We start from the raw sequence: 143,347 nt of genomic DNA on the forward strand, positions 1-143,347 counted from the left end.
TTATAAGGAGAAGAGACTATCGAGCAAAGCAAATTGGCGTGGAAGAGGACGCAATCAAGGACGCGGTCAAGGATATAATTTCAACGTCGTGTTACAAATGTCAAAAATATGGCCACTATGCAAATAATTGTAATTCCATGTTACAATTGTGGCAGAATGGGTCACTATGCAAGAGATTGTCGAGCCGAGGAAAGGGTGGAAGAAACGATCAACCTAACTTTGGATGACGCAACAAATGGAGGCATTCTCTTGATGGCCCAAAAATGAAGAGCTGTCACGACCCGATTTTCGAGGCTTCGAAAAACCGAATCGTGAGTAAAAAGATGAAATCGAAAACAAACAAAAAAAAAAGAAAAGAAAAGAAAAAGGAGAGTGAAATAAAAAGATAAAATCAAATAAAATTAAAATATTTCAAAAGAGGATTTAAGTTTATAAAAAGGAAATAAAATACAAATATAAAAGGAATTCACAAAAGACTCCAAAAGATCGAAAAGGGACTGACGCTCCGGAACGACCCCCTCTGTGACCGCACAGCTCTCCAACGCTCCTCCACCTCGACCAGCACCTGACAAAAAGGAAGGTAAAAAGGAATGAGTATAAAAATTATACTTAGTAAGCCACCTACTTGTAGGCTCTCTTCGCATCCGAATTTAACAGGTTCCAACGGTTTCCTAATTCAGTTCTAGGACACCTAGTTCTAATCTTAGCCCCTTGAAGCTTGCCCCTTGGGTTTCACCGGTGCATCGTCCTCTCATTAATCGCCTAGAGGTTCCTTACGAGCTAATATGGTCGGTATCTCTCTATGAGGTGCTACCTCTACATGGCTATCTGGGACTACATGGTACCTAGCCTAGGGGTGTGCTGAATACCCCTACGCCCATATAGTCCCCCTATGGGGGGCGCGACCCAACCCGTTCCCATGCAGCTAATGGGCTGTACGACGTGGGGACACATTTCCCATGCGAAATGGCTAAGAGCAGTAAGGACTGATCAGGGACCCTTGGTCCTCCCACGAAGCTATAGATACTGTTCTCACGCTAGCAATCTATGAACACTCCGAGGTACCTTCTTGCCGTGGTAAACCGTTAAGTTCCTAGGGGAAAATTAAGTCTGGCTGGAGCGACATATCGCTCCTAACAGTAATTTCCTAAGCTTATCATAGAAATGGGCCCTAGCAATTAATAGAGTGTGCATGCAACCATCTTCTAACATCATACCATATAATTCATGCAAACTAGGCATACCGGCTCAACAGGGCGATGACCTCCATCAAGCACCTAGAGCACGAAGTTCGCGCTCAATGGGGCGAATTCGTCCATCAAGCACCCGGAACACGGAATACACAATTCCAACATAAATTAAATGCATGCATACATACAGCGGGAACTTAAAAGCATACAAGCAACACTCAGATAATACACCCAATACACTCATAGCAATCAATCCGGCTAATATTTTACAACGAGAGCTAATCTGAAGCAAAATTACTAGCATGCATGCAATCCAAACGAATCATACAAGTATTTCTTCCTAAATACCGGGTGGTGACTTATTTGGTTGACACGTGCCCTTTTTGCTAGCGTTTCTTTGCCCGTGAGGTGTCTAAAAATACTCATTTCTTTAAATTAGGTCCCTATTCACGTAAAAACAATATTAGAACTTGAACCGGGACAAAAATCGGGCAAACAGAAAGCAATCGGGCCAAATTGGCCGTTCCACGCGCGCTCACGCGCCAGCAGCAGGCGACACGTGTCGACGCCTCGCTGGAGCTGCGTTGCTCCAGCCGATGGTCGATGCGTGTCCGGCGCCTATCGCCGCTCGCCGGCCGCCCTTTTTTTTTTTTTTTTTTTTCTTTCTTCTTTCTTCTCTGTCCTCTAAAAACCGAAACACAGTCCCCTTTTTTGATTTTCATATCTTTCGATCCGTAGATCGGATCGATATGATTCCTTCGGCAAAGTTCTAGATCGTGTTACGGGCTACGCCCTAGTATTTTTTTTTGTAATTTTTGCTTGACTATCGGACGAGTTAAGAATGTCGGAAGTTTGCTCGCCGTTCTCGGACGACTCTCGGATCTCCGCCTTCGGGTTGAGGTCTCGGCCAAACTTCTTAAAAGATCCTGTAGAGAGTTGTTCCTAAATGAATGTATCAAGATTTCAGATCTTGATTCACAAAGGAAAATCGTAGATCTGAGAAAACGTTCAAGATCTTACCTCGCGGGTTTTTCTGATTTTTTGATAGAAAATGGGACTCCGGCCACGCACATTCTCTTTTCCCTTCCAAGAAAGGCTCCTTGCATCATGATCTTGACCGGAGTAGACTCCGACGGTAGTTTTTGATGAGTCTTCCGGCCGTTCATTCTTCCTCCTCTCTCTAGGTTATCTCTAACCCTTTTCTCTCACTATTTTTCTTTTGCAGGACGGTTGATAGGGTTTCATTTGGACCCCTCAAGTGGTTGGAGGGGCAACTTACCTATTTGCCCCTCTCTCGACTTTTCCTATATATATATTTTTTTCTATTTCTATTTCTCTTTCTTCGGGTATTACAAGAGCTGAAAACAAAAGATCGCGGCGGTGCGAAAGACGATGGCGATAGTCGTGAGGTAGTGAAAATTGTTGGAAATGAGGTGATGCGCAGCGGATGTGGCGAAATCCTGATAGCAGAGATGAGAAAATCGAAGAAAGATTAACAACCGAATAACAGAAAGCCTGAGCTCGAAGAGAGAGAGCACCAACTGAAAGGCAATTCGAGGAAGAAAGAAAAAAGAGGATGAAAATGGAAGAAGAAAAGAAAGAGTTAGAAATAAAGGTTGAAAGGTTAGAGAAGGAAATTGCTGAGCTGAGTGAGAGTTCCTCCTATCTCAAACAGGAGAAGGAAGAGAATGGACAGGTAATCTCTGAACTTGTGATGAAAGTTGAAGAAGTGAAGAGAATGGACAGGTAATCTCTGAACTTGTGATGAAAGTGGAAGAAGTGAAGAGAATGGACAGGTAATCTCTGGACTTGTGATGAAAGTTGAAGAAGTGAAGAAGGTGTGAAGAAAGAGAATGACTTGTTAATGGAGATTGATGCTCTAGTGGACGAGCTAGCGAGGGAGGAGAAAGATATAGAGATGTTGACTCAACAAAGAGACTCACTCGACGTGAACCTGAATCAAGTCTAACAGGAGTCAATGAATCTACGACACACGATTTAGACACTCACTCGTGATAATGCCGAAATGGAGGAAGCAAAAATGAAAGCTGAAAATGTCGTTGTGAACTTGCGAATGGAATTGAGTAAACTGAACAGAGCTATGACGTCTGAATCGAGCGTGGCTGAGAACGGGAGAAATGAGAAGTTGGTATCTCAAATGGGCTGTTCTCGAGAAGCTCCAAATGAAGTCTCATCAGAAAAGGACAAGCTCAGTTTGCCGCTCGAGGACAAGGAGGGAAAATTGAAGAAACTACGACTGAGTTCGAGAAAATGAAAGTGGCCCATGTGGAATCATTGAACAGAGTATTTAAGTTTATGGGGGAGTTTTGTTGGGAATAAGCTTAAATGAAGAAAGAGTAGTTTTTTATTTTGTTAATTTTAGTAAGGTTTTTGAAATTTGAGTGGTAGAGAAGAAAAGGCCCAAGAAAAAAAAAAATGAAGGAATCATCTTAGGAGAGAGTAAGTTATGAGACAGTCAATTTTAGATTTGAAAACCTATCAATTAATAGGTTTTCCATTGTACAAGGTAGACTGAGCAAGAGTTAACACAGTGTAATAGAAAAGGGTTTTTCAGAATTTCTTTTGTCTCCTTGTCTCTCTCCTCTCGACATCTCCTTCACGTCTTGTGAGTGTTATTTTCACAAGTTAGTTTCAGAGTGAGCGTTTATTTCTACAAATTGGTATCGGAGCGGATTATTATTTTCTAAAAATTGGTATCAAAGCGAATTTTATTTCAACAAATTATTTGTAGAAATAAACGCTCGCTCTGAAACTAACTTGTTAAAATAACACTCACGAAGTTGTGAAGGAGATATCGAGAGTGGAGAGACAATAAGACAAAAGAAATTATGAAAAACCATTTTCTATTAAACTGTACTCTCTTGCTCTCTCATTTTTACCATGGAAACCTATTAATTTATAGGTTTTCTAAAATCTAAGCTATCCCATACCCCACTCTCTCCTAAAATCATTGTTGGCCCTTCATTTTTCTTTGGCCTCACTTCTCACGACTCAACTTTCAAAAACCTTATTAAAATTAACAAAATTAAAACTATTTTTTTTTTTTTTTTTTTTTTTTTTAAAGTTTATTTCCAACAAAACTCCCGTATGCTCTATTTTATGATTCCACCTAAGCCACTTTCGTTTTCTCGACCTCACTCATGATTTCTTCAATTTCTTCAATTTCCTCGCCATCGTCTTTCGCACCGCCGCGTTCTTTTGTTTTCAGCTCTTCATTTTTGGGCCATCAAGAGAATGCCTCTGTTTGTTGCGTCATCCAAGGCTAGGTTGATCGTTTCTTCCATCTTTTCCTCGGCTCGACAATCTCTTGCATAGTGACCAATTCTGCCACAATTGTAACATTTGCCAGAGTTACAATTATTTGCATAGTGGCCATATTTTTGAATTTGTAACACGACGTTGAAATTATATCCCTGACCGCGTCCTTGATTGCATCCTCTTCCACGCCAATTTGCTTTGCTCGATAGTCTCTTCTCCTTATAATTTTCTTCATAACTGTTGCCTTGACTACCTCGACCATTCTTGCGACTTCCACGACCTTTACCTTGAACATTTTGAGAGTAGAGTACCTTTTCATCCTTTATTGATGCCTTAGTTTGAAGCGCTTGGTCGAGTGTCTCCTCCTTCTTCTTCTTACGTTGTTCATGTGCCTCGAGAGAACCAGCAAGCTCATCGACCGTGAACGTCGCTAGGTCCTTTGACTCTTCTATGGCACATACAACATTCTTGAAGTTGTCTGTTAACGACCTCAAGATCTTCTCCACAACCCGCGTCTCGGGTAACATTTCTCTGTTTCGATTTAGTTGATTTGCCACGGTCTGTACGCGCGTGATGTAGTCAGATACGTTTTCTGACTCCTTCATCTTCATGCTCTCCAACTCGCCACGCAAGTCTGGAGACGCGCCTGCTTGACTCGGTCGGTTCCTTTGAACACTTTTTCTAAAGTGTCCCACGCTTCTTTTGAATTAGTTGCCTTGACAATCTTCTCAAAGCCCGACTCGTCAACAACCCGGAATAACATGTATAATGCTGCCTTATCCTTTGATCGTAATTCTTTTAACGCCTTGTTTGGGTCGCTGTATATCCCGTGGTATCCTTCGGTTCTTCGAAACCTTCTTCGACCACCTCCCATGCGTCTTGAGAACCGATAAGAGCTTTTATTTGGATGCTCCAATTCTCGTAGTTCGTCTTCGTCAATCGTGGTAGCGACATTTGTCCCATCATGTTCGCCATCGGCTCTGATACCAATTGTCACGGTCCTACATTTTTACCGTGCGGCGTCGTGATCTTGACACGCTCACGACCAGCCTTAAGGGAAACTAAGCCTCATATATATTTTTCGCCCCGACTTTGTGGCTTCGTCGGACCTTAAGCGAGGTTTGTCTTCGCCAATTGAACACTGCTTGTGCGGAATTCAAGCTTGTTCAACCACACACGCCGCCTGCGCGTGCATGTTCAATTGTCTGCGACACATCCGACTTGCCTCTACACTAGGCCAAGTCATTCGGCTCGACCTTGCCTCTGCTTGGGCCAAGATCTCTCAATGCAACGTCGCATCTCATCTTGTCATCTCGATCCCCATCGACGGGGTCCATATGTCTTGACGCCATCCCGAATCTCGGGATGTCGTCGGCCATCATAACTCGCTTGGTCATGCCATTGAGAATGGGCCCGCGTGTCTTTTATCTCATCGAGACTTCCCAAACATCCAACCATTCGGGTTCTATTGAGGCATTGGCCCTCCCGTACCCATGTCGAGTCATTTACGGATATCGTACCGGATAGCGGGTGTATGTAGCAATCCCTAACACGCGAGCTAGGGCGTAATACCGACACACCCGTGTCGTCCGGTACTGTCCTTCAAAAACCTATTTCAAAGGAAGTCGCCCGAGACACTCGTCTCGGCACGCTCGCCCACACTGTGACACACCTATGTGCCACAGGGTAGCTCACTTAGGCCACAGGGCCCATGGGTGGTGGAGAGCTAACACCATGGTACCCCCAATAGTACAGTTTGAGCCATTTTCAATCTTTCAGGCGTTGACATGATTTTGGTGAACGGTGATATGGTGTCGTGCATTGTCGTCCGGTGTCCGATTGACACCAAACTTGACGAGCATTCATATTTCATATGGACGGACTTAACTCCTGAACTGCATGCCCAAATTTCTTCCGAAACCCCGACTTGTGAGGTTAAGGCCTGGGGCCCTACCCAGCCCTTCAACAAGCCTATCTTTGCCCTTCATGTCTTTGCCCTTCATGTCTATTCAATGTCTTTGTCTTGCTTATGTCTCAACTTGTCTTCAATGCCCACTTCGCGTGGTGGTGTGTTAGATGATGCATCGTCCTCCTCGATCGCATCGTGGCACTCTTCTATATTGGCCCGCATGTGGCCAGATGTGCATCTCTTGAGGGACGCCGCTTTGTTTGTCATGACGTGAGGGTCACAACCTATTCTCTTCATAGTATGGTTGTGACATTCTCCCCCACTTAACTTAGTCATCGTCATCGATGACTTACTCGGGGCACAATCGTATTGCAGATTATGACATTCTCCCCCACTTAATTTAGTCATCGTCCTCGATGACTTTCTCGGGGCGCATTCGCCCTACTGATAGTGAAATTCTCCCCCACTCAACCTTGGCATCATCCCGATGACGATCCGAACTCTCTGACTGTTGTCGACTCGACTTGCTGTTATTGGTTGTGTTTCAGAAAAGTATAAAATTATTAAGCACCTGACTATCTTTTGTCATAATGCTCATCTTGTTGACGTCTTCCGTCAGCTTGGGGACAAGTTCGAGTAGATGCTTCTGACTTCTCTTTTGTCATATGGCACCACATTGTGACCCTTGACTTGGTCAGTTGTTGGGTGAACTTGCCTCAACTTTGGCTTGGCACTACTCTTGGCCAATCTGCATACTTTCTGAGTGACCCATAACGGTACACCCCGCGGGGTGTGTCTCGCAAGCCAACCACGATATTACTCTTCGCGGCACCAACTATTATGGGAGCGGAGTCTAGACGGCTTGTTGTTGACTTGTTGTAAAACAAACATGCTTCAGACGGATACGAAAATTTGTGCACACTATCTACAGGCTATCCCCCTTTGGACCTATTTCTGTTGTTCGCCCATGTTGGACTCGGCCACTTAGACTCGCAACGTAGACGTGGCTATTCAGGGTTTGCCATAGCTGTGGTTAGGCTGACTCTCTCTGCAGACACTCACTAGACGACTATGGACTTAAAAGGGCACTTTGCCCTGTTGTGGCTAACTTGGCCTCAATGTGTGTATCCTCTGAATTGCACAAGGTGGGCTCCTAAGCCCGACCATGACATCTTCTCTTCGCAGCCACTTCTTCTATTGAGTCAAGTAAAAACTTTTTCGCAGCCGCTTCAGTTGTTGGCACTACCCTTCAGCCAACACTTTGTATTTTGCCACCTTCGTGTGGCTATTGCTGCACTTGAACTTCTCAAGATCTTCTCGCAACTTCACTTCTCTATGTTCACGTCCAGCTTGATGCTCACTTCTCGAGCGGATACTGGTCTCGACATCTCGTGGAGTCATCCACCTTAGGCACAAGGTGGTGACTCAAGGAATACACGTGTGCTCGCATGTTAGAGTACCTTTACGGGGTGAGAGACATTGATTCAGCTCTCCCCCACTCGAACTCGCCTGCCTCTTTGCAGCAAGGTCGTCCTCCCATAAGGACTTACATTGTACTCAACTTTCGCACTTGGCCGACATTTGTCTTTTCTCGTCTCTCAGCTTCTCTGCTTGTAACCACTAACACTATTCCTCTTATGTGAATGGTTCTTTGAAAGGCACCGACATGGTGCACTTACTGTTTCATTTGCCTTGCCAACTTCTGAACTACAAGCACTTGGCAAATGAGCTTGGTTTTGTTTGACGGGTAGATCTCCCCATAATGAAGTGTCGACACACGACACTAATGAACTTCGGGTAGTCTTGGCTTTAACCCCCAACTGATTCTAATTCTGACCGGCAACTGTCCTGCCCACTCTGGCACTCTTGACACACTTGCAAGGTCTTCAATCAACTCTTGGGTTCATTACTCTTGACTCTTGACTGTCGCGGAGTTTGCGAGACTTGTATGACTCAACAGATGAGGTACACCTTGTATGTCTTCTGGCAGATGCTGAAAATATCAGCTTTGAAAAGGCGGTGCGAAACACGAAGTGGCAAACTGCCATGGATGAGGAGATTAAAGCGATTCATCGCAACAACACATGGGAAGTGACAGAATTACCGGAAGGAAGTCAGCCCATAGGTGTGAAGTGGGTATTCAAGAAAAAGATAAATGCTAAAGGCGAGATTGAGCGGTACAAGGCGCGACTTGTTGCAAAGGGATACAAGCAAAATGCGGGAATCGACTATGACGAAATGTTTGCTCCCGTCGCTAGAATGGAGACAATCCGATTGATCATTTCCCAAGCAGTCCAATTCAAATGGCCAATTTTTCAAATGGATATCAGTTAGCATTTTTTAATGGTGTGCTTGAAGAAGAAGTATACCTCGAACAACCTTCCAGGTACATGAAAATTGGAGAAGAGAAGAAGGTACTAAAATTGAAGAAAGCACTTTACGGGTTGAAACAAGCACCGCGAGCATGGAATACTCGTATCGACACATACTTCAAGGAGAACGGGTACAAGCAATGTCCTCACGAACATTTACTTTATACAAAGAAGAGTGGAGGTAATGTGATACTTGTCGCTCTCCATGTCGATGACCTCATCTTCTCAGGCAACAATGATGAAATGATAGAATAGTTCAAAAGTACAATGACGTGAGAATTTGAGATGACAGACTTGGCTTGTTGAAGTTTTTTCTCAGTTTAAAGGTTAAACAAGGAGAAACATGTAATTTTATATCACAGGAGAAATATGCAAAGGAGATTTTGGAGAAGTACAAGATGGAAAATTGCAACCCGGTATCAACACCAATGGAACCAGGTGCAAAGCTCTCAAAGTACGATGAAGGAGAACGAGTAGATGCAAATAGGTACCGGAGCTTGGTGGGAAGCCTTCACTATCTTACATGCACAAGGTCAGATCTTTCATTAAGTGTCGACATAATAAGTCGGTTCATGGAGGAGCCAATTTATTCACATTGGAAGGTGCTGAAGCAAGTCCTACGACACGTCCAAGGAACGATGTCACTTGGGTTATTCTACTAAAAAATAGAAGATTACAAGTTAGTCGGTTACTCTGACAGTGATTGGTGCGGAGACATATACGTTTGGAAAAGTACATCGGGTTATGTATTCTTCATGGGGAACACAACATTTACTTGGCTTTCAAAGAAACAACCAATCGTGACACTCTCGACGTGTGAAGCTGAGTATGTAGCAGCATCTTGGTGTGTGTGTCACGCAATATGGCTTAGAAATTTGTTGAGTACGATGGAGCTAAAGCAACGAGGTGCAATCGTAATACAAGTTGACAACAAATCAGCAATTGAGTTGGTAAGAACACAGTGAACCATGAAAGAAGCAAACACATTAATATTCGATTTCATTTTATCCGTGATCATGTGAAGGAAGGAAACGTAGAATTGCTGCATGTGGCAAGTCAGAATCAAGTTGCGGACATCTTTACAAAACTGCTACCGAAACTACTTTTCGACAAATACAAGAAGATGATTGGCATGACAGACGTCAGGAGCATTTAAGTTGATGGGGGGAGTTTTGCTGAGTCAGGAACATTTAAGTTGATGGGGGAGTTTTGTTGGGAATAAACTTAAATGAAAGAATAAAGGTAGTTTTTTTTATTTGGTTAATTTTAATAAGGTTTTTGAAATTGAGTAGTAGGAAGGATGATGCCAAAGAAAAAAAATGAAGGGCCAAGAATCCTTTTAGGAGAGAGTGGGTTATGAGAGTGGGTTATGGGATAAAAACCTATAAATTAATACGTTTTCCATTGTAAAAAGCAGAGCAAGAGAGAGCAAAAGTTATCGAGTTAGAGAGCAAAAGTTACCGAGTTAAAAAGTACAGTATAATAGAAAAGGGCTTTTCAAAATTTCTTTTGTCTACTTGTCTTTTTCCTTTCGACATCTCCTTCACCATCTAGTGAGTGTTATTTTAACAAGTTAGTTTCAGAGCAAGCGTTTATCTACTTGTCTCTTTTCTCTCGACATCTCCTTCACCATCTAGTTAACAAGTTAGTTTCAGAGCAAGCGTTTATTTCTACACATTAGTATCAGATCAAATTTTATTTCAACAATTATATATTTTTTCAGATTCACTTCGTTTCATTAATATTCTTAAATGAATGAAAAAAAAAATTGTAAAAAAGTATTCTTAGGACAAAAAGTAATATGATCAAAATTGTTATTACCTTGTTTAAAGTATACTCATGAATTTTGAAAAATTACGATTACGGGTTAGTTGGTGAACTCCTAACCATCTCCATATAGTAGTAGAATAATTTATTAGACCTTTACAAACAATAGAGTATTATAAGGTTTGGTATAGAAAGTAGTCCAATTTTGTTGCTTGCTTTGTCAGAATCGGCTTCTTAGTTCAAATTGTCCTTCTCTCATGTCTGATGTTTCATGAAACTCTTTAAATAGGTCTTAAATGAAGAGAAATGTGAGAACGAGAAATGTGAGAACTAGCGAAAATAGATAAAAAAAATTGGGTCAAGCTAGGGGGTGTACATTCAACTCGACAATCCGGACCAACCCAATCTGAACTATAAGGATTGGGTTGGGTTAGATTAGCATTTTGGGTAGGGTTGGGTTCATTTTTTTGAACCCAAATTAAATCGGTTCGGTTTCGGTTTCGGGTTCGTGGATAAAATCTTCGAGTTGACCCGAGCCAAATAAAAATATATAATTTATGTTAAGAATTTTTTTTTGTATTAATAGGTTTGCTAGAGTGGTACCTCGGCCTCTTTAAGGACATCCATGCCAGAATTCGATGCTAGGCATATATGTATTATTTTGTTTAATTTCTTTTATATTATTTTACAATTTTCACGGGTTGTTTTTTTATTGATTTTTTTGTATCAATAAGTATAGATTGATTTGTGTTTGTGAACTTTTAGTATATTTTTATCTAAAATTGTATCTTAATAATTATAAATTATGGATAAATAAAACTTTAATTTTTTTTTTTGACAACTCGACAACCCAATCTGAACTTAATCCGAAAATAGAAGGTTGAGTTGAGTTGTGAAAATTTTCGAGTTGGTTTGGGTTACCAATCCAAACAACCCGAACTTTTGGTTTGGGTTACCAATCCAAACAACCCGAACTTTTGGATTGGATAAAAAAAGTCTCACAACCCAACCCAACGGAGCATGTACACCCCTAGATCAAGCTAACTCAAAATTGGTTATCTCGTCTTCCAAAAGGCACGGTGTGGACAGCTCTAGCAATTGATTTATTCTTACTTGGTTTCTTCTCCAAAAATAGACAAACATAGTGGTGCAAGAATCATCCACGATTGTGCAATATGCTAAAGCAATTTAAGAGAAGAAAACTCAATAATTCATACCTTTTCTCATGTTTTTCTCCCAATCTTTCCATTTTTTATCTTTCAAACTCTCTTTTGATCATTTTTTTACCACAAGAAAAACAAATGGAGACCTAACGTTTCATTTTACCTAACCATTTTTATACAACAGGGTTATAAAAATTCACGAGAAGTAATCGGGCGTAATGTCTGAGCCAATTAACATTTAGCTAATAAGCCCTTGGATATTGATGTTCCACAAACGGTACTTCCTGATAATATATGTGAAGCAGTTGTTCAAATTCCTTATGATATGCAACTGAAACGGTTTGAATGTGGGGATTGTTATTATTTTACCAGAAGGGTTTGAATTAACCCCGATCGTATTTCTCCCGAGATTAAAGAAAAGATGAGCAATCTGTCTTTTTAAAACTATCGTCCCACTAAAAAAATATTCTTCCATTTGTGGATGTCGTCTCAACCTAATTCTCGCAAATCCCTCGACCTCTTCCTCTTTTATCACTTCTCTCCATTTCCTCAACTTTTTCGTCTATTTTCTTTCGTTAATAATATTCTAAACCCACCATTTCCAACCTTCAAGAAAGAAAAAAGAATAATGAAAAAAGACTTCTTAATCAACCTCTACTTCCGACCTAAATCACTAACCAAATCTCAACTTTGTAACCCGATCTCAACCAGAAAAACTAGATCAACATCGACTCATAAAATTTAGGGACGTCGACTTAGGCCAAGAAAGGAATTGAATTTCTATCGGAATGTCTTAGGTTAAGTTGGATGAATTGTCTGTTGATAATGACAGGTATCATGTGACTTATTTACGTGTTATTTCTTGTATAATGTGTTTATGAAATTTTATGATGCATGTGCTTCTAGTATGTTAATCCATGTATGTTATGATACCGTGTTCACGTTATGCTCTATGAGACACTTGATGAATCATGTATGATAAGAATGAATGATATGTCATGCACATTTATATATGTGTCATAGAAAGTATGATGTAAGTCACAAGCATAGAATACTTCTCCAATATATTTTGTACAGACGCATACATCATGATATGATACGTGCTCTTTTCTTTCTATAGCGTATGCTAGACCATAGTCAAGTCGAAGAGTACGCATACAAGCTCTGTGATCATGCATGTGTGCGTGAACCATATGTAGAGAAGTATTATACACCCAACTCCACCCGAAAAAAGAAAATAAAGTCTAAGGAAAGTAGTTACAAAAAGTAGGTTCTACTGTGAACCATGATTGCATTTTTCGATCCCAACAGTGTGCTACCTAACTAAGTATTTTTAAATACTCAAACCACGTTTAACATTTTTTCAACTAACGCAAGGGCTCTATGTACAGACAATGACGTTGGCTAAGAAGGCCATGGAATCGACTCACAATAGTTAGATTTTCATATTTAAGTTGTTGTCTTTATGTTTGGATAGAGACATTGTCGAACATTTTTGGGTGAATTTTCTCTTTCTAATAATTTGAGAATCATGCACGTTAATTACTTCCATAATCGTTATTAATTTTTGTTAAAGAAAGTTCTAGAAGAAGAATTATTTTTCCTAGCTCTTCAATTACCTTCAAGTATCCGTGCAATGGAGCTAGCGTACTAAGCGGGTTCCATTGCTCTGTCTTGTTTCGATGAAGAGAAACAACTACGCAAGTAAGGAGAGGTAAACGAATGCTCTTCGAATTGGTATCTAAACCTAGTAAGTTCCTACCACCTATGCTGCTTCCCCTGCTGCCACTAACGAAGAAACGTTCTCTATCTCTATAAAGTGAACATCCCGGCTCTCTAAGATTTGCTTAGTCTCGGGATTCTAAAGTCTATTAAATACTATAAGGAAGACCCAACGTCCAGCTATACAAACAGATGAAGGTACTACAACTCCTTAATTAAGTAGAAAATCACACGTTCAGCAAGTTCACTATATTTACCACTCATGTCTCACCAATAAAATTTCGATAAATTGCTAGAATTCGAACAACCACACGTTTCGAGAGAGATAATTATTATTTTTTAAATCTAATTATTAACACTATATCATTTTTCAATGGGATATTTTGAGGCATTTTGCTTCAACTCACTATGAGTTGTTTGATTCTCCATCATTCAAAAGCAAGAACTATTAGGATTCCACCCAACAAATTCTTCCCTTCACTTGGAGAAATTCTATATATATATATATATATATTCCAATTGAATAATACCCGACCACAATTTTATTAGTTTAGACATATATATCTTTGACCAACAAGACAAAAAGTCAAGATTTTCGACCGTACAAGTTGTTCAACTTAAAATGAATATATATACATATAATTTAATGTCAGGCAGGCATCGTTATGAACATAATTTAACAAATTAAGACATATATTCTCAACTGTCACTGTCATGACACATGTGTAATTAAAAAGAATAAAAATAAAAATAAAACTAAAAATATTGATGCCAATGAATACGTCATAGGGATGGTTTAATAGTTCTACATCGAGAATAGTTTCGATCTATCTTATCATGTCGTCTTTTAAAAAAAAAAAACTAAAATTAGAAGAATTTTTATATGTATTTTGAAAATAAAAAAATAAAAATAAATGTTTTTGTTAATCAAATGGACCTATTTATTTTAATCCATTCAACGAAATAAGAAATTGTTAATAAATTTATTTTATTTTTAAATGGGATCAGCAGATATGAGTTGTTGGACCAATTGATACTTTATGAACGTATATATTTCAAAGAAAATATGAGCATAGCTGAACTGTTCGGACGATGCTCATTTATAAAAAAAATTAAAAAAAGTTTATATATAATTTTAAAAGGAAAAAAAAGAAAAAAAAGACATGCTTCAACCATTTGCAAATATGCTATTCTTGTGAATTATTCATTTAGTTGAACATTGATTAAATATGAAACATCAATTTGAAGAACATTTAAAGGTAATGTGTTAATGAACCATTTGTTAATCAATATCAAATATACTTCAACAGTTGTGGAATTATTCTCCCAAGACTCTTATATTGTTGTATTTTTCTTATTAATTTAAAATTATAAAAGTTAATTTTATGTTCGTGTTTTCAAATTTTAAATTAGTTTTTAGTTCATTGGACTGTAAAATAGATAGAGAACCACAATTTTCTTGTATCTCTACGATAATATAATGTTATTTTTTATTGGACTTGTACTCGCATGGTTTTACTTGCTATTCTGGTCTCTTATATAATATATATATACATGTATTTTGAATTTTAGTCGTTTTTATTTAAAAAATATATATTTTCTTTCCAAGGTTGTAATATTACCGTTCAATCAACATAAACAGTTTCTAAAGTATCATTGAAGCAGAAATCAGAAATCGATTTAAATTTCTGATGAAAACCAGAATCTAAAATGGTGTTGAGTTGACCTGAAATGAAAATTGGGACCCGAATATAGTCGGACTAGTTTCATGTCTTAATTTATATTCAACATTCTAACTTATTTGTAAAGTTTTGGCCGAGAATGGCTAAGCTAGATACCGAAACAATTGAGGTTTTAACTATCCTAGAAAAAAATGCTTCTAATTTGAGAAGATTTGTCAACAAATTAGCACGTTTATTTTAAAGTACCACTTAATAATAAATTAACAGCTTCTTCTTCGATAACTTTTCTTAAAAACAAAAGTAAAATCTTACTCTTGTGTGCTCAGAATGACCATGTAGAACTGAATTTTTGAACAATTTAATAGTCGAAGCATTATCTCACGTTAGCTTTGTTCCTTCTAGTTGAGAATGGCCCATCCTTTTATAGTTGATAAAGTGGATCATAGACGGTTTACCAGACGACCAAACTACTCCTCATTCACTCATCATAAACACAGGCCTGAAGTCCTCCTATTATTTTCTACGTCTCTAGCATAGTCACCATTAGTAAATCAAATTAATTCACCAACTCTTCTCTTTCTATAAAATACACCATAATTTACTGTATCTTTTAAGTATGTTAAACCTTAATAGAATTATTGATATGGGATCAGAATTATTGATATGGAATCAGATATTTTAGAAGAGGAGTGAGAGATGAAAGGAGAGGTAGTTCGTTATTTTGTTTTTTTACGGTTGTGTACACAAGTGATCTGAATACACAGACCAAAATGATATTTTAGTCTAAATAATTTTTCGATATTGGAAGAAAAAGTAATGCCACTAGCTAGTGAATGTAACACTAAATAAATAAGGGAATAAAAAAGGAAATCTAGAATAGTGTTTTATATTCCTTCAACTCTCTATTTAAACATCCATTGCAAAACAATGTGTTTGAGTTCAAATTAATTAGCTCTCTCTTGTTCTCGACACAAAACAAAACAAAATTACCTTAAAATAAAATAAAAAACATCATGGGATCTCTGTGTCCCATTCGCATGGCTGTTGGAGTGATTGGTATTTTCTAGTTTTATTTTTGTATTTCAATTCATTCTCATGTTCTAAGTTATTATTAATTATATCAATGAGTTTCCTCGTTTTTGCAGGAAATGTTGCTTCTTTGCTGCTTTATACCGTGCCCATGTAATCAAATTTTTCCAGCTTTCCTTTCTTCTTATTATTAATTCATCGTCTTTCAACAATTGTGTTCTAAGATGGGTTGTAGAAATGTTGTGAGATTCCATGTCGATTGGAGAGATGAACGAGTATCAACAGGATATTGGGTTTTGAATGGGGATTATGAGATCCCGCATCGATTGAAGAGAGGCTCGAGTGCGAGTAAAGATGCTGGGACCTTAAATGAGGTGGATTGTGAGATCCCATATTGGTTGGAAAAGAGAACCAAACATTCTTTATAAGGGTGTGTAAACCTCTCCCTAGCCGACGCGTTTTAAAAACTTGTCAACTTCTCCCTACTTGATAGTTATATGCAGTAAGCTGTTTGTTGTTGCATTTTGCTTACATTCCCATACAACACCAATTTTAATTTCTCAAATCTTACTTTCAAAACTCTCTTTCGCAATCTCTCTGCTCCCGTTTTCTAAAACTTTCTTTTTGAACTGGGGCCAGAGGCTCGAGCATACGTCGCTTGGCCGTAGGCGACCCAAGAACGAATACGCTTAACTCACTTGTTGCTGAGAAGTGAGTGCCGCACAATCGCACGAGGAAAAACTCAAAAGGGAAAACTCAAATAAGACAATATTTGCTAGTAGTGAGCTTGAGCTACCACAGTACCAATTCCAAGTGGGATGAGAAATCCCTGTTTAAACGAGAAATGGGGAGCAGGGAATTGGAGTAATGTTATCGTTTTTACAAATCATTCGATCACAATTTCAAAAACAAAAACGAACCTCGATTTTTAAATTTTGAAATTGTATTGTGTATATGTAGATTGACATTTTGGAGGGTTATAATGAAGAAGAGCACAGAGGAGTTTTCATGTGTTCCATACATGGTTGCTCTAATGAACTGTCTTCTTTACACTTGGTATGGTTTACCAGTTGTAAGCAAAGGATGGGAGAACTTCCCTGTTGTCACCATTAATGGCCTCGGAATCCTTCTCGAGTTCTCCTTCATCTTCATCTACTTCTCGTTTGCCTCGTCTCGAGCAAAGGCAAGTTCGCCAACCCACTCCCTTTTTACATCCCGTTTCATAAACATTTTACTTTTTCGTTTTATCCAAACATATCATTCATTTGTTCGAGATTTATTTCTTTTTTCTTTTCGGCATCCACGCATGCCAAAGATATGCTTTTAGTGCCTACGTTTGAGTTTATTTTTATTCTTATTCGGTCTCTCGTATTTTATAATTTTTATTTAGTTATCGTTGTTATCCTTAGATTATCTTTATATATGGACAGAAACAGTCTATCATCAATCGAAAAATTTAATATACATTATCCTTTTTAAAATTTGAATAAAAGATAATTGAAAGCAAAAGATTCAAAAACTTTTTAATTGATTCGTTACCCAATATCTATAGGTATTTGACAAGTCTCTTTCACGTCTCTATATTACATCTTTTCAAATCATTATCAAAATCACGATTTTCGATATTCTAAAGACATAATGTGAATGGAATAATGAATATCATGTTAAGTGATCGATCGACCCGAATAATAATAATAATAATGTATAATTTGTGGTAAAAGATTTGAAAATAATGTGTGCAGAAGAAGGTGGTTTTGGGATTGGTGGGAGTTCTTACAGTGTTCTTCTGTGTGGGAATGATCTCTGCTTTTGTTCTTCATACTCATCATCTTCGTAAGCTCTTTGTGGGATGCATTGGCCTTGTTGCTTCTGTGGCCATGTATGCCTCTCCATTGGTAGCCATGGTAAGCTAGCGCTCGTTCGGTCATGTTCTCGTTTTTAGTTCTCTAAACGTTTATATTTAAATTAAACTTTTGTTCGTTCGGTGATGAACAAAAGTTTAGTTCATTACAAATGATCTTCTTTCTATGTCTTGTAGAATCAAGTGATAAAGACGAAGAGTGTCGAGTTTATGCCATTTTATTTGTCGTTATTTTCGTTCTTTGCAAGTTCCTTATGGCTGGCTTACGGACTCCTTAGCCATGATATCTTCCTTGCGGTTCGTTCTCGCTAAAACCCTTTTTGATAACTATTAAGTATTTTGTTTTGAAAATTAAGTTCATAAACTTACTTTTAACTATAATTTTCGAGACCGTTAATGGGTTGAGTTGGATTAGGCTGACATTTCTTAGACTCAATTTAATGATTTGAATTATAAATTTTTTTGACCCGAATAACCAATCCAACCAAACTATAAATTTTTTAGATTGGAATGGTTAAAGTTGGTTGGGTCATTTATCCAATCTTTTTTTAATAAAAGTAAAATGTTAATTCGTAAAACATTTATTTACTTATTTTTCAAACCTTTAATTAAAATGTACGGTTCTAATTTTAAAGAAACTCATGAGTCAACACGATTCCGATCCAAATTAACATGTGAAAGTTTGAATTAAATAATTTGCAGTCTCCAAATCTAGTGGGAAGCCCATTGGGATTGCTTCAACTTGTGCTGTATTGCATCTATAGGAACAAGGAACATCAACAAGAAGCTGTGAAGAAGGAGAAAGAAGGTTGTGTAGAGCCTATGCCCAATTGGGACATCCAAAAGAACAATAATCAACATCAAATTCCACACCAAAATAGCTCCCAAGTTTAGTACACCAATCCTATATGATACGAACATTTTGAGCTATTTCACGAGTTAAAATATTATGTATGGCAATGAAAACGTTCATGATCGAGTGTCACTGTTAAGGACAAAATTTACTAATTCAACTACTAAAAATGTGTAGTATATTCGATTTGCATGTCAAATAACTCATTTCAAAGACAACATTCAACAACCTATCATGTGTCACGGTCATGCTTATTCAGGACGTGTTGCATGTGACTACATATCTATTTCAGATTCTTTTACTTGTTTTCATGATTATAATTTATGTATGACTCATCGTTAAAATCATGTCTACAGACATGCCAAAGACAATTTGCCTTAAAATGAACTATCGAGGACCCATATTATCATTGTTTCTTATTACGTGCTAGCTTATAACATTATTTTCTCAAATTGCTTTTTAAACGTTTTCCAAAACTTTCTCTAATACCGTTTTCTAAAACTATTTTCTAAGAGTCCATACTAACTATGACTCAAGTTTTAGTTGGTTGACTTACTTAAGGACGAGAGTAAGTGTCGCACAATCACATTGAGAGTCTTTGTGATGTCTCACATTGGTTGGGGAGGAGAACAAACCACCATTTATAAGGGTGTGGAAACCTTCCCCTAGCATACGCGTTTTAAAGCCTTGAGGCTATTATCGGTGGATCTGGGTCGTTACAAATGGTATCAGAGCCAAACACCGGATGATGTAGTCACTGGATGATGTGCCAACTTTCTCGCTGTTCCCCAAAGGGGGGTAGCACGAGGCGGTGTACCAATAAGGATGCTGGGCCCCAAAGGGAGGTGGATTTGGGCGGTCCCACATCGATTGGAGGAAGGAAAGAGTGCCAGCAAGGATGCTGGGTCTTAAAGGGGGGTGGATTGTGATTTCCCACATTAGTTGGGGAGGAGAACAAACCACCATTTTGATGCTGGGTCTTGAACTGGGTGGATTGTGATGTAACCACCATTTTAAAGCCTTGAGGGTAAGCGCAAAAGGGAAAGCCCAGAGAGGGAAAGAGTGTCAGCAAGGATGTTGGGTCTTGAAGTGGGGTGGATTGTGATGTCCCACATTGGTTGGGGAGGAGAACAAACCGCCCGAAAGGGAGTCTTGAAGTGGGGTGGATTGTAATGTCCCACATTGGTTAGGGAGGAGAACAAACCACCCGAAAGGGAAAGCCCAAAGAGGGAAAGAGTGGGTGGATTGTGATGTCCCACATTGGTTGGGGAGGAGAACAAACGGCCCGAAAGAAAAAGCCCAAAGAGGGAAAGAGTGCCAGCAAGGATGCTGGGTCTTGAAGGGGGGTGGATTGTGACCTCCTACATTGGTTGTGAGGAGAACAAACCACCATTTTAAAGCCTTGAGGGCAAGCCCGAAAGGGAAAGCCCAAAGAGGACAATATCGGATGGATCTGGGCCATATTGGTTGGGAGGAGAACAAACCACCCTTTTAAAGCCTTGAGGGCTAAAGGGAAAGCCCAAAGAGGACAATATCTGATGGATCTGGGCCATCTGGGCCGTTACACTCTTGAAAGAATGCGAGTGTGACACCATGCACCAAATAGTATGCTTTCTAAGACTCTTAGTTCCTTTTTTTTTTCTTTTTTCTTTTTACATTTTAATATCCACGATGAAGGAAGAGAGATTAGAGGAACAGTCAACTACACCACTAGCCTACATCATTTGATCAGTTGGGTCGGTATTTCGGTGTCGTTTGATCACCCTACTCAAACTAACCATAAGTTCCATCTGCATCTTGATCTAGGATTACTAACCATTTCAACTTCATGTTCTCAATGAGATTCCTAGAATATTTGTCTAAAAATGGTAAAAAATTTACTACATAAGATCTTGGAGATCCTGTGATTAAATTTGAGAATTTCCGGATTTAAGGATCAAGCAAGATCAGTTGTATTGCTAGAATGTTTTGTAGATTTATGTCCAATATTTTTCCCTCTTTTCTCATTGTTGATATATTTTCTTACTCGTATATAAATGAAAAGAAAAACATTAATGAATGAAATTCAAATAGAGTAGCGGAAACACCAACCTTTTGAGTAAAACAATGCATATTACCCTCGACTTTGGCCAACAGATAAAGGCACTCGTTCCCTTCACCAATTGATGTGGAATCCCCAATCCACCCCCTTTTAGTACCCAGCGTCCTTGCTGGTATACTGCCTCGTGTCCACCCCCTTCAGGGCTTAGCTTTCTCGCTGGCACATCGCCTAGTGTCTAATTCTGATATCATTTCCGCTACTCTATTGTTTTACCCACCACTAGCATATATTGTCCTTTTTAGGTTCTCCCTTTTGGACTTGCTCTCAAGATTTTTAAAACACATCTACTAGGGAGAGGTTTCCACACCCTTATAAAGAATGTTTCGTTCTCCTCCCCAACTGATGTGAGATCTCACACTCAACATCCTCATACTCAAATTGAGCTATAGAATTTATACGGATAGGATGAGACCTATCTTCTAGAGAGAAAACATGAATTCTATTGACTACACCTTTGAGGCTCACAACTTCTATGTTCGACATTTGAGGATTCTATTGACATGACTAAGTTAAGGGCATGACTCTGATACCATGTTAGGAATCACAACTCTCCGCAATGGTATGATATTGTCCACTTTGAGCATAAGCTCTCATGACTTTACTTTGGGCTTCCCCAAAAAACCTCATGCCAATGAAGATGTATTCCTTACTTATAAACCCATGATCATTCCCTAAATTAGCCAACGTGTGACTCCCTACCAACAATCTTGAACAATGTACACCCTGAATTAGCACAAATACTCAACAAAGTAGAAAAAGTCATCTCATTTAATTTTACATTACTGCAATGCATCCGTGATGCCAGATTGAGAGCTTCACTGTACTGTCCTAATTTGGAGTATTCAGAAATCATGATATTCCATGAGACGACACTTCTTACTGGCATTTCAGTGAACAGAGTTATTGTCTTCCACTTTCTTCCTTCTTCAAAAGCTTCTCCAATATTGTTTCAAATACGAGTGGATGCTTGTGTGTTAATTGTTGAGGATTATTGGGAGTGAGTCTCACGTTGGTTAATTTAGTGGAAGATCATGGGTTTATAAGTGAGGAAAACTATCTCCACTGGTATGAGGCCTTTTGGGGAAGCCCAAAGCAAAGCCATGAGAGCTTATGCTCAAAGTGGACAATATCATACCATTGTGGAGACCAATCGAGAAGAGACTTACAAAACGATAGAATTTACAAAACGGTAGAAACTACTACCAAATTTCTTTTCCTTCAAGACTTTCTCTCTAATGAAATGGTAGTGTACCTCCACATGCTTTGTTCTAGCATGAAACACCGAATTTTCTGCTAGGAGAATCGCAGATTGGTTGTTGCAATGAAGTGGTATGAGATAGTCATTTTTCTGGTGCCAATCTTCAATCAAAAGTTTTAACCATGTATTTTCCTGAGCTACTTCAGTTGCTGCTCTGTACTCTACTTCTCTAGTTGACAATGATATTGTTGGTTGTCTTTTGTTACACAAAAAAATTGTTCTCGAACAGAGCTTGAACACATACCCAGTGATTGATCTTCGGGTATCGTGGTCTCCTTTGACATATCTCAAGATCCGTCGAGCCGCATCCAAATGAGGCTTCTTCGGACTTTGCATATATTGACTAATAACTCCAACTTCATTTTCGAGTTTCTTTGGTTGGTCCATGTAGAACTCTCTGCTTAACTCACTGTTCAGGAAAGCATTCTTCATATCCATTTGTCATAATTTCCACTCTTTATTTACCACAAGTACTGGAGGAACTTTATGATAGTTATCTTCGCCACTGCACAAAACGTTTCATCATAGTTTAGTTCATATTCTTGAGAGAACCCTCGAGCTACATATTGAGTCTTGTATCTTTCGATTGATTCATCCGAGAGACACATTATTTTGTAAGCCCACTTGTAAGAGATGAGTTTGGTATCTCTTGGTCTTGGCACTAATTCTCAAGTTTGATCTTGTTCCAGGGCTATAATTTCTTCCTCCATCGCTTTCTACCCAGCTGAGTTTTGTGATGCTTTTTCATGTCTCTGGCTCATTAACTTCGTCTTCTATAGTAACTATATCGACATACTTTGGATTTGGCTTCTGGATTCTTTCTGAACGTCTAATTCATTGAGGTGTCATTTCTTTTACACTAGATTTGCTTGGTTGAGTTACTTCTTGCTCACCAACACTAGTGTCACTTGAATCTCCAGGCACATCAGCACTTAAGCAAATGTGTGCAGTTTGCTCCCCCGTCTTATGTGGAATTTCTTCAATTTGCTCCCCCATCTTCCGTGGAAGAATTTCTTCAATTTTCTCTTCGGTCAAAAGAATTTCTTCAATTTGCTCAGGTCTGGTAATACTTCCTTCTCTAAGGGTCACCCCGCTTCCATTGCACCACTCTGATCGTCAATCATATGGTTTGAGCATCCTGAATCAATGATCCAATCATTCTCATAATTGATATGGTCTCCATCATCGCCATGAGTGCTTGTTCATCTTCTTCTTTGGCATACAGTACCTCTGCTTTGATACCACTTATTGACTTCTAGCAATTGAGAGGAAAACGGACGTAGTAAAAAACGGCTGAAGAAAATAACGAAAAACATAGGGAGAGAATATTTGCGTTGAAGACCCGATCGATTTTATTTCTCATTAGTTGAGATATTTAAATAAAAAATTACATCTAAAATAGAAAGATGTGGGAAACTTAATTCAGGCGCTTCCACTCGTGTACTTCCCACTCACCTTAATTGTGTGGGTTTTGTTGTAAATTGTCATAAGGTCCTATTCATTAGGACTGATTAGTCCTATTCTTTGGGACTTTAAGTTTCTTTATGCTTATATTTTTAAGTTCAACCATGATTGTAAAGGCTATATAATGCCATGCTTAGAATTAATAAAATAGCACTTGAGATCCAATTGTTTATGTTCTCCACTCTAACAATCTGCTGCTTAACTTATCAAGTTTTGTGTGTCACATTGTATTTCTTGAGTGACATATTGGTGAGAGTCTTTGTAGTGTGATAGTGAGGTATTCACTTGTAACACTTTGTTTATTAGTGATTGGCTGCTACCCGTGGATGTAGGGGAACTTCTTCTCTCCAAACCACGTAAATATCTTGGTGTCGCTTTGTGTAATTCCGTTCATTGGTGTTGTGAGTACATTTGTTTCACTTTCGGTGCACAACAAGTGGTATCAGAGCCTGATTGTGGTATTTGGGGTATTGTGAAAGTTTTGGCCTCATTGACTACTAGACGTGCTCACAATCATGCTTATTTTCTTGAAAATCAATTTTCAAGAATGGTGCTTTTTAGTTACATCCAGATTAATTATTGCAAATGGCAGAATCATCTGGAATTAAATCACGGTGTGGATCGAGATTGTTGAGTTCCAATCTCAAAGTAGAGAAATTTGATGGAACCAATAATTTTGGTGTTTGGCGAGGCGAAGTTAGCGATTTGCTGGTCATGCAAGATCTTGATGCTTCTCTCCAAGAGGAGATGCTTGCAGACATGACAGATGCCGAATGGACAAAATTAAATCGACAAGCTTCTGGAATTATAAGATCCTGTCTTGGCAAGGATCAGAAATATCCATTTATGAAGGTTACCATGGCGAAAGAACTATGAGACAAGCTTGAGGCGAAATATATGGTGAAAGAACTATGGGACAAGCTTGAGGCGAAATATATGGTGAAAGAACTATGGGACAAGCTTGAGGCGAAATATATGAAGAAGAGTGTGGAAAATAAACTCTATTTGAAGAAGAAACTCTTCCGTTTTGACTATAAGAAATGTATTTCAATGGCTGAGCATTTGGATAATTTTAACAAAATCATCACTGATTGGCTCAATCTAGATGTTACAATTAATGACGAAGACAAGGCGTTGTTGTTGTTGAATTCTTTGTCGGAATCCTACGAGTTTTTAGTAACCACCTTACTACATGGACTCACTGATCTTGTTTTCGAAGATGTTTCAAATGCCTTAATGAATAATGAGGTGCGAAAGAAGGAAAAGGAGACAGATCAAGACTCTAGCACAAATGTTCTCACTGCTCGTGGAAGGACTTCTACTTGGAAAAAGAGTGAATGTGGAAAGTCCCGATCAAAGTCGAGAGGAAAAAGAGTGAACGTGGAAAGTCCCGATCAAAGTCGAGAGGTAGATCTGATAATTGGAGAAAACTTGATAAAAATGAGTGTGCATATTGTCGATAGAAAGGCCATTGGACGAAACATTGCCCGATCTTAAAAGAGAAGGGGTCGAAGTCCAACGTGGTTAGAGATGACGACACTGATACAGATAATGCCTTGACGATCTCTTTATCAGTCTGCCAAACCAGTGAATGGATTCTTGATTCTGGGTGCTCCTATCATATGTGTCCCAACAGAGAGATGTTTTTGGACTTCAAAGAGTTCAATGGTGGAGTTGTCTATATGGGCAATGATAATACTTGCAAGATGATGGGAATCGGCTCAGTACAAATCAAGATGTTTGATGGGGTTATACGAAAATCAATGATGTGAGGTATGTCCCTGACTTGAGAAAAATTTGATTTCCCTTGGCGTTTTGGATGCGAGTGGTTATTGCATCATTTTGGAAGGAGGGAATTTGAAAGTAGCTCGTGGAGTTTTGGTGGCAATTAAAGGAACTTGAAGAGGTAGCATATACTACCTCAACGGAACCACAATAATTGGGCATGCTGCTGTGGCAAATTCGAAAGAACAAGACATATCGAAATTATGGCACATGAGACTTGGGCATGCTGGTGAGAAGGCACTTCAGACATTGGTGAACCAAGGAGTCCTTGGTGTCACAACTGTTAAAATTGATTTCTGTGAACATTGTATATTTGGTAAACAAAAAAAATGTGAAGTTTGGTACAGCTATACACCAAACAAAGGGCATTTTGGATTATGTTCACACTGATGTATGGGGTCCCACGAAGAATGTCTGATTGGGAGGAAAGAGGTGTTTGTCACCTTTATTGATGACTACTCGAGGAGAGTTTGGATGTATCCCACGAGGCACAAAAACGAGGTTCTCCAAATCTTCCTAGAGTGGAAGAAAATGGTAGAGAATCAGACGGACAAGAAAATCAAAAAGCTGAGATCAGACAACGGTGGAGAATATACTTATGATCCATTCCTTAAAGTATGCCGAGATGAAGGGATTGTTTGACACTTCACTGTTCCTGGTAAGCCACAACAAAATAGAGTTGCTGAGAGAATGAACCAGACATTAATAGAGAAGGTTCGATGCATATTGTCTCAAGCAGGATTGAGTAAGGCATTTTGGGCTGAGGCTCTCAGTTATGCAGTTCACTTGGTGAATCGTTTATCTGTTTCTGGAAATAGTGGGAAAACTCCGCTTCAGGTATGGTCAGGTACTACTGTTAGTGATTATGATAAATTGCATGTGTTTGGGTGTCCTGCTTATTATCATGTGACAGACTCAAAGTTGAATCCTAGAGCAAAGATGTAAAGGGCTATAGGTTATGGTGTCCAGAAACAAGTAAGATTGTTCATAGTCGAGATGTGACATTCGATGAGTCTGGAATGTTTTTGCAGAAAATTGAAAATAATGACGAGGCATTGAAGCAGGTGGAGAAGGTGGTGTTCTCTCCTGATATGGTTGCTCCTACTAAAGAACCTATTGATCAGGTAGATAATAACTCTGATGTCTTACAAAAGGAGGAGCAAAGCCTTGTAAATGAAAGAGTGGAGAACCTGAGTCCGTCACCAGGAATAGACCACGAAGGAAAATTCGAAAACCTGCAAGGTTTGATGATACGATAACATATGCTTTCCCTTTGGTTGATGGAGTTCCCAACAACTACAAAGATGCTATCCAGAGCCCACATAGATTGCACTGGCAAGAGGTTATGAATCAGGAAATAATCATTAGAGATAAATCAAACTTGGATTTGGTACAACTTCCAAAAGGTAAGAACGAAATTGGTTGTAAATGGGTTTTTGCAAAAAAAAAAGAAGATTCTTCTCGTATACATTATAAGGCTCGACTTGTGGCTAAAGGCTATGCACAAAAAGAAGGTATTGACTACAATGAATTTTTCTCACCTATGGTAAAACATTCTTCCATTCGAATTTTGTTGGCTTTGGTTGCTCAATTTAATCTTGAGCTTGTACAACTCGATGTAAAAACTGCTTTTTTGCATGGAGATTTGGAAGAAGAAATATATATGGCGCAACCAGTTGGTTTTCGAGTAGTTGGACAGCAACATTTGGTATGCAGATTGAAGAAATCTTTGTATGGGCTGAAGCAATCTCCTCGCCAATGGTATAAAAAGTTTAATCATCTCATGGTAGAGCATATGTATACTCATAGTCAATTTGATCATTGTGTGTATTATCGGTGTCTTGATGATTGATCGTTTATCTATTTTCTCTTATATGTTGATGATATGTTAATTGCTTCAAAGAGATAGGTGGAGATTGATAAGCTCAAAGATCAGCTTTCTAAAACATTTGAAATGAGAGATTTAGGCAATACAAAGAAAATAGGTGGAATGGAGATAGAGTGAGATTGGAAAAAAGGTACAGTCTGGTTGACTCAGTCTCAATATCTAAACAAGGTATTGACAAGATTTAGTTTGAATAATTCAACCAAACCGGTTGGTACTCCACTTGCTCCTCATTTCAAACTTAGTGCTTCCTTGTATCCAAGTTTTGACGATGACAAAAGGTATATGGAGAATATTCCTTATACAAATGTTGTTGGTGCTTTGATGTATGCTATGGTATGTACTCGACCTGATCTTTCACACGCAGTAAGCATGGTGAGTCGTTATATGCATAATCCTAGTAAAGAGCATTGGCAGACTGTCAAATGGATTCTTAGGTACATTCTTGGTACTATTGATGTTCGTATTAAGTTTCAAAAACAAGAAATGTTTAATCTTGACAACCTTGTAGTTGGCTATGTGGATTCTGATTATGCTGGTGATTTGGATAAGCGACGGTAACGAAAAAAAAAAAAAAAAAAAAAGGTCGTCAGCAGAACCGAAAACTCACTCGCACACGACCCACAAAGGGCGGCCGAAGGCTAGGATGCCACAGAACTCGACCCTGACCTTCAGCCACCCCAAGACGACCTGCAAAGAACAAAAAATAGAGAAAAACGAAGAGGAACAAAAAAAACCGACGAAACTCCGGCGAGGCCAAACCAAACGAAATCGACGTCAAAACCTCCATTTTACGCAACAAAAGTAATCCCATAATCTTTTACACACATTAGGGGTAGATTTAGACGAATCTTATACGTTGAACACCGTCGGCAAGGGAGACGAAACGTCGGATTTCTAAACTTCTCCAGATCCGGGAGTGTGAGGCCTTTACAAACCAGATCTATACCAAAAATGGGGTCAGGGGAAGAAGAGACTCGGGAACGGAGGAAAAAGGAGGGAAAAAGGACGTCGAAATGACGTTAACGAGGAGAGAGAAAAGTCGCCGGAAAAACACGCAGGAAACCGGGTGAAGAAGATGAAGTCCGACCCGAGGGCCGGATCCCACAACCCGAATCGAACCCAATCACCTTAGGTCAGCCCAGTACCCGATGGTAACCGCGGCCCAATCGCTTCAGCCCAAAACGCGTAAGCCCAGTTACTGCCCAACCCAATAGCCTCGACCCAAGACCCGCAAGCCTAGTCCAACGCCGACACGCCCAGCCCAGCCCACCTGCATTTTTCCTTCAGCCGGGCCGGCCTGTCACCCGCGAACGACCCGTCACCCGCGAACGGCCCGAGACCCGCGCCTCGAACCAAGACCCCTGCACACGCGTCGCCCTTTGATTGTGCCACGTGGCACATCTGCAACGTGGCTCCCCTCGGCTCCGACGGCTCAATCGGCTCGGCGGCGGCTTCTCGGCTCTGGTAGCTTATTCAGCTCGGGAAACCTATTTCTAGCCCGTTTGTCACTGTTTCGACCCTCCCAGACTTAGTTTTGGCCCTATTTAAGGTAAAATAGATCATTTTAAAGTCGAATTTCACAAATTCAAGTTGGGAATTAATTATGTTTGTGAAATACTAATGAAAGTGACGAATGAACCAATAGGAACCAACCACCAACGGAAGCGTAGAACATTCACGAGGAGTTAGGAGCTTACGTTATATTCTAGGGAGTACTTCGGCTAAGGCCTACCAAGTAAGTGGCTCACCCGTCGTAGGTTACGCATTATTTGTTGTATGTTGGTACGTGCCCGTGGATTTGCACGTGTCATTAAATTGTATGCTAGTTTAATGTGCTTAAGTACGTACTCATGTGAACGTGAATGTATGCTATGTATGCTGCTTAGTTTGATGTGATATGTTATGCATGTGACAATATGTGGTTCCTGAATGATTATGGCATGATTGTATGAAATATTTGAATGTAAACAACATGAATTGTATGACATGAAACACGGTAAACTGTTTGGAATCATAACCTCGACAGGAATATGTATGAAATGTAAATTGAAAATGAGAATGACATGAAGCATGGAACGTGACAGGGGGTATGTTCATTAATGATAAATGTAGAAGTAGAGGGACCTCATGCCTTATGTGTGTTCATGCATCTGGGGGGGATACCCTTATCCCATCACGAGGGTACGGACGCGTACATTCAATGGCAGGACAATGATCGTTATGCTTTGCATAGCGCTACCGTGACGGTTACTAGTTTTAACGGGTCCCGACATAAGGGACTCCCAGAGTATGCCCACCGGATAAAGAAAGTGACCCAGCGGTGTGCAAACTAGCTGGTGAGCCCATACTCGCACGTATGGACTGTGTAGAGTATATGGTACATGTCCACGATTACCTGTTAGGACAACACCGTAGAAAAAACGAAACGAAACGAAACGAAACAAAAGATAGGTCCCATCATTTCATTGCATGTGATTGTTGCATAACCCTGATAGGGGGTCACTTACTGAGTATTCTAGAAATACTCAAGCCTCGTGCTACTTTACTTTTTCAGATAAGAGCAAGGCACCCATGTGACATCGACGGCGGCATCGTACACCCCGGGACCGTGACACATGCATAGGGTAGTTGTTTTTCCATTTCATAGTCTAGGTTGAATTCGGTTTGCATCATTAGTAAGGTTAGTATAGGTTGAATTGTATTTGCATAATAAACCATAGGGTAGTATAAGACATTCATTTCGGTTTTGTTCCTTTTTCTTTATTTCAATAATGTTTTTTTTCCTTTTTTTCCCTTGTAATCATCTTCTCTTTCCTTGAGGTAATAAAAGGCGAGTGTAAGTCGCATTTATGAACAGGGGTCATTTAATGTATATTCCTCATTTCAAGGTATAGTAATGACCTTAGATTAGGTAAAATTTAGGGTCGTTATAGCGACGATCTACTACGGGTTATTTATTTACTATGGCTGGTGGACTTGTTTGTTGGCATTCAACATTGCAGTCTACTGTTGCATTGTCTACCACCGAAGCAAAGTATATGGCAGTAACGGAAGCTTTTAAAGAAGCTATTTGTATGCATGGTTTGATCAATGACTTGGGTATTTTGCAGGAACATATAGATGTATTTTGTGATAGCCAAAGTGCTATTTGTTTGTCAAAAAAATCAAGTCCATCATGTTCGTACTAAACATATTGATGTCTGTTTTCACTTTATTCGAGAAATTATTAGTGAAGGGGACATTTGTTTATTAAAAATTGGAACTGCTGATAACCCTGCTGATATGTTAACAAAGGTGATCGCTCGTGAAAAGTTCTGGCATTGTTTGGATTTCATCAACGTCGGAAGAAAGGAGTAGTGTGTTGACGTGGTAGCAACCAAATCAGTTATCAACTTGGAGATCTTATGACAAGGTGGAGATTATTGTAAATTGTCGTAAGGTCCTATTCTTTAGGACTGATTAGTCCTATTCTTTGTGACTTTAAGTTTCTTTCTCTGATATTTTTAGGTTCAATCATGATTGTAAAGGCAGAAGGGAATGAACTCTTCACCTACGTAGCAGAAGCATTGGACCGTTTTGATTTTTTATTAAGAATTAAAACAAAGCAATAAATAGAAGAGTAAGAACTCTACCTTTGTAGAAACCCTAGCTTGCAAGACTCCTCGGAGTATTCCAACCATGTAGAAGTTCTTCAATATTCCACAAGATCTTCCTTACTATGACTTGAACACAAGGTCAAGGCTTGTGGGAGCCTCTTGAAAGAAAATCCCAAAGGGATTGGAGAGAGAGTTTCGAGAATTCTCTCGGAGATGTAATTTCATTCTCCAGAGAAAATGGGAGAGATTGAAGGACAAGCCCTCACAGGCAGGAGTTCATAACTCACTCAGGATTAAGATCGAGTCGCATATGATCATCATATGAAATATTAATCTTCTCAATTAACGAATTTATAAAGAGAGATTAAATATTTCTTGGTCCAGTCTCATACAAACTCATTGTATAGGATACCCCCACTTACATGTCTCCACATGAATGATTTGGATCAAATCATTTGTAACGATTACAAAGTAGGCCATATCAATAGTGTTACTAGGATAAGGCACCCAACCTTATCCATATACTATAGACTCTTTAGGTTATTACTTGAACACGATCCTCTTGTATGTCAACCACATACGGTTCAAGATTACATTAGTAACCTTGGATTTTCATACCATGGATATTCAATTAAATTACAAATAAAATAATATAAATTATTGTTAAAAACTAAATAATTAATTACGAGGCTTTAGGGCATAAAAATCCCAACAAAGGCTATATAATGTGATGCTTAGAAATAATAAAATAGCACTTGAGATCCAATTGTTTATGTTCTCCACTCTAACAATCTGCTGCTTAACTTATCAAGTTTTGTGTGTCACATTGTATTTCTTGAGTGACATATTGGTGAGAGTCTTTGTAGTGTGATAGTGAGGTATTCACTTGTAACACTTTGTTTATTAGTGATTGGTTGCTACCCGTGGATGTAGGGGAACTTCTTCTCTCCAAACCACGTAAATATCTTGGTGTCTCTTTGTGTAATTCCGTTCATGGGTGTTGTGAGTACATTTGTTCCGATTTCGGCGCACAACAGATTTAAAATTACCAACACTCTTACTGAAACATAGAGATTTATCTAACAGGTAGGGATTTATCTAACATCCTCCTCCATCTTGCTTTCGACAGATTTTTTTCTTGGACCAACAATCGTTGAACATGTGGCCCTTCTTCATGCAATTGTAGTAAATGCCCTCAAATTTTTTCCTTAGAGAACTTTGGTTGTCATTCTTTTGATTCTCCCAGGTTGTGCAGTTCCTTGGTGACTTCTTCTTTTGTCACCATTGTATCCACGTATGGTAGACGACCTATTATTGCTCCGACTTTCACTTGTATAGAGTGCTTCTTCTTCCCCCTTCAATGTGATGTCTCCTATTTGTTTAGCCATGGCTTCTTGGTGCTATAAATGTTTTAATCATATTTGCTGTGATGTTCATGAAGGGTTCAGAATATTCCAAAGATTTGAATCTTTGGACCGTTGGGAATGGAGTTACTTTTCTGGTTTGTACAAGTATTTTTGTTTCACTAATAACTACTATTGTAGATACGTCATGGTATGGGATTATTTGGACTACAAGATCAAACCAGATTCTAGAGCCAGATTTAATAAGTAATAGTCAACAAATTGGAATTCATTTATCAACATATTTTTTTCTTCCATTTGAACTAATTTCGATAATTCTTTTAGCTGCTTTGATCGGCGCAATTGCCGTGGCTCGCCAGTAATAAATCTTTAGTTCGCTAACAAATTTTCGAACTCTACAAGTGATGGTTGAGTGGGCCATCCTTGTACAACAATAATAAACCTTCTATATTCTGGTCGCAATCCGTGGATTATATAATTCTCTTCATTCGAGATTCTACAATGGAGGACTTCGGGTCTAGTTCAGTAATCTCCCGACAGATCGACTTGACCTTGTGGAAGTACTAAGCAATCGTCATGTGACGTTGTGAAATTGACAACAACTCATTCTCCAGAAGTTGTAGCCTCGTATCGTTCTTCTTTGAGAACAACATCACAAACGTGTCTCATGCTTCTTCGGTGTCTTGTCATCCCAAATATGCTCTAACATCTCTTCTCCGATTGTGGTCCAAATATTGCTTTGCGTGCTTTGATTCTCCATTTGCACAAGGATTGTGGTCTTTGATTCTCCCAAAGATCCTGTATGTTGCCCACGTAGTTGTTGTTGTTGAGTTTTTTTATTCCTCCAACGATTTGGAAATCACCCATCGTGTTGGCTACATCTCAGTAATACCAAACAAGCTCTTTCGACACAAGACTTATAGAGTCACAGACTGCTCACAACACAAATGAAACTCAAACACTAATAATCTTATGAAATCATTTATGATGTGGAAAATCAGACAAAGCTGCAACCATAGAGCATACTAAGAATTCAAAGAGATCAGATAACCTACACTAACCTCGCTCTGATACAAGATTGTTGAACACAACTCTCTGTTGGAAACACTCGCACACTTTATTAAGACCAATCGAGATTTACAAAACACTGTAGAAACTACTGCTTTCTATTGCTTGGGATTTATTGAAATGATGAACTAAGTGAGGGTATTTATTGGTAGTCAATCTATTCCTAACTTTCTGAATTTAGTCACTCATAGCTTAACCTTATTGGGCTAGTGACGATATTTTAACATAACTTGCATGGAGGTCGACGCTTTCGACAGCATTCACCTTCAAAAACAACGTCCCCAATGCTCAAGCGTACAAAAGGCTCTATGTGGACTCGACTCAAAAAAGCTTTAAAAAATTGAGCCCAACACTACTAACGTCAAAACTATTCATTTGGATCATCTAGATATTTTTGTATTTTTCTTTTTTAATTTAGGGGTTTTAAGTTTATAGTTAAATTTAATGAAATTAAAAATTACAGTATAATAATAATAATTATTATTATTATTATTATTATTATTTTTTGAAGCTCTCCCACGCTTGGCATATCCAAAATCCATATGCCATATAAAAATAAAAGAAAATATTTATTTCAATCGTTTTAGTTCATATTCTGTAGAATCCCATCGAAAACTTCCCCCTTCCCAGGTCTCTGTGAAACCCTAACTTCCATAGCCTCATCAATTCCTTGCTTTCCCGAGGGTTTATCTTTCATAATCTCAGGTATTCCATTTCGCAATCTCCATCTCCTTGTTTGTATCGCGTTTTCTGTTCCTCGTTTTTAGGTATTTCGACTTGGAATGCTGCCTGTTTCCCTCTCGATTCTCGCTTTGGGGTTTTCGACCTGCGTGCCTGTTTTCTCGAAGATTGTTTTTGTGTCTGTTTTGATTTTTCGTTATTGATTGTGTTCGATTGTTTATTGTGTGGTTGCGTGTTTAAGAAATTTGGTTGTAATTATGTGGACGATGAATGTCATTGCGATTTTGCTTGTATCGTTGGATTGATTTCTCTGGTGATAATGGGTTGTGAACTGCTCTAATTATTTGTATGGGATTATCTTAATGGTGATATTGGTTTTACTGCTGTTGTTTGGTGGAGGATTGATTTGTGCTTTGGAATGACGTTGATTGGACCTGCTTTGGTGAAATTCTTTGGTCCATTTGTTAATATTTTCAACTTTACGTGCTTACCCCAAAGGTTAGGAGATGAAAAGAAATAGAAGAAGAAAAACCCAGAGAAATGAAATGCAAACTCTAGCCAAACAACTTCCAATAAGGAACCTCTTTACGAAAATCTATTCCATCATTGTAATGCATACCTTTTTGTTCTCGAATAGAAGATGCTAAAATGTGCAATTTTGTGCTATGGCTGAAGGCAGTTAACTTAAGAGAAGAAGAAGCTTATTCATTAATAAGCGTGGTTGTATTTTATGCATCCACAGATTCTTTTCTTCTACGTCAATTAATGACAATGAAATATTGTTCAAATCAATGCAGAATTAAGGATTTGGTGGTACAATTTTTGATGGTGGCATGGAATTATAAGTTAATGAATGTGGAGTGCTGTGTTTAACTTTATGTACTAAATTTGAAGTTTTAATGGTATTAAGGCTGCCCATAATTTTGTAGCATTCTCCTGTAACTTGGCAAAATGGCATCAGTTTCTAGTCAGCCACAGTTCCGTTATACCCAGCCACCGTCAAAGGTTCTCCACTTGAGGAATTTACCTTGGGAATGCACTGAGGAGGAACTGATTGAACTGGGGAAGCCATTTGGAAAAGTTGTGAACACAAAGTGTAATGTTGGAGCAAACAGAAATCAAGCTTTTATTGAGTTTGTAAGTGCAGGATTTTTGTGTACATTGTTTTGCATCTACAATGGACCTCACTTTGATAAATATTTGACTAAGTTTAATGTTACAGGCAGACATAAATCAAGCTATTGCAATGATATCATATTATGCATCATCCTCGGAGCCTGCTCAAGTTAGAGGAAAAACTGTTTATCTGCAGTATTCCAACCGGCAAGAAATTGTGAACAACAAAACTACTGCTGATGTTCCTGGAAATGTGCTTTTAGTAACAATTGAAGGCACTGATGCACGCCTTGTCAGCATTGATGTTTTGCACTTGGTAAGCAGATTGTAATGCGTTCTTGTTGCAGTTAAAGGTGAACCTCTGTGGCACTAAGTTAAATTATGGTGATTAGGTTATAGTTTGTCATGTTTCAAAAGCTTTTGTTTGACACGAATGTAAATGAATCAGCAGGCCCTTGTCAAGGCAATATCTTTGATGGCAGCTTAGTGCATCGGGAGAAAGAGCACATGTGTGTTTGTCTCCTTTCTCCTTTCCTTAACACTACCTCTCTCTTCCCTTCTCTTCCTCCTCAACTTCCTCCTACCTTTCACAGTTTAGGATATTATCTTTTCTGCTCTCTTGTGCATCCTTCTCCCTATCTCTCTGCATGTGTGTCAGTGATACTGCGGTCTACATCCAGTCATTAGATTCAGAGTATAGAAATTTTTTATTCTAAATTTTTGGATCATCTGTTTTCAGTATACAAGTATTCTGCCCTAATGGACAAACATTTGAAAATTTAGACGGAAGATTAATAAGATGACATTCCTTATGGCTCAGCATCTGATCTTTTTGGGGTGTCTTTGCCTGATCTTTTTAAAATTTGTAGGTTGAATTTTAAATTTCTAAAGGCCTTCAACTATTAATTTACAGCTTGTTTCATTGATGATTATTTTGAGTATTGATTATACCCATAGGTGGTTATTAATTTCAAACAAATAGTTGCTCTTTCCACAACTGAGAGAGTCGGGTGTTATATACTTGTTTTGGATTTGTGTTTTTGCTTCATCGTACCTTCTCTTTGAGAGGAGTTGAAATGTACGTCTTAACGATTGATTGCCATATACTTATTGTGTTTTAATCTGAAAGCTTGTATCTTTGTTGTCTAATATCCTCCATATGTTCTCCATTTACTCTTGTTCCTGGCTGTAGCGTTGCAATTGCAACAATAAACTTTTGTAGTCTTAACTTACAGTTTTTTGTTACAGAATTTGCACTTAAATGTTCGTGTTAGTTTCCATTTAGACATCCTACTTGGTCTATATTTGGAGATTTAGGATTTTTTCCTTTGGTTATGATTGTAATAATTCACATGATAGTAGTCATCTAATAGCTGTTGTGATATCCTGAAAATGTGATGAATGGTGTGATATCATTTTGTTGAATTGTATCCTAAAGGTTATCCAATAATATGCTAGGTCTTTTCAGCCTTTGGGTTCGTGCATAAAATTACTACCTTTGAGAAAACAGCTGGATTTCAGGTCCGTGAATATTTATAATTTTAGTGGTAGTTTCACTATTATTACTTCTGAGCTTTGAGGAAATCTTATTCAGCTAATGATGTGAACTTTTTAGGCATTGGTGCAATTTTCAGATGCAGAGACTGCCTCGTCTGCTAAAAATGCCTTAGATGGGAGAAGCATCCCTAGGTGACAATTGTATTGAATGTTTCACATGGTTTTTTGCCTCTCTTTTATGGAGTATATAGCCGTAGAAGAGGTGCACATGCACTATCTTGGTGTCCGTCTATGAATGTTTTTGTAGTCAGTAATCGAAGTGTCGTAAAATATTGACTTGAAAATTTTCATTCCATTGCCTGTAGTATTCATCCTTTTTTGAAAAGAACTGAGTTTTAGATACTTGCATGTCATTATGCTATTTTTACATGTATCATCAATTATTTCTTGTTTTCAGGTATCTGCTTCCTGATCATGTTGGACCATGTTCCCTTAGAATTACTTACTCTGCCCACACTGATTTGACTGTGAAATTTCAGAGCCATCGAAGCAGGTTTTCTTGACTTTCTGCATCTAATCTTCTATGAATGTGTTTATTTTGACTATTGTTTATTTCACTTTCTGTAACTTTAGTGTCTGTTTTATCACTATCTCTTTCTCTCTCTACTTCCTGATAGTATGTTGATTCAGGGACTACACTAATCCTTATCTGCCTGTTGCTCCATCGGCCATAGATGGAAGTGGTCAGGTAAGGAATGCATTAGGTGGCATGTTGTTAAGTTGTGCCTATAAATTTTCTTCTTTCCATGCACTACGTGCATGAGATAAAGAAAATGGTTCAAAAATTGTCCCAAAAAAAAAAAAAAAAGGAAAAAGCTTCAAATTGTTTACTTTTCACAAAAGTGCTGGCATACCATTACAAATTTTGGCCTTTCTTCTTTTCCTATATTATTTTTCTATATCTGTTTCCTCCTTTGAATGAATTTGTCGTCAGTCACCTTTGCAGTTCACCGTGGGTTTGGATGGAAAGAAGATTGAACCAGAGAGTAATGTTCTTCTTGCCTCCATTGAGAACATGCAGTATGCAGTGACGTTGGAGGTTTTGCACATGGTATTGCATGATATGGAAATTTTATAAAAATTGTCTGTGGACTTCAGAAGCATGTGTGTGTGTGTGTGTGTGTGTTGAACGACTGATAATTCGTATCTTATAATTATTTGCAAATTATTTTATTATGCCAACCATTTATCTTTTTGTTGGTAGGTTTTTTCTTCATTTGGACCTGTCCAAAAGATTGCCATGTTTGATAAGAATGGGGGAGTGCAGGCCTTGATTCAGTATCCAGGTAGTTCATTTTAACTAAACTCGTGCTGACACTAGTCTCACCTGTTGGGTGCAAATGTTAATTGGCAACCACATGTTTGCAGAAATGGTTGAAGCATATTTTCTACCGTTTATTGATTGCAACTGTATCCTTTATAAATTCAAAAGATGTTTTTTTAGTTTCAAATCTGTGAACGAGTTAAAAGCTTAGATGGGGAGAGAATTTAACGTTGAAGTAAAATAAGAGTTAAGTAAAGAAAAGGAAGTCAACAATATATTTCATATGGTTCAAATTTTCTGTCTGAATCCATATTATTTCAATATAAGTATGTAGCATAGTAATTAGTAAATGCTACATGTGGACAGATGTTCAGACTGCGGTAGTTGCCAAGGAAGCCCTGGAGGGACACTGTATTTATGATGGAGGATTCTGCAAGCTTCACATCTCATACTCGCGCCATACTGATTTGAGTATCAAGGTAATAAAAACTCTACTTTTGTGGTTAGTTGTCCAAGAACAACAACAATCCACTGTTGTGTTTTTCTTCATTAATTGGTTATTCGTGTCCTTTTTACCGATTCTAATGATCTTTTTATTTAACAAATACTTTTTTTTAAAATACCATTCTTCTTCTCCGGAGTAAATGAAAGTGGACATTGAATCTTCCATCTATCTTTCTGATGCAATCTGATTATTTTCTATGGATTGAAGTGTTTTTAAGCCTTTAAAAAAGTTTTCTAAACGTCTTGAGTTATAGATCTTGTTATTAGTATTCATATTTATATTGTGAATAATAGACAATATTTCTTTTTAATGTTTTATCTGTATTTATAAAAAGAATATAAAAAAAATATCGAATAATCGATGTTTGATCTTCCTTGACGTATCGATGGAGAGTTCAATCCTTGATTCTATTAAAGTTGAATGTACCTAAATGGCTAGTTTGATGTAATTGTAGGTGAATAATGATAGAAGTCGAGACTATACAATTCCCAATACTCCTTCCATGGTAAATTCCCAACCGCCTGTTGTGGGGCAGCAACCAGGTCAAATGATGGGTCCTTCCACCCATCAATACAACGGAAACCAGTATGGTCCTTCCGCCGAGCAGCCTGGGGTGCAGCCTCAGCCTTCTTCAGGTTGGGGATCTGGTGGTCCAGCTGCGCCTTACTCCATGCCCATGCACAATCCTGCTTACATGTCATCAGGGACAATGCCGCCTCAGATGGCCCCAGGTATGATGCCAAGCCCCAGTGGTTTACACCAGACACCGCCACCACCGTATCGCCCCGATCACAGGCAATAGCATGTATTGTCTTCTGTTTAATAGTCGAATGTCCATTCAAGAAAACCAAGCTTCTTAACGTACTAGAGCATGCAATTTGGCAGAGGAAAAATGTGCATTAAATTCGACAGTTTCAGAACACATTTGGTCAGTTCTTGTTCATTTCTCTTTCATTTTAAGGGATTTGAATGAATGTAAGATCGATCATTCCAAGTGCAAAAAACCAAGCACCTTTCTTCGAAGCTAAGTGAGTTGCGAAACTCGGTTATTATTGATTATTATCTTATGATACGTGATTACGTTGTGTCTATTCCTTCTGCTCGACTTACTCAACATTTATAATCTGAACTGTGTTTCAACCGTGCTGTTTTTCAGGCTGATGAATAAGTGTATTGAGGGGGCAATTATAAATCTAAAAAACTGTGTTTTTGTTTGATATGTATCAGGTCTTGATTCAGGAGATCGTACCTAATGAGCATAGCTGGGGAGCAACTAAATCTGCAGTTGTTTTATTCGTTATATTTACATTTTTAAAGCTAATGGAAGTTGTCATTTAACACTTTTGATGAAAAAAATCAAATTTACTTGTTAAGTTGTCAAAGCTTTTAACTTTGTTAAATTCCACCTGTTACAATCTTAAACCTAAACTTAAAAATGTATTATCATTTTAACCAGAGATATCTCTTTATTCTGTTCATTTCTTTTAAAATTTTTTTATTTATTTTTGTGAGGATACGAGCGGGATCCTCAGCATAAATTAGCGATTTTCTACCGTCAATGTAAAGGATTTTCTACCGTCAATGTAAAGAAACTATTTCATGTATAATTGTTATTTTTTCAATATAAACTATTAGTTGGTGTTCGAAATTGGAGTTGAAACATCTTAGTATAAATTACTAAAAATTAATTAAATTACTAAAAATCAATCTAAGAAATAAATTCGAAAATATAATTTTCAAATCTAAGAAAAAGAAAAAATAGGAAAAACAAAGTAGTGATTGATTTTTCTTCCCATTAATATCAACAATAATAGCTATAAATGCATAAAAATCAAAACAATAGAAATGACATAAATAAATTAGTCAAACATTTATTACTATAAAATCAACAATCGCTTGGAACCTCGAAAACATACAATCGATTAGACCTTTGATTTCCAATTTTGAAAGTTTCTTTTTGAAGATGGATGAAATTTAAAATTGAAATTTACAAAATCTCTATTTTAAAATATATTTATATTTATATTTGGAAAAATATAATCCATTAATTGGATAATGGAAAGTATTGTTTAACCTTAAATTTTTTTTTTTTAAAGTAAACTATTTATGTAAATTAAAATTTAATTTGAGTTTTAATTTAATGAAATTATAATTTTGAAGTTAACTTATTTTATTTTTTTATTTTTTTATTTTTTGGTAAAAAGGATTGTTAGAATAAACTTTGTGTGAATTACTGAAGTAAATGTAAAGTTCCTCGCACTAGTTTTTATTGATTAAATTTAGATGTAACTAATTATTAATTATTATTAAGCATGAGTTTAAATGTCTATTAAAAAATTACCAAAAAGCATTAAAAATAATTCCTTCAAGTTGATAAAGAATAAAACTAATCTAAAGAAAAGAATAATTTTGTAAAGTTAAAATAACATTTTTTGTTTTTGTTTTTCTACTCTCAATTATTTAATCTTAATTAACTCTCCTACGGTTCATAAAACAAAATTTTAGAGTAATTTTAAACTTAAATTTTTTCCATTTTTAAATTAAAAAATATATAGGACATTAAAATCGTCGATACTAAAATTTAAATCATCGACATTGATAAAAATATCGATAGAATGTCGTTGTACGTCTTTTGAAATATTAAGAAAGAAATATCTCTTGAAAAAAGATTTAAATTAATAGATAAATATTTTACGACCTATATTACATAATAATAAAAATATTTTAAAAAAAATGTTGTTAAAATTATTATTATTATTTATTGTAATTTCTATAAATAAATAATAAATAATAATAAATAAATAAATAAATAAATAAAGCGTGGATGAATAATTTTACCCCACAAACACAGATTGACAGAGGCAGCGTAAAAAAGCCGGCGCCAAGGAGAGGTCTGCAAATCCAAATATTGTTATTTTAGGATAAGGCCGCCTTCTCCCTCGCCCTCGCCCTCTCCTTTTTCCTTTGCTCTCTTTTCACTCTTCATTTTGGCATTTGGAGCTTCAACCATAATGGTCAATCTTCAAGCTTCCTTGTTCTGCAATCCTTCACTCTATCCTCCTCTTTCCCTTCTTTCTGCTTCTTCTTCTTCTTCTTCTTCTTCTTCTTCTTCTTCAAGCCAAAGGGTTCACTTGTCGCTGTCTCTTCCTTGTCCTTCCATTTCTTGCACCCCCTTTTGGGGTTGTGGGTTTCGATTTGTGCGTCGTTCTTCTTCTTCTCTTCCCTGTACATTGCACCCTGAGTATGGGAATTTCAATTCAGAATCGATTTCTTCTTCCGGTGGTGGCAATATGGGTTCTGGTCCTCAAGATTTCAATATTGGTGGCTTTGGCGATCAGGGTGCGGATTTTGATGGGAGTAGGATGGAGGGTAGTAGTGAGAGTTCGGAGATTCTGATGAACATTGAGGGTGGGGTGATGGCCACTGATGAAAATGCTGAGACTGTGTTGGATAGTCCTGGAAGTGTGGAATTGGAGGGATTTGAGAGTGGAATTCAGTCTGAGAAAGAGGAGAAATGGAAGAGGTTGCCGTTTGTGGTGTTCTTGATGGGATTGTGGGCAGCAACGAGAAGGAAATTTCAGAAGGTGATTGAAATTGTAATGGATTGGTATAGTTGGTGGCCGTTTTGGCGGCAGGAGAAGCGTTTGGAGCGGTTAACTGCTGAGGCTGATGCGAATCCGAAGGATGCGGCCAAGCAGAGTGCTCTATTAGCCGAGCTGAATAAGCAGAGGTTAAGTTGCAAACTGGTTTTTGAATTTTGTATTTTGAACCGTGAATAATCATGGTACTCAAGATAGCAATGGCCATGTAGTTTTCCTCTTGCTTCTACTTGAGCTGGTGAATAATTGATTAGTAACAAGCTTTTCTTGCAATGCATTGTTCAAGTAGTGTTTGTTACACAAATCATGGTGGTCACTTACCTTTGGATTTAGAATTTTTGTTCGTTTTTTTTACTGCTAGGATTTGAAGGTTGTCCTGTGAGATATGTGAGATAAGTCAAAGGTGTACACCGGACACTCACAATTTTGTTCTAGAAAAACAGCAGTATTTGATTTCATGTCGTTAACTGGACAGTATTTTCCTGTCTTGTCGAATACAAGATCTATGTGAAAGTTGTACTGCTTGTTTTGCGAGATCCTGCATCGGTTGGGGAGGAGAACGAAACACCCTTTATAAGGGTGTAGAAACCTCTCCCTAGCATACGCGTTTTAGAAACCTTGAGGGGAAGCCCGAAAGGGAAAGCCCAAAGAGGACAATATCTACTAGCGGTGGGCTTGGGCCGTTACAAATGGTATTAGAGTCAGACACCGGGTGATGTGCCAGCGAGGAGGCTGAGCCCAAAGGGGGTAGATTTGGTGGAGTCCCACATTGATTGGAGAAAGAAACGAGTGCCAGCGAGGACATTGGGCCTCGAAGGGGGTAGATTGTGAGATCCCACATCGGTTGGGGAGGAGAACGAAACACTCTTTATAAGGGAGTGGAAACCTCTCCCTAGTAGATGCGTTTTAAAAACTTTGAAGGGAAGCTCGAAAGGGAAAGCCCAGAGAAGACAATATCTGCTAGCGGTGGGCCTGACTGTTACATGTTTAGTTCTTACAAAAGACCTACTTTAGGGAAAAAAAAAAAAGGTTGTCATTCTTTATAAAGTTGTGGTTTTTTGAATGGTGATTTCATTTCAATTTATTTGTTTGAAAAGAGTCTTGAACCGTCTGTTTAGTTTTCATTAGTAGCACTGACCATAGTGTGTTATCAATCTCTTTTGGTTTTGAATTATCCCTCTTTCCCCTTATCGTTTGCTGAGGTTTAAAGCATTAATTCTGACAATGCCTTCTTGAAGTAGTGTTATTGTTTGGATTTATTATTTCATATGTTGGTAACTAGACGATACTTACGGTTTCACGTTCTCTGTAACATGTGGAACTATTTCCAGTCCCGAGTCTGTCATTAGGCGTTTTGAGCAAAGGGATCATGCTGTAGACAGTAGAGGAGTAGTGGAGTATCTTCGAGCTCTTGTTGTCACCAACGAAATTTCTGAGTATCTTCCAGATTCTGAAAGTGGAAGGCCATCAACTCTTCCTACATTGGTACTTAAGCTTGACCAATTTCTCTTCCTTTTATAAGAAGATCTCGAATTTGTATGAACACACTTGGATAATTGCTCTTTGGTCTGATCTTAATTATTATTAATAAATTTGGTTATTCTTGTGGTTGTTCTGATCGATAAAAATGCACAGCTACAAGAGTTGAAGCAGCGTGCTTCAGGAAACGTGGACGAGCCCTTTGTGAACCCTGGCATTTCTGAGAAACAACCATTGCATGTAGTAATGGTAAGTATCATACCATTTCTTGGACTTCCCTCCATCATATCATATTAGTTTTGTTTCTTTATGTGAACTACTATCGTCCTCCTAGTTTTTAATTCGTAACGTTATTTTCTATTGAAGGTTGGCCCTAAAGTACCCAACAAGTCTCGTTTTGTACAAGAACTTATCTCCACTATACTTTTCACTGTTGCTGTTGGATTAGTATGGTATTAGCCCTTACTTCACAATCTCTACCATTGTTCTCCTCCCTTCGCCCTTCTCCCCAGAATCATGCTTGGTTTTGTGTTTTTTTAGTTGTTAATCAGTACATGAGAGTCCTCTTGCAGGTTTATGGGTGCTAGCGCACTTCAAAAATACATAGGGAGTTTAGGTGGCATAGGAGCCTCAGGCGTTGGTTCAAGTTCTTCATATGCCCCAAAGGAGTTAAATAAAGAAGTTATGCCAGAGAAGGTAGATACAAAGTATTCCATGTGGTTTCTTTGTCCGATTGTTTGTGAAATAAGTACGTAAATGTCGTGAAAAGCCAGGGGTTGTTTGGTATTTGTTTCTAAAATAGGTTTCTGCCTTTTAGATTACAAATTATGTATAGAAGTTGTTTTTGATTGTTTACTATTTGTCTTTTCATAAATGACCATTCTTTTATCTAGAAAAAATGATGTTGTTGTTCATTTTAATTACATTAATTTGTGAATAATGGTTTCAACTTACCCATTTGCGTTTGAAAAAAAAAAAAAACATTTCGAAAACTAAAACCGTGACAACAGTTTTCCGAACAATCTGCATAGTTTTCTATTATTATTGTTTTTTCCTTTATCTGTAGAGGCATGGGTAGAAAAAGCTTGTTATTCTTCTAGTTTTGATTAGCCTTGGCAGAAATTTAGGATTTTTCATTATTGCTAAAATGTTTCTGACTCCTAGGCTAGGAGGGAGTTAAGATGAATACTAGTAGGTAGAGAAGTTATCTTTTTCATGCATAATTTTTCTTTGTATTGATAGTCTTACATTTTAGTAAGCTCCTATTTTGTGCAGGTAGGTAACAGAAAATAAGTTTACTTTTGATTAGAAACACGTGTTTCGAACTTTTCTGGTTCCTGTACGTTCAAGCATAATTTTTCTTGGGAGTGTTTTTGTTCTTATTCAGTGATAACCTTTCCCTGTAGAATGTGAAGACATTTAAGGATGTTAAAGGTTGTGATGATGCAAAGCAAGAGCTGGAAGAAGTGGTGGAGTATCTGAAAAACCCTTCCAAGTTTACCCGGCTTGGAGGAAAGTTGCCGAAGGTTTGTGTTTGTCACTCCCTGTCTTGATTTTCGTTTGTAGTTGTCTTATTTCTGCTTACTTTGTTGCCCCTTTTCCTTGCCTGGAAGCTCTTTAGCTGGCCGATTGTCTTTTGCCTTGCTTTGTGATTAGTTTATGTCGTTTATCTTCGCAACAACTTTGGTATGACGGAACGATTACAAAAAGACCTTGTAATCCAAGTTGATGGTGTCTATAGTGTAACTACAAAACGACTTATGTTGGGGACTCTAGTTAGAGGTCGTAAACTGTAAAGAGAGTTTGGCTTGCCTGAAATTTTTTTCGAGCTCCTTTCCTTCCAAAGAAGGTACAAAATAGCTCTAGCAGGGTTCATCCAAAGCACTCTAGATTTGTCTTATAACCACTGCTCTGGAAGGATTTCAGCCATCCAATTTTCCATACATTTCGATTTAGACCTCTGCGTCCCAAACATCTGGCCAAAGAACTTCCAAACATTTTCAGCAAACTCAAGTGAATGGACAGACTTAACAGAGATCCTTCATTATTATAGCATAGTACTTGTGTACTGAAAAAATTTATCCCTTCCAACGATTTTGATGGGGATAGGTGCGTTTATTACGGGGAGACAAATTCTTGATTAGGCTCTCATTGCTAACGAGACAATCGAAAACTACAAGAGTCGTAAGCAAAGAAAGGGTTATCTTTAAGATTGATTTTGAGAAGGCCTACGACTATGTGGACTAGAACTTCTTTGATAAGGTCCTTCGTATGAAAAACTTCGGGTACAAGCTCTACGGGGATTTGGAGTTGTACTAGATCAGCGAGCAACTCTATTCTCCTTAATGGAAGGCCTAGGGGAAGGTCCATGTAACAAGTGGCCAAACAGGGGATCCTATTTCCCCTCTTTTTGCTTGTTGTGCGTATCCTTAGTAGGATTGTCTCTAGAGGAGTTGATGGAAGTGGGTAAGAACAAGGGGCTTCTATCTCATCTCCAATTTTTCGATGACACTATCTTCTTCTACTCAAGCGAGGAGTCATTTTGGATCCTGAATCACATTTTAGCATTCTTTGAAACTGTGTCAGGTCTAAAGATCGATCAACAGAGGTTTGTTCTCTTTAGTCCTCCCTCCTTTTATCATGGTCTTCCCTTGGGTCATAATCTGAGAAACATTCTGTGATGTCCCACATTTGTTGGGGAGGAGAACAAAACACCATTTATAAGGGTGTGGAAACCTTCCCCTAGCAGATGCGTTTTAAAGCCTTGAGGGGAAGCCCAAAGAGGACAAATATCTGCTAACGGTGGATCTGTGCCGTTACAAATGGTATCACAACCAGACACCAGACGATGTGTCAGCCTTCTCGATTGGAGGAAGGTGGATAGACACGAGGCGAGTGTGCCGAAGGGGGATAGACACGAGGTGGTGTGCCAGTAAAGATGCTGGGCCTCGGAGGGGGGCGGATTTGGTGGCGGTCCCACATCGATTGGAGGAAGGAAAGAGTGCCAGCGAGGACGCTGGGCCCTGAAGGGGGGGTGGATTGTGATGTCCCACATTGGTTGGGGAGGAGAACAAAACACCATTTATAACGGTGTGGAAACCTTCCTCTAGCAGACGCGTTTTAAAGCCTTGAGGGGAAGCTCAAAAGGGAAAGCCTAAAGAGGACAATATCTGCTAGCGGTGGATCTGGGCCGTTACACATTCCGTTTTGGGATCTAGTGATGGATAAGACGCGTAAAAAGCTTGCATCTTGGAAAGAGTAGTTTTCTTTAGGGGTGTTAAAAATTACGATACCTGAAAAACCTGATCAACCCAACCCAACCCAACCCAACCCGTACATTTTGGATTGGGTTCAAATAAATGAAAATTTTGTGGGTTTGATTGGTTAATGGCTTTCCTAATACTAAGTTGGGTTGAACGGAATCCACCCGACTTTATTGTTAATTTTAAAACACAGATTTTTCCTTACGATTCAATTATTTATTTATTTATTTTTATTTAATTTCGTAATTATTTTTTTGATTATTTATTCTTTGAACAACTCTTTTTAACCATTTGGAAGGTAACATTTCAAAATATATATTGAAATTGAGTTGCAAATCTTAATTAAATGTTTGAAAATAAATAAATTGATGTTTTAGGAACTAACATTTTACTTCTATTAAAAACAAAATTTTGAATAATTGACCCAAGCAACCCGAACCAACCCAACCCAAAAAATTTACAAGGTTTGGTTGGTCCTCGCTGGGTTGGGTTGAGTTTATTATTTAATAAGGTTTGTTTGGGTTGAAAAATTTACAACATGAACAATTTTGTTGGGTCTAAAAAATGTCACAACCTGACTCGACCTAACTCATGAATACCCTAGTTTTCGTCCAAAGGCGAAAGGTTAACACTCATTTGTTCCGTTTTCAGTGGAATTCCCATTTACTTTCTTCCCCCTTTAGGGTTTCTTTGACTCTGTAAAAGAATTTTGGGAAGTCGATGATGAATTTTTTGTGCAGGGGATCAATGAGGGGAAAAGTGCCTGTGGTAAAGTGGGAGATGGTGGGAAAGCCATTGAGCCTAGGGGGCTTATAATTAAGGAATTTAAAAGCCGGAAACAAAGCCCTCTTGGCTAAATGGTTGTAACATTCCCCCCTTGAGTTTATTACTTTGTGGTATAGGATTATAGCAAACAATGACGGCCCTCGTCTTATTGAATGGATGTTGGGTGGGGTCCAAGGTACTAATAGAAACCTTTGGAAGAAATTTCTGATGAGCTTCCTTTTTCGCTCACCTGGTCCATTGTTTTGTAGGTGATGGGAAGGAAATGTATTTTTGGGAGGACAAATGGATGAAGGATAGACCCCTCTGTGATATGTTTCCTCATTTATACCACCCGAGTTCTATAGATAACCAACTCGGTGGCTAATGTTGTTTGTTCTTGGAGCTCTTACTCTTTATTGCTTGGGTTCTGTGGTTATTTTTTGATAGGGAAATGACAGATGTCACGACTGTATTATCTTTGAGTTTAGATTGTGGAGAATGGACTTACATCTCTAGTGGCTTTTCTTGTAGCTCATTTTTTCATCGCATGTAGAACCCTTCTCTGTATAGTGAGTCTATTTTCTCCTCTCTCTCTATAAAGTAAAAATCCCGAAGAAGGTTAAGTTCTTTATTTGGTAGGCTTTCTATGGAAGAGTTGGTGTCTTGATAGGCTATTGAGGAAGATGCCTTGATAAGACAATTTTGCTATATCCTTTGTCTGAAAGTGGAGGAAGACTTGGATCATCTCCTTTGGAGCTGCGAGTTTACTTAGTCTATTTGGACCTACTTTTTTGTTGCATTTGGTGTCCAAGTTGCTAGACATAGATTTAGGGAGATGATCAAGGAGTTACTCAATCACCCTCCTTTTTGTGATAAAGGTAGGTTTCTTTGGCAAGTTGGGGTCTTTGTGCAATTTTGGGTCGAGGTATCGAGAGAGGGGTCCTTTGATGTTTGGTCCCCGCTGGGTTCTATGCTTCCCACAAATTATTTTTGTGATTATATATTAGGTATCTGTGTACTTGACTGGAGTCTCTTCCTTTAGTAGGGCCTCCTTTTTGTGTGCTTGTTTTTTGGATGCCCGTGTATTCTTTCATTCCTTTTCAATGACAATTTAGTCTTTATAATATATATATATATATATATATATATATAGATATATGTATATGTATATATTGGGGGGTATGGATATATTGGGAAACCTCCGTTGAATTTTGTCCATAGTATTAATGCTATTAAGGGTCACAGTTCGTCATAAAAAATCACTATCTTTGGAATAGCACCATCCTTGATCTGTTGACATAAAATCTTAGATAAGGAATAGGATATAATCATTTCTGTCCACTACATTTCAACACCTATACTAAGAAACACACCTACATCGGTCCAACCAAATTAGGCAGGGCAGTACCACCATACTGGTCCATTAGATTTTCAGTTTGTTACTAAAACCATGACATGGATGTCATCCGGAGGACAACAAGGAAGATTAAGCTTGGATGACTAAGCTTGGCACCGGAGTCTCTTGCTTTTAGTGATATACTGATATTAAACTTCAGGCTTCTCCAGATACAAATGGTACTGCTTCTCATAAACCAGGTGAATGGAGATTGCTCATCCTTGTAAGCTAAAAATTTTATGTGATAAACCGTTTCGTCCATGGGGTATCTCCATGAAAGCAAAATTTTTCCTCTTTATGCTCCTTTGCATTAAGGCTGCCACAATACCACTTCATAGGTATGATACAGAAAAAATTAGAATGCAGTGTAAGTTCAAGGAGTTTTTTGCCCACCCAATGCCTTTGAAGTGCATAAGTGGACTCTTTTCCTTCCTCCTCTTTTTCATCTGCTTTTTTTTTATCAAGTTCGATCGACATATCACATGCTTAACCCCACCTTGAATGACATCAATCAATGGCTTAGAACTAGTGGACCTTTACAGTATGCCAATTCTAGCTCAGAAAAGAAAAGGAATCCAAAGGGTATGGAGAACTTACAAATCTTTCCTCCACTTTCACATCTCATCATCCAGATTTTGCTGACATACACTTCCTCTTTATAGTTTTTTTTGGAATTTTTCACAGTTCAAGAAAAAAGCAGCCGTATGGTTTAAAGATCAAGAACCGCTGTGACTTATGTGCTTATTGCATGGCTAGATGGTCTTGGAGTAAGACACTCTACTCCTACCAAAAGCATGAGACTCTTCAACAACCTGATCAACAATCTTTCTTAGGGGAAAAATACTATCTTTACTAAGTCATATTTGAGGAAAAACCCAACTATACTTGCACCCACCATTTTCTTGTCTCCCCAATTAGTAAGGTGGAAAGAGCTGTCAGACCTCGTTTCTATTTCTTAAAGCTTACAACATCGTTTATGGTGGCACTTGTTCAAGGTTTGAAAATATGTGACTTGACCAGAGAGTCCCTTCTGTTGAGCAGTGCTGAAATCTTCTTCCTTCATGTCGTTGACTGGGCAGTGCTTCATGATGAAGTTAAAACCTTAAATTCTGAGAGAATTTATGGTTGTGAAGTACTCTAGCCTCTCATTTCTCCAACCTTTCGCCATCACTACTATAGCTTATGTTTGAAATAGGAGCTTTGGAATTTGAGAGGAGGAATTCCTAGTTGAGGCCTCTTGACCCTTAGGGTCCCTTACTTGCAGCTCCCTCCTTGAAGATCTTAATTATCCTAAAAAACTCTAAACGTGGATCTTTGAACTATGGTCTGGAAGGATACATTTCCCGAGAGGTGAATGAGAAGTTTTAGTAGAGAGCATCAGCACCTAAGACAAGATCCAAATAGATGCATTCTTTGAAAGTGTGCAATTTTTGGATAGAGAGAAATCGCTGAATTTGAGTAGGCAGAGACTGAAACCTGCTTTCTTTTCTTGATAATATTATTTTTGCTGCCGGTTCTTGGTGTGGAACTAGTAGTAATTCCTTTTGTAACTGTTCAATTTCTGATGATTGGGACGATCGGAGGGCTTTCTAATAGAACCTCTGTTGGCCGTGGGTCGAGTTACCTTCTCTCCCATTTTTGTATATGTCATTATATTAATGAACTGTTACCTTTCTTATAATGATGATGATGATAATAATAATAATATATCTCGGAAAAAATCCCTCTCCTTACAATTCCTTCATTTTTTTAATTTTTTTTTTTTTTTTTTTTTTTTTTTGTTCTTACTTATTTTGACGATCTTTACTTTATTCATTTTCATATGGTACTTGCCTAAATGATTTATTTACAGGGAATTCTCTTAACAGGAGCCCCGGGAACTGGAAAAACTTTACTTGCTAAGGTAAAACTTCACTCAGTTTTCCTATAAAAGAGATTATGTTCTTTATTAGAATTGCAATCATCTATGCTAGGTTTTCTTCATGGCTTTGTTGGCTTTCATTTTGTTGATCTTCTGTTAAACAATATGCTTACTACTTTGGCCGATAGCTGACTGGTATTTTGTCGTTTGCCCCCATTAGAGCTCCGGTAGTAGTAGATGCCCTTTAGATGAAAGTCTAGAAATAATGGTTGTTCTTTTTTGTTAGATAAGATATTTCTTTTTGTAAATTTTCATTAGCAGATGCAAAAGTACTCAACCACCTACCAGCAAACCATAAATGGTCAATACAAAACCCAAAAGTCTACATGCTTCCTTAACATCAATCACAAGTGAACTAACTGAGTAAATTTCCTGTTTGTGCTATAATATTCTCCTGCTGTTTGACTTTTCCCGAGCCATTTCTTTTTCTTTTTCATCTTCGGTATTCTCACGCTTTGTACACTTTTCTTACCTGCAAAGAAATCACCCTCTTTGGTGATGCTTACTTCAGAAAGAAAGCCATTAGTCTCACTCAATTAGTCCTACGAAGATATTTCTTGTTGACCCAACCTGGCTGTTTCCATCACAGAAGACAAACCAGTGAAGTAGGGGGTGGGTTTTTTTGGTCGGAACACCAGCTTTTCCAAAGAACTTCCTATGAGAAAAAAATTCGGGTAGAAGCGAGAAAAATCCTTGGGATTAGCACTAAGCCATACCAAAAACTCCAATCCTTCACTCTGAGTTTGTTATATTCAACATATTTCCAAAAATAATACATCCCAGTTTCTTATAAAGAGAGAAACTCCAACTCTTGATGTCAAACTCATTGTGAAGTGAACAAATGGTCCATTGTTTCCTATTCTTTAATCAGTTAAAGCAAACGTGAGGAGAAGTAGAGGGTTCTTTTCCTGCCAAATGGATGGAGTTTTCAGGTTTTTTATGATATAAGGACCGTATGAAGAATTTAGTAGGATTTATTAGGATTCTTATAAAGCTTTGATAGTCGAAAAAACAGATTGAGGGGAAAAGTTCCTTAAGCTGACCAACTATAGCTAAAATCATCTGCGTCCACTTCATTGTAAAATGTCATTGAAAAAGGGGAGAAGCAGGCGTACGACCCTGATACGGTCAGGTTTTTATCAGTAGTCTCGGTTTCGAATTCAAAAATGATAGTAGTCTTAATAAACAAGAAAGAGAAGAACTAAGATTCCGGAAAGAAAGATTTATGGGAACTCTCGACTTATCAAAATCAAAGTACAGTAACTGGGTTACAAAAAGGCCCTCTTTTTTTTATAAGGTCAGTTTGGCTATACATTGTGTAAAAAAAAACATTTGCGGCCACCTAAGCGCAAAATCCCCGATATTAATTAGTTTAAAATTTTTGGTTTTATGTTCTTGTGATGCTCGAACTCTTCAGTAGCGTCTTCGTGTTTTCAATCTTTACTTGAACCGGATTCTAGGTTCTACGTGGAGTAGGTACTAAGAAAATGACTGCAAATCTATTAATGCCTGGAGATTTACTTGTCATGTATAATTCCAAACCTGCTGATATAGTTGAAATTTTGTCATTTCTTTGGTAGTTTCATAATATCACGTTTTCATATTATCTCAGAGTTCTTTTTCTGGAAGACATGATTTATTTAATTGTTCAGTCTGAAATGTAATTATTTTTCTGTTGTCCTCAAGGCTATTGCTGGTGAAGCTGGAGTACCATTTTTCTATAAAGCAGGATCCGAGTTTGAAGAAATGTAAGCCTCATTTTTGTGCATTTTCGTGATCTTCGATTAGGATGCGTCCATTTTTCCTCGCCTGAGATATGAATATATATGTTAATGTTTAACAACAAATTAATGGCAAGGTTTAGAATATTATTCTTGCAAAGTTGGCTTTAAAAAAACATTTAAAAGCTTAATTATCAAAATCAATTGAGTAAAGAATTTCATACACCAAAATATAACGATGTTTGCGACTTAGACGATGATTTATTTGTACGAATGTCAATAGGTTAGGAAAATAATAAGAATTATTTGCTATATTTCCTTCTATATGTAGATTTGAATTTTGCATGAAGGGCTTTGGTGTTTATGATGTTTCATTCTCACGTCTTTAATGTAGTGTAGAGACTACCAGCTTTCGGATTGTGGGACTTTCTGAGTATTACTTTAGCATTAGTGATTCCGACTCGCATTGTACTTTCAATTGGCAGGTTTGTTGGTGTCGGTGCTCGGCGTGTAAGATCATTATTTCAAACAGCCAAGAAAAAGGTTTGTTTCCCTTCGTCAAATTTCAGTAACTTTAGTCAAGTTCGGATAACTCGACTAAAATAATGTTGCATTCAGGTGACTTTAGTCGCGGTAAAAAATGTGTAACCTATTGACAAATTTAGAGCGTGAAAGCATCCAAGTTCTATTATAATATTGATCTTTTCTCCATCCTCCACAGGCTCCTTGCATCATTTTTATCGACGAAATCGATGCTGTTGGGTCCACTCGGAAACAGTGGGAAGGCCACACGAAGAAGACATTGCATCAACTGCTTGTTGAAATGGATGGCTTTGAGCAGAATGAGGTACATCAGAACAATTTGTTGCATGTTGTGAGATAGATTACTTATTCATTAAGATGTACAATTTATTACTTTTTTTCTTTGCAGGGCATCATATTAATGGCTGCTACAAACTTGCCAGATATTCTTGATCCAGCTTTGACAAGGCCCGGTAGATTTGACAGGCATGTAAGTTCCTTTGAAGCTCTGTTTGTTTTTTCTTTTTCTTTTTCTTTTCTTAAGAAATATTTCCTTTGTGTTGTTATGAATGGAAATATGGAGCATTTATTAGTCCGAGTCTAAGCCTTTTCTCGTTTAGAGATAGTCGATTCGATTAAGGTTTCTAATTGGGAAAAATTCTAGCGCTTTTTCGATGTTCGTGGAATCATTTTGTTCATTGATAGCAGGATCCGAATGTGCGATATCCAGTTCTTGAGCCAATATACTTAAAAACTAACAACATTCATTTGTAGATCGTTGTCCCAAACCCCGATGTACGGGGTCGCCAAGAGATTCTAGAGCTCTACTTACAAGACAAACCGTTGGATGAAGATATAGATGTGAAAGCAATTGCTCGGGGCACGCCGGGATTTAACGGGGCGGGTAAGTCTTCAGATACTATTTTAGATCTTTATGTTGCTGAATTTTCTTAACAACCAACATTTGTTTTCTTGTCAGATCTTGCAAATTTGGTTAACATTGCAGCCATTAAAGCTGCTGTTGAAGGTGCAGAGAAGTTGAACTCTTCACAGTTGGAGTTCGCAAAAGATAGAATAGTTATGGGTACTGAGAGAAAAACAATGTTTTTATCAGAAGAGTCGAAGAAGGTATATAAATGTCCGAGGAATCATTAATGCTTTTAGTTCTTTCAATTAAAGCCTATTTGAATGATATTTCAAGTTCCAAAATATTGTATGGATGCTTGCTGATGTATCTCTTTCATTGTAGCTCACTGCCTATCATGAGAGTGGTCATGCGATCGTTGCATTTAACACCGCGGGTGCACTCCCGATTCATAAGGCCACGATCATGCCTCGCGGGTCTGCTCTAGGAATGGTCACACAACTTCCTTCAAGCGACGAGACATCTATTAGCAAGAAGCAACTATTAGCACGACTCGACGTTTGTATGGGAGGAAGAGTTGCAGAGGAACTCATATTTGGGCAGGACAATGTCACCACTGGAGCAAGCAGTGATCTTCACACAGCTACAGAGCTTGCCCAATATATGGTACTTCACTAGACTCTTCCAAATGTTTTATGGACATTGCTTTCTCATTCTCCATGATGTTCTTGAAGGTATCGAATTGTGGGATGAGCGATTCAATAGGACCGGTTCATATCAAAGAACGTCCAAGTTCGGAAATGCAATCCCGAATCGATGCAGAAGTATGTTTTTTAGTACCTCCAGCCATTTGATTGATTTGGCCAAGCTAAGCTAATTCCTGCCAAACGTTTAAAGTATGTAATCTGTTGTGCAGGTGGTTAAACTCCTAAGAGATGCATACGATCGCGTGAAAGCCCTCTTAAAAAAGGTTCGTTTTACATTTCGACTCCGACTCCACTCCGTTTCTTGTTTCCTGGAGATTGAAACAAGTTTTAGGAAACTAAATCAGAGAACAACAATCTCACATCAGCATTTCAAGTTCTGTTCTAACGTTTGCCATGTTTATTTCAGCATGAAAAGGCATTACATGCACTGTCAAATGCTCTGTTAGAATATGAGACACTCAATGCTGAAGAAATAAAGAGGATTCTACTTCCTTATCGAGAAGGAGGACAGCTGCCAGAGCAACAAGTAGAAGTAGAAGAACAAGGGGATCTTGTGTTGGCTTGAAGTTCTCTGACGTTTGCATCAGTCTCCATTGTCCTCTCTGTAAAGTACCTGAAACAACCGTGAAAGAAAAATATTTATTCTGATACATAATGGTGGGGTTATAGGCAGTAATTGTAGGATCCTAGCATCTTCTTTAGGCATATTATTGTGTATTATACCACTTTCCACAAGTGGGGTGAATTTTTGGCACACAGCAATCAGTCCCTTAACATTTTTTTTTTTCACGCAAGTTATTTATAATTGTGACAATGGAAGAACGCATTTGTAATCTGTGACATTTTTTTTTTTTCTTTCTGATGACGTTACGTGTAATTTCTGTATGTTTAATGTTACTGTTGGTGAATAAATTCTTCAAAGATAAATATTTAACCATAAGATCTCTAATAAAACAAGGCTATTCTAAACTTATATGTAGATAGATGGATTATTAACACTAAGATGAGTGTTCAAAATATAGCTTGGTTGATTCTTTTTTGGATTTTCCACTTATGGGCGTCTAAACGCATTTCTTTATTCATTTGTTCACGTGTGTCATGAATCTGATAATGATGACATGTTCTTAGATTCAGCCCCTAGTTTACTGTCAAGCGGGTAAGCCAGCTAGAGAGAGAGAGAGAGATGCACTCACAGTTTGCAGGTTTGGAGCTGAGCGTCAAAGCATCTCCATTCCCAGTTGTAATTTGAAAATGGGCTGTATGACAACATATTGTAGATTCAGCCCCCCAGAAACCCGACAATCCTTGAGTGATGTAGAATCCATAGTGCTGCTCCTGCATGAATTGGTTCAAGTGAGATGAATTTGATTAGTATAGAAAGAGAGAAAGAGAGAAAATGATGCAACTTGGACCCATTTAAATATCGACTCAGACACGACCTTATCAGTCCAACCTGATATTTTGCATGAATCCAGCAGCAATGTGTCCACTCTCACCAGATACTTGAATGGATCCAATATAGTTTCCACAACCTTTTCTAATCTATTTACATCAGCACTTCAAAAACCGTAGATATTTGCATTATCATCAACATTTATATGTGCACACAAGTTTCTGACACTGATGACGGCCATAATAGAATATCAGTATATACAGTACAAGTAAATCACAAATGCAAACAAAACTGACAATATGAAGATAGGGACATTGACAGATATGGTAATAAAAAGAGTCAGTAATGCAAGTGTCAGGTCAGATGGAGCCTTTTGATGTCAAAAAATCAGATACTCCGTGATGAAGACGGCTGAGAAACCTAAAACACAGAACACCGCCAAGGAATAGCATTACATTACCTCAACTAAACATGGCATTTTGACAGACAATGACTAACTGTAGTTCGTAAAATTGAAACAGAGCGGAAGCCATATACAGAAACCATTCATTGTTATCAGTCATCAAAGATATATACATCAATAAGCATACATAACCATGGACAAAACCCTGGAAATTAGATGAAGGAATCTAGGCTTCCCCCTCCACACACCCCCCCCCCCCCTCTCTCTCTCTAAATTCTAGAGTTTCTCAAACCTTACAAGACCGTTTGTGCTCCAGGTACTAGATTTGACTTGCTGAACGTAAATGAAAAGGAATATAATATCACCCGATAAAAGATGATGCTAATTTGTGTACAACATACCCTCCTGCCAGTCCATCTCCAAAGCCTCCAAAGATATGAGAGCCTTGGAGGCTTCATTCATGGCAAGCCCCTTGCGTACATCAAACGTTACCAATCCCAGATTTTAGATCCTATCAAGAGGCTCAGTGCGATCTTGCACTGCAAGCCGCTCTGAAACATCAGCAAGTGACTTGAGATTGCATTTAATCAAGGCTTCCACAAAGTAGCATGTCTCGTCCTTTGTGTTTCCTTCAGGCACATCGACCACAAATGATTCAATTACCAAAGTCCCTGGTCTTCCATCAATGATTTCTGGATGCAAGGAAATGATTGAAGAGTAATTCTGAAAGAAAGTTCCAGATTATTAAAATTTATTACTGATTTAGACACACTAAAAAATGGAGCATCTAACTAGGCATCCCCAAAATATTGTCATAGCTATTAGAACTATATTGTCGTAAAACAAAGCAGAATTTCCTGTTTAATTCATCAATCACATAGCAAGTGACATGATAGAGCTTTGATTCATGTTAATCCTTACTTGGACAGTCAAATGATACTAAACATAAGAAGCGCATTATTTTCTATTGCAAAGCACATGCTGCTAACGCAAATAGTTAAAATTATATGAAAGATGAAGATTCAAGCCAACTTGAGCTTGCAAATCCGGCGCATTATCTGTGGGCATAAATGACTACCAAAAGCTCATTTAAAACAAAATCATGGCGAAAACTCTATAACATGATCATTATTATCAGGCAAGTCCAAAATATTTTCAATAAGAAATGTTCTCAACAGTTCCTCCTTTTGAACATATGAAATCACAGTTCCCTGATATACTGATTTGATGTCATTGTAAAATAGGTTAGACTAATCTTTGGATAAATTTAGGTTTCAAACATTCAAGGGATGAATATCAGCAAAAATCTGTTTTGCTCAGAAAATATGAATACTACAAATATTCTCATGCCTATTTTATAGAAAACAGAACAATTAGTTTCACCCTGAAAAGAAAGATAAAAATTGCATATATTCAGCCAATATCAGAACCATGGAGTTCTCCAAGAAAGGAGCAGATAAAAAATACATTGAGACCTGTACCTTGAGTCTGTGATCTCCGCCAACAATCCTCATGCTAAGGATGTGCCTATCATCATCGAGGAGTTCCAATCTCTCTGTACTCGTTGTGGCTGGAAGCCCCGATTTCACATCAACTTCTCTGAGAGTCCCGATCTCAAGGTTTCCCTTCAAAACACATCTGCTAACAAAAGGTTTGTATCTCTGTGGTTGATCAAACCTCCTTACCAGAGACCATACCTGGAGAAGAGCCATTCCAATTCCGAAAATAATTAAGTACAAATGAAGGCAAGAATCCAATAACCCTAGCTGCGATAATATACAAATATCATCATAATTCTTATTACAAACTTGCATCTTTATTGTTCAAATAGGATCAAAAGACCTTCCATAATGGTTTGCTTTCCAAGTTCTAATAATTCCAAAAACATCCATATGATCTCAGATATAGAACAAATGAAAACATAAAGCAACCATAGTTTGCTACTTCCTCGTAATGCAATGCGTTTACATTTTTTACTTAAAGTTTGAACTGTAAGACTTTACCTTTCACTTTATTTTTAAAAAAAAACTACCTGCATAAATCAAATTCCAAAATTTATGAAAAGAACCTCTTGTTAGCAGTTGATTCATATAGAATTGCTATTATACTCTGCTTCTGTATTCTCCAAATGTTGTTTTTAACAACACCCCGAGAAGACAATGTCTTCTTTCCAGAATATATCCAAGGGATTGAACTCGCCCACAAAAGGCAAGAAAGGAGCCGTGATGATGATTGGGGTATAATGCATGGACGTTCGGATTTCCATATAAACATAGGAGGATGCAGAAACCAACAGAAACAACTAAGTTAATAAAATAAGATACAAGTTATCATGATACATACAGCACTAATTGAGGCCAAACCGATCGGTTAGATCCTCCAAATTTGGAAACCTCTTTAGACCATTAGTGTTGACAAGTAAAATAGGATTTGAAAAACATAAAACCAATAAATAATGAAGAAAAGCCATCTTCATCAACAGAATTTAAACTGGACAGAGAAAGAGGGAAGATGATTTACAAGATGAACAGGAGCTTTAATACGCTTAACAAGCTGAGAGGTGCACTGATTCTCAGCAGGCTCAGTCCTGTGGTACCTCCGAATAAGCTCCCATTCCGCGTTACTGAATCCTCCTACATTCCCATTCCGAGTGCTGTTACCATTCATTTTCGCTACTGATTCTCGTTCTCCACACAACAAAATCAAACTCCACAGCTAAATCAAACCACTTTTTCTCCTTCCTCCCTCGTTAGTTAAAAAAACAAAAACAAGAAGATCGCAAAATTCAACTCTCTCTGTAGAATCATAAAAAAAAACAAAAAAAAAACAAAAACAAAAACGAAACTAAGGTCAAATCATCACATCAACCTATACAATCCAAGTCCTCACTCAATCGCCGGCAACCAAAAGATCCAATCGCCGGCATAAAAAACTCGATAAACAAAAAAAAAAAAAAAACAGCAAAATCTCCGTCAGAAACAAAAACTAGATTTGGTCTCTCACTGGAAAAACGGCGCGGAGACTCACCGCCATAGACGACCGATCGAACTTAGCCTCAGCTTTTTCCTCTCTTCCTTCGTCTCCTCTTTATCGCTTCATATAAATTTTCTCTCTTAATTAATTAATTAATTTAATTAACTATCTTCTTTTCCTGCTTTAATATATTAATGATCTCTCTTGTCAATGACAACAATTTTCAATCCCGAAACTACCCCTATCTTTTGCATATAATCACGTCTTATGCCCTTCCCCTTTTATTACCGACTTTTCTCGTCGTTATCTTTAACCGTTGGGTAAAAATAGAAAGGTGACTTTTTTTTTTTTTTTAACAGAAAAAATAAATTATAAATAAATAAATAAATTTCTTGTCGGCGGTTACTTGTATTTGAAACCGCTATCCTAACGGTGCCGTCTACTACACTTGACGGCAGTTGATATTTTTGTTGAGTGAGATATTTATCTATATTAAATAAATTAATAAATACTTGTTTTTTTTAATATTAATAATAATAATAAATCATAAATACTCTTTTTTTTTCCCTATTTTTTGTAAAATTGATTTGCTTGGTCAACTTTGGTCCTATTTTAATTTATTGTTAACAATTTTGAGATCTTAGTCAACTTTTTAAAAGTTAATTAATTTTAGATTTTATTTTCATATAAAAAAAATTTAGTTTTTAATTATTGTTAGGATTTTTAAGTACGAAAATAAATAGATTATATTATAGACATTTGAATCATTTTCATATATTACAAAAAAAATCTATACGAAATTCCTGAATAAACACTTAAACAAGTTATAATCATTTGTCCATAACTCCATAGATACTGTTTGGATCTCACAATTCATGGAAGGTCTCAACGTCCTTGATGACACATCGTCTCGTGTTCACCTTTTTGGGTCTAGCATCCTTGCTGGCACACCGCCTCATGTCCACCCCCTTCGGGGCTTAGTCTCCTTGCTGACACATCACTTGGTGTGATACTTTTTGGATCTCACAATCCACGGGAGGGTCTCAGTGTCCTTGATGACACACTACCTCGTGTCCACCCCTTTAGGGTCTAGCGTCCTTACTGGCACACTGCCTCGTGTCCACCCCCCTTCGGGGCTCAGTCTCCTCGCTAACACATCGCTTGGTGTCTGACTTTGATACCATTTGCACTAGTAACAGATATTGTCCTATTTGAGCTTTACCTTTCGGACTTCCCCTCGTTTCTAAAACATGTCACACCCTTATAAAGAATATTTCATTCTCCTCCATAAACGTGGGATCTCACCGGTTCTCAGCTTGAGAACAAGCTATTAAAGATACATACACTCTTGATCAAAATGTTCGAAGTCTTAAATTTTTCGTCCCACTATGATAAATGAGAGTATGAAGATATGAACCTCTGACCTAAAAGGAAGTAGTACATGTCAATTATCATTGAGTTATGCTCACTTTAACGACCTTATGTTGCTGAACCGAAAAAAATAATGTAAGCACGTGACGTTAGCTTTAATTCTTAATTGGTCGAATTGGTTTAGAAAGGTAACAATCAATAATGTGATGGGAAGTGAAATGGGATGGAACACTATGGGCTTTGGACACTTTTCTTGGTTCCCTTAATAGCTAAAGTCACACTCACACATGCAAAAGGGGTTTAAAGTTTCTTACACAAATGGTAGGAGGATGGATTTTTAGTTCTCTCTCACTTTAATAACGGGGGAAAGTACGTGCCGTCTGTTTCTAGAGAATCTCGAATAGATCTCGAGATGAAAATATTAGTATATACAGATAATATATCAGTAAAACTGTTAATTCAACAACGGTAATGAAGGGAGAGGAGTTCTACCCAAGTTGGACCATAGGAAAGAAAAAGGCCGAACAAAATCATATTTGAGGTGAGGCTGGTGGGTCTAGCTCAACTAGATGAAATTATAACCCTACATGTGAGTCAAGGCTTGACCCGATGAAACGAGAAGCTAGTGTGCATGGACCCATCCAACTACATGTGGAAGTCGAACCATTGACTTTAAAATGATAATTATTGTTATTTTCATTAAACTATACTCCAATGGGTCATATTACAAGAGCCATTCACACAGTATCGTACACGAGTCTATTGTCTCCTAAATATAGTGTGTATTGAGTAAATTTCGTTTGATATTGTACTTCGCTTCACGACCTTGAACGATGTCATCTCACCTTCAGCTGAACACCGTACATGCAATCAAATGATTGTTAATCTAGATAAGACCCAACTAACTTCGAATTTTTTTTCCCTACCACGAAAATTATTTATTAGATCAAAGAAGCGTAAGAAACATCATTCCAATATACAATTTTTTATGACTAAATATCTTTATCAGTCACGTGAATGCAAACACTTTCACTTTTCTTTTCAATTCAAATGCAAATCATTTTTTCTTATATAATAATGTGTTAACCAATAACTTATATCTTTAATGCTTCATTTGTTTTGAATTGATCAAATATTTAAGGAATATAATTGGGACAACAAAAAGAGGATTCCCATATATAATAATAATAATAATAATAATAATAATGATAGGATGAAAATATGATAAATAAATTTTAAAAAATTGTAAAAATTTAGTTTTTAGAGTGAAAAATATCATTTTATGTTTAATAGATGTCTTGATAAATTAATTAAAAACTAAATATGTTTATGAATTATTATATAATCAAAATTAAAAATTAATTTGATGAAAATTTTTCTTTAAAATATTTAGACTAAATTGTGATTAAATTATTTTCATGAAAATTTAAATTTTAAATATTTTAAAATTTAAATAAAAATATTAATTTAAAAGTTTAGTATGAATTAAAGCAATAAAAAAAAAGTTTATAGTTTAAACAAAATCTTTATGAAGTAGGGTTAGGTTGAAGTTTGACGTAATAAATTCTTAAATTCATTGTGGGTCCCACACACCTTCACCTCCAATTTTCCTTGGTGGGCTCCACAACTTCACTTTCTTCTCTTTTCTAAACTTTTTTTTTTTTTTTTTTTAATTTACCTAATTTGACTTATAATAGTTAAATAATATGTATAATTTTATTATTTTGAGATAATAAAATATATTTTGGATTAACCCGTATTATATCCTAATATTAAAAAAATTTAATGTGTTAAAATAATATATATAATTCTTAAATTAATCATATTCAAAATAACAAAAATAAAACATCCTGCTCAATAAAATAATAAATAGTACGATAAGTATTATTTAACTTAATTATTTTTAAAACTTTAAAGAATATACCTAAAAAATACAAAAATAAATAAAAATAAAAATAAATTATGCAAAAAAAAAAATATAACTCAAGACTAAAATTTTAAAATGGATGAAAACAAATCTTTTATTAAAAAAAATTTGACCAAACCATGGGAATCTAATTCTAATACAAAAAAAAAAATCATAAATTAGACTAAAGTAATAATTATACGTTTTCTTTTAATTCTCGATTTTTATAGAAGAAAATTGTTTAATACAAACAAAACGTACAAAAATACTCACCATATTCATTCGTTTCTTTTTCCCATTATTTTCATTAAAACAACTAAGCCCACTTCAATTCTATACCGTTTGCCATTTAAGGGGAAGGGAGTTTTGAGCCACGAGTCAACGACAAGACATTCTATGTTTAAACAAAACAAGTATTGTATTCTAAATACAAATTTTTGTAACTCATACTAAACAATTTAGCATTCTACAAATTATTCTAACTCCACGGATGAAATAACTAACTATACTAAATAATTCTAGACTTAATAACTTTACGCTACGCCCCCAAATGCTGTCTCGATCGTACTTGAGTAGACAAAAAAAAGTTTATACTAATACAAATTCCCACAAGCAAGATGCCTTTGAAGCCTTGATGTGGGTATCAACAAGCAATGAAAATGGAAATTACTAAAAATATGAAAGTGGGTTTGGAAAAAATGAATAAGAAATTCAAAGGCAGAGCTGAAAAAGAATGGTCAGTCATATCAATGTTACCAAGAAATTGGAGGAATGGTTCCCCAGACAGAAAGTGAGGACTGCATATATCCCCTCACTCTTCTTCTCCAACCAAAGGCATCATTCTCCAGTTAAAGATGAAGCATTTTTCACTAATAAAACAACCAAAAAAGCAAACCATTTCATTATTGTACTTCAAATTCCTCATGTCAGGCACCTGTCAATCTCTCATTTCCAGAAGAAAAGAGAGAGAGAGAGAGAGAGAGAGAGAGAGAGAGAAAAGCATTATGATTTATACACATGCAACAATGAATGCAAAAAAGAATGATCCAATGCATTTGATCAAGTAAATTAAAGATCTAACTGTAAGTGATTTGGTGTTGTTGGGTTCTATGATGCAGAAAATCAAGAAAAAAATTCTCTACAACAGCTGATTTGAATGGTATTTATGAAGTAAAATGGAGAAGTAAAGCATCATGAACCAATAATTGCAGATCATATGGTGTAAATTATTTAGGAGCAAGAAAGATCTCCCACAGCCACCACCATGTACAACAAATGCATAAAGATCTAAGCAGAATGGCATATTAAATTAAGAGCACAGATGGAAGAACCAAGCCACTATTGAAAAAGGCAAAGAAAATGCTGTCGACACAGTGGCCAATACATGGATATATAACCTAAACAGAGTGCTGATTCGCTCAAAAGAAATCTACAACACTGGATTTAAATTGGTTGTTTGTGTCGGAAATCTTATAGAAAATGTCAAGCCAAAAATCATGAATGCATCCTATGATTCTTAAGCCTGTGACTAATTGGACAATGACTAGAACGCACAAAGATTTAAGTATCAATTCTCTAATTCACAGCACCAATCAGATATACACTAGTTAGATCAGTACTAATTTTTATAAGCTCTGCAAATCTTCATCCATGTGATTATTGGTGTAAAGTGCCCAACAAAAAACAAATAACGTGTCATAATTTGCAACAAAGGAAGATTTTGGTATTAAACTAATATAAAGAAAGATTGGCAGTCACAAACATTAAGATATTTTGCCACAGAGCCATTACGAAATTCCTCCACTCCTATTAGCTGAACATATTTTATTCAGAAGGTTGCCTGTTGGCTAACCTTTTAAGATGTTCTCTCTTCCCCTCCGTGCGTTCAGCAAGAAGCCAATTGAACTATAACGTACCTGCAAAACTCAAAATTTCCACCCATATGCACATGTACACAGAAGAGAGGAGGCATGTGTGTTTGTATGTGTATGTTGTATGTTGTATGAATGGTGTATATTCATGGTCATACCGTGCACAATGACACATCAATAGAATGACTTCTACATGCGTTTGTGAACATTATGTAGCTATTGTATATGACAATCATTAAACATGCCCGTATGCTTGCTCTTTCTGGTAGAAATACCAAGTGCCATCTAATACTAGTTTGATGTTTTTACTTGTACCTGATCACCCAATTTCTGTACGTTCAAGTGAAGAAAAGGGGAAAGGAATTAACCAACAAAAACTGAAATATACTGACGGAGATATCATTCTGTATGCTGTCTAAAAGATACTTCAATAAGGAAGAGAAAACAAACATATTTAAAGGATCCTTACAAGAGAAGGGAATATGAACCAAAAGTATAAACGCGGGCCTTCAATGAAGGAATTAAGGACTGGGTTTGAGTCAATTATGTGCTAAGGAGCCACATATAACTAGACCCTCAAAAATTTCAGGTAAGTAGAGATAAGTTGGATCTCATTTTTGTCTCAAGTATGGCGGTCATTATCGATGAATTTCTCGATAAGACTTGAGAGATTCCACTGTGTCAAGTACAAAGCCACAAAACCAATAAACAATTGGAGCAACAATGGATCCAATCCAAACAAAAGCAAGAATTCTCTACAACTTTGGTCAGACAGAATTCAAAAAATGCACCTATTGGGTATACCTCGAGCAAACTCCACGTTGTTTAGTTGATTTACTTTTGTTGGCATTATCTGCCATATAAGCTTCCTTAGCTACCCTGGAAGGTAACATCACCAGACATCTTAGTTTGTTCATCTTCCTGGGTTACTACATCTACCTTCCTAGCTTCCAATGTGTCTTCCACCTCATTAACTACAGTTTCCTGGTTAATATGAGATATCTCTCCTACAGTTTTTACCTCAGTCTCCTTCGTGGTTACCTGAAATGATTCTGTATCAATCTGCAGGAGCTCCAAAGGTGTTGCTGCTGGATCCAATTCCCGACAACCCTTCGGAGCATTTTGAGCTTCGTCTCCCGTAAGTAAGTAATTGGGGACCTGATGGGAGAAGCGAAACATCTCTTCTTTAGGGATCTTCCTCACTTCTTTTGGATCCATGTTTCTACAGAACACTGTCCTGAAACCACCAACCTTAACAAGAGGAGCAACAGACACGCCTTCTTTTTCATTAAAATCATCAAGTACTTCTACCATATCGTACTTGTGAATCATTTCTTCTGAAGTATCTTTATTCCAATCTGCAGACCAGTTTCTATAAAGAGCCCAGACTTCACCCTTCTGAGGAAATATCTGAATCACCCCTCGTAAACCTTTCACCCAGCAAACCTTATGCGAGAAGGAGTTCAATGATCTTGTGACTTCATATTTTCCAATCCTGAAATCCCCACAGGTTTTTGTGAACCCCGAACCTATCCAGTCCATTGGGCCAATCTCCATGTTGCTTCTTGAGTTGAGCCAACTGAAACGCATTCTGAATGGTCTTAGGGACATCACCTTGTGAATTCGCGCATAGAAACGAGGCATTCCATCATCATCATCATAACAAGCCCAGACTTGATCATCCCCAAATGAACTTTCAGCTCGGTCCAAGTCAAAATTATGAAAATCAGGATCTGGAACATTAATTGAGATAGGATCGTTCTCACTGCCTGTATTTTTACTAGCTAAAGAGTCAGACTCAGGCTCCTTCTCATTCCATCCTTTACCGTTTGCAGAAGGTTTACCATTAATTTTTATATCATGAGTTCCATCATTCACCACATTCTTTTGCTTCTTGGACTGTTTATTCAGAGTTGACTTTTCAGCCAATGAGCTCCATTCTTTAAGTTTCTTATGTATTTCAGCACGAGACTTGTCCATTAGCATGTTTCGGATTTCAAAGATTGACAACTCTCTCTGGCTATCGGTCCTGTTAAATGCATAATAAAAACTATGAAACTTTTGAGTATCAGGATAACTCTTCCTTAATTCAGATAAGCCAACATCTCCACTGGCCATTTGATTTGCCGCGTGGACCCCAAAGCTGTTAATTCCATCAGTTCTTTTCTTTTTTGAAGACAATTGACTCCTATCCACTTCAGTCGATGGCTGTGTTTCATCGCGATCTCTCTTCACTTTCTCACTTGCTTGTTGACCCAAATTTGCAGCTCGTGCGGAAGCTGATGAAAAAGTGCTACCAACACCAGCTGTCCTGGAGGAAGGACCCCACTGAAAGTTTGTATTATCAACTGAATTAATACCCACAGAATGGCCAGAATCAGGTTTTTTAGAGTTTCTTCCAGTACCATAGGCATCGCCAGTTGTATACTGTCTAGAGTTTTGATGCTGCTGCTGAGAAGACCAACTAGGTGACTTCAATACATTTGGGGGTGGAGCCCTCTCTACGGCCAAAAAAGCTTCATGACAATTAGGACAAAGGAGAGTGTGATTTAGATAGACTCTAAGGTACTCATAGTGTGTCTTGCATCGGTTGCAAAGAGTCCAAAAAGTATCTGGTTTTCTTTGAGAAGGCTGCAATGGGGTAGTAGCCCCTACATGGACCTTACTTTGAACGTTCCTTGCATTTGAAGCAACATTCTTAAAACTTTGAAAGCCATTTGCACTTGGCGGCACTGAAGTACTATTTGTGGGGGTAGGAGTTTTCTGTCGACCCCCTTTCAGGTCCCTTTTCTGATTATAAGCCAATCTCTTTGCCTTGTCAGATAGCAAACTCCAGGCCTCCGAAACCAATTTAAATGCGCCCTCTGCACCAAGTGACTTGTTTTTATCAGGATGAAGGACAAGAGCCAGCTTTCTATATTGTTTCCTAATAGTCTCATCATCAGCCAAGTGGTTCACACCAAGTATCCCGTACCAATCCGTTTCCCCATTTATCTTATTCTCTGCAGAGATATACACTTCAAGAGTTGTCATCATTTGTGAGAGACCATCAAGCCCAGGATACAAATTTTGAGCCTTCAAAACAAACTTCTTTGCAGCAGAATAATTTCTCTCTGTAAATTTTCTCTCAGCAATTTCTTTTGCTCTAGCTGCCTCATCTTTGTTGCACTCCATAATTCCCTACGAATCTGACTCTTAAAAACCACGCCTATCTATGAAACTTCAATCAACCAATAATATCTGACTCTAAATAGGCAATGGTATAGTAGAAATTAAGATACCTGATACAAAATCAAATAAAATGTTATAAGTACACCTGGCTGCTAGAGTGGGCAGTACAATAGATTTTTTCTGGGGGTTAGGTTCAGAAGAGAGAATTGCTAAAGAAACTTAGAGATAGATTGATAAAAGTTAAGCGTTAGTATATATATCAACATTAATCATGATGAATGTACTGAAAAAAATCCAACTCAAATGTCATGCAAATTCTATAATTCGTCTTTTTATTCAGCAAAAACTGCCTCAATTTTTATACTCCTCAACTACTAGTCTAATAGTATTTTCTCTGCAGTATCACTAGAAAATGCGTGTCCAATCCCAAAAATACGCTCAACATATCCTCCATGAGGATTGTAATACCAAATTAAAAGATAATAGTGAAAAATCGAATGCCCAAGATCACGTAATACTCTAATCAAATTCTAACCAAACTAGAGAATTAATGCTTCCTACATGCAACAATTAAGTGCTAGTTTTCTCCATCATTCATTCAAATCCAGAACATGAAAATCAGGAAATCTCACTAATATACTCGCATGATCTCCAAAGCAAATACTCTTACTACATCCACACAATTACTAAATTACTAAGTCCAAGGACAAAATGTTTTTTGTTTTTATCAAGTTGTTGTTTTAATTATAACTTAGATATCGTTTCTTACTGTCCCTTCTAATATTGTAATATGGTTATTAGTTTTCAGTAGTTCTTTAACACCACAAGATTTTGAAGCACAGTGCACAACTGCAATATTATTTAGCTCAAATGTTGTGCATGAGAATACCACTAGAGATCCTGAAATTGCCAAATATAGTAGATCAAGATTCCAAAAATTAAATTATCAATCTATTATTCAATTTATTTTCCTCAAATGTGAGGATAAGAATTTGAACCTCCAATCTCACGGGAAAAATAAGACACCTTGACTGATAAGTTATGCTCTTGTTGGTTAAAAAAAGACAACACATTTGGTAATCAATTAGACAAGAATATCATTTTATTCAGAAGAAAGATAACATGCTCTTATTTACTTCATTCTAGAGCTAATAAATAGACTGAGCAGCATTTGTTTGGTCAGTATCCCATCGGTCTGAAATGTTAGAACGATTATATTAGGTAACTTTAGTAAGAAGCTTTTTTCCGTGCACAGCTGACCATAGAGCAAATGATTTGCAGGCAGAGTGATAAAATCAAAGAATAGATCCATGGGATATGTGACTCATTGCTTCTATGTCAGGCAACCTATCTAAAACTTCTTTACGTCACGGTTCTTGGGATGTTTGGAGCATTTCATCTATTTCCTATACTCAACGTCTAAATCTTGAAATAAATAGCAACCTATAAAACATTGTATTCGCTAATCAGACTGCATATTACAATTTACATACATGCAACCAAGAACAGCATCATAACGCATGTGGATAGACTTATAAAACTATCCATATAAGATCATCTTCCTGTCAGGAACTCATTGTTCGCATGCACCTATGAACTCTTAAAAGTAAAACTACCCGTCAAGTCATCACACATTACATCACTTGCTATAAATGCATAATTAACAATATAATTTACAAATTGAAACCCACATTCTCCTAAAACCCCCATCGGAAAACCAGATACGAGAAAATCACGATTGCATACTGAGAGCCACTGAACAGTAAACGATAGTAGTTTAAAAAAGAAAAAAACAAACAATCGGAACAACAAGCAAGCTAACGACTGATCCAAGAACAAGGAATTGGAACTCGAAGCTAACGGTCAAATTTGAGTAAGAGCATTTGAATTGAAGCAATCCAGTAGTGAAAATGAAACCCTAAAACAAGTGAGATTGAAAGAACAACTTTAAGCAGAAATGAAGCTCCATCCGAATCAAGAAAATTGAAAATCGTAGAAAGAATTACCTAATACGAAATAAATAGAAGAGGTCCGAGTTTGAAGTGATTTGAATCTGAGAAGACCATCACCATGTACAGTGACCCATTTGTCAAAACCACCAGAAGGGCTGAGAGAATTTCCAAATGTCCTAAAAAAAAAACTGAATTTTTTGGAGGAGACAAAAAATTAGCAAGTATGGGTTTGGTTAATGTTTAACCCCTTTTTTTTTTTTTTTTTTTTTTTTTTTGAGATTTAACCATGGTGCACTTTTTTTTATGGGAAGAACAAAAAAACCCTTGCTTAACTAGAGTTAACTTTTAACCATGGTAAGGTTTGTAATATGCTAAATTTGTTTAATCATTTATAATGTATTTTCTTCCATATAAAAGTGAGAGAAGGAAAAGGTAAAAGAAATTTTATTAATAAAAATTTAAAGTAGAAAATTCTTTTTTTTTTTTAATATTTATTAGAGAATCATGGAAACAATTTTTTTTGTTATAATTATAATGCTAAATCCTACGTGTAATTCATACTTTTTTTATTATTATATTTTATTTTTCTTTTTAACTTTCACTTTTAAGATTAAAATATAAATGTCGTCGTGCATGTAAACATGTATGTAAATGCATACATGGATACACACATAGATAGTTAATGTGAGACTTGTTTGTCCTCGCTTATATATTTATGAACATGTTGAACAGAGACGTGTAGAGACTCGGTTTTTATCAAGGATAGATAGAGCTTAAGATGACCAAATAAGAAGGTAAAATGAACTAAGAATTTTTGGGTAGGATAAACTTTTGGCTTCATTACCTAATTTTGAGCTGAACGTTTGAGTAGCTAATACAACACGACAATAATTTATCAAATAAAAAGGAGAGAAATTTTTACTACATTTATGATAGATTCAGAAACGTACATATAACGTTCCAATTGTAAACAATCATGATTAGTTGAGACGTTATAATACTTACAAGATTCGAACCAAATTTAGAGAGGTATAAGGGGGAAAGAATACACATCGAAACCGTCTATTCTTACTAATTTAAACAATAAAACAATTTCTAATCATGGTATAGAAAAGGCGTTAGATTACGCGCTCAACCATAGGTGACTTTGTTATGCGACTAAAGTAATTTATCATATAAAAAGAGGAGAAATATTTATTACATTTATGACACATTCAAAAAAACGTACATATAACGCTTAAATTGTAAACAATCATGATTGGTCGAGACATTATAATACGTACAAAATCCGAACCAAATTTAGAGAAGTATAAGGGGAAAGAATAAACATCATGCTTCATTTTAACTTCGAAACGGCCTATTCTTACTAATTTAAACAATAAAACAGTTTCTAATCATGGTATAGCTCAACTATAGGTGACTTTGTTATGGACAAGTAAAGTCTAATGGATAAAAAGATCTCATAAATATCTATGAGTCATTAAAAATAACTTATAAAAAATTAAATAGGAACTCTTAGTGAACATCATTCTAGCAACAATTGTATGTTATCAATGTTACCATAGAAGAATGTAACTTGATTTTGCTTCCAAGCAGCTTCCTCCTACTCCAAAAAAATGCAATGTTATCAACATCCCCATGAAAGTCAAAAGAAACTTCCATGGAAGAAAGCAACCTGATTTTGCCTGCCTCAGCCTTCTCCTTTGGTTAGTTCACAAAAAAAAACTGCACCCAAATAATACTTCATGTTATACAACGAGTTCGGGCCAAAATGCACTTCATTTGTTTTTCGCTATTATATCGTTATTGGAGTGTGTCATTGTCCAGACCCAAGATATAAATAAAAAATTTGAATTCAATGCGTAGCCCTAACATTTTCCTACATCTTTTACAACATAATCAGGATACCTTACTTATCTTCAACAACATGCGGTGAAGATTGTCCTCATAGACCAACATGGGTCCTCTCATTATGTTTTGGTTCGTCCCTAAAACCACATCATAATAGGGAGATTCCTCTCTAATATGATTTATAACTCTCCACGCCTAAGATTCTAAGCAGGATTCAGAATCTAGATTCTTACTAGTTCAAGGATCATTACATATAGCATCAAAGACGAACAAAATTCGAATCATATTTTGAATCCTAGTTCGAATTTTGAGCTTGGAGAGTTACATATGCATGCATCTAATAGACGATGAGAAATGTGCAAAGTAATCAACATTTATCTGGTCTATGCATAGTTTGTGCATTTGTGAAGTGTACAAATTGGTGAATAGCCTACGACCCCTGAGATTATATAGTTCATGAGGTTAAGAAATTCATAATAATGATAAATAAGCCCACATATCGTATCGAATTAATTCCATATGTCGTGAAGAAATGCAAGTTACACGAGATCCCACGGTCATCAATCACACAGGAAGCTCAACATGCAGCATGCACCAAGTATTACAATGATCAATTTTCAGTCTACAACAAACATGTCACAAATCAAACAGTGTATAACACACACTTCCATCCAAAGAAGCCCATAACAAAATTAATGTAAAATCGCACCTTTTTCTTCCTATTTGTTGCTGTTAATCATAAGAGACAAAGTAGAAGAAGCCAGATTGAGATAGATAAAAATCTAAGGCACGTACCAGTAAGTGGAAGGTATGAGGTGATTGCAGTAGGAGAAGGCCCCTTCCTATTGATGTAGGGTAAAGGTAAGGAAGTATTAAAGGTGAGAGCCAATTGAGATTCCCCACCTTGAATTCTTGTGCGATGCACTTTCTTTTTGCCATATATTGATACTTCACATATCACCAAAGTAAGCAGCTAAGCAAACTTTTGAGAAATGAAGATTTATTACCAACTGCAATGAGAAGGAGGCCATGTCCTCCAGCCACAAATCAATCTATACAAGGACCCTTTTTCCTTTTCTTTCTTGGTTTCCCATTACAAGGCCAAGCGACTTTTAATTCTCTTAGCATTGATGAATCAAAAGCCTTATCCGATATTCAATAACATGACTAAGTTCCTAGCAAAAAAAACCAAAAAAAACCAAAAAAACTACAACTACTGCCTCATATAGTAAAAAACAGGGTGACCAGAGATACCGAATTATGCAAAGGAACAAAGAAAATCCTGAAGAACTGTTCGTTTCAGAATAACAAACAAACAAGAGAACCAATAAGTCTTGTGAAGTGAATGGCATTAAAGAACTATTCTCAATTTTTCTATAAACACAGAGTTTTCCTTTTCAATATGGAGGCCCCAACTCAATAACGAAACTTCTAAAGCTATTTTCTTGATTATAGTCATAATAGCCCAAAGAACCTTAATTTGTTCTTAAAAGATACCTTTCCCTTTTCAAAGGGAATGAGCAGCTTATTTTAAATCCAAACTACAGTCCATGTTCCCAATAAGCAGACAAGATTAATTGAAATCAGGAAAAAAAAAAAAAGGATGTCAAAGTTAAATCAACAACAGAAATACTCATTGAAGAATATTGCCACTAGTGTGGAAAACTACAGCACAAAGTAAGTAAAAGATGCTCCACTCCACTTTTCCAGTCACTCCTTTAAAATTTTCCGCAATCCTTCTATAATGGCCTGACATGGGAAACCTATGCCTTGATATGGAAGAAAACTCGCTCATAATCTGAATCCTCATAGAAATAATTAACCTAATGTCTCCTAATTACAACATTAAGAGGACAAGTAATTTTGCGAAGGGATCAATAGAACCATACGATCAATCAAACCTATGAAACGTAGAAATCGCTAATGTTCTTCGTCGATTAACGAAGAAGAAAATTCGAATCATCATTTCACCCACCACATGAACATTCAATCCAATCCAATCCAATCCAATCAAATTCACCTTCTCATCCATTCAAAACTTTTCCAGAAACCGCTAAATTGAATGAAATTATGAAAACAGATGCAAATATTTTCGATTGGGAGTCATTGAACACAGAATACCTTGCCGCCGAAAGGGATCGAAGAAACTACGGCGAACGGAGGTTGCTCTGTTAGTATCAATGGCGTTAGACTACGTGAGAGCATTTGATTGGCCCTTACTTCCATAGACCACTTTTCAAAAGTTATTCTTTACCCACAAATCAAAATTGTAATTATTTTTGTTATTTGTATTTTATTTTTAAAAATTATATTGGTAGTAATTTTTTATTTTATTATCATTTTTCTTTTAAAAACTTCGTCAATCTCGATATGCTTTACTCCTAATCCCACTAGGTTTCGAGATAGAGTTTGACCTAAGTCTCGATTAAGTACGACGATGATCTACGTTTCACAGTACATTAGAATAAGGTTGGATTTGAAAACGAAAATAGGTGTAGCCGACGGTTACGTTGTGAAACTAGTTTGTTATGAATTTTGTTGATATCGTTAGACCTAAACTAACATAGACGTATAAATGGACAGATATTGCTTAGAAAAAATAGGGGGTTTCTTACGATGACTTAGGAGAAGAAAGAAGCAGCTTTACCGAGATTCAAGAACTGACTTTTTCTTAATGCTTGCTTTACCGAGTGAAATAAGTCCCAGAGCAACTCTCAAGCAAGGTATCGAGCTCAAAACTAATTTATTAATACCCTTTTTGTCCATGGCAGTGAATGCCATTTTTGGCGGACAGTAAAAAGTTTTGAAAGTTGTCATGTTCATCACACAATCTTAATTGTATTTCTCACAAGAGTTCTGTAATGACATATAACGTAATTATGCCTAACATTACGATCTAAATTCTATCAATTAATCTTAGAATAAAGATTCTTGTCTTATCTATTATGATCGGATGATTATATCTGGATAGATGTATCCAATTTATTTTCAACTTTAATCTTATTTTTCTTACCCTTTTCAAAATTGTAGACTTGTAATTGCTGTGAATAATTATGATAGAATATTCACCATGTTATTTAGTTTTAATTTGAAAAAATTCATTTATAAGGTTATAGTATTTAGTGTTGTTGGGTAAGTCAAGTGTTTTTACTGTACAATGTAAACAAATATTACACCAAAATAACTTTTATTTTATAATATTTAGTTACTATTAATTTGGTCAAATACTTCATTAATCAACCTTTTGTTAGACGTGACTCATTATTTTAAATGATGTATTTTTATCCCAACAAGTTACGGTAAGATAGGTTAAATATTGGAAATAAAATTATTATTTTATCTTTTCTTTTATCTTTCTGAGTTAATTCCATTATTAAATAATGCAAACACCTTCCATCTAGGGACAACCCTGCTGCCACGATACCTCACATGAATCTCACGTCGATCGTATGTTGACACACTTACTTCTCCCGGTTACTATTTTAAAAATACTTTCTCAAAAGATTCAACTTGATATTAACCTATCCAAATACGTTTTCTACCCGACAATCCAGAAGGAACAATGGACATGAATCTCACGTGTGAACAATGGGCCTCACTTTTGGGCCAAAAGGAAGTTGGTTTTTGGTTGCACCATAAACAATTTAATACAATTAAATTTAAGATGAAAAAAATGTAATCGTAAGTAATCGATTTATCTATAATAATTATGTTCATGAACATAACTTGTGCGACAGTACATAAATATTAAATATGGGTTTATAATGGAGTGATCTATAATTAATGAATTAAAATTCTTAATTAAATAATTATATATAATTTGAGCTTATAATCGGTAATTATAAAGCTCTCTTTTTCAAATTAATATTTAATATAGTCATATAGTGAATATAAAATGAGAAAATATATTTAATATTTATTATTATAAATATATTAAACATAAAAGAGAAGTATATGTATTGCATTTGATACATTAAACTAGCGTACACTCATGTTACTAGAGCGGAGGGAAAGAATCTCACATAATATCATGGCGATAGATATCATATTCATCATAAGAGGTAAGTATCCCAATGCACACGACATAAAATAATGCATGAAATCTTCATAGTTATAAATCATGACATAAACATATAATGTATTACATAATCCTAAAGTAATTGTGCTAACACAGTGGGTATGTCATATCATATAGAAGTATTATATCATGTGACGATGAAGTCACAACAAGCTCCATAACATGATATAAACATATCATAGCATAACTTACCATATAATATAAGTCATAGTATAATATAATACATGTCAATCCGTCCTAAAATATAACACATTTGCCCATATAATATATGTCGTTTATATTTCATTCACATTATCCAACCAAATTCATAACAAAGCCACTTAATACTTTTTAATGCTTCTAATTTGGGATGTAAGATTACCTAAATTTTTTTTTAATAATTATCCCTAAAAATTATCTACGTACTAAATTAATAAATTTTTTAAGTTTAGTGTTTAAATTTTTATATTTAATAATAAATATTGTCCTCATATCTCTCGTTTTAATTTTATATTTAATAAATTATTAATATATTTAATTTTAAAAAATATATTTGATAATTGTCTACTACATATAAAATTGAATTTTTTTTTCAGCGAACTTTAAATTTTTCAGTTTTATGTTTAGTAAATACATGATATTTAAAATATATTTTGTCAATTAAATAAAATATTGGAAATTTTTAATAATTCGTTGAACAGTTTTTGTAGTGGGTAAATTTAATAGATATGAAATTGAAGATATAAGAATCTATTAGAAAGAGTTCAACCATTTATTTAATTTTTTTTACACATTTTGTTAAAATATATTACTAGCCCGACGGGAGCAAGTTCAGATTTAAAATTTTAAGGAGTAAATTGTACGCTCAGTATAGTCCTCCACTCTATCTAGGTCTTGTAATCTATGAAGAGTGCCAGTGTTTACCAAGAATTGTGTTCAGCAATTTATTGTTGAGGATTGTTAGGTTGGAGTCACACGTTGATTAATTTAGGAAATGATAATGGTAAGTGAAGGAATATATCTTTATTGTTACGAACCGAGGTAAGCCAAACCAAAACCGAAACCTTCAAATTTTCAAGAGATTTTTTAAATATAAAATTAAATTTTGAGGTATTAAAAACTTTATAATTATTTAGATGAAATTATTAAAAAAAAACTGATTTTAAATTTTTAAAAGATTTATTAAATATAAAATTAAATTTTCAAGAGATTTTTTAAATATAAAATTAAATTTTGAGATATTAAAAACTTTATAATTATTTAGATGAAATTATTAAAAAAAACTGATTTTAAATTTTTAAAAGATTTATTAAATATAAAATTAAATGTTTGAGAAATTAAATTTATAATTAAAAGAAATATAAGTTTAATAATATCCTAAAATTTTTAAAAGATTTATGAAATACCCTAAAATTTTAAATTTTTTTATTAAATATAAAATTAAATGTTTGAGAAATTAAATTTATAATTAGAAGAAATATAAGTTTAATAATATCCTAAAATTTTTAAAAGATTTATGAAATACTTAAATTTTTTAAAAGATTTATGAAATACCTAAAATTTTTAAAAGATTTATTAAATACCTAAAATTTTTAAAAGATTTATTAAATATAAAATTAAAAGTTTGACAAATTAAATTTATAATTGGAAGAAATATAAGTTTGAATAATACCCTACATTTAAAAAAAAAAAAATCTCAAATATATCTAATTAGTATTTTGTTTAAAAATTCTCTTAAATTTTTAGAGGAGTTATTAAATATAAAATATAAAAATTTCAGATATTAAAAATTAAATTTATAATTAAAAAATATTTACCAAATAAAATTAAAAAAAATCTTAAATATATCTTTTATAGTTATTTGGATGAAACGTTAATATTTTGTTTAAAAAATGCTCTTAAATTTTTAAAGGATTTATTAAATATAAAATATAAAAAGTTCAGATATTAAAAATTAAATTTATAATTAAAAGAAATATTTACCGAATAAAATTATTTAAATATTTATTTATATAAAGAAAAATTCGGTGGGAGAGCCGCATTTACAGTTTTTCTCTCCCATGACCGCTTGACGGCTACACGCATTGTTACTTATAAATCTATAGTTAATTAGGCAACGTTTGTTGGATGATGGAAGTCCTATATCGACTAATTTAGAGAATGATATTGGATTTATAAATAAAGAATACTCTCTCCATTGTTACAAGGCGTTTTGGAAAAGCCCAAATCAAAGCCATGAGAGCTTATGCTCAAAGTGGACAACATCATACCATTGTGGAGAGTCGTGTTCGTCTAACATGGTATCAGAGCATGCCCTAAACTTAGTCGTAGATTGGTAAACCCTCAAATGTCGAACAAAGGACTCCAAAAGAAGCCGTTTTCATCTCCATCTTTTTTGTTTTCATTTCTAATTGGTAACTTGCAAGTTTGAAGTTTTGTCCAGAACAATAGCGTCCCACCGTTTGCTCCTTAAAAGCCTCCAAGAGCGAATCAGGAGGTACGAACAGTACAAGTGGCATTGTCTCCACTTTATGGATGAGACACTTCCACCACATTAGAGTACAACGTTAAGCTTTAAGCTATTGCCACTCACATTTCAATGATATCATGACTCCTTAAGTATTTAGTTTCTTCGTTGGTAAGGAGACTCAATACTTGACGTATGAAATAATTGTTTATTTAGTATTGTTTATATTGATAGATTGATTTATATGACCAACGAGTGAAATCAATCCGTTGTGAAAAACATTTTTCTTTAACTTAACCATTTGTGATTTTTATTTTCATTTTCTAAATTAAATAATGTCATTATATTCATGGTAATTAGCAACAACATTCCTACTTAATTACTATTATATTATTAAAATATTCACTAATTAAATTAGGTTTCATTTATTAATTTTTGCATGATAAATTTAAACAAAATATAAATATTATTGATAAAATTAAACAAAATATAAATATTAATGATAATTTTTTTTAAAAAAAATTTAAGATAAAATTTATAATTTAAATCGTATGATTTAAATTTTTATTTTTCAATTAGTTAAAAATATTTTAAAAGTTTTATTATTAGCTCTATAATTTAAATTTAGATTCATTTAGATCGCAATTTAAAATTTTAATTTAATTATTTAACTTAATTTTTAAATTGTATACACGTTTAAAGTTTGAGTTATTTCATAATTTAGCACAAATTTAAGTTTAACGCAATAAAAAAATGAACTCATTACCGTAGACTTTAGGAAAAATTTGCAAGTTTATTACCAAATAAATAAAACACGAGTCAATAATACGAAAAGCTGCAAACGAATTACCATATAAATAAAACACGAGTCGACAATATGAAGATCTGCCAGCTCATTACCATATAAATAAAACACGAGTCGATGATAGACGATATGAAGTTATGAATTATTTAATTATTTAATTATATTTTTAACACTATAAGAAATAAAGAGAGAAAATTAAGTTGTATTAATTGGAATAAATATTATAATATTTGTAACTATTATATTATTGGAATGGGAGAAGAAAAAAGAATCGACGGCTGAGGATTGATGAGATCAACGGTGGTGGGATAATGGGGTATGGGTTTTTAATCGGCTAAGTGGAGCAGTGGCAGCACCGTAATTTCGTTTGACGTGGACCAAATTATCCGCAAACCGCTAGTCCTCTCCGGGTCTCGTCTTCTCTCTCGGACATAACCCCAAATCCCGATTCCCAACTCCTAAGAAACCGTTTTCCTTTCTTCTCCGCCGCCGTCGCCCTATCTCCGACCGGTGCATCTACATTCCGGCGATCCCTTTACCTCACTCTCTCTAGGGTTTTTCTGGTTTTCTTTTTTCTTTTTGTATTTCGTGTTCCGCTTGAGACCTCTGCTATTTCAGTGTGAATCCCTGATTTGGGTATTTTTGTTTTATCTTTGTGGGGAACGGCGTTGCTGTTAGGGTTTTGATTTTGCCCAGTCGAGCTGTGGGATACGGCTAGAAGATTTGAAATTTAGGGTTCTTTTTAATTTACTTGGGGGTTTGTTTTGAAATTAGGGTTTTCAGTGTGATTCAGTATGCCGAGGGGTTCGAGGCACAAATCTAGTAGACATGGTTTGAAGGATGCTAAGGAATCTTCGGACTCGGAAAATGATTCCACTCTGAGAGATCGGAAGGGCAAAGAGAGTGGGAGTAGGGTAACGAAGGACTCTGCTTCTAGTGAGAAGCGCAGATTCGAATCGAAGGATTCAAAAGAGTTCTACGGTTCAGAGAATCTGGAGATGGAAGAGCATGGACATTCGAAGCGGCGTAAGGAGAGGTATGATGAGGGAACGACTGATAGGTGGAATGGGGGAAGCGACGATGAGCTTGGTGTTCCTTCCAAAAAGTCAAAAACGTTGGTGGATTCGAAGAGCAAGAGAAGGGACGAGAGTGTGGGATTTCAGGGGGATGGCGAAGAACACAAGAAGAGTAGTGGAAAGGGCGAGGGAAGGCACCGGGAGTCGAGCCGAAAGGAGGGTAGGAATGGTGGAGGGGAAAGAGAAAGGGAAAGGGAAAGGGAGAGGGAGAAGGATAGGAAAGGTAGAGAAGGAAGAAGTGACAGGGGGGTTGCAAGTGAAGATCTCCGTGTTGAAAAACAAGTGGAAAAGAACTCAGGTCAGGCAATGGGTTACACTTAGTTTTTTTCATCACAGGCCAACTCGTGTATCTATTGAACTTGCTCTTTGTCTTTACTGATTAGTGTCCACATTTTTCTTAGCCTCATTTTTAGGATTAACGGGTTGATTTTGTAGTGTTTTCTGTTGCGTTGGATATCTTGTTCCCATCATTGACTCATTTGGTTGGACTATTTATTTGCTATTTTGCTCTATTATAATCTGGTCATATTTTGTTCTCTTAAAAACTTTTTCAAGTACCATTTCTGTCTTGTTTGATAGATTCTCTGCTTGAAGATGTTCTGTATGAAATGACAGTGAGGATAGTGGTTTTTGTATTTCTACGCTGCCACATTTTAGACTATACCCGATCATTATTTTTTTGAGTACTAAAGGTTGCAATGGCGTTAATCTCCTTGTTTCTCTTCAGGATCGTCTTACACCCCACACCTAAGATGGGTTTTGCCTTTTCTTAATATCAATATGAAATTTTTTATTTTCTGGAAAAATTGGTGGTAATCATTTTCTTTCTTTGTTGTTATTGTTTGTTATTGTTATTATTATTATTATTATCTTTGTGTAGTTGTGTGTGAAGTTAAAAGGATAATACAATGATAATTAGATGCTTTCATTTTGCTGATTTGGTGAAGAATGAATGTTAAATTTTCCCAAGTGCGTGATTTGGTGAGATTCCGCCGTGATGACTGTCACAGAATTTCAAGGAAGAGTTACACAAGGATTACTAAACCCTCTTGCCTTGTCTGCATTTCCATGAGAATTAAGTTCTCCGTCTGGTTGAAACAAATTAATGCCACATCTTAGATTACTCTTTCTCTTGCATCAAATTTCATGTAAAAGACTAACCGACATTGAAAGATTTTCCAGTGATTCCAATTGTTTTCTCCAATCAACGATGACCACCTCATCTCTACTCATATCAAGGACCACAACCTCAGCTTAAGATCGCCCCTTCAAACTTTGAGGCATGGAAGATATGTGTATCAAAGAAGACAGGTCTTTTTACCCCTTTAGGTCCCATCTGCTGGTATGTAATAATTTACATCTTTCCTCTTCGTTCATGGAGAGGCCTTCCTTGGAACAACATCTCCTATTCAAGACCTTCTGCACCCAAAGAATGTCATCTTCCTATCTCATTTCCTGAAAAAGCCAAGGTTTTATTAGTGAAAAGTAGGTCAGCAAAACAACCTACCACCCATACTACGAGCCCTTAGTTCAAGGGAATTTGGAGCTGTCTGTATTCACTACTGTCCTATATGTTGACTTTCCCACTCACTCCTTGATCAACTACTTTAGAATCAAAGGTTTTGTGACAATCCTGCACAAAAACAATGGAGTTACACTACCCTCCCTTTCACAAATCACCAGTGACGCCTTTCTGAATACACAACTTTTTCTGCCCCTAATCGTGCAGTTTAATGACAGTATTACTTATATATCAGATTTTGGCGTACCTTATGCCAGCAAATGGCTTGATTGATTAGTAGTGATTTTTTAGTTGGTTTTAGTTAGGATAGGATATAAGTTCCTAGATTTTATTCTATTTCTCCTTTGTCTCAATTTGCTAACTTATTGTACACTGATGTTTAAGGGTTTAAATTCTATTTTTCTTTTTCACTATGTTTCCAAATTCTTTTTTGTTTGTTTTGTTTTCTTTTTTGTCTGTTTTTGTTTTCTTTGAATTATGTTTTGGTTCTAGAATTCTGATTTTATTTGATATTCTTGTCATTTTACAATTCTTAGTCTTCGTTCATCAGATTTTAGCTGTATATATGCATGATTTGCTAAATTGGTTAATCTTAAGAATTAGATTATACTTGCTTTTGGAGAAGTATTTTTTGGTTTTTCTTTCAATTTGGACTACTAGTATTCTAATTTTGTGCAAATTTTGGATGTGAAGTTCAATTTGGTTTGCTTTCAATCATGATAACTAATTATTCCCTTCTCTCTCTCTCTCTCTCAGACGCACATATTCAGGCATTCATGTTTAGGTGAACAAATTTTCTTTATTGAGTGTTACGTTAGCGAGAGCTGATTGTGCTTGTTAGATCATTTTCTTATAGTATAGATGGATGTTTGGAACTTTACTAGACATATTTATTTTCTTTTGGAATCTATTTAAACAATCAAGTCTAGTTTGAAAATTGTCATGCTTGAGTATTTTAATATTTGATACTTGGTGACTTGGAGTTAGTGTCATACTAGATAATAACTATGAAATTGTTCATCGTATAATAATTTTTTTTTTTAATTTAATGGAAATATTAGTCATCTTCTTGGCATTTTTGTAGCATCTTTTACACTTTTTTAATGATCTATTTTTGGTGCTGGTTTATGTACTAATGAAAAGCTTAACTTTTCTTTTTCCCTATGGTCTCATCATTAGATGAGTTGTGATCCCCTTGAACAAATAGATGGTTTAGCTTTCCCTAATACCATTGTATTGTTGGCTCATTATTAGTTTTCAACTTGTTTTTATCATTTTGTGGAATTTTGTGTAAATATGTTAGTTTGTAACATGTTGCACTTTAATGCAGAAAATGTGTTGCATAGCCCTGGATTAGAGAATCACCTGGAGATCCGAGTTAGGAAGAGAACTGGTTCTTTTGATGGGGATAAACATAAAGATGATATAGGGGATGTCGATAATAGACAGCTATCTTCAAAGAATGATACTGTGAAGGATGGAAGACGAAAGAGTGAGAAATACAAGGATGAGAGAAATAGGGAGAAGTACCGGGAAGATGTTGATAGGGATGGCAAGGAAAGAAATGAACTTGTTAAAGATCACATCAGCAGGTCAAATGACAGAGATTTGAGAGATGAGAAGGATGCAGTGGATATGCATCATAAGAGAAATAAGCCTCAAGATAGCGATCCTGATCGAGAGGTAACCAAGGCCAAACGTGAAGGTGATATAGATGCTATGAGAGATCAAGATCATGATCGCCACCATGCGTATGAACGTGATCATGAACAAGAGAGTAGGCGTAGACGTGATCGTGGTCGGGATCGTGACCGTGACCGTGACCATGATCGGGATAGTAGACGACATCGTAGTCGAAGCCGTGCATGTGACCGTTACTCTGATTATGAATGTGATGTTGACCGTGATGGTTCACATTTTGATGATCAATACACAAAATATGTTGATAGTAGGGGAAGGAAAAGATCTCCTAATGATCATGATGATTCTGTTGATGCTAGATCTAAAAGTTTGAAGAATAGTCACCATGCAAATGATGAAAAGAAGTCTTTGAGCAATGATAAAGTGGATTCAGATGCTGAGAGAGGAAGGTCTCAATCACGATCCCGTCATGGTGATGTTAGTTTAAGTAGCCATAGACGGAAGAGTTCGCCCAGTTCTCATTCACGTGTTGTCACAGATGAATACAGGTTTCAACTCTTTTTCTTTATCGTTACAGTTGGTCTATGGTGTGTTTGAAGTCCTTGATGCATAGATAATTTTTTTGTGCAATGATGTTATCTCTGTTGAATTGCATAAATAGGTTAATAAGCAACTATATATTGGTAGCTATCATCTTTATTGCTTTTAAAGTATGGTTAAGTAGTTACATCTATGGTTAAAATACCATTTTGCACTTACGTATTGGTAGCTCTCATCTCTTATTCTTTTAAAGTATGGTTAAGCACTCACATCTTAAGTTAAAATAGAATTTTGGTCCTTGTACTTTATTTCTCATTCTTTTAAAGCATGGTTAAGCACTCACATCTTTAGTTAAAATAGAATTTTGGTCCTTGTACTTCATATTTCTCATTCTATTTTTGTTCCTGTACTTCCAAATGCTCAAAATTAATCCCATACGCTTAATAAATCTTGAAATTGAACCTTAGCGTTAGTTTGAAGTTAATATTTATTGAAATTGGTAGAATAATAATAGTTTCCATTCAAGAAAAGGCAATGTGAATATGTTTCCGAAATTGACATAAAGAAAGGCTAATAGATTTTTTTTTTTTGGGGGGGGGGGGGGGGGGGGGGGGGGGATTGACTAATACGACTAATCTTGAAATTTATTGAAAGTATGTGGATTAAGTTTGAATATTTGAAAGTACGTGGGCTAAGATAGAACGAAATGTTGTAGATGGATCAAAATGGTATTTTAACTACTTCTCAAATTTTCATTCAAGGAATTTTTTTGAAAGGTGGAGAGAGCACCAGACTATGAGCAATTTCTTCTCCATGTCTTTTCATCTGCATTATTATTAATGGTCGTAGCTGTGAATTCTATTATGATTAAGTGGTGATTCTTTTTATGAATAACTATTGTTGTGAATTCTATTATAATACCTGGCAATTTTTCTTGGCTGAGTTTTCATTTTACCTTATGAATGGCGAAGGCATTATGGCACACTAGTTGGGTCCAATAAAAGGTACTGACAAGGGAGCCTCACAGACTAGTATCAGTTAAAAAAAATTCCGCCACAAAGAAACTCTTTAATATTGTGTGGTGCAACTTCAGTTTATTTCTTTTTCTGAAAGGAGTTCTCACTGCATCTTCCTGCATCATGTTATTTTTTTCTTATATTTTTTAGGATTGATAGTGCGGAAACTTAGGGTTCCATACATTCATTTGTTTGTCTTAATTCTTGTGTAGTGATTTCCTTTTTCCTTTTCTCCTTTTTGGAAGAATTTCTTCTTGATAGGAAATGATGCAACAACTGATGACGGTTATGTGGTCTTGATTTTTATTATTCAACTTCTTAACTATGTATGTCGTCAAGAGGATTTATTATATTTAAAGGATTATAATTTGTTTGTAGTAAGTGGGTAACTGACTTCATGAATTGCAGGAGTTAACAGAGCAATGTGATGTTCATCTAATATTTATCTTTTTCCATTCTAGGCATCAAGATCAGGAAGATTTGAGAGACCGATACCCAAAAAAGGAAGAAAGGTCCAAATCCATTTCTACTAGAGATAAAGGTGTTCTTTCGGTAGTACAAGAAAAGGGTTCCAAATACACTTATTCGGAGAAACCCAGTGAAATAGAGGGTGGCAATGCTACTGAGATGTTACGAGACAGGACTTTAAATTCTAAGGTATCTATCAGCATTGAGCTTGTCCAAAAGATCTGTTACATTTATGAATGACTTTGGACGTGCTAACAGTTCTTATGTTTCTGCAGAATGTTGACATTGAAGAAAGTGGACGAAGGCACAATAATTCTATTGATGCCAAAGACCTCTCTTCCAATAAGGATAGGCATAGCTGGGATATACAAGGAGAGAAGCCTGTGATGGATGATTCATCTCAGGTAGAGTCTTATTATAGCAAAGGTAGTCAGAGCAATCCATCACCATTCCATCCTCGCCCTGCTTTTAGGGGTGGAGTTGATATTCCTTTTGATGGTTCACTAGATGATGATGGCAGACTTAATTCTAATAGCCGTTTTCGAAGGGGTAATGATCCAAATATGGGTAGAGTACATGGAAACACTTGGAGAGGTGTTCCAAACTGGACAGCACCACTACCAAATGGCTTTATCCCTTTCCAGCATGGACCTCCTCCTCATGGAAGTTTCCAATCACTTATGCCACAGTTTCCAGCACCGCCTATGTTTGGTATCAGACCCCCACTTGATATCAATCACTCGGGAATTCATTATCGGATGCCTGATGCTGACAGATTTTCAAGTCACATGCATCCACTAGGGTGGCAGAATATGTTGGATGGTTCAAGCCCTTCTCACTTGCATGGATGGGATGCAAACAACGGTATCTTTAGGGATGAATCTCATATTTATAATGGAGCTGAATGGGATGAGAACAGGCAGATGGTGAATGGTCGAGGTTGGGACTCCAAAGCTGAAATGTGGAAGAGACAGAGTGGCTCCCTGAAAAGGGAAATACCTTCCCAATTTCAGAAAGATGAGCGTTCGGTGCAAGATCCTGTTGATGATGTATCAAGTAAAGAGATATGTGATGAGAATGCTGATACTGTTTTGACAAAAACTGCTGAAATAAGGCCTAATATCCCTTCTGCAAAAGAAAGCCCCAACACCCCCGAACTCTTATCTGAAACACCAGCTCCTCTTAGTCGGTCAATGGATGATAATTCTAAACTTAGTTGTTCTTACCTTTCTAAGCTTAAGATTTCCACAGAACTTGCACTTCCTGATTTGTACCAACAGTGTCGGAGATTGATGGACATTGAGCACTGTGCAACTGCAGATGAGGAAACTGCTGCTTATATAGTTCTTGAGGTAAAATCCTGGATTAAGTTTCATATTTCACCTATGTCTGTTTATGCCTTCCTCATAATTCTATGAATTTAATTATTATTCATGATTTGCATCGACTTTTTGACAGGGTGGTATGAGAGCTGTGTCCGTCTCTTCAAATAGTGCACAAATATCTCTTTTCCGTCCAAACAAGAACTCAGTTTTTCAGGTATAATACTTGGCTGCGTAAGTGTAGGAAATATAAGTTGTCTGTGGTCTTTTAGTATTCACATTAGGTTTTAGATATTTGATGCTCGAGACTCGCTAGATGGTACAAATTTGGACTGTCCTTTTTTTTCATGTATTAAAATACTAAACTACTATGAAACGTTGTGTTAGTTATAGTTTCTGATATTTAATCATTGTGTCTTGGCAATTCTGCTGGATTTCATGGCCCTTTCTGTTCTCTTTTGATAAAATATGGGGGAAAACTTGTAAAGTACCATGCCATTTGTATGTTAGTAAAACTTTATCCTTGTAGATTCTTAGCGACAAATGACGCTCAAAAGTTAATATACCATGTAATAATTGTGGTATTGATATTTTGCAGCATGCAATGGACTTGTACAAAAAGCAGAGAACGGAAATGAAGGAGATGCAAGCTATTTCTAGGGAAATGCCCTCCTCTGAGAGGATGCTTGAAGAAGAGCAGCAGGGGATGCAAGTTGTTTCCGGGGGAATGGCTTTCTCGGAGAGGAAACATGAAGAGAAGGGCTTTACTTTCAATAATGAAGACGTTAAGGCTCCTGTTTCAACTGTTGATGCGGAAATGACACAGGCACCCATCAAAACCACTGGTGTTGATAAGGCTATTGAGGCAGATGCTGCTTTGGGGAAATTGGAGGATTTGGCAGTTGAGGCGGATGCTGCTTTGGGGGAACTGGAGGATTTGGCTTCTCCTGCCACTCGGGAGGTTAAGTGTCTTGAGAACTCAGAGGAGTCGGTGCCGATTACCAATTCAACAGAAGTGGATATGATGGATTCAGAGCAGCAGGCGAACCTAGACGCTGAGAAGGATACCATTGTCATAGCAAATGACAACACACCAGTTAATAACATCAATGAATCCAGTAACGACGACATGAAGGGGATTGTCAATGGCAAAGACTCTCCACGATGCGATGAATTCAGTAACAACAACGACATGAAGGGGATTGTGAATGGCAAAGAATCTCCAGGATGCGACGAATTGAGTAAGAACGAAAATGGCAAAGAATCTCCAGGATGTGGAGTTGGTAATTCTTGTTTTGACAAAGCAGTGAGTGGTCCTTTATCTTTAGCAGGAGGAGATGAAATAGGGGGGGAGAGTTGTGAGGAGGGGGGGTTAATGGGTGGTGGTGGTGGTGTGCCAATAGGGTCAGAGTCTTTAATTTTGAGTCAGCAGATACATCATTCTCCTGAAAGTACACATTGAAACAATTTTAATATCGCTTCTGCATTTCATATTGCTTAGTTTTAAGTTATTGATTTTTCTATATTCATGTTGCTTCATCTTCCTGCAAGGAATAAAATTTCCTACTGTTCTGCACCTTGGTGCATAGTGTGTCTTGAGGTTGCTTGCTTTTGTTCTTGGTCAGTTAGTGTTTGTAATTCCCTCCAAGGAAGTTGTCCATTCTCAGGAGCCAAACACAACCGCCAAGCTGGGGAGCTTCGACCTGCAAGGTAATATCTAAACTCAAGTGTTTTAAAAATATCACTAATTCCAGCTTTCTTTTGAGTTCTTATGCTGTTCAGAAAGTAGTGAACTAACTGGACTAAAATGCTTGTGAATAAGATGATAGAGAGCGTTTTTTATGTTAGAAATATAGTGGGAATTCTCCGTTGGGGAATGAAGGACGTGGGGAGAGATTTTTCTTTGTTAGCTAACTGGAAACGGAATCGGGAATATTCTTCCTCCTTCCCATGCCTCACTTTTAGATATTAATAATAAATATATATATTTTAAAAAAAAATGTTTTAGGTTAGTTATAATTAATTTCTACCTTGAAAATTGAAATTATCATAAATAGATTTTTTAAAACAATATTTTTTAATATATATGGATGAAAAACGAAGTCGAAAAAATTTCTCCATCTTCGTTGTGTTCTATGAACATCTATGATAGACATCGACAAAACTATGAACATCTATGATAGACATCGACAAAACAACACAGAATTGAAAGTTTAGTATTATATTAAACATTTTTTTTAAGTTTTAAGAGTTTAAGAATGGAGTGCAAAATGTACTTTTGGTCGTTGAGGTTGAAACTTAATGATGATTGGTCCCTTAAGTTATGTGAGCGGGTCAAAGAAACTTTGTTGGACAACACTAACCTCACTTCTTTTGTGTAATACCTAAACTACCCTTCATTTGATTTTCACTTATATATAAAATATAAAAAAGTGAAGAATTTAGTGGTTGGAGATGAGAAGATTGAAAAGAAATGAACATAGACATTGTTTGAGAGAATGTTCTTAGAAGGATGATTAGAGAACACTTGAATTACAACAATACAGACTCTTAATAATACATTAACAGTGCACCAGCTTTAGACTACTACTATCAACAAACACTTCCTTCATGCTTCTCGTTCTTCTTCTCGTTCTCGTTCTCGTTCTTGTTCTTATTAAGCAAACAATATTTACAAATCAACTATCCTTCTAATTGCAGATTCATGCTTTTCCTGATGTTCCTCATCTAACATTCTTCAGTCTTCGCAAACCTTCCTCTGATTCTTGGTTGACTGTCAGCCAGAGCCTTTCTGCAAGCATACTGTCAACAAAAAAAACCATTCTGTTCTTAGCATTTGTCTTATCGATCGTTTTTTTCGGAAAAATGATCGCTAAACATGCTGCTGCATTGTGTAGTCTATAGATTTAAACACGACATCGGTGAATATATCTAGAACGATCCCTTTTGAGTGTTACTTAACTCGTTCGACCGTATAAATTAGTTACCTTGATCTTTCTCCCGAAGTTCCTTTTTGTCTTTTTATTTCGATATCTTGAGAGCTTTTCTTTGCGTTCTTCGGCCGTGCAATTGCTGATTAACAATGGCCGTTCGAGAGGAGAATGGAACTGGCTCCTATTGCCATTGTTAAGAGTCTGCAACAGTAGTTCAGAAACAAAAAAAAAGCCACGAATTAACTTGTGAAGATTATTAAAGACAACATATAACACCCATTTTACTCGAATCATGAACGTTCCGATTCTTCTTCATGTCGGTTTCTGTATCAAATTTGTGAATGCTTCATTTCCGAAATATTAAATAGCTCAAGAACATGTAAGGAACTTTTGATGATGAAGTTAGAAAACAAAGTCTTACCTTGATATCGTTTTCGCTATACGCCCGTCGCATCCCATAGACCTCATTGATATCCATTCCACTAAAATCTAAAAGACTTGACTTCATTGCAGGGCCTTGCATCCATTCCATTGATCTTAAGGAGCCAGAGCTAACACTCTTCTGAAGTGTTGCATCAAGAACTGGTTTGTTTTCTGGAATTCGGTGTTCGTCCGTCTTTGAAATCTGATCCTTAAGATCGAGAACTTCAGATATAGGTGTTTGTATAGCTGCTTTCTCTAAAAGATCCTTCTCACATTCATAGTAAACCTCACTCAAGAGCTGATCACTTTGAAGTGATTCAAAATCAGCATCTTCAAGTCCCTCCAACGAGATATTCGTGTTGCCACACGACATCATAGAAATCGCAGCCATCATAGGATCGAGACCCAAAAACGATTCCTCAATAATTGGCTCTGGAGCTTTGAATAGATCCCCTTCACCACCCATGTTGTATTCACATACCGTCGACGTCTGAACCATGTTGCTCTGCATTAAAAGAACGAGTTCGAACGATGAAAAACGAAACTAACGAAAGAAGAGCTCTCTCTTCCAGATGAACATAAACAATCAAACTAATCCCTAATGCTACCTAAAGGATACAACAAACAGGTGAACATATTCTATGATGAACAGATAAGGAATCAAAACTATTTATACTGAAGCTTTGCAGATATCATAGCTTAAACAGCTCTCATAAACAAACATTACCACTTCCATCACTAAGAACATATCTCCACCAGCTCTCTCAGGCCATTTTCCTCTCTTAAAAACACTTTTCCATGAAGATTAAGCAAAAGAACAGTGGAAAATAATGGATTCAACAAAAAAAAGGAAGAATGATTGAAGCTGTTCTGTTTTGCAGTCTCTTTTTATATGCCTTTTTGCACACATCCTTTTCCAGATCCAGCATGTAAAGCAGACACAGATACAATGGTGTAACAAAGAAAGTATTCTCTGAGGCTTTTCTTCTCAATTTCTCAATGAACTAACCATTAGAAGTCATAATCCAACAAAAACAGCAACCAAAACACAAAATCAAGCCCAAAAACAAGGCATTCAACAAGTTTAAACACAAACCCAGTTCATAATCATCCAAAAACAAGGCAATCAGCAAGTTTAAACACAAACCCAGTTCATAATCATCCAAAAAAAATGCAACCCAGAAGCAAAAAAGAGTACCAATGGAGAATCAAGCTTGTGGGTCTTGCAGAAATCCTTTGCTAGTTGAAATTCATCAGAGAAATTCTGGAAATAAGGAAGCAAATGCTCAGTTTCAGCATACATTTCCAAAGCTTTGAAGAACAAGAGAAGCCAAGAAAACGCCTTCTCCAGTATCCCAGGAAAGTAGGTCATAAACTGAGAGCAACCCTGAAATTTTTTTTGTGGGGTTTGTATTTAAGCCTTTTTGGATTTGGGAACTGAAAAAAAAAAAAAAAAAAAAAAAAAAAAAAAAAATTATAAACTGTTACATAAGAATCTTGAATTATAAAATTCATAAAAAATCAAAAAGAAGAATTAAAAAATTGGGTGGAAATATTGTCCTTTAAATGATGATGCTGATGCAATAATAAAAAATTAAAAAAGAAAAAAAACACAAAGAAAAGACCTTTGAATAAATCATTATTATATATATTTTATATATTGCAATGTCTCAATTTGTTGTTTATTTTATTGTAATTATTATATAATTTTTTTTTTGTTAATTTAAAAAATAATAATTAATTATTGCAATTTGCATAGAGTATGAGCACCAAGCCAAATTGCTAGGGAAAAGTTTGTGGGCTGGTCAGACAGGTCCCATATCAGAGGATCCACGCGCCAATGTAGCGCGTGTATGACACCTTCCAAGTTGCAAATTTGTTGGTTTATTATTGTGGTATGATGAGTTCCCATCTCCCTTCTTTCTTATTTGTTGTTTTCTTTACATTATTTGCAATAAAATTATCTTTTTACTTTTTTTGGAATTAAGTAAGTTTTAAGGAAGTAAAAAGTAAAAAGTAAAAAGTTATATTCGGGAATGTCTTTTTGTTTCTAGTTTTATCTTTTAGTTGTTTTTGTTATATCGGTTAAGTCCGTTTAGTTCTTATGTCTATCACGAACGTCGAATCATCATGTACCTGTTAAAGTAAAGCTATGCTAACATAGCTGGGAAAAAGACGTGTAAATTTAGTTAAAAATCTTGATAATTCATCTCAATTATTCTATTATAGTCTTTATTCTTAAAAAAAAAAAAAAAAAAAAAAAAAAAGCCTAAATTTACTACTTATATTTAGTTTCGAACCATTGAAAAACGTATAGATTTGAAAGTCGAGCGTTTAGTTGTAAGGAGGGGCACTTAGATAAAGAGATGGGTATCATTGACCACGCCAACCACGTGGATTTTGTCTTGGGAGGGTTGGTAGGAAGGAGAGAGAGGGAGTGAGAATTCTTTTCCGCAAATTACAAGATGATTTAAATATCTGACCTCAAGATATGTTGTACGTGATAATTGTCTTTGAGCTAAGTGTTACAATCACACTCTTGTGGCAGCGAGGCAACAACTGTACGACACTTGTTTTAATCGAACGAACAAGTCCGTCGTATGAAAATCGTAAGTCACAAACAATTCGAACGTATGATCGACTCTCAATCATGTTTGAGAGAAAGTGTAAGTGAAGAAATACGTTGAAAACTATTTATGAAAAAGCAAATAAGCACCAACAACAACTTTGATAGCATATCACCCATATAGGAAAAATAGTCAAATGCCTTTGTATATTTTGAGACATTTCAGCCCTAACCAGTGTAAATACGATCTTCGTAAGCATTTATACATCAAAATGATAGAAATAATAAAGACCTACACAACATACGACTATGGACAACATGTCGTGAACAAGTATGACAAAGACATCCAACACGTGGCTACAAACAACACGACTTGGACAAACATGTCCGTGACACTAAGCTCAAATTCACGGATTTTAAGATAACTTTTATCTTTCCATTCAATTTCGTTTATGGTCTTTCATATTCTAATTATTTTTTTAATCCTTAAATCATGTCAATGTGACCTAACAAAAGTGTTTATGAAGCATATAAAGAATTTGTTCTTAGTGAATTAGTATTATTATTATTTAAAATTGTAGATGGGAATTTTAGAACTTAAATAGATATTGAACCTAACTTTCTAAGTTAGAGATAAATTTAGAATTATTAATTATAAATGATGATAGAGAATAATTTTAAAAATAGTTGGTATATGATTTTATATAAAGTAAAGTATAACCACTCAAAAGTCTCTATAGGCTTTATTTATTTATTTATTTATTTATTTATTTATATTTATTATTATTATTATTATTTCTATTTTTAATTTAAATTGTATTAAATTTAAATTTGAGTAGTATCAAACCTTCTTTGTTAATGATTTTGTTTTTAATTTTCTATCTTAAATAAATATTTAAATTTTTAGTCAGATTTTAAAAATATATATTTTTTAATTTTTTAAAAATTTAAAATTTAATTGCCATATGTTATTTGAATGGATTTTTCTAAATATTTTAAAAAGTAATTTAAAAATGCAAAGTTATAAAATCAATTCAAGAACACCCGAAATTAATGTTAGAGATGTCTGTGATGTGGAAACCGAAAAATCTTTCTCGTTCCAGTCCTGTCACCTATTTCAATTTTTATTCCCACAAAATTCTATATTTATTTTCGCACAACCTAATTCTTGTAGTAAATTTTTTTAAAATATTAATTTTAAATAATTTTTTTAGTGGATAATTTCTATTTTTAAAATAATTTCACATTCTAACAAATCTAATAATATTTCATAAACAAAATAATATAATACAATCTCGACCAAGGTAATTTCGTTTTCAATATCTAAAAAAATCAACAGATTTACGCAATAAAATAAATAATATAATTATATAATATGTTAGTTTTGTGTCCATTATATATATATGTAAAGGGACGAATCTTAATTTTCGATCTTATTTCGGTAATAAAGAGAAATCTCTTCTACTTCTCCTCCATCCTCTATTTAAATAAGGATTCTTCGTTCAATTTTAAAATAAAACTAAGGTAGAATTACATAAACCTTTCTAAACCCTAAATCGTAAATCTTAAACCCTAAACCCTAAACATTTCTACTCGCATCCAAAACCCTAAACCCTAAACATTTCTACTCAATTATAAAACCCTAAACCCTAAACCCGGAACATTTCTACTTGATTCCAAAACCCTAAACCCTAAACATTTCTACTCGATTATAAAACCCTAAACCCTAAATCTTAAACCCTAAACCCGGAACATTTCTACTCGATTCCAAAACCCTAAACCCTAAACATTTCTACTCGATTCCAAAACCCTAAACCCTAAACATTTCTACTCGATTATAAAACCCTAAACCCTAAATCTTAAACCCTAAACCCGGAACATTTCTACTCGATTCCAAAACCCTAAACCCTAAACATTTCTACTCGATTCCAAAACCCTAAACCCTAAACATTTCTACTCGATTCCAAAACCCTAAACCCTAAACATTTCTACTCGATTATAAAACCCTAAACCCTAAATCTTAAACCCTAAACCCGGAACATTTCTACTCGATTCCAAAACCCTAAACCCTAAACATTTCTACTCGATTCCAAAACCCTAAACCCTAAACATTTCTACTCGATTATAAAACCCTAAACCCTAAATCTTAAACCCTAAACCCTAAACATTTCTACTCGAGTCCAAAACCTTAAATCCTAAACTCTAAACGCTAAACATTTCTATTCGATTCCAAAACTCTAAACCCTAGATATTTTTACTCTTCAAAACCCTAAACCCTAAATATTTCTACTCGATTTCAAAACCCTAAACCCTAAACTCTAAACATTTCTACGGGATGGAATCGAATGATTTAACTTTAGCCGCAATCCAATTTTGTTTAGAATTTGTATTCACATTAGAAACTCAATTTTCTTTATTTTTTTAATAGATTCACGACGAAATGCTGCCATTTTCAACAACACCCAGCAATTTAAAACAATATCTCTCTGAAATAGATCAAATCAAATCCTAAAAAAAAAACACATAAAAACAGGATAGGTAGCAGCAGCCCAAGCACTTCACAAAATGCAATACAATAATTCTATCACCTTTTCAATCATCAAATATACTAAAATTTTCAGATCTATACTGACCCCGTTCCCACATTCACTAATTTAGAGGACAATCATGAGTTTATAGTCATGGAATACTATCTTCATTCGTGTGAGGCCTTTTAGGAAAGCTCAAAGTAAAGCCACGAGAACTTACACACAAAGTGAACAATTTCATGTCATTGTAGAGAGTCGTGTTCATCTAACAACCACTACTCTCTCTCTCTCTGACATTTTAATTACTCCCAATTTTTAAATATCTCGAGATTGTTGTTATCATTTATTTTAGGCTTAAATTTTCATTTTTAAAGAGTTTTTAAAGTCATTTTTTAGAATAAAAATAAAATTTAAAGGACATAATTGAAAATTACACAAAGTTGGAGGGCATTTGGTATAATTTAAACTTATATAGTATATTCTTTTAGAATATACTTAGAACAAAAGGTTAAAAAGAATATACTTCTTTCTATAGATAGAGATTTTGAGTTGCCCATGTGAGACTTCACTCAACAAACAAAAACTCTCCAATTTTATCTTCCCTCAACCAATATATAATTCTACTTTCAAATTTGTAACAATTTAATTCTTACCCGAAAAATTTCTATCAATATCTAGTGTCAACACTAAAATGGCCAAAAATTAAAAGTACAAGGGCAAAATTGTTATTAATTATGGTTTGAGAACTTAAACCGTTACTTTCACGAAAGTTTAGTGTAATCGCCCAAACCCACTAACAGATTTTATCTGCTTTGACCCGTTATGTATTATCGTCAACTTTACAATTTTAAAACGCGTCTACTAGAAATAAGTTTTTACACCCTTATAAGGAATACTTCGTTCTCTTCTCTATCCAAGGTGGGATCTAACATTTAGGGACCTCGCTAGCAATAAAATGGGCTATTAAATTGTTACAAACTTTAAAGTATAGAGACTAAAACGTTTACAAATTAAAACTACAAGGACTAAACCGTTATAAACTATGTGTAAACGGTTAATTTGATGAAAATTGAAGGACCTAAGGAAAAAGGAGAAAAGAAGTGTATTTTAGAAAACCTTGATTGTCTGCCCAAATATCACAACATGCCTAACCAAAGGCAGAGACCCTAAAAGGATGAAAAATGATAAATAATGTGTTTTTGAAGGACCTGATAGAAATATGTTGTTCCCTTGTAATGAAAGGACATAGGTTTATCTAGCTGGACCCTCTAGAATTGATATTTTGCAAACAGGTACATCATCTACAACCTAATTACAACTCTAGCCCTATACTTTAATGTAATTAACATTTGTCCACTGATGTGAGTTACCAAAGAACTTTCACTATATAAATATTAATGCAATGCCCACTTCACTACAATATATATATATATATATATATATATATATATATATCTATATATATCTATATATATATATAGATATATCTATATATATATATAGAGAGAGAGAGAGGATTGTTGTTATTTGGCCAAAGAAATTATTCAAATTCTTCATGAATATGGAGAGTCCTATTCCACCACATTGCAATTTGGATTTGAGTTATAAAAATTTCCACCCAACTTTCTTGTCATTTAGTGAATCTCAAACCATAATTTCAAAGAATATGTCTTTCTCTCTCTTAAATGCACGGATATCAAGTCACCAAATCAATTCAAAAGTTTATGTTGATGGGATCCCACATTGGTTGGACCGAAGAACGAAACATTTCTTATAAGGGTGTGAAAACCTCTTCCTAATAGACACGTTTTAAAATCGTGGGTTGACGACGATACGTAAAGGGTCAAAACGGAGAATATCTGTTAGCAGTGGGTTTTGGCTGTTACAAATGATATTAGAGTTAGGCATTTAGTGATGTGCAAGCGAGGACATTGAGCCCCCGAGAGGGTGGATTGTGTGGAAACCTCTCCCTAACTGATGCGTTTTAAAACTGTGAGATTGACAGTGATACGTAACGGGTCAAAGCCCATGAAGTAGAAATCAATCTTGAACGATGAGAAAATTACATTACAAGGATTTGAACGACACGAGAGCTCCTACTTTAAAATGTTGTTTGTCACTTGGAGCTTTAGTATGTTGGATGTTTTAAGCGATAGAAAGATCTTATCGACACGTGCGCGCACAAATATATAGGTTTTTTTGGCATTTGGGTATAGAGAGAAAATATGGTTTGGAGTATGATTAGTATGAAGACTTATGGAATCCAATAAAAATGAATTTCCAGAAGTTCCATAGGCAAAAGGGAATCAGCATGAATGAAAGGAATAAGACACAAACAGTGAAACCCACTTCAGAATTTTAGTCTTAAAAGTTTGTTTAATATAATCATTGGTTTAGTATAGTTTCAAGTTTCAAGAACGGTACATTCTTTTTAAGTGGGTGGAAACCTCTTCCTAGCAGATGTGTTTTAAAAAATCTTGAGGAAAAACCCGAAATAGAAAGCCCAAAAGATGACAATATCTGCTAGCGGTGAGCTTGAGTTGTTGCAAATAGTATCTGAGCCAAACACTAAATGATGTGCCAGTGAGAAGGCTAAGCCATGAAGGGGAGTGGGCAAGGCGGTGTGTCAACAAGGAGGCTGAGCACCGAAGGGGGAATGGATACGAGACGGTGTGCCAGCAAGGAGGCTGAGCCCTGAAGGGGAGTGGACACGAGACGGTGTGCCATCAAGGACGTTGAACCCTAAAGGAGAGTGGACACGAGGCGGTGTGCCAACAAGGACGCTAGGCCCTAAAGGGGGTAGATTGGAGGGTCCCACATCGATTAAAGAAGGAACGAGTGTCATCGAAGACGCTAGACCTCGAAAGGGATGGATTGTGAGATCCCATATCAGTTAAATAGGAGAACGAAACATTCTTTTGAAAACGACGTGGAAACTTCTCCCTAGCAGAGCATTTTAAAACCTTGAGAGAAAGTGTGAAAGAGAAAACCCAAAAAAGATAACAGGGAAAGTCCGAAAGAGCCAATTACCTGGTTGAAACGTGTCGGGTTAGGATTGGTACAAGTGTGGTTTGGGATTTGTAAGTGAAAACCAAAAGAATCTATTTCTTTGGTTTTGTGTTAATTCCATTAAAGATGATGAGGTCTTTGTGGACCAAATGTGCTGAAAAATGTCCACTTATTTTGATAGTTAAATGCAAATCCTTGTCCATGATTACAGAAAAGTAGGTGATGGTGGAAAAGAATTGCTAGGTGGAAGATATTAAATGCATTTGGTCATCTTTGCATCCCCATATTTCATCTACAATCTATGTGCACAAAAATAGCACTTTCTTCAAATACACCATTTAACATGCATCAAATATATATATATAAAGTTTGACATTGATTAGAGGTCGAAAACACCTTGAATACATAAGTAACGATAACGTTTCTGTTGATACGATATCTAGAAGCAGATGCACGCGAACTTAGATATCATATTCTTGTAGAAATATAAAGAGATTCGTTGTCCCAGGTAATCTCTTGTTTAGTTCATTTATATAGCACCCAAATCCCACTGTTAGTAGATATTGTCTGTTTTGACCCGTTACATATCGCCATCAGCCTCATAGTTTTAGAACGCGTTTACTAGGGAGAGGTTTCCACACCTTTATAAGGAATGCTTCGTTCCCCCTCTAACCGATGTGGGATTTCACAATCCACCTCCTTGGGGGCGTAGTGTCCTCGCTGACACACTGTTTGGTTTTTGGCTCTGATACCACTTGTAACACTCCAAGCCCACGGCTAGCATATATTGTCCTCTTTAGGTTTTCTCTCAAAGTTTTTAAAACGCGTCTTCTAGGGAGAGGTTTCCACACCCTTATAAAAATGTTTCGTTCCGCACTCGAACCGATGTGGAATCTCACAATTTAATATCCTAGCAACGAGATTTCCTTATATGCATGGTGGCTAGAGGAGAGTTAGGCATAGAATTAAAAGCTACTCATGGTAATTTATGGCATGAGATTAAGCAGCCTTGGATCACATGTTGTGGGGACAACAAATTAGCAGAAATCACAAAGAACAAACAAGGAAAATTGGAGAAGTGAGTGGAAACTGTGTTTAAAAATGTGACTTTTTTTTATCACTTTCAGCTGAAGGAAGAACAGGAATTTTAAGTTACTAAAAGAGAAAGAGATGGCTTAAAGAAGAAACAGCTGGAGTGGGATTTGTCTGTTTTAGAGAATTGTAAGTGAGGTGGCTATGGCTGGCGTGGCCCCACTTTTTGGACCCCTTTTACATGCCTCAAGCTTTGAATTGTCCTTTTGGATTCTGCTGACATGGACAAACATGAATGAAGTGGCAGTCATTGTCCATGGCATGCATTCTTGCGTTTGGCGACTGAGATGAGATAAACAATTTGGATTTGAACCGACTCTTTTCTTTCTTTCTAGAGCATTCAACACCATATAAACTCGAAAGGAAATAACCACGAGATTTTCGGGTTATGTGGCTCGTACTTTCTGATAAAAATCCTTTTATTTTGATCAAAATCTTCAATTATGAGATGTATTGTTACAACTCTCATTTAGTTCATAACGTTTGATGGTTCATATTTTTATTTATTTGGTTCATGTATGAAAATTAGTATTACTATGCCGATATATAGTAGAATTGTTGAGTTGTTGAATCATTGTCATTTTGTATTTGTCTAGTGACATTTGGGTTAGGTGTGGAGTCTTATATTTGCCTAAGACAATTGAGAGGAACTTTGTTGAGAAATTTTGAAGTGTGAGAATGCAAGAAATATACTTATAAACATTTTGATTATAGTGATTGACTAGATGTAGGGGAATTTCTTCCCTCCAAATTACGTAAATCTCTGTCTCTTTGTTTAATTTTTGTTTATGGGTGTGTGAGGGTGCGATCGATCTAGCTTCTACAACAACAATTGAGTATTGTAACATTTTTTGGTTGTGACATTAGGATACAACAATTGATATAAGAGCATTTTTTACTGCAACAAGAATAACCCTTTTTATGAGTTCTATTTTGAGTTAAGTCATTGAGTTTTGCTGTCGGCATCAGCTTTCAGAATCAGTCTCATCACAATTTCCCAATGTAATAACTTTGGTACAATAAAGATCTGGAAATTTCATAGCTCAAAACAATTAAGTTATTCCACAATTACATCTCTCATTGCTTTCGGTCTTATTCCAAGAAAAGGTCAAAAAGTTTGTCTAAGTTCAGCTTTTGTTGTTTTGTTTAATTTCCTTTTGCATCATGAACATGAACCAATTCTTGGCAATGGTTCTTTCCATTGTCTCTTGGTGGATGAACAATACAAAATCAATCAAAAGAGAGACAGAAAATCATTAAAATGAATGAAAATTCACATAAGGTTTAGCACTGTTCCAGATCGGTTTAGAGAAAAGTTGCCTTTGCTTTTGATACCAAGGAATTTCCTTGTTTTTCATCATTTATTCACATTTTGGAGCGTACAATAAAATGGGGTTTTCAGTTGATGAAACGGCCAAGCTTTTCAGCAGTACAAGATTAGTACAAAAAATGATTCACATCTTGGAAAAGAACAGTGAGGAACCAAACACTAAGAGACAGTTCTTTGAGGCAAAAGTTTAGCAGAAGGTCTCCTCTGCCATCACTTCAGACAGGGACTCATTCGCTGTGTTGGGGTTGGTCCTGCAGGTGGAGGGCCATCTCATCTCAATTTTGAACCAAAAACAAAGATGGGAAAAAAGAGAGCAGAAAATTCCAATGACAAGTGGCATGCCAATGATAGTGAATTTGGACGTGAAGATAAGCATTGAAGAAAAATTTTCCATTTTCCCAAAGCTATGGGAAAAAGAATGAATAAGGGGAAATCTGAGCTCTGCTTTCACCAGGATTATGAGAGAATTATTGCTTTTTTGGGTCAAAATTTGTGAGAAGATGAGGTGGGTTCATCAAGAATATGTCCTTGTCTGTCTTGATGATAATATTTTTGGAGGATTCCTTTCCCCTTTGATAAGAAAACAACTGGCTTGCTTTCACTGACAGGAAAAAGCCCAAGAAAAAAGGAACTCTTTATGTCTAGAAGCTGAATCTTAAATCCTTTTTTTTGGGGGGGTGTTGTTTCACGAAAGATTTATTAATGAATATTATCAAACAAGAAAGTGGGAGTATTTTAATGAAGATATAAAAGATGTTCAAGATTTCTAAACCTATATTTCGTGGAATTCATGGCATCCCTATACCTGTGCTAGAATGGTTCTAAAAGGATTGTTATGGGTACACCAACAAAATGCAACGAATTAGCAAGACGGAAGGAAAAAGGGGGAATCATTTTGGGATGGTTTGGGAAGCATGTGGGAGAGAGATTTAAAGGGGAATGGCATGCTGTTGTGTTTCAGTTTGGTTTTATTGGTCACAACAACAAAAGCAGGCTGTTTGGTAGCAAAGTGAATGGAGAGGGGAAGACTACAAACCAAGCCCCTCAGACATTGGAGGGAGGATTAGAGGTCCCCCCAGGGTACAGGTTTTCCAAGGAGAATCATTTCCATTGATGGGGCATTTGTGGGTCTATCACACAATAATGACAAAGGGGTGTAGACCCTTCTACCTTTTATTGGAAAAGGGCATTTAGAAGAACCCAAATGCCTTAGATAGGCACGGGTCGACGCCTGTCAGCACGTTTCCGCCACAAGGATGAATGCCACTGTTTGAATCACAAATCATCGCAATTTATCACCGTTCAATATAGAAAAAGAATAACATATGAAAGAAAAATCAAAATGATGTCCTAACCCAACATTCAATTAGGTTGAGAAGTCCCTTTCATGGTCTCAATGAAGTAGCTTGGTTCTTTCTGTGGCCACCACCTAGAGAGAAAAAATTTGGAAAAAGAAATTCCAAACGACCAAATATTAGCGAAGGTAGCCTAATCAAGATTTGTCTATTGGATTGGAATTATCAAACTCTCCAGACAATTAACGAAATCATGTATAATCTTCTGAATAGCACTGCTCATTTATTTGTAATGGAATCTAAATATCATTTTGTAAGAGAGATCACCTTGGATCTTACTTGCTGAAATAGATCTGCTTGCTCATGATCCATGGGCCTTTCACTCGGACCCAACATTGATTTTTGCTGAAATAGATCTTGGAACACCATCGTAGACAGCCCATCTAAATTATCATGAAAAATAAAATGATATAACTTAATTCCATACGTGCATCATACCAAAATCCCGATTCATTAGTTAATGAGAATATGTCCACATTGCCATTCTTGTAATCTAGAAAAGACCCTCTATCCCCTAAACATTAAGAAACCGACTCAAGAATTCGATCTCCCAAAAGCAACCTAAAACTCTCCAGCTCTGAACAGAAACTATAATCTTATTTGCTTTTTCTTTAGCGGGTTCTCTTATATATGTGTTGTCGAATCAGGAAGAAAATTTCCATTTATGATAACTTTGCCCTTGAAAAGTCCATCTCCGGATGCTGCATGGCAATTCAGAGATTCAGTCGAGAGAATCAATAGAATATTATAAACCAAAAGCAAACACATGCACACAGGTACAAATAAATCACCTCAGCCATGAACTTCTTCAGAATCTCTTGCTTCTGCATCTCATCGCTGGTTGGGAGTCCCATGGACTTCTGCCTTTGATCGAACTGTAAAAATTTCCCCCAAGTCAAGGAAGATGAATTGATTATCAATTTATTATAAAATATATTAATATACATATAGCAACAGCTGCAACCGTACCCATCATCAATGCATAACAATATGCACTAAATAGCGAACTTAGGTTAACTCATTGAATGTCAAGAGACAGGAAAGCATAATATCAGGCATGATGAGTTTAGATCTATTAAACATGGCAGTTTTCAGAGGTGTCTCTGCTGATATAAAATAATTTTACTCACGAGCATGAATTTTTATTGGCATCAAGGATGAGGGAGATGAACTCCTAGAATGATGCGGAACATGGTTAAAATTGAGATGATCTCTGCCCTTTCATCATATTGTCAAAAAAATCTAACAATATCTATATCCTTCTCTGGGGAATTTAACAGTTTTTGATAGTTGAGTTAAGACTTCCTCTGATTGTTAGTGACTATAATCTGCCGAAATAGAAGAAATCCTTTTTCTCTTTGAGGGTAGATTGACTCTCACATGACCCACCCCAATGTCCACTATATATATAAAATCAGGGCAGACCCATCGAGTAAGTCTTGAGGAATTTATTGAGGAAGGCCTTGATTTGGAGTCACGATCATTTAGTGAGTTGAAAAAAGTGGTCTTGCCTTCATTTCAACTTTCAAGGGGGTATTCGTATAAACAACAAGGCTGCGACTATAGGATAAAAGGTGTAGGAGATTAAGAGGATGATTGTGCTTGAAAATACTACTGAGACATACTAGTAGTAGTTGGTAAAGTGATGGAATCCTATAAGGATATAAGTGGGGATATTATTGGATATTATGGGAATAACAGCAATCAGTTAGGAGTCGTTATTTTCATGATTTGTTGTAAATAGAGTAAGTCTGAAAAGATGGAGGTAAACATTTGTTCAGTGAGTCAAAGCATGAGCTAGCTTGAGTGGCATCACAAGAGTGAGGAAATTTTAAGTGCCTGAAATTTCTTGGTGGTTTACAAGTAATATCATTATCTTATATATTTCAATATATTTGGTTTCCATCACAAAGCCGCTTAAGATCCAATTCAGTCGTAAGAAACTTGAGGTTTCACGTTTCTTCAGAATGGGGAAAAGAATAAGATTAAGAGAACTATTGGATGATTTGTTGATCATTTGAAAATCCCACTGAGGCGTAAAGCACAATGGGCTTAAATGTATAAAGCAATCATACGAGGTTTGGTATGAAGTAACCAGAGAATTTTGGAGGAAAGTGTTTATATTGGGAGGAGGTGGTGAACTTAGCAAAATGTTATGTATCCTTTCAGTGAGGACTTCAAGTTCTTTTTGCAACTGTACTTCTGAAGATATTAACATTTGTTGGGGTGATTTTCGTGAAGTCCTAGCTGGAGTGTATAAATTATTATGCTTATAACTTTTCCCCAATACAATAGAAAAGTATTTCTTGTTTCCAACTAAAAAAAAGTTGGATTCTTTATCAAAGCACAAAAATAAATATACAGGAGAATATAACAAAGCTATACGTGTATTAGATATAAAATAGATGAACAAAATACATACCATCATCTTTTCAACTGTTTGTCGTGTTTCTGGATCCAAATCTGCTAGTTTGCTGTTCTCAGGTTCAACCTTCTGTGTATCAATCTCAGGATCACCTTTCACTAGGTACTTCCACCACTCCATTTGGTTGTGCTTGGTCAAAAGAATGGAGATGGTGCTCTGATCCTCTGCAACAAGTACCAATATAAAACATGGAACAATTAGTTAATGCAATAACTTTGATACCCAAGTGATCACAAAAACTGCTTTCAATTAACTTTATGCATCCCTTCTTATTTATGCTATCCCCTTTTCCCAAGGACTTGAACAGCATCAAAATAAGCCATATCTAAAAGAGATTTAACATTATTCACTCTTTTATTGTGAACAGAACTCCAGAAGTACCTATGCTCCAGTAACAGTCATCTGGCTTGACAATCTGACAAAGCTCTCCCTGCAAGCAAGTGATGATAATTCAGAACTTGAAAGTATAAAAATACACTCCGTGCAAATATGCCCGTAACAGAAACAAGCTGCTGCTAACAAACATACATCTATCACTGGCGGTTGACCCTTTAGTCCAACTTTGAGATGATTCTTCTTGATCTCACACACCACAAACCTGGACTTGGTTCCTTTGGGTACAGGTACATTAACATTGACTTCTTGCAGGGTCTGTGTCCAAGAGTAGTTGTCCATATCAAGGCCATTACCTTTGTTGGGAACTGCACATTCCATAAGTACAAACAAAGTTAAAGATGACATTTGGTTTACAAACAAAGTCTAGGGTCGATCAGGCAGTCGAACTCACAAGACAAAAAGATTTATTTCATAAATTTGATAGGGGAAGCCTCATACTGAGTTCCAAATTCCAGAGGAATTTTAGACACCTTTAACAGACACATTATGAAAAGAAAAGACAGAAACTATCACACTGCATGATGAGATATCATGCTTAACTCAAAAGGATAAAATTCAAACTCCACATAAGAAGTCATATTTTCTACGTAAGTTTTCTCAACTACAGCAGAGTTTCCACACACACACACATATACCCAAAAAAGCAATATAATACCATTCAATTGACATTGAAAACCAATAAGACTCGGACATAACTTCTAACCCGTGATATGGCTAGAATAGAATAATATCCCAATTATTTCACTTCTAATGTTGAACTCAGAGCAACATTGAACAAGTATCAATACATCAGATGAATCCCGCCCTTGAGTTAAGAGGGTTAACGGATTAGCCTACACCCTACTAACCAAGTAAACAACTGGCTAACTACAAACTAGAACCATGAACCATCCGGACTAAGAGCTACAAAACTACTGCCACCAATGCTTCATCACAATGCAAATTTCCTCACTCCAATTGCTAAACCTTGCCTGTTCACTGCACTATTGACAGTAAAATCTAGCCATACTTGACCGTCGAGATTTATGAACAGACAATCATTTCAGCTCTTCAATGTTTCCCACTCCTTTACCTCTTCTAGATAGTACAATATCAATAAAGCGAATACAACACAAAATGACAAAATAAAGCACAAAATGCTCACCTCTTGGCCCATTCTCCTCGCTGTTCCCCTCCAACTTCACACCCACTTTCTCTTCTGGTGGTGATGCCACAGTCTTCGTCTCCTCCTTCACAGCCTTCACCTCCTGCTTCACACTCCTCACCTCCTCCTTGATCCTCTTCTCAGCCTTCCCTTTGTGCTCAAGTGACTCCTCATGCTTCTTTCTCTTCTCCACAGCTCTGCGCACCACCGTCTCAATTTCCTTCTCGGCTCTATCGCTTGAGAGAAAATCGCTCTCATTGGCAAGAAAATCGAACACCTTCTCCAAAAACCCTAGAGGGTTTGAAGGATCAAAGTCGGCATTGAAGTGAGAAGGCTTAGCAGATGAAGAAGATGATGGAGTGGAGGAGGAGGAGAAAGGCCTTTTTGGCTTCGAAATTTCTTCCTTCTCTTCGTAGTCGGAGATAATCGCCATGGCAGGCAGACGCAAGCAGAATCAAGAAATCGCTTGAAAAGATCGGTCCAATGGAACGAGGGTTTAAGTAAGAGTGAGAGAAAACGGAAAGCACTAGAAGCTCTAGAAGGTCCATTTATCTTTTACTTTCATTTTTATTTATTTATTTTAATTTTGAAATTATTTCAAAAATATTAATTGAATTTTGTTCTCTAAAATTATAAATAAAAATTAACACGACATTTCAAGAGTTACATGTAATATTCAAAATTAATTAAAAAAATGGGGAGGTTTAGAGGAAGAGTAAAGTACCTTAAGCACGAATTTGGAGATGAAAATGGATAATCAGGCCGAGAAAGACGACCATCAACTCGAGATTTATAGTTGCACCACACAGATGCAAATGGATGTAGGCCTCTAACTCGCACCATGCCCCATTGTCTAGTCCTAGTAACTATAGATCCAAAGGTAGCCTTAGCACATGCTATCTACCGAACAACTTAATGGTTCATATTCTCATTTATTTTGGTTATTAACTCTCATTTACTTCATAATCATTTTGGTTCATATTCCCATTTATTATGGTTATTAACTCTCATTTAATTCATAACCATTTCATCATATTCTCATTTATTTGGTTCATGTATTACACAAATATATAGCTTTATTTTGAGACGTGGAGTCAGAGTCATTGCCATTTTGTATTTGTCTGGTGGCATTTTGGTTTAGATGTGGAGTTATTGTCATTTTGTATTTGTCTAATGACATTTGTGTTAAATGTGGAATCGTTGCCATTCTAGAGGCAATTAGGAGAAACTTTGTTGAAAGACATTGTAATGTGAAAGATACACTTGTAAATATTTAGTAAATGGCTACCACCCGTGGATATAGAGGGATTTATTCTCTCCAAACCGTGTAAATCTTTGTGTCTCTTTGTTTAATTTTTGTTTGTAGGTGTGTGAGTGCGATCGATCTTACTTCCGCTTCCGCTACAACAATTGGGTATCATAACAATTTTTTTTATTATGGCATTTTGTACAACACAGTCTTCGGTTGCAGCAAATATCAACATCTCGAGTGGGCATGTGAATCTTACTATAACTTTTGGTGCTCTTCTTGAACAATATGTAGTTGACATACAAAAGTATCATGTTCATATGGATAAGGTTAAGTGACTTATTAAGCACTATTAATACGACTTACTTTGTAATTGTTACAAATTATTTGATTCAAATCGTTTACGTAGAAGCATGTGATTGGGGGTATCATATGCAATGAGTTTATATAAGACTGGACTACAAAATATTTAATCTCTATTTATAAATCCGTTAATTGAGAAGATTAATATTTCACAATATAATCATATGGAACTCAATCTTAATCCTGAGTGAGCAATGAACTCTTGCTTGTGAGGATTTGTCCTTTGATTTATATGAATGGGAATGACTTTGGTAGATGATTCAGTATGCCGAACATTTTGGAGACTTGATCAAATAGGGAGATGAAAACATAACTTCACAATAGGAATTCACTCATTTCATAAAAAAAAAATTGAGAAAGAACGGAAGGTATGATTTTCCGGTTCTTGATTTTGATTTTTCTTCAAAATCGAGAGTTTTTCTTGGATTTAAATTCTAAATTTTTAGTATGTTAATATTGGAGGGATTTACACAAGTTTCACGAAGGAATTCGGAGTTGATTCAAACCAGAAGGTGGCGTTTCGATGAACGTCATGAAAATGAAAATTTTGGTAAGTTTTTAGTTTTCGACCATCTTTGGATTCAATTATTTCTTGTTGTGGTTGACTAAAAATTATGAGAAAAATACCTTATTAAAGATGGATTAAATTTCTACGAGTTTTGTGAAGAAACTAACTTAATTTTGTGTAGAGAAAGTTATAAAAATTATATAAAATAGAAAAGAATCGAAAATTGGTTGGGAAATAAAAAAATTTGACGTAGGAGTCGAATGTGAAGGTGATAGCACGTAAGAGGTGTTTTCGGCCCGTTTGACCTTCATTTATCAGCTATTCATTCAAATTTTACTAACCCTAAATTTACTTGAATTAGGACTTATAAGAGAAATTTCAGAAGGTTTGGAGCTCCTAGCATGTGGAAAAGCTACCTTCGGAAGTCACACGTCATCCAAATAAGTCACCACATGGATTTTATGAAAGTAATACTCGTAGGAATTTCTAGGGTGTGTTAGCATGCGAGCATTTCTTATCTTAGGTGGTTAGAAAATGCATGTTATGGACTTCGAAAGGGAGGTTTTTTTTGGATGAGTATGTATTGTTTGTGTGTTAGGGTAAAATTACCGTTATGTCCCTAGGTTGAGATTTCCGAGAAGCATGTTGTTTTATATATTATGAAAAGCTAGAAACACGAATTGCAAGACTAAAATAGGAGTTGGGCAACATGGATGAGTATGTTATGCATGATGTAAGAAATGACCAAAATGTCCCTATGATGAGATTTGTGATAATGCTGTTTTATATGCTTTCCGCTGTGTTGAAAAGGAAGATGAACTATTGTAATCTATGCTTCGAGTGATTGATGGATGTTATCTCCCTGCTGAGCATGTATGCATGATATAGTATGTGTTAGCTCCATGTGTTTGACTATGTATTCTTCCTATAAAGCGTGTTTATCTGCACAGCTAGGGCGTTAGAGTTTGGTTGACTGGACGATGACCCTAGACTAGATGCCTCAAACGATGACCCTACTGAGCACCTTAGGATTGTGAGCAACGGTCAGAGGATCTAGGCTCTAGTGCTCTAAGACTAAGAAAGACTTGAGATGTCGGAGTAGAGCAACCTAGAGCCAAACTTTCCCGTTAATCCACCTAGTCGCCTTAGGAATCCAATAAACCTCCTCAGCTCCCAAATGTGACCAAGGAAAAGTTCAAAGTATGGATTACGCGTTTAGGTGATCAATAGGTATATCTCCCTAGCAAAGCATGCATGAGAGAACTTAGTTAAGATTAGGGCACTACAGCTAGTGCGGCTTACACGATGACCTAGGTCAAAATATTTCCAGTAGACCCAGAACCCCAGGATCGTGAGTGGCGATTAGAGGTTTGACCTAGGTCAAAATATTTCCAGTAGACCTAGAACCTCAGGATCGTGAGTGGCGATTAGAGGTTTTAGACCTGAGTGTACCTGGAGACTTGATTTAGACCTAAATGTACATAGAGATTTGGATTATCCTCGAGGAGCTAAGCTCGAGCGTCCTGGAAACAAGAGATGAGATTTAAACTGCCTAGAAGCTCCTAAGAATTTCGTAGACCTCCACGACAACCAAGAACAACCAAGATAGCTGAAGAGACTATAACAGTGTGAACAGTGTCACTAATTTGTCCGCTACCTTTTTTGCTCTGGTACTGTACCATCGAGACTCTACTCCATTTTCCATATCGTGGAGCTAAGTGTCACTGATTAGGGTAGTGCGACACGTGCCCCAACTTAGTAGAAATGACCACGGGTCTCTTGAACATGACCTTTTTGTTGTAAACCCGTCCCTAAGCTTGGAGTGTGGGACCACGTAGGTTGACCTAGTAGCTGATCGGCACACAGAGGATCGTGGTCTTGTGGGAGGGCTTGTCAACTAACCTTCATGGATGATGTTCAAATTGAGATCCAACCATACTATCTCGCAGTTTATGCGGTTGCGCTTTAACCCACCTAGTACACTAGTCATTTACTGCATGAGCAAGTCAAGCCACCTAAGTCGTAGAAAAGAAAGATTGGAAAACTAGCATATACCCCTAGGGGTACGCTTCAGTTTAGAGACTCGCTCGAAACATCAGGGTACCCAATTACTCAAATAGCAGTGGAAAGCCCGTGCATACTTACTAGGTTAAGGATGCGATGAGAGCCTATAAATAGATTGCTTACTAAGTATTTTTATACTCACCCTTCTCCCTCTCTTTTTCTGGTGTTTGAAGTTGTGGGATGAGGTGGAGGAGCATTCGAGAGCTATGTGGTTCAAGAGGGGGTCGTTTTGGAGTGTTACTCCATTTTTACATTTTGGAGACTTTTGTATTTTGTTTTATAATTGTATTCCAAACTTGTTTCCTGTTTGTAATATTTTAAACAATACCGTCTTATAATTTTATTTAATTTTGTATTTAATTTGAGATTTTTTTTTATTTAAATTTTATTCAATTTTTTAATCTTGTATTTTATTTATTATTATTATTTTTTGCTTTTATCTTTTTAGTCTCGATTCGAGTTTCGAAGTCTCAAAAATTGGATCGTGACAATTACTCTAGATTTGGGAACGTTTCCCAATCTCTTTAAGTTTCTCTATGCTCAAACCTCCCAACCCTCATTCGATTGTTTTGCTTTCTATCTTTTTAACCGAGATCGAGAGAGAAAACAGAGAGGGTTTAAAGAAGAAAATCGTGGGTTTCTACTTCACAAAGATCGAGGAAGTATTTCGGAAGTGTTATACTAACCTTCAAAAGGCAAATCCCTATAGAGGCTGAAGAAACGTCGGTATTCTCGTCGGAACACGTACGGAGGAATTTCCTTCCACCTTTATAGTCATAACACTCACATTCCATTCATAGTTAGTGAGTCATAACATAGCAACATCAAGGTCATAAGCGTATTCATCAGCTTAATCGAACCATAAAATATTTAAGTTAAGTTGATTTAAGTTATTTGAATAATTTATTCAAAATTTTTGTTTTTAATAACAATAAAATTTTAATATAAAAAATATTTAATAATTTATTTTTAAATATGAATTTAATTGACTTGGTTTGATCCTATTCTTAGCGTAATTATTTTATGACCTTGATACTTACCCTAATACTTATAAAACAATTAAAAAAAAAAAAAAAAAAAAAAAAAACCAAAACAAGATGCCAAATTTAAAAACCTTACACTCTTTACTTTTTTTTTTTACAGGTTGTATTGTGTTTCTTTACAACATTGTATTGTCCTTAATTTGACTTTTATCCTTGTAAATTCAACGGTTCATTTACAACCTAATTTTCAGCCTCTAAATAATAATAATAATAATAGTAAAAATTTCATTTTCTATTTTTAATTCCTAAATTATTCTATAAAATTGTCTGTCCCTAATCTAAAAATCATAAACTCAAAAACAAAAATTCATCATGGATCTTCCTCGAAAATCCACAAAAATCAATGTAATTTTTCTTTTTCTTTCTTTGAATTTCCTCTTGATTCGTTATTTTCTTTGAATTGATCGAGTAGGGTTGGCTTGTTCTTCTACTTTTCATTCGTTTTTTCAAATAATATGGGTTATTGTTCAAAACTCTGATTGGTTTTGTTTATTGATTTCTGGAGAAAATTTGAAAAATGTAACAAAAGATGAATCCATAAACTCAACTGCATTTTTTACCATTATGTTTTTGTGAAACAAAATGAAATTGAGTCATCTTCTGTGTTTTTTCGGACAGGTTACCGTAGCGAGAATCTCGGCTGTGATTGTATTGGCATTGATGAGCTTAGCCACCGTGGATGCCATGAATTCGCTTCTGAGTTCGAACTCTGTGGAATTTAAGGCGATCAATTGCCGAAAACACTCGGTGTTGCTGACGGAGTTTGGCGGCGTCGACGACGGAGTAACTTCAAATACTCACGCGTTCCAGCAAGCGATTAAACATCTCAGCACATTGGCGGCAGATGGCGGTGCACAATTGGTCGTGCCGCCAGGAAAATGGGTGACAGGAAGTTTTAATCTGACAAGCCATTTCACACTTTTTATTGATAAAGAAGCTACAATTCTTGCATCACAGGTTGGACCTATGAGTATATTATTTTTATAAAGCTAACAACTTAGTTAGATTTGTTTTTCATAATCTAACGGTGCAGAATGAATCGGAATGGCCACTTGTGAAAGTTCTCCCATCTTATGGGAGGGGAAGGGATGCCACTGGTGGACGGTACAGTAGCCTCATCTTTGGAACTAATCTTACCGATGTTGTTATCACAGGTGATTATTTATTTTTCTTTACCTTTTAACATTCATTTTTTTAAAAAAAAAAATGGTTAGAAATAATTATAGAGAAATAAAATTGGATTGGTGACATGGTGTAGGTAACAACGGCACGATCGATGGACAAGGATCTTATTGGTGGGATAAATTTCACAAAGGGGAGCTCAACGTAACACGACCATACATGATCGAGATCATGTACTCTGATCAAATCCAAATCTCAGATCTCACTTTGATCAACTCTCCTTCTTGGTTCGTCCATCCAGTCTATAGCAAGAATGTGATAATCCAAGGGCTCACCATCTTGGCTCCCGTCAGCGTACCCAACACCGACGGAATCGATCCAGGTTCCCTACTTCTTCACCTTCAAAATCTCAGGGCTTCTTTTTTTTTTTTTTCCATCATCCCTCTACCTAATTCTCCCTTCAATTTCACAGATTCTTGTTCCAACATGCGAATCGAAGACTGCTACATCGTTTCCGGTGATGATTGCATCGCCATCAAAAGCGGATGGGACGAATACGGTATCAAATTTGGAATGCCGACCGAGGACCTTGTCATTCGCCACCTCACTTGCATCTCACCAGATTCTGCAGGTATCGCCCTTGGTAGCGAAATGTCCGGCGGAATCCGCAACGTTAGGATTGAAAATGTCACTGCAATAAACACAGAGTCTGCTGTCAGAATCAAAACCGCTCGCGGACGAGGCGGCTTCGTCAAGGACATTTTCGTCCGAAGAATGTTTCTATCAACGATGAAATACGTCTTTTGGATTGCTGGAGACTACAAAGATCATGCGGATGATAAGTTCGATCCCTCGGCATTGCCAGAGATTAAGAACATTAATTACAGAGACGTGGTGGCCAAGAATGTTACAATGTCGGCAAATTTGGCGGGAATTTCGGGAGATCCGTTCACGGATATATGTGTTTCGAATGTGAAGATTGGTTTGTCAAAGAATCCTAAAAAGTTGCAGTGGAACTGTACGGAAATTGAGGGATTTAGTAGCGATGTCGATCCGACGCCATGTGCTTCGCTGGCTAAGGCCGCGAAAAGCGGTGGATGTGACTTTCCTAAGGACCAGCTGCCAATCGAGAATGTTCAATTGAAGTCATGCTCAGTTGAAATTCCTGCCTTCTCGTAGACGCTTTGTTTGTTTGTTTGTTTTTTTTTAATTCTATGAAATAAATAATAATGAAAAATTTAATGAAAATATAGATAAAATGTCTTTAATATTCAGCAACTGTGAAACTAACTTTTTATATAAGGGTACATGGTTATGATTCACATCATACTTCTATTCGTTCCCACACATCATAGCTTTTCTATGAGACATGCTTACGTGTACATGGCATATCTTTCATACTTATCATACATGGACCATCAATATCTCATAGGCATAATTACGAACATGATATCATAAGATATATAGGCTGGCATATTGGAAGTACGTGATAAGGCAACCCTAATCTTCAATCCAACGATCCAAGTTTTTGTTGAAGCAAGAACTCTCGAATCAAACTAATTAACACGTCCTTATACAAAATTCGGATCAATCGAGAGATAAGGCTAGAATTAGATTACCTCTTACGATCGAAGATGTAGAAGCAAGATTTGGAAACCTTGTTCTAAATTGAGTCACTCCACAATCGAACTTGATCAAGATTGAATGGCTCAAATGCAATTTTACCACAAGAATTGATTGAAACTTAGAAATGGCTAAATTGATGCTCGAATTTCGGAGGGAAACATTTCAATTTGAGATATGAATTCTCATCCACGAATCTCATTTTTACCTAACATATTGAGGGTATTTATAGTCTCCCGATAAAAAACGTTTGTGATCGGGATTTATTCCCAATCCCCTCTAATCTCCACAAGAGACACAGACAACTTGACCATTTGACTCTTACCTAATTTATAAAATTAAAAAGAATTATTGAAACTTAGAAATGGCTAAATTGATGCTCGAATTTCGGATGAAAACATTTCAATTTGAGATATGAATTCCATTCATCAACGAATCTCATTTTTACATAACATATTGTTGGTATTTATAGTCTCCCGAAAAAAGACGTTTGTGGTCGGGATTTATTCTCAATCTCCTCTAACCTCCACAAAAGACAAAGACAAGTTGACCATTTGACCCTTACATCATTTATAAAATTAAAAATAATATTTTACAACAAATGTAGGTGCTTGATTGGCTAAGAAAATAGACTTAAAATCAATTGTGCTTTGCTGGTATGTACATGTATCACACAATTCCTCCGACCCAACTCGAGGTGTCCCAGCAATAAGTCCACTTACCTTGTTAGCGAAGTCCACTTACCTTCTTAGCCATTATAGACTAAGGAAGACATCAAAATAGCAATAAGTGCACATTCCTTTTCGGTGGCTTAATCATAGATGGTTAGACTTATTCTGTTGTCAGATGACCTTCTAGAAATTTTTCTAGGATGCATGTGAGTGAAAACAAAACATGCAAGAAATACTCGCGTTAATATGTGGGGATAGTTTTCATTTTTAGAAGCGTTAAGTAACCTAACCATGTCGTAGAGGATTATAGATAGAGTGGCTCTAGTAAAGTTAATGTAGCCCATGTCACAATTACATGGGTTACTGGTGTTTTGTTCGTTAAGACGGAAGATTCATCTATGTCGTTTCACATCGATTATCGTAAATATAGATTTACTAGCTAAGAAGGTTAATATCACAAAGATTACCTCCACGACCAGGCATGAACATAATGAATTTACTGTAATAGCCCTTTTACAATTTTCCGAATGGTTTATTATTGGTGTGTTGAGAATTGGGTCAAGCCCAGTTATGAGCTACATGGGCTTGGGCTTCAAGGTCATAGGATGTTTTTTTTTAATAAAATACTTTTTACTAATGGAAATAAATATTTTAAACGAAAAAAAAAAAAAAAAAACTATAAATACATGAAGGCCCTATTGATTGTGGCCAACTGCCTTGGAAAGGTGTAATGTTTAAGGCCAACTTTGGTGGACTCATAGTTTTTGGGTCCCATAATCATTAATCTAACTAATTAGTTGGTAATTTAGGCTTAAAATGGAATCATTCCATTAATTTTATTATTATTATTTTTTTTTTAATTTTGAAGTTTCGATAATTTAGCTGTTATATACAGGAGTGTACATATGTGAGATCCCAAATCAATTGGAGAGAGAAACGAGTGCCAGCGAGGATGCTTGACCCTTTCAGGTGAGGAATTATGAGATCCCACATCGATTGGAGAGAAGAATAAGTGCTAGCGAGGACGTTGGACCCCAAAATAGGGTGGATTGTGAGATCCCATGTCGGTTGAAGACGAGAACGAAGCATTCTCTATAAGGGTGTGAAAATTTCAACCTGAAAGGCCAAATAGGACCATATTTGCTAGTGAGGCTTGTATTGTTGCAAGATGTCAGATTTGAGGAATTATGAGATCCTACGTCGATCAGAGAGAAGAACGAGTGCTAGCGAGGACGTTGGGCCCCAAAATAGGGTGGATTGTGAGATCCTGCATCGGTTGAAGACGAGAGCGAAACATTCTCTATAAGGGTGTGAAAATTTCTACCCGAAAGCCAAATAGGACCATATCTGCTAGTGGGGCACAAGATGTCAAAAAATCTGATCAACCCAAATTATATCGTACCTGAGATCCCACATCGATTGGAGAGAAGAACGAGTGCTAGCGAGGACGTTGGGCCCCAAAATAGGGTGGATTGTGAGATCTCGCATGTGTTGAAGACGAGAACGAATCATTCTCTATAAGGGTATGAAAATTTCTACCCAAAAGCCCAAATACGACCATATCTGCTAGTGAGGCTTGGATTGTTGCAAGATGTCAAAAAATCTTATCAACCCAAATTATATCGTACCTTTTAGGTTGAGTTATAGACATTCCGGTTGAGTTCAATTAAATAAAAATTTTATGAACAAAATTAATATGAACCTAAAAAATAAACCTAAAAAGGGTTCTTTAAACTTTAACTCGATCTTGACTCAAACCGTTCAAACGGTTAGATGAACACAACTCTCCACAATGGTATGATATTGTTCACTTCGAGCATAAGTTCTTATGACTTTGCTTTGGGCTCATACCAATGGAGAGAGTATTCTTTGATTATAACTTTATAATCATTCCCTAAATTATCCGACGTGGGACGTTTATCATCCAACACAAACTACTTTTGAATCTAGTACATGAACGATCTAACATTGGTACATACGAGTTTGTCCGAAAAAGTTTGAGCCACTCATATTTAATAAAACTTTAATTTGCAATGATTATCCTAAACAAACATATTTATTAAATTAATTAAAATGTGACAAGACACAATTGATAATGCATGCATGTCTGGTGATGCCAAATTGTTAGTTAAAATATTTCTATCATATAATATTGCAAAGTTTTCCGTGTTGCTCTTAATGATTATTTAGTTGATTCAACGACGTCGTGTGACATTATTTTTCATTCACTAGTTGATGTGATACCATAAAATAATAATAATAATAATAATAATAATGATTCGCTAAGATGTAAATATTTGAATAATAATGTAAAGTTGTTATTATTTTTTGTTGATTGTCTTATTTGGATTCATTATGTAATTGAACTTATTTTCAAATTTCATCACCTTACCTAAAAAATTGACAATCACTTCTATTTTATTTTTATTTTTTAAATTTGGAAGATCGTTCGTTAACCCATCGGTTGTGTTTTTATGTAGCTCTAAAGCAAATCATTTTCACGTTGAAAATATGTTCGAAGTCTCATATTAGCTAGATTAGAAATATTCTCGGTATAACTTCATCGATATACGACAACTTAAGGGTAATGTTGTAATAGACTGATGTCATTGCTAGTATATATTGTCTACTTTGACCCGTTATGTATCGTCGTCAGTCTCATGATTTTGAACTACGTTTATTAAGGAGAGGTTTCCACACGTTTATAAGGAATGCTTCGTTACTCTGTCCAATAGATGTGGGATCTTATAAGTGTCATAGAATTCAAACTAGAATTTAAAATCTGAATTCGATACGTGATCTTTCTGATATTCCTCTGTGACATGATCATATTAGCTACTCATCTTGAAGTGCTTGTAAGAGTGAAAATTATTTCTATAAACTAATACGAGTCCTTTCAATATATTTGATCGTTACTCACATTGTGAGATCCCATATCGGTTGGAGAGGGAACGAAACATTCCTTATAAGAATGTGGAAACTTCTCCCTAATAGGCGCGTTTCAAAACCATGAGGTTGACGACGATACGTAATGGACCAAAACAGACAATATCTGTTAGCAGTGACCATGAGCTAACATCGAATGATGTGACAGCGAGGACATTGGGCCCTAGAGGGTAGATTGTGAGATCCCACACTGATTGGACATGAAAATAAAACATTCCTTACAAGGGTGTGGAAACCTCTCCCTCATGATGTGTTTTAAAACCGTAAGGTTGACAGCGATCGACCTCTCCCTCATAGACGCGTTTTAAAACCGTAAGGCTAACAACGATCGTAACAGGCCAAAGCGGGCGATATCAATTAACGGTGGGCATGGGCTATTACACACATACTCCCTAAAAAATTTCCAAGAGATCACCCAATATAAAATTACTCCAAACAAGACATACTTAACTTTAGAGTTACTACGATTACGTGATTGAAAAGAAAGATATATATTTTATTGATATAAGTAGTAACTATCAATTCTTTTAAATATATCTTAACTATCCTATCATTACAATTATTTTCATTTAGATATGGTCTCGATTGATTCAGTTCATTCATGTATTCCGTTTTAGAAGCACTGAAAAAACAAATCTTGAATTAGGTTCAAAGTAGAGTCATATCATTGTATTCATATTAAGAAACCGTGTACTTCGACATCAATTTATTTTATTCCAAAAAAACAATATATTTATTGATATGAATAAAAAAAGTAAACTTTTTCCATATGAATAATATATAAAGACAATATATATCGATTCACATAAGATTATTTAATTTGATACTAACAATAAAATCATAAAAAATTAAACATAATATCATAGGAAGAGGTTTATTATTCTAACAAATGATATCAAACGACAAAAAGTAGATATGAAATATGTAAGTAAATGTATCATCGATATCGAGCCTGATACCTCTTTCACTTATTTTCTACCCAAAATATATATCAAACAAACATGTTAATCCAAACATAAATGAGTCGATAAGATGGGTATTACTTTTTCTTTTGTCAATTGTCAATCTTGAAAAAGTTAATTAATTTAGATTTAAACCGCCACTTGCTTCAAGTGCTGAATTTAATCATCCTCGATAGATAATTAAAGACCAAAAAATGGGTACAACAAACCATATCCAAACACCTTTTTAATCTCTAAGTTTGAAGGAATTGTTTTATTGGGACCCATGTTTTAAAAAGTGGTTTATTAGGTTTTTGGAAGTAGCTCGGTGAGATCTCATGTTCGTTAGAGAGTGGAATGAACCATTTTTTTTATAAAAATATGAAAATCTCTCCCTAATAGACACGTTTTAAAACCATCAGATTGACGACAATGCTAACAGACAAAAACAGACAATATTTACTAGTAGTCGACTTGGAGGAATAGTTTTATTGGGACCCATGTTTTAAAAAGTGGTCTATTAGGTTTTTGGAAGTAGATGTGAGATCCTACGTTAGTTAGAGAGTGGAATGAACCATTTTTTTATAAAAAATATGAAAATCTCTCCCTAACAGACACGTTTTAAAACCATCAGATTGACGATCATGCTAACAGACAAAAACAGACAATATTTACTAGTAGTCGACTTGGAGGAATAGTTTGATTGGGACCCATGTTTTAAAAAGTGGTCTCTTATGTTTTTGGAAGCAGCTATGTGAGATCCCACGTTCATTAGAGAGTGGAACGAACTATTTTTTTTTTATTTTTTATATAAAGTATGGAAATCTCTCCCTAGCAGACACGTTTTAAAACCATGAGGTTGACGACAATACTTAACAGACAAAAACAGATAATATCTACTGGTAGTGGACTTGGAGGAATAGTTTGATTGAGACCCATGTTTTAAAAAGTGGTCTCTTATGTTTTTGGAAGCAGCTCTGTGAGATCCCACATTCGTTAGAGAGTGGGACGAACCATTTTTTATAAAAGTATGAAAATCTCTCCCTAACAGACACGTTTTAAAACCATGAGATTGACAATAATACTAGCAAAAAAAAAAAAAAAAAAAAAACAGACAATATCTACTAGTAGTGGACTCGGAGGAATAGTTTGATTGGGACCCATGTTTTAAAGATTGGGACCCATGTTTTAAAAAGTGGTCTCTTATGTTTTTGGAAGCAGCTCTATGAGATCTCACGTGCGTTAGAGAGTGGGATGAACTATTTTTTATAAAAGTATGGAAATCTCTCATTAACATACACGTTTTAAAACTATGAGGTTGACGACAATACGTAACATGCTAAAACAAACGATAACTACTATCAATAGGTAGCAGTAGGCTTGGACGGTTACGAGTTCAATATAACAATAATAATAACTTAAGGATAACGATGAACATCGTAACAAACTCTTATTTAGACTTTTGAACTTTTAATTCATAGTTTAATAAATCTTCGTTGTTAATATCATTATTTAAATGTTAACTTAATAACTGTCTAGACTAAGTGATGATCTAACGTAGTAGATAACCGAATGAATAAAGTAAGAAAGAATTATCCAAAAATTGATGGAACGAGCTACCCAAATGCATCAACAAATTAGATTATTTAATCTGACTTAGACTATTCGATGTTTTGTATTTTATAATTATCACTTGATCGAACTAATGGACAAGCACGATAATGGAATAATGGCAAAAGATTATTGGTTTGTGTCATTTTTGTGTTTAAAAATAAAATGGTGAAAGATTATGGTTTTTGTCATTTTTGTGCTTAAAAATTAGTTGACAATTGACATTAAATAAAGTGTTAAGAGGGAAGGGGCAAGTTGGGATGATGCATGGGCTCTACTACGCACCAAGTGGGTTCCAAAGCTTCTTGTAATCATTCAACCTAAGTGTGGTTTTCCACTCCTACGTACTTAAAACTCTGATTCAGTCGTGTCTAATAAATTCTTAAACTTTCAATTATTCGACTAATATGAATTATTCAATTAAATTTATAAAAGGGTATTTTTAGTTCAGTTGAATTTCTTGAAAATGTGAAAATTCAATTTGTACTCGAGGTGTAGATCTACTCTGGAGACGGAAATACCCACATTAATAGTAGGTTTGATTCCAACATTGAATAGATCTGGATAAGAATATTTGTCCATCGGTAATGGAAACTACATTAGTAGAAATATAAGCTGAAACATCTCCCGATTGGGTCTCAACTATTGGTAAAGTATTCATACTTCCTTCACCTAAAGGAGAACTTAGTATTCATACTTCCTTCACCTAAAGGAGAACTTGATTTAGCGGCTCTTTCCAAAAGGTGTGAATGCAAATAAAAAACATCTCCCTGATAAGCTTCGCGGCCGGGCGGTCTTCGTAAAAGAAGAGACATTTGTCAATAAGCTTGTGCTTGTTTGGAGGGATCATCATAAATGATGAAAGTATGTTATTTTTGGTTGATTTTTTTTGTTGGGTCAACTAAACAATCCAAAAATAGACTTACAACTAATTTTATTAAATATTAAAAATATTTTATGTTTGTAACGGAAACATATTATGAATGAGTAGGATTTTTAAATAATTAAAAGAATAATAATCTAACGACCCGACTCAATCTAACCTAAAAATAGAGGGTTGGGTTTAAAAATAGAGGGTTGGGTTGTGAACTTGCATGTCACCAACACAATGAACTCAAATTTCTTGTTGGTCCAAAAGATTTTTCCAATACAACTCAACCTAATAATTCAGGTAGACGTGTACCAATATTTGTTCAAAATTAAAATTTGGTATAAATTGGCCTTTTATATATATATATTTTAAAAATTTACAAACCTAACAAAAGAAATTTAGATCAGGTTGACGTGAAATTCGACATCAAACATAATATTAATAGAAAGTCTCGGTATTTTTTTTTTTATTATTTTGAGATCATTTAAAAAAGTTTCCATAAAATTGAAGTCTCGATATTCGATGAAATTTCAGCCTTACGTCACGGTCACATATAGACCACATAGCAGTCAAATATTGTACACTTAGTTGGTAAAGGCCATTTTGTGGAGAAAATTAGGGCAGTATACCCTAATTCCACGGCACAATATGACATACGCCAAAGGTCTCTTTTGTGGCAGTGGAGGGGTTGGGTCCAAAGGCTTAGGATGAAAAAGAAAAAGTTTGAATAGGGACTTCCAATGAGCCCCCTCGACCTTATCTACACACCATATAGTACCTAATTTGATAAAGACTTGGCCACTAGAGTCTATTCTTCCTCTATTGGGATATTTTTAACTTTTTCTTCGTGTCGATTTGAATATACTTCAGCCCAAGTCCACTGCTAATCGATATTGTCCACTTTAACTCGTTACGTATCGCTGTCAATCTCATGGTTTTAAAACGCGTATGTTAGGGAGAGGTTTCCATACGATTGTAAGGAATGTTGGGATCTCACAATTCATTTCCCTTGGGGGCCTAATGTCCTCGCTGACACACCATTCGATATCTGGCTCTAATACCATTTATAACAATCCGAGCCCACAGCTTGTTGAACACAACTCTCTATGGTAAACACTCGCACACTTTATTAAAGCCAATCAGACCAATCGAGAAAGAGATTTACAGCCAATCAGACCAATCGAGAAGAGATTTACAAAAACATCTGTATTGAAAAACACTCGCACACTTTATTAAAGCCCATCAGACCAATCGAGAAGAGATTTACAAAAACATCTGTATTGGAAAACACTCACTCACACACTTTATTAAAACCAATCAGACCAATCGAGAAGAGATTTACAAAAACATTTGTATAAACTTTGTATTGCTTGGGATTTCTTGGGATGAAAAGCTTGGGATTTCTTGGGATGAAAACGGGTGGAGGGGTATTTATACTAAACCTAGTCAATCTAGACCTAACAAATATAAATCTTTTTCCTAAAATATCGAGATCTCTCCCCTGAAATCTCTACTAAAATAAATATACAATAAGCTCCGTACAATTATTGGCTTTGAGTCTATTGGGTTAGTGATATATTTTAACACAGCTAGCAGATATTGTCCCTTTGATCCGTTAGTTATTGCGATCAACCTCACGGTTTTAGAGGAAGTGGATGGTAAAATCCTACATTGGTTGGAGAGGAGAACAAAACATTTCTGATAAGGGTGTGGAAATCTCTCCTTAACATACACGTTTTAAAACTGTGAGACTGACGGTAATACGTAACGAGTCAAAGCGGATAATATTTGCTGGCGGTGGACTTGAGCCGTACAAAATAGACAATATTATGAATTCAACTACCTAAATTTAAGGGGAAATAGTATGTCCGGTTATGATGGAGTGTACGTATTATTCCAACTAATTAAGACGTGTTATAATTATGATAATTTAAGAAATACATTGTATATGATATATAATAAATGATAGCATTATTGAATAATTTCATGATTTAGTGACAATAATAATCTTAATTCTCTCAATCAAAGCTTCAATTAGTCAACTCCACTTTATTTTAGATGTTGATATAGGAAGGTGGGAGGATGTTTCCTAGCTTTCTTTACAAATAGTGAGTTGACTAACATTGACCTTATAAGAGTACAAACCAATAATTATTATGATTAATTAATTGTCTATACCTAATTAAAGTATTTAAAACATATTTTTCATTTGAATTTAAGGTAAATATATTTTAATGTTCCTATGATTAGGTCACCGAAAAGAAATGTGCACCGTGTTGGTATAAGTAATAACTTTCATTTTCTTCAAACCTTTGTCAATCATTCTATCTCTAGAGCCGTTCTCGTTCGGATATGATTTCATAAAATTCACGGCACTAATAATATAATTTAACTTGTTTATGAAAAATACAATTTTAAACTCAACAATTCGGCGTCTGAGTTTGATTTTGGTCCGTCTATCCAGATGCCCATTAATAATGTGACACTCGTGTAAAAAAGAGATACTTGACTGAATTGAGACCCCATTCGAATGAGAGGGATCCTGATGATAGGGTGACTAAAAAAGTTTTAAAAAAATTGAAAGTCTACTACCTATACCAACAATTGATACCATAAAATCTCAGTAATTTTTTCTAGGATGCTTGTGAGTGAGAATAAAATATACTGAAATGTTGGTATGTTATTACAAATAACTAACGGGATATTGATGTGGTATTTATTGCTGTCTACTAATGGCATCGTTGTCACCGTTAGTTAAATATTACCAAACCCGTACGTTAATGGTCAAAAGTGTATTTTTTTTTTCCCTAAATCGTGTATTATTTTATTTATGATGAACATAATAAAACATCATAAATAGAATTAAATTAGAAATGAGTCCATAATTAAAATGAAATAAAGTTGGTTGAGGTTCATAGATGAATGGGATAAGGATGTAAACATGAACAAATAAAAAAATAAATTTGTGAGGGCTAAGTTAAATGATGTGATGGAAATGGTTTGATTTTTGGGTTTTGTTCCCTACCATAGTGAACCATTCACATGCCTATTAATTTCTTCATTCATTTGCCAATTCCACTTGTAATATCTTTAACTCTCTCTCTCAACTAATTAACATTAAGAGGTGTCATTTATTAGCATTATTTTTAGGGCTTTATCCCAAAATTATTATTTCTCAAACGTGCAACAGCTCAAGAGCTCACCACTATCAGATATTGTCATTCTTTGGGTTTTATTTTCTGGGCTTTCTCTTAAGGCTTTTAAAACGTGTTTGTTAGGGAGAGATTTTCATACTCTTATAAAGGGTGTTTCATTCTCCTCTCCGATCGATGTGGGATCTCACAATATGACTCGAGAATCTCATCAATCCAAATTATTTAATTGAAACCTGTTTTGGTTGGGTTAAGTTTTTAGAAAATTGAAAATTTGGGTTGGTTTTGCTAGTTACATTTTTTTTATTGGGTCAATTCCGATCAAGAATGTTGAGGATTGACTGACAGCTGAAAATAAGGTTACGACTTGCCTTTTAAGATTATTATGAAGATTAAAAAATATTTGATTTTTGTAAATGATACCTTGTGACTTGTAAATATTTGATATTTAAGATTTATGAGATTTTAAGTATTAATGTCACATATACGGTAAATAAGTATGGTTTTTTTAAATAATTAAAAAAAAAACTGACACCACAACCCAACCCAATCCTTGGGTTGAACTCAATTCGAGTTGCTCAGGTCACCAGTTCGACCATCTCAAAAATTTGGGTTGGTCCAAACGATTTTTCCAATTCAACTCAACCTAACCCATATACACTTTTATATATATAGTACCGATTTTCATTTCATTCAGTTATTTCTTCGGTAAGAAATAATGTGATCCGTCCTCCTCCTAAAATCAATAACATATCGTCGAATTAGGTTAAGATTCCTCGTTCTAGGGCACAAAATATTTGAACAAAAGACAACGACTCAATTTGAAATTATTGATAACATTTTGTTTAAAAAATGTGGTCCTTTTTGTTGAAATTTCAAAAGCAGCCACCAATTTTACGAATTTCGAATGGTATATATATTCTTTAGTTTAATCTTTTTATTTTGAGATAAAAATGAGTGATTCAATTATGTTAATAAATATTTGAATATTTAACCTGTACATGTTAATTATATTGAGTTATGCTCGGGGTAAAAAGAATCTTCTTTACCTCATTACTATTCCAAATACGAGTGTTCACGCTTCAGTTCAATTCAAGAGTCGAGTCGAAACCAAATCAAACCACCCATTTGACAAAAACCTGAACTTGGTTCGATTTGGTTTACAGTTTTGCAACTAAGAAGGCGGTTTACAGTTGGGTTCGATTTTTAAACTCCAAGCTAAACTAAACGAACCTTTTATCAGTTTTGACGTGGACCCACCATCCATTCATGACCTAAATTCATAATTATATGCATATTTTAGTTGCTAAAGTTTAGGTTAAAATTTATTTTTGCCAACATCCTTAAATTCTTAGCAACCAATATATAATTGGTTTCTTTGAAAATGTGGAAGAACAGATGAAGACAAATAATGGGTTGCTTGAATGTTTGTAGCAAACAACTCAAATGACAAAAAAAAAAAAAAAACATAGCAACCTATATATATATATGGATGGATGACGTAAAGACATCTGAGCCATGTCGATGGAGATCGAGATGATAAGATGAGATGCGACGTTGTACTGAGAGACCTTTTTCCATCGACATAGCCCATATGTCTTGACGCCATCTCGAGTCTCGGGGAGTCGTCGGCCATCACAACTCGCTCAATCATGCCATCGAAAACGAGGCCGCGTGAATTGATTCAATATGATAGGATAGAGATTTAATATGATATGTTTTTGGAGGGCATGAATTGATTGTGTGGTGGGTAATTGAAGAAAACGAAGTTGCGTTGGTGGGGGCAAGAAGGAAAAGAAAATTCTTCTCTTTTTTCACTTCATTTGATGCTATTATGACTATTCAACTTCTATGTCTCTTTACTTGAAGAGATTCTTGAATCACGATGTGGCTGCTACGTTGTGGTCATTGTCCCATTCCAACTCTTGGATGCCTCATTTTATTCGTGTTTTAGGTATTCTATACGAGTCGTTTGTATAAGACTGAATCACAACATATTTAGTTTATCTTTATGAATCGTAATTGTGAAGATTAGTATTTTAAAGAATGATCACGTGTGATTTGATTTTTTTTTAGTGAGTTATGCATTTCTACACGTGACAGTTTGTTCTTTAATTTGCATGAGTGAGAGCAGACTTTTGTAACTAATTTAATTTGCCTACTATTTTGGACACTTGATCAAACTTTTATACTATTATGAGATGAAATTCACATTTTTGCCTGTAGTAAAGGTAGATGTAACCACGGTTCAAAATAAAAGGTAAAAAAAAAAAAAAAAAAAAAAAAAACAAAGACAAAAAAAAAAAAAGTTAATTAATAATAAAAATAATAATAACTAATCTCATGTCAAAACTCCTTTCTCTAAAATACTTCGACCAACTCCTAAATTTTCAAATGTAAGCAAATTTAGTTTTATTGAGAAAGAGACGGCATGTCATTAAGGTCGGTAGTCATATTTTACATTTTATTTTTATTTTATTAAATGATTTTAATTTCTTTAGCTTGAGTTAGTCAGAAATTAAATGACAATTTAGTTTCATGGGAGGAGAGATGTCATTTTGAACTGGTCAATAGTCATATTTTACCTTGTCTTGTATAGAATGATTTTAGTTTCCTTGCAATTAATTAGCTTGGGTTAGAAATTAAATGATAAGAATTTTATTGAGTTTTAGGAAATCTCTAATTGAAAAAAAAAAAAAAAAAAAAACCTAGAAAGAAAGGGAAGATAACGAAAATTTTAAATTGTTAAACCATTTATATCCCTGAAACACTAACAATAGAAAATGAGATCATACTTAAACATATTAGTGAAATAGTTTTGTAGAAGTTTACTAGAAATGGATGTCATCGGCTCTTATAGGTTAACTTGGATTTTAAAGGACAAAATTCAACTTTCATTAATGATAAATTATTGACACTAACTTAAACTAATCAGGTAAGTAGCCTTACTATCGGGTCGATCGAAAGAATTGCTTGATGTATGATGACACGTGCCTAGTGGCCCTTGCACGTGTCATTTATGCTTTATGTACTATGATGATGATGATGTGAACTAGTATAATATGATGTATATGATGACTTAATGACGTTATATGATGTTGTGATGATGTTATATGATGATATGATGATGATCCATGATAACATGATGATGTAAGATGTATGATGATGAGATGACTTAATATGAGGATATTCCATATTAAGATGATGTGCATATATTAAATGTCATGATGTATTATAATAACGAGTTTTCTAAGACACAACCCTAATTGATGTAAAATGATGATGAACATATGAAGGCTAATTCATGCATTTTACCTAGGGTAATTTGTGAATGATCTATAGGGTTGTGTCATAAGAATAATTTAAAGATAAAAACTATAGGGACCTCATGCTTATGGTGTGTTCATCATATACATTAGGTTGCTTTCTCATTTATGATAATGAGTATAGACGCATACACTATGATGATGATGCCCGTATGAAACTTGGGAGTTTGCTGAACTCCAGACGTTCGACTATGGACAACTAGCCCGACTATGATGAGTCCAGGGGGGTGCGAATCGCCTGGGGACTCATGCTCGCATGTGTGGGTCGTGTGTAAGAAAGTACTACACATCCAATTTTGTTTGGACTGGAGGTCACCTCGATAATGGTCTTAACGATAGGTTCCTAATCATGAGTTGCATATTTTTGCATTCTGTTACCCCAACAGTGGGGTTATTTAATGAGCATTTTTTAAAATAATAAGTCTTGAATGAAGTAAATATTTTTTAAAATGATGTACAGGGTTGTGTACGGCTGACAATGACATCGTAAGTGAAGACCATGACACATGCATAGGATAGTTGTATTTAAATTAGACCATAGAACCAAGAGCTTTGTAACGGCCAAAGTTCACCGCTAGCAGATATTGTCCTCTTTGGACTTTCATTTTCGGGCTTCCCCTCAAGGTTTTTAAAACGCGTTTGCTAGGAGAGGTTTCCACACCCTTATAAATGGTGTTTAGTTCTCCCCTCCAACCAATGTGTGACCTTACAATCCACCCCCCTTCGGGTCTCAGCGTCTTCGCTAGCACTCGTTTCATTCCCCAATCGATGTGGGACCCTCACAATCCACCTCCTTTAGGGCCCAGCGTCCTTACTGGCACATCGCCTCGAGTCCACCCCCCCCCCCCTTGGGGCTCAGCCTTCTCGCTGGCACATCACACGCTGTCTAGCTCTGATACCATTTGATATGGAAATCACTACAAGAGGAGTAAGATTCAGATTTTAAACTCTGGGTCAATTAAAAACTATAAAGATAAAAATAAGTAAAAATCAAATTGAGAAGAAACGCAAAGGAAACATATATCCGATCTTGAGCCTAAAGCTATGATACCATTTGTCATGGCCCAAGTACACCACTGGGATATTATCCTCTATGGGCTTTCCTTTTCGGGTTTCCCCTCAAGGTTTTTAAAAAGAGTCTGCTAGTGAGTGGTTTCTACACCCTTATAAATGGTGTTTAGTTTTCCCCTCCAACAAATGTGTGATCTTACAATCCAACCAATGTGTGATCTTTCCTTTAGCCAATGGAATCAACCCAAGAGAAAGTTTGGTACAAATTACCTTGATGATCAAAATCAAGAGTAAAGAAAACTCGTTTCTAAACTCGTGATTTGAATCACTCCAGAAGATGTTTGATCAATACCACTTGAATGACTCTAACATGCAAGTTCTAAAAACAAGAATTTGCAAAGTAGAAGCTTAGCTCTCAACAAAGCTAAAATAGAAATTCTATTATTTTTAATTACAAAATGTGATATAAAGCAATAACATGAACGAGTCTTGACAATAAAATTTATAATAACCAAGGGTTAATTGAAAGATTAGTCCAATTTGTTTGTGTAGTAGAAAACCCTATATATAAATACTTAATGGGAGAAGAACATGGGTCAAGATATCATATATGTTATTGATTCACAACATGAGATACATATAGGCCTCGTGATGGCTTTTGGATCGTTCCCTTACCGAGTGTGTTTGCTTGGGTAAATATTAAGGTAAATCTAGTGAGAAAGTATTTTAAATAGTAAGTGGGAGAAGAAGATGTCGCGATTACACAACTAAACCAAAGTGCATAACTACTTGCAATAGCAGAAGGTGCTAGAGATCTCGAGGTTACAAAACTGCCCACATCCCTACAAAAAAAAAAAAAAAAAACTCCACTGATATGAACCGAGAGATATCAATCATATAGAATACTTCAATTAAGATATGAAAAAAATATTGTGGAAATTATCAAAAGATATTTCAATTTATGCTGCATTGGAGAAGAGTGAAGTTTTATTGTTATAAATTTTGGGTGGATCATAATTTAGACTACTCTAGAGTTGGTGTTTCTTTCATGTATTTTAAGGCTTTTTTACATAGTGACTAATCATGGCCATAAAGTATACATAGTGATTAATTATGTTCATAAAGTATGAAAGTTATAACAGTTGGAAAGCCTCAGGGAAGTTTAAGAGTTTTCCTTTTGAGACTATATAATGTTAGGTATGTTATCTTTGTAAGGGAGGCTTGGAAAATAGAGTAAAATAAGCATTTTTGCTTTCTTTTAGCCAATGACTAAGTTTCTTTGCAATTCTATGTAATTTAGGTTGCATGTAGGATTATTCAAGCTTAACATTATCAATCTTACTTGTGGAGTGATTCGAATCTCAAACAAGTGTTCTTGCCTTGAGATATTCGATTAACAAGAATCATTCAAGTTAGACATGATTGATCTTTCTTGTGGAGTGATTCAAATCTCAAACAAGTTTTCTTGCCTTGAGATATTCGATCAACAAGGTAATCCGAATCTTACTCCCCTTGTAGTGATTCCATATCATTTGGTATTAGAGCTTTCCCTTGGGCTAATTCCATATCACCCGCCCAGCTATTCGGTCACAAAAGCACCCACTTACCTTTTGAGAGAATTGGAATACATAAGAGGAGACGACATCAAACAATTTTTCTCATCAGAATGAGACGACCGACGAGACTAAGGAACTCCAATTTGCACACAATGAAGAACGATACACACAGTGTGGTAAGGGTCAACAACTTCGGGTACACAAATGGTGCCACTCGTGTTTCACATCGCTCTATTTTAAACTCTTTGTCATTGGTGAACACACACAACCCTAGTCTCTTCTCTATATTACATTTAGTAATACATGCTCATTAGATATTTATGTTAATATCGTTATTCATGCTCTTAGGGTTGTGTCCTAGGTCGATCTCTCGACATGATGCAACATGACATTCATCCTCATACAACATGCTTAATATAGAAAACGCCATCATATTAAGGTAAACTTCATCCATCATAAACATCATAGTGTCATCATAATACCAGCAAATGCATCAAGAACATTAAGTACGTCATATATCGTCATGTAACTCATGTACGTCATCATACATCATCATACATCATATGTAACGACCCAAAATTTTTACTTATTTAATCTAAGGTCATTACTATACTCTAAACGCATAATTTACTTTAAATGGGCTCTTATCATAATTGCGACATAAGTTTGTTCTTTATTACCTCATGAAATAACGAATACAAGGGAAAGAAAGGAAAAACAACTCTGAAATAAATGTTCTATACTAACCTATGATTTATTAATGCGATTACAATTCAACCTATACTAACCTAAGTTTGTCTTTTATTACCTCATGAAATAATGAATACAAGGGAAATAAAGGAAAAACAACTCTGAAATAAATGTTCTATACTAACCTATGATTTATTAATGCGATTACAATTCAACTTATACTAAGCTATACTTTTATTACCTCATGAAATAACGAATACAAGGGAAAGAAAGGAAAAACAACTATGAAATAGGTTATGCAACAATCACATGCAAATGAGATGATGGGACCTCATGAAATAATGAATATAAGGGAAAGAAAGGAAAAACAACTCTGAAATAGGTTATACAACAATCACTGAGATGATGGGACATCTATCTTCATACGGTGCTATCCTAACATGAGATGATGGGACATCTACCTATCTATACTTTTATTACCTCATGAAATAACGAATACAAGGGAAAGAATGGAAAAACAACTCTGAAATAGGTTATGCAACAATCACATTTTATTACTGTAACGACCCTAAATTTCCACATACTCAGAGTCGCTACTAACGTCTCATGCTCATCTATAATGCGGAAATATAACTCTTACATGAACATAATTGATAACGTAAACTTCAAAAAACGTTTAAAACAACTCCTTCTCTGGAAAACACAGCCATGGTCTTACGTGTTTAAATATGAAATTTAGAGAAAACAAAAAACAAGTACAAAATAATTTAAAATAATGAAATGCAAAACAACCTATTCTAACTTGAGACTAGAAATTTAAATATGAGTCTACCCTATGCACGTGCCACAGTCTCTGCTCGCGATGCCGCCGTCCTCCGTACAAGTGCGCCTTGCCTTTACCTGAAAAATGAAATGGCACACGGCCTGAGTATTTCAAAGAATACTCAGTAAGTGGCCCCACTAAAGGGGGCCATGCAAATGCAAACACATGCAATCATGATTTAGGGACCTATCTCTAATCATCTTAGGGGTGGCCTCCAGTCTCGGACAAATTGGATGTGTAGTACTTCCCTACACACGACTCACACGTGCGAGTGTGAGTCCCCAGGGCGCTCGCACACCCCCTGGACCCTCTGGTCAAGCTAATCTGTAGCGACGTCCGGAGGTCAGCGGAACCCCATAGTGTCATGCGCCTCATGAACACCCTCATCTGTGTGCTTTCGCACCTGTGCGCATTCGCGCTCATCATAAGGTGCGCGTCCGCACTCATCATCTCTAGGGGAAGTAGCCCTATGCTTATGAACATACAAAATGCATGAGGTCCCTCTAAATCCATCGTAATGTCTCTTCTGACACAACCCTCTAGTCTCATCTCTTTGTTACTCTAGGTAACGCATACTCGTGGATATTTATATTAATATCATTTTCATGCTCTTAGGGTTGTGTCCTACGTCGATCTAACGACATGATACAATATGGCACTCATCATCATCTAGCATGCTCAATATGGAAAACATCATCATATTAAGGTAAAAATCATGCAATCATCATGCTCATCATAATGCCACAACGTGCGTCAAACATATCAAGCGTCACTCAACAAAATATGTATATACCGCACATATCATCAAGCATCATAATCCACACATCATCATAACTCATACAATTATTTAGCCTATCCTATAGTAAGGCCACTTACCTGATTAGCTTATACAGTTGTCACCAATTTATCTTTAATGAAAGTTTGATTTTGCCCTTTGTATCCAAGCCAACCTATAAGAATCCATGGCATCAATTTCATGTTAAATTCTCTAACTCTTACAATGGTTCATGTGCTAAACTTCATGCGAGCATTAAAGACTTTGCATAGATAAAGTCTTGGAACGTTATAATATACCTCTAAATAGATATACACATATTATATATATATTCTATTTATATTAAGATTTCATTTTCTATTTTTTATTTCGATTGACTTCTCTCTTGTCTTTTGATATTCTTTCTTTACTCTGCTTTTTCTCTCAATTTTTGTTCAAGACATGTTCTTGACCAATTTCTAATCGATACTTACTTAATCATATTGTTGGTCAATTCGAATCCATTCTTACTCCCAACTCTTCCCTTTTATTTTTCTCTTCTCTGTGTTTTTTTCTTTTGATTTTATATTCTGGCCTTCTCTGTATTTTCTGTGTTTTTTTCTTTTGATTTTATATTCTGGCTTCTCTCTACTTTTCGTTTTTTTCTTTTGATTTTATATTCTGGCCTTCTCTGTATTTTCTTCTTTTGATTTTATATTCTGGCTTCTCTGTACTTTTCTATTTTTTTGTTACTCTGTATGCATTCTCTGTATTTTTTTTTTCTTTTACTTCTCTCTATTTTTTTTTTTCTCTATATCTTCTCTGTATTTTCTCTTTTTACTTCTTTCCTCCTCTCTTTATTTTCTCTTTTACTTCGGCCTTCTATCTATATATATATATATATATATTTTTTTTTTTTTCTCTTTTCTTTTGATTTTGTTAACAGTACTTTGCCTCTCTACCGTCATCTCATATTTTTTTTTGTATTCTAATTAATTCTTCTTTCCAAATCTTTCATTTATCTTATGTATTTTTTTTTCTTTCTTTAATTTTGTTAAAATCTAACATTCACAGATAAATTTTCATTTCAAATCTTTCCTTTCTTCTTTCCTTTTTCCTTTCTTATTTACCTGTTAATTTTTTTGTTCCCATTCTTCTCTTTTACTCTCTATTTTGTATTTATTTTTCTATCTGTTATGTTGACAAATATTTGCCTCATCTGTTCTAGTTATTTTCTATGACCTAACATCATAACCAAAAATCTAAATATCTCGGCAAGAGAACCAGGGATCTAATTCTGCATAATTAGACAAAGGAAAAGAAAATATGTTCTAGTTATTTTTCTATGACCTACCATCATAACCAAAAATCTAAATAAATGGGCAAGACAAGAGATCTTATTCAGATTAATTAGATAAAGGAAAAGGAAATCTGATTGGGATAAATGAAAAAGAGATCTGAAATATGACTTACCGTAATAACAAAGCAAGATCTCTCTCCAAAGGGAGATCTCTCTCCAATAATTAAATCTCCAACTCTCTTTGCAAATCTGGTTGTTGGTATTTTTTTTTTTTTCATTGTAGGAACCTTAGATGCATCCAGTATTTTTTTTTTCATTGTAGTAGCCTCAGATGCATCCAGTATTCTTTTTTCATTGTAGGAACCTCAGATGCATCCAGTATTCTCATTTGGGTTTTTTTTTTACGGATGAGTTGGCTGAGGAGAGATAGTTGGGAGAGGGAGGGGGTTAGTGGGGAGTAGTTTAGGGAAAATTATTATTTTAATTATTTAATTATTTAGTTTTTTTTTTTTGGGTTGTTACATTATCTACCCCTAAAAAGAACTTTCGTCCTCGAAAGTCTCAAACTCTTACACTAGCTCAGGATATTTTTCTATTATTTCGTCCTCACGCTCCCACGTGGCTTCCTCGCTATGGTGATTCTACCACAGTACCTTAACGAACGCAATATTCCTGTTGCGTAAGGTTTTTACTTCTCTAGCTAAGATTTTTACTAGTTTTTCCTTGTAGCTCAAATCTTCATTGAGTTGGAGTGGTTGTAGTCTAATACGTGGATAGGGTCTGTAACGTACTTCCTCAGCATCGACACATGAAATGCATTGTGTACTCCTGAGTGGGCTAGAGGTAGGGCTAACTTATACGCTACTGGACCAACTCGCTCTAGGATCTCGAATGGTCCAATGAATTTAGGACTTAACTTGCCCTTACGTTCGAACCTCAAGACACCTTTCATAGGTGCCACCTTGAGGAATATTGGGTCCCCTATCTCAAACTCCAGGCTTCTACGCATTACATCGGCGTAGCTTTTCTGTCTACTTTGAGTGATGCATCCTTGCTCGAATTTTCTGGACAGCCTCATTGGTGAGTCGAACCAGCTCGGGTCCTACTAACTCTCTCTCGCCTACTTTATCCCAGTATAGTGGGGACCTACACCGTTTTTCGTATCGAGCCTCAAACGGTGCCATTCCAATAGTTTCTTGGAAGCTGTTATTATACGAGAATTCCATCCGGTGGAGTTTGGAATCCTAACTTCCCTTAAAATCTAGTATGCAAGCGCGTAGCATTTCCTCTAGAATTTGGTTTAAACGCTCCATTTTTCTATTTGTTTAGGGGTTAAAGGCAGTACTAAAGTCGAGGCGGGTACCCAGCGCTTTTTTAAAGTCTGTGACAAAATGCTACCGTAAAGTGTGAATCCCGATCCGACACTATAGACACTAGGACTCCACGTAGTCTTACTATTTCTTTCACATACAGTTGTGCCCATTTGTCAACTGTATATGTAGCTTTCCCAGGTAGAAAGTGTGCCGATTTGGTCAACCTATCGACAACTACCCAGATCACTGTATATGCTTTGTGCGTTTTGGGTAATCCTACTATGAAATCCATTGCTATGTTTTCCCACTTCCACTCTGGTATGCTTAGGGGCTACAACAACCCCACTGCCTTTTGTTTAGGAACTTTCACTTGTTGACAAACTAAGCACTCGCTCACAAACTCGGCCATGTCCCTCTTCATGCTCTTCTATCAGAAATGTTGTTTAAAATCTTGGTACATTTTTGTACCTCCTGGGTGCATGGCAAATGGCGAGTTGTGAGCTTCCGTTAGTATCTCCTTCCTTAACTTCTCTGGGACACATAGGCATCCCTGATACAATAGTCCTTATCTAAGGACTTCGAGAACCTGTCTACTAGACTTTTGTCTAGCTGGCCTAGGACTTTTGTCTAGCTTGCCCAGGACTTTCTGTAGGCTTGGATCCTCTCGTTGGGAGGTAACCATTCTTTGCCTAAGTGTAGGTTGCACTGTAAGTCGGCCAGCTGTGCCATGACTCTCTCAGTCGCTACACTATGTTGGCTCCCTCGAATTTTCTTTGTACCCTTACTTCCCTTGTAATGAGGGTCGAAGAGTGGGCCACCTTTCTACTCAAAGCGTCTGCGACCACGTTTGCTTTTCTAGGGTGGTACTGGATATCTACATCGTAGTCCTTCACCAATTCTAACTACCTTCTCTGTCTCATATTTGACTCTTTCTGGGTGAAGAAATATTTAAAATCTTGTGGTCGGTTAAACTTTGAATTTTCTCTCCATACAGATAGTGTCACCAAATTTCAGCGTGAACACTACCGCGGCCAACTCCAGGTCGTGGATAGGGTAATTATCTTCGTATTCTTTTAGTTGACGGGACGCGTATGCAACAACTTTACCGTGTTGCATTAACACACATCCTAGTCCATTCTTTAACGACGTCACTATAGATTACGTACTCTTCTGAGATCTCGGGTACCGTGAGTACCGAGACGGTTACCAATCTCTCTTTGAGGTTTTGGAAGCTTGCCTCACAAGCATCATTTCATATAAATGGTACCCCTTTTCTCGTTAGCTGTGTCAAAGGCGAGGCTATTCTAGCGAAGTGCTACACGAACCTTCGATAGTATCTCGCTAGTCCCAAGAAACTCTGTACTGGTGTTACCGAAGTTGGGCGTTCCTACTTCGTGACCGCTTTGATCTTAGTAGGATCTACGAATACTCCATCCTTTGTCGCCACGTATCCTAGGAAAGAGACTTATCATAACCAAAATTCACACTGTGAGAACTTGGCATACAACTTGTTCTTTCTTAGGGTGGCTAGGACTTTTCAGAGGTGTTTCTAGTATTCCAAGTCTATTTTCGAGTACACTAGGATGTCATCAATGAGCACGATCACAAAAGTGTCTAGACAGTCTTTGAACACTCGGTTCATTAACTCCGTCAACACAGTTGGAGCATTGGTGAGGCTAAATGACATACCACGAACTTATAGCGATCATACTTTGTCCTAAATGCTATCTTTGGTGCGTCTTTTTCTTTACTCTTTACTCAATGATAACCTGACCGCAGATCTATCTTAGAAAATATCGTTGCTTCTCTTAGTTGATCGAATAAGTCTTCTATTCTAGGCAGAGGGTATTTGTTCTTTATGGTTCTCTTATTTAACTCTCTATAATCGATGCACAAACACATCGATCCATGTTTCTTCTGAACAAACAACACTGGCGCAACCTAGGGGAATATGCTAGGTCGAATGAACCCTTTATCCCGTAAGTCTTGTAATTGCACCTTGAGTTCTTTCAAGTCTGCTAGCGCCATGCGATAGGGTGCTTTAGAAATAGGCCCAGTTCCCGGCTCGAGTTCGATGATGAAGTCGACCGCTCGGAAAGGGGGTATTCCTGGTAAGTCATCCGAATACACATTTGGGAACTCATTTACGATGGACATGTTTTCTAGGGTCTTTTCTTTTCCTCTTACATCTACGGCACATGCTAATATAGTTCAACCGCCTTGTTGGACTAATCTCTTTGCTTTCATCTTCGAGACTACCTTTGGGGTAGCCCCGGCATTTGTGCCTTTAAATTTAAAGCTAGGTCCCACCGATGGTGAGAATATCATTTTTTTTTTTTTTTTTTTGCGACATTCTATAATATCATGGGTTGAAGCTAGTCAATCCATGCCTATTACTACGTCGAAGTCGGTCATCTTTACTACTATTAGGACTACGCTTAGAGTTTGGTCGGCTACTATTGCTTGGTCATTCTTTTCTCTATCCTTAGTTACTACGTCTACCCTCTCAGGGCTGCTTGCCGACCATACATACAATAAGGGTTCTAATTCAAACCCTGTCTCTGATCCCTCTCGAGGTGGGCTCTCTTCAGCCTCACCTCGTCCTCTATCTCTAATAGAAGGTAGTCCCCTTCCTCGTCTTACTCTTTCGCATGGTCTAGGCAGCATGGTTCTAGAAACAAAGATATCATCTCTTAAATCTAAGGCTCATCACCTATGAAATTATGCTATGCATCACATCTACTAAGTTCACATCATATTGCAAACAAAATCACTCATCATGCAACACATCACATCATGCTCTTAAATAAATACGTGAAATATCAAAACAATTTCAGTAACATTAACATAAAGATGCATGCGAGTTTGAAAATGTTTCACTTTTCTTATCTTGTGCAAGGCGTACCTGACGGTGACGGGGCATCGACGTTGGGACCATGGAACGTGCCAAGCCTACATTGTAGGCTAGTCTACAGAATCTAAAACCTAGAGCTCTGATACCAACTGTAACGACCCTAAATTTCCACATACTCAGAGTCGCTACTAACGTCTCATGCTCATCTATAATGCGGAAATATAACTCTTACATGAACATAATTGATAACGTAAACTTCAAAAAACGTTTAAAACAACTCCTTCTCTGGAAAACACAGCCATGGTCTTACGTGTTTAAATATGAAATTTAGAGAAAACAAAAAACAAGTACAAAATAATTTAAAATAATGAAATGCAAAACAACCTATTCTAACTTGAGACTAGAAATTTAAATATGAGTCTACCCTATGCACGTGCCACAGTCTCTGCTCGCGATGCCGCCGTCCTCCGTACAAGTGCGCCTTGCCTTTACCTGAAAAATGAAATGGCACACGGCCTGAGTATTTCAAAGAATACTCAGTAAGTGGCCCCACTAAAGGGGGCCATGCAAATGCAAACACATGCAATCATGATTTAGGGACCTATCTCTAATCATCTTAGGGGTGGCCTCCAGTCTCGGACAAATTGGATGTGTAGTACTTCCCTACACACGACTCACACGTGCGAGTGTGAGTCCCCAGGGCGCTCGCACACCTCCTGGACCCTCTGGTCAAGCTAATCTGTAGCGACGTCCGGAGGTCAGCGGAACCCCATAGTGTCATGCGCCTCATGAACACCCTCATCTGTGTGCTTTCGCACCTGTGCGCATTCGCGCTCATCATAAGGTGCGCGTCCGCACTCATCATCTCTAGGGGAAGTAGCCCTATGCTTATGAACATACAAAATGCATGAGGTCCCTCTAAATCCATCGTAATGTCTCTTCTGACACAACCCTCTAGTCTCATCTCTTTGTTACTCTAGGTAACACATACTCGTGGATATTTATATTAATATCATTTTCATGCTCTTAGGGTTGTGTCCTACGTCGATCTAACGACATGATACAATATGGCACTCATCATCATCTAGCATGCTCAATATGGAAAACATCATCATATTAAGGTAAAAATCATGCAATCATCATGCTCATCATAATGCCACAACGTGCGTCAAACATATCAAGCGTCACTCAACAAAATATGTATATACCGCACATATCATCAAGCATCATAATCCACACATCATCATAACTCATACAATTATTTAGCCTATCCTATAGTAAGGCCACTTACCTGATTAGCTTATACAGTTGTCACCAATTTATCTTTAATGAAAGTTTGATTTTGCCCTTTGTATCCAAGCCAACCTATAAGAATCCATGGCATCAATTTCATGTTAAATTCTCTAACTCTTACAATGGTTCATGTGCTAAACTTCATGCGAGCATTAAAGACTTTGCATAGATAAAGTCTTGGAACGTTATAATATACCTCTAAATAGATATACACATATTATATATATATTCTATTTATATTAAGATTTCATTTTCTATTTTTTATTTCGATTGACTTCTCTCTTGTCTTTTGATATTCTTTCTTTACTCTGCTTTTTCTCTCAATTTTTGTTCAAGACATGTTCTTGACCAATTTCTAATCGATACTTACTTAATCATATTGTTGGTCAATTCGAATCCATTCTTACTCCCAACTCTTCCCTTTTATTTTTCTCTTCTCTGTGTTTTTTTCTTTTGATTTTATATTCTGGCCTTCTCTGTATTTTCTGTGTTTTTTTCTTTTGATTTTATATTCTGGCTTCTCTCTACTTTTCGTTTTTTTCTTTTGATTTTATATTCTGGCCTTCTCTGTATTTTCTTCTTTTGATTTTATATTCTGGCTTCTCTGTACTTTTCTATTTTTTTGTTACTCTGTATGCATTCTCTGTATTTTTTTTTTCTTTTACTTCTCTCTATTTTTTTTTTCTCTATATCTTCTCTGTATTTTCTCTTTTTACTTCTTTCCTCCTCTCTTTATTTTCTCTTTTACTTCGGCCTTCTATCTATATATATATATATATTTTTTTTTTTTCTCTTTTGTTTTGATTTTGTTAACAGTACTTTGCCTCTCTACCGTCATCTCATATTTTTTTTTGTATTCTAATTAATTCTTCTTTCCAAATCTTTCATTTATCTTATGTATTTTTTTTTCTTTCTTTAATTTTGTTAAAATCTAACATTCACAGATAAATTTTCATTTCAAATCTTTCCTTTCTTCTTTCCTTTTTCCTTTCTTATTTACCTGTTAATTTTTTTGTTCCCATTCTTCTCTTTTACTCTCTATTTTGTATTTATTTTTCTATCTGTTATGTTGACAAATATTTGCCTCATCTGTTCTAGTTATTTTCTATGACCTAACATCATAACCAAAAATCTAAATATCTTGGCAAGAGAACCAGGGATCTAATTCTGCATAATTAGACAAAGGAAAAGAAAATATGTTCTAGTTATTTTTCTATGACCTACCATCATAACCAAAAATCTAAATAAATGGGCAGGAACAAGAGATCTTATTCAGATTAATTAGATAAAGGAAAAGGAAATCTGATTGGGATAAATGGAAAAGAGATCTGAAATATGACTTAACAAAGCAAGATCTCTCTCGAAAGGAAGATCTCTCTGGTTGTTGGTATTTTTAATTATTTAATTATTTAGTTTTTTTTTTTTTTTTTTTTTGGGTTGTTACAATTACCTCGTGAAATAACGAATACAAGGGAAAGAAAGGAAAAACAACTCTGAAATAGGTTATGCAACAATCACATGCAAATGAGATGATGCGACCTCATGAAATAACGAATACAAGGGACTGAAATAGGTTATGCAACAATCACATGCAAATGAGATGATGCGACCTCATGAAATAACGAATACAAGGGACTGAAATAGGTTATGCAACAATCACATGCAAATGAGATGATGCGACCTCATGAAATAACGAATACAAGGGACTGAAATAGGTTATACACCAATCACATGCAAATGAGATGATGGGACATCTATCTTCATACGGTGCTATCCTAACGGGTAATTTGGACGTGTACCATATACTCTACACACAGCCCATATGTGCGAGTATGGGCCCACCAGTCAGTTTGCACACCGATGGGCACTTTCCTTGTCGAGCGCTGGGAGCTCCTTAGGCCGACATGTTAGGAATCACGACTCTCCACAATGGTATGATATTGTCCACTTTGAGCATAAGCTCTCATAGCTTTGCTTTGGGCTTCCCCAAAAGGCCTCATACCAATGAAGATAGTATTCCTCACTTATATACCCATGATCTTCCACTAAGTTAACCAATGTGGGATTCACTCCCAATAATCCCCAACAGGACATCCGTTAGAACTAGTAACCGTCAAGGCAGCGCTATGCAAAACATAATGATCGTACTCTTGCCATTGGGTGTACGCGTCCGTACCCTCGTGATGGAATAGGGGAATCCCCCCAATGCATGAGCACACATAATGCATGAGCTTCCCAATATTTCTACTTTTATCATTAATGAATATAACTCCGCTATCATCTTTCATTCTAAACATTTTATTTCTCATTTTTCAGTCTACGTATCATACATAATCTTAACGGGGTTACATTTCATGCAATTTATCATGATTTCATGTCATACATTACATGCTGTTTACATTCAAAATTATAGTACCATTCATGCCAGAATCATCCAGACACATCATAAACGTCATAAGCATAGCACATCATATCATACTAGACAGTCTAGCATACAATTTAATGACACGTGCGAATCCACGAGCACGTGCCAACACACAATATACAACGCGTAACCTATGACAAGTGAGCCACTTACTTGGTAGGCCTTAGCTGAAGTACTCCCTAAAATATAAGCGTAAGCTCCTAGCTCTACGTATACGTCCTACGCTTTCGTTGGTGGTTGGTTCCTATTGGATCATTCGACACCTTCGTTAGTATTCACAAACATTATTAATTTTCAACTTGAATTTGTGAAATACGACTTTAAAATGATCTATTTTACCTTAAATGAGGTTGAAATCAAGTCGGAGAGGGTCGAAATGGTGCCAAACGCATCAAAAATGGGTTTCCCGAGCCGAATACGCCGCAGGAGCCAAGAAGCCGCCGCAGGAGCCAAGAAGCCGCCGCTGAGCCGATTAAGCCGCCGGAGCCGAGGGATGTCGCGCTGCGGATGTGCCACATGGCACAACCAGAGGGTAACGCGTGTGCAACTGTCTCGGGTCGAGCGCGTGGGTTCTGGTTGTGATGGGCTGTAGGGTTTTAGATGCGGTGGGTTGGGTTGAACTCTATTGTTGGGCCGTGGTTTGTTTTGGTGGACCGAGGGTTGAATTGTTGGGCTGAGAGGGTTTTGAATCATGGGTCGGAGATCGGGTCGGACTTCGTCTTCCTTGCCCGATTGCCAGAGTTTTTTTCGGCGAATCTCTCTCTCTCTCTCTCTCCTCTGTCAAGTTGTTCTGACGTTATTTTTCCTCCTTTTTCCTCTGTTTTCAAGTCTCCTCCTCCCTGTAATCCCATTTATGGTGTTTGTTTGGTTCGTAAGGGCCTAACACTCTCGGATCTAAAAGGGTCCAAAAACCCAACGTTCTGTTTTCCTTCCCCAACGGTGTACAACGTGTAAGCAATGTTGAAATCTATCCCTGGTGTATGTAAAAGTCTTTGGGATTGTTTTCGTGGTGTAGACCAGAGGTTTTGAAGTCGATTTCATATGGTTTGGCTTCGCCAGAGCGTCGTCGGTTTCTTCCTCAAACTCTCACATTTTTTTTTCGTTTTCTTCCTTGTAGGCGGTTTGGCTAAGGGTCAGGGTCTGTTGTTGTGGTGACCCCCAAAGTTTCGCAAGGCTCGTGGGTCATGTGAGAACATAATCGCCGGAGTTTTTAGTCTCGTCGACGGCCGCATATATATATATTTTTTTATCTGGTCTGTTACATTGCTCATACATCATCACATAATTCACGTATGGTATCATAAATCACAGCTCACACATCATACATCATATAATTCACATATGTCATTGTAAGTCATCATACATCATAGTTCATACAATTTTTCTTGCCTATCCTATAGTAAAGCCACTTACTTGGTTGGCCTTAGCCGGTGTTCTTCCTAATTATTATACATTAGCTCCCGTTCTTCCAGAGTTGTTCCGAATGTTGTCAAAGTTTGTTTCCTATTACACCGTTCGTTACCATTTGTCAGTATTTCATAAATTAATCATAATCCAACTAACATATGGGAAATACAACACTAAAATGGCCTCAATTACCTTAATCAAAGCCGAAAGAAGAATTGGGAGGGTCGAAACGGTGCAAAATGGGCTAAAATAGGAGTACTCGAGCCAAATAAGCATAGAAGTTGTCGGGAGTCGCGCTGAGACGTCTAAGCCGATCAAGCCAAAGGGCTGTTTGGGTCGCAGTTTGACACGTGGCAGGCCAAGAGTGGGCCATTCGTGTGCAGGCATCTCGGGTTGAGGCTCAATTTGAGTTAGCTTGCGGGTCGCGTTGGGTTATTGGGCTGCTGTAGGTGGGTCTCAGTTGTAGGCTGGGCCACCGGTCATGTGTGTTGCAGGCTGGGCTACTGGTCCAAGATAGATTTGGGCCTTGGGTTGCAGGTTGGACAAGAGACACGTGTTACAGGCAGGTCGCGGGTCACGTCACGGGTCACTACCATTGGACTGGGTTGAAGCCCGCGTTGGCTGCAGATGCATGAGCTAGGCTGGTAGACATCACAGGGACCAAGAGTGAGCAAGAGGAAGAGAAAGACCACAATGCAACGAATGCGAAAAAC

The 143,347-nt window shown here is 36.2% G+C and overlaps 10 protein-coding genes and 2 long non-coding RNA genes across 21 annotated transcripts; 5 read left to right on the top strand and 7 right to left on the bottom strand.

Annotated features, from left to right (window-relative positions):
* Positions 1-373: 373 nt before the first annotated feature.
* LOC147789644 (uncharacterized) lies at positions 374-3,736 on the bottom strand. The gene is made up of 2 exons (XR_015411440.1): positions 2,211-3,736; positions 374-2,132 (listed from the first exon to the last, which is right to left on the bottom strand). It is a non-coding gene; the product is annotated as an uncharacterized LOC147789644 (long non-coding RNA).
* Positions 3,737-4,423: 687 nt separating this feature from the next.
* Positions 4,424-5,080, bottom strand: LOC147789645 (uncharacterized). The gene has a single exon (XM_087116941.1). The coding sequence runs from the start codon at positions 5,078-5,080 to the stop codon at positions 4,424-4,426; it is 657 nt and encodes a 218-aa protein (XP_086973067.1).
* Positions 5,081-16,034: 10,954 nt separating this feature from the next.
* LOC111808688 (bidirectional sugar transporter SWEET3b-like) lies at positions 16,035-19,046 on the top strand. Its single transcript, XM_023694830.2, has 6 exons — positions 16,035-16,140; positions 16,230-16,266; positions 17,074-17,296; positions 17,856-18,017; positions 18,152-18,271; positions 18,677-19,046. The coding sequence occupies exons 1-6, from the start codon at positions 16,098-16,100 to the stop codon at positions 18,866-18,868; spliced, it is 777 nt and encodes a 258-aa protein (XP_023550598.2). The 5' UTR covers positions 16,035-16,097; the 3' UTR covers positions 18,869-19,046.
* Positions 19,047-33,910: 14,864 nt separating this feature from the next.
* Positions 33,911-39,546, top strand: LOC111808932 (polypyrimidine tract-binding protein homolog 2). 3 transcript variants are annotated; one of them, XM_023695180.2, is made up of 11 exons: positions 33,911-34,056; positions 34,962-35,169; positions 35,255-35,464; positions 36,607-36,669; positions 36,764-36,837; positions 37,103-37,198; positions 37,336-37,393; positions 37,640-37,756; positions 37,910-37,991; positions 38,336-38,448; positions 38,929-39,546. In XM_023695180.2, exons 2-11 carry the CDS (start codon positions 34,984-34,986, stop codon positions 39,274-39,276), a joined length of 1,347 nt encoding a protein of 448 aa, XP_023550948.1. In that variant the 5' UTR covers positions 33,911-34,056; positions 34,962-34,983; the 3' UTR covers positions 39,277-39,546. The 3 variants fall into 3 exon arrangements, with proteins under 3 accessions (XP_023550948.1, XP_023550949.1, XP_086973105.1); XM_023695181.2 differs by having other exon boundaries at positions 37,652-37,756; XM_087116979.1 differs by having other exon boundaries at positions 33,928-34,056; positions 34,943-35,169.
* Positions 39,547-41,354: 1,808 nt separating this feature from the next.
* LOC111808403 (ATP-dependent zinc metalloprotease FTSH 11, chloroplastic/mitochondrial) lies at positions 41,355-55,547 on the top strand. The gene is made up of 17 exons (XM_023694340.2): positions 41,355-42,204; positions 43,405-43,558; positions 43,709-43,801; positions 43,919-44,004; positions 44,125-44,248; positions 44,959-45,078; positions 50,829-50,879; positions 52,584-52,645; positions 53,104-53,161; positions 53,340-53,465; positions 53,550-53,630; positions 53,915-54,044; positions 54,120-54,268; positions 54,390-54,671; positions 54,740-54,829; positions 54,922-54,975; positions 55,119-55,547. The coding sequence occupies exons 1-17, from the start codon at positions 41,486-41,488 to the stop codon at positions 55,275-55,277; spliced, it is 2,538 nt and encodes an 845-aa protein (XP_023550108.2). The 5' UTR covers positions 41,355-41,485; the 3' UTR covers positions 55,278-55,547.
* On the bottom strand, positions 55,087-59,649 carry LOC111808405 (abscisic acid receptor PYL8). Of its 4 annotated transcripts, none has more exons than XR_015411563.1 (6): positions 59,029-59,625; positions 57,990-58,205; positions 56,910-57,231; positions 56,166-56,332; positions 55,906-56,047; positions 55,087-55,325 (listed from the first exon to the last, which is right to left on the bottom strand). XR_015411563.1 is itself a non-coding variant. In XM_023694342.2 (4 exons), the coding sequence occupies exons 2-4, from the start codon at positions 59,173-59,175 to the stop codon at positions 57,013-57,015; spliced, it is 582 nt and encodes a 193-aa protein (XP_023550110.1). In that variant the 5' UTR covers positions 59,176-59,303; positions 59,536-59,649; the 3' UTR covers positions 56,529-57,012. The 4 variants fall into 4 exon arrangements, 1 of the variants encoding a protein (XP_023550110.1); XR_015411565.1 differs by having other exon boundaries at positions 56,152-56,332; XR_015411564.1 differs by lacking the exon at positions 56,166-56,332.
* A 5,389-nt stretch (positions 59,650-65,038) lies between these two features.
* LOC111808970 (uncharacterized) lies at positions 65,039-69,969 on the bottom strand. 4 transcript variants are annotated; one of them, XM_023695232.2, is made up of 2 exons: positions 69,807-69,969; positions 65,039-67,910 (listed from the first exon to the last, which is right to left on the bottom strand). In XM_023695232.2, the coding sequence occupies exon 2, from the start codon at positions 67,801-67,803 to the stop codon at positions 65,500-65,502; it is 2,304 nt and encodes a 767-aa protein (XP_023551000.2). In that variant the 5' UTR covers positions 67,804-67,910; positions 69,807-69,969; the 3' UTR covers positions 65,039-65,499. The 4 variants fall into 4 exon arrangements, with proteins under 4 accessions (XP_023551000.2, XP_086973128.1, XP_086973129.1 ...); XM_087117002.1 differs by having other exon boundaries at positions 65,039-69,718; XM_087117003.1 differs by lacking the exon at positions 69,807-69,969 and adding an exon at positions 69,294-69,733.
* Positions 69,970-71,087: 1,118 nt separating this feature from the next.
* On the bottom strand, positions 71,088-73,846 carry LOC147789646 (uncharacterized). The gene is made up of 2 exons (XR_015423324.1): positions 73,725-73,846; positions 71,088-72,778 (listed from the first exon to the last, which is right to left on the bottom strand). It is a non-coding gene; the product is annotated as an uncharacterized LOC147789646 (long non-coding RNA).
* A 5,438-nt stretch (positions 73,847-79,284) lies between these two features.
* LOC111809105 (uncharacterized) lies at positions 79,285-88,093 on the top strand. Of its 2 annotated transcripts, XM_087116938.1 has the most exons (7): positions 79,788-80,306; positions 82,287-82,314; positions 82,861-83,719; positions 85,189-85,384; positions 85,471-86,547; positions 86,654-86,734; positions 87,116-88,093. In XM_087116938.1, the coding sequence occupies exons 1-7, from the start codon at positions 79,941-79,943 to the stop codon at positions 87,977-87,979; spliced, it is 3,471 nt and encodes a 1,156-aa protein (XP_086973064.1). In that variant the 5' UTR covers positions 79,788-79,940; the 3' UTR covers positions 87,980-88,093. The 2 variants fall into 2 exon arrangements, with proteins under 2 accessions (XP_023551223.2, XP_086973064.1); XM_023695455.2 differs by lacking the exon at positions 82,287-82,314 and having other exon boundaries at positions 79,285-80,306.
* Positions 88,094-88,980: 887 nt separating this feature from the next.
* Positions 88,981-91,284, bottom strand: LOC111809106 (uncharacterized). The gene is made up of 4 exons (XM_023695457.2): positions 91,072-91,284; positions 89,872-90,378; positions 89,505-89,651; positions 88,981-89,319 (listed from the first exon to the last, which is right to left on the bottom strand). The coding sequence occupies exons 1-4, from the start codon at positions 91,243-91,245 to the stop codon at positions 89,245-89,247; spliced, it is 903 nt and encodes a 300-aa protein (XP_023551225.1). The 5' UTR covers positions 91,246-91,284; the 3' UTR covers positions 88,981-89,244.
* A 10,904-nt stretch (positions 91,285-102,188) lies between these two features.
* Positions 102,189-106,219, bottom strand: LOC111809107 (protein BOBBER 1). The gene is made up of 6 exons (XM_023695458.2): positions 105,719-106,219; positions 104,707-104,879; positions 104,560-104,608; positions 104,176-104,342; positions 102,545-102,628; positions 102,189-102,454 (listed from the first exon to the last, which is right to left on the bottom strand). The coding sequence occupies exons 1-6, from the start codon at positions 106,149-106,151 to the stop codon at positions 102,416-102,418; spliced, it is 945 nt and encodes a 314-aa protein (XP_023551226.2). The 5' UTR covers positions 106,152-106,219; the 3' UTR covers positions 102,189-102,415.
* A 5,031-nt stretch (positions 106,220-111,250) lies between these two features.
* LOC111808689 (putative polygalacturonase) lies at positions 111,251-113,267 on the top strand. Its single transcript, XM_087117022.1, has 5 exons — positions 111,251-111,290; positions 111,564-111,902; positions 111,979-112,099; positions 112,204-112,449; positions 112,540-113,267. The coding sequence occupies exons 1-5, from the start codon at positions 111,258-111,260 to the stop codon at positions 113,244-113,246; spliced, it is 1,446 nt and encodes a 481-aa protein (XP_086973148.1). The 5' UTR covers positions 111,251-111,257; the 3' UTR covers positions 113,247-113,267.
* The last annotated feature ends 30,080 nt before the right edge of the window (positions 113,268-143,347 follow it).

The sequence above is a fragment of the Cucurbita pepo genome, chromosome 13, assembly GCF_057944985.1.
Source record: "Cucurbita pepo subsp. pepo isolate OVF chromosome 13, ASM5794498v1, whole genome shotgun sequence".
Taxonomy (NCBI): Eukaryota; Viridiplantae; Streptophyta; class Magnoliopsida; order Cucurbitales; family Cucurbitaceae; genus Cucurbita; species Cucurbita pepo.

What these genes read in the sequence shown, in the direction of transcription:
- LOC147789645 (XM_087116941.1), bottom strand. Translation starts at nt 5,080, where the DNA reads ATGAAGATGAAGGAGTCAGAAAACGTATCTGACTACATCACGCGCGTA.
- LOC111808688 (XM_023694830.2), top strand. Translation starts at nt 16,098, where the DNA reads ATGGGATCTCTGTGTCCCATTCGCATGGCTGTTGGAGTGATTG. An exon ending in CATGGCTGTTGGAGTGATTG is followed by an intron (nt 16,141 to 16,229) that starts GTATTTTCTAGT and finishes TCGTTTTTGCAG; the next exon opens with GAAATGTTGCTTCTTTGCTG. An exon ending in TTGCCTCGTCTCGAGCAAAG is followed by an intron (nt 17,297 to 17,855) that starts GCAAGTTCGCCA and finishes TAATGTGTGCAG; the next exon opens with AAGAAGGTGGTTTTGGGATT.
- LOC111808932 (XM_023695180.2), top strand. Translation starts at nt 34,984, where the DNA reads ATGGCATCAGTTTCTAGTCAGCCACAGTTCCGTTATACCCAGCCACCG. An exon ending in ATCAAGCTTTTATTGAGTTT is followed by an intron (nt 35,170 to 35,254) that starts GTAAGTGCAGGA and finishes TTAATGTTACAG; the next exon opens with GCAGACATAAATCAAGCTAT. An exon ending in GATGGGAGAAGCATCCCTAG is followed by an intron (nt 36,838 to 37,102) that starts GTGACAATTGTA and finishes TCTTGTTTTCAG; the next exon opens with GTATCTGCTTCCTGATCATG.
- LOC111808403 (XM_023694340.2), top strand. Translation starts at nt 41,486, where the DNA reads ATGGTCAATCTTCAAGCTTCCTTGTTCTGCAATCCTTCACTCTATCCT. An exon ending in GCCGAGCTGAATAAGCAGAG is followed by an intron (nt 42,205 to 43,404) that starts GTTAAGTTGCAA and finishes AACTATTTCCAG; the next exon opens with TCCCGAGTCTGTCATTAGGC. An exon ending in GAAAAACTTTACTTGCTAAG is followed by an intron (nt 50,880 to 52,583) that starts GTAAAACTTCAC and finishes GTTGTCCTCAAG; the next exon opens with GCTATTGCTGGTGAAGCTGG.
- LOC111808405 (XM_023694342.2), bottom strand. Translation starts at nt 59,175, where the DNA reads ATGAATGGTAACAGCACTCGGAATGGGAATGTAGGAGGATTCAGTAAC. An exon ending in TTAAAGCTCCTGTTCATCTT is followed by an intron (nt 58,206 to 59,028) that starts GTAAATCATCTT and finishes GCTCTTCTCCAG; the next exon opens with GTATGGTCTCTGGTAAGGAG. An exon ending in GCGGAGATCACAGACTCAAG is followed by an intron (nt 57,232 to 57,989) that starts GTACAGGTCTCA and finishes ACTTTCTTTCAG; the next exon opens with AATTACTCTTCAATCATTTC.
- LOC111808970 (XM_023695232.2), bottom strand. Translation starts at nt 67,803, where the DNA reads ATGGAGTGCAACAAAGATGAGGCAGCTAGAGCAAAAGAAATTGCTGAG.
- LOC111809105 (XM_023695455.2), top strand. Translation starts at nt 79,727, where the DNA reads ATGCCGAGGGGTTCGAGGCACAAATCTAGTAGACATGGTTTGAAGGAT. An exon ending in ACAAGTGGAAAAGAACTCAG is followed by an intron (nt 80,307 to 82,860) that starts GTCAGGCAATGG and finishes ACTTTAATGCAG; the next exon opens with AAAATGTGTTGCATAGCCCT. An exon ending in ACAAGAACTCAGTTTTTCAG is followed by an intron (nt 86,735 to 87,115) that starts GTATAATACTTG and finishes GATATTTTGCAG; the next exon opens with CATGCAATGGACTTGTACAA.
- LOC111809106 (XM_023695457.2), bottom strand. Translation starts at nt 91,245, where the DNA reads ATGACCTACTTTCCTGGGATACTGGAGAAGGCGTTTTCTTGGCTTCTC. An exon ending in ACAAGCTTGATTCTCCATTG is followed by an intron (nt 90,379 to 91,071) that starts GTACTCTTTTTT and finishes CTTTTAATGCAG; the next exon opens with AGCAACATGGTTCAGACGTC. An exon ending in ATAGCGAAAACGATATCAAG is followed by an intron (nt 89,652 to 89,871) that starts GTAAGACTTTGT and finishes CTACTGTTGCAG; the next exon opens with ACTCTTAACAATGGCAATAG.
- LOC111809107 (XM_023695458.2), bottom strand. Translation starts at nt 106,151, where the DNA reads ATGGCGATTATCTCCGACTACGAAGAGAAGGAAGAAATTTCGAAGCCA. An exon ending in CGAGGAGAATGGGCCAAGAG is followed by an intron (nt 104,880 to 105,718) that starts GTGAGCATTTTG and finishes TGGAATGTGCAG; the next exon opens with TTCCCAACAAAGGTAATGGC. An exon ending in AAACAGTTGAAAAGATGATG is followed by an intron (nt 102,629 to 104,175) that starts GTATGTATTTTG and finishes AAATTTTTACAG; the next exon opens with TTCGATCAAAGGCAGAAGTC.
- LOC111808689 (XM_087117022.1), top strand. Translation starts at nt 111,258, where the DNA reads ATGGATCTTCCTCGAAAATCCACAAAAATCAAT. An exon ending in GAAAATCCACAAAAATCAAT is followed by an intron (nt 111,291 to 111,563) that starts GTAATTTTTCTT and finishes TTTTTCGGACAG; the next exon opens with GTTACCGTAGCGAGAATCTC. An exon ending in CTACAATTCTTGCATCACAG is followed by an intron (nt 111,903 to 111,978) that starts GTTGGACCTATG and finishes CTAACGGTGCAG; the next exon opens with AATGAATCGGAATGGCCACT.